This window comes from Meleagris gallopavo, chromosome 20, assembly GCF_905368555.1.
Source record: "Meleagris gallopavo chromosome 20, MGAL_WU_HG_1.1, whole genome shotgun sequence".
Lineage (NCBI taxonomy): Eukaryota > Metazoa > Chordata > Aves > Galliformes > Phasianidae > Meleagris > Meleagris gallopavo.
In genome coordinates, this window is record NC_139423.1 from 2,144,801 (window position 1) to 2,286,800 (window position 142,000).

The window sequence follows — 142,000 nt, forward strand, 5'->3', positions numbered from 1 at the left end:
ACATTTGTTTAACTCTTTGGATCGATACCTTCCTTTTGTAAATATATATTTATAAAATCTTGAGATTAAAATAATGCTTTGTTTAAACCAGACCGGGTGTCCCTTCTATGATTCATGGCTGAGCTCTGTTTATATACAGTGTTCTTGTTTATAGTGGGTTATGTGTTAGGTTAAACAGTGCTAATGAGGAGCTGTGTCACGGTTGCTTTCACCCCAAGAGTCCTGGAAAGCTTGGCCTGTGTAAACACCTTCTTCACAAGTGCTGGGATTGCTGTCACACACAGCCAGGTCCTTCTGTGGGACTTGGCTGGTGTGCTGACACCCTGAGTGCTCTCCGAAGGTCCCCAGCTCTGGGTGTGTTCTGCAGTGGCAGTGCGTGCCAGTGCCACCACACAGCTGGAACTTCTGTTCCCCACTGGCCTGGAAGAGGTGATTTCATTCTAACCAGTGGAAGTGAAACAGATGAAGTAAAGCCAAGGTGCTGCTGCAGCCACGTGGGGACGCACAAGTGCAGCATCTGGCCCCTGTGGCATGGAGAAAGGGAGATCCTTCCTGCTCCAGCTGAACAAGTCCCTGTTTGCCCTTGCTGTCCCAGGGATTGCACTGCCTCCAGCAAACCTGCAGCTGCCAGGAAGCTGTTCTGAGATACGTTACATGTTTTAGGCTTCGTGTTTATTCCGCTGTTGCCAAAGCTCCCAACAAACTGTTCCTGGAAAATAGAGAGTGCTTTTCTGGAAATTGGAGCGTGATTAATCAAGGACAGAGACATTTATTAGCGCATGCCTTTAAGTAGAGCCCTCTGTGGCTTATTTTTAGTCTCTTGGCAAACAATCAGTTTCTGGCTTCTGAGAGGCCAGCATTTTATCACATTTCTCTGTGGTGTGGATCAGAACCAAATTTCTTATCACTACTCCAGTTGGGTGTGATAGTCGTTTGATTATTTATTTGCTCTCTGCCAGAGTTTCCTGTGAAAAAGGAAGAGGGAGTAGCAGCAGGAGAGGGAAATTCTCGGAATGTGCTTTTTCAGGCAAGCCTCGGGAATCCACACTCAGCTGTGTTCTTGAGCATTAGCTGTGTCATGCAGGCCCCTCCTAACTAACACCTCCCTGCCTGGGTGGTGGCTGAGCTGTCAGGGCTTACAGAAGCAAAAAGAATCCAAGAACAATCATAGTGGAAAAAAAAATACTCTCTGCTCCGAAATAGACACGTGCTGCTGTAAGTGCAGCTGTAAGGTGGGCTTGGAGTCCAGTTCTCTTCATTCAGGACTCAGAGCCATTCTGAGTCCTTGGCACGTAGCCTCCCCACAACAGCGGCTGTATTTCTGTGCTTTTTGTGGCCCAGTGCTTTAACACAATGTGATGGATGTATCCTCAAAACACAGAAGCTGGACTGGCAGTTCTGCCCTACCTGCTGTGTCCCCTGTTCTGTGTGCCACCTACCTGCCCCAGGGCAATGTTGCAAGGAAGGGTGAAGAGGATGTGATGTGGGAGGAAACTGCACTGAGTGGGCACTTGGAGTCTGTCTGTCTTTTCCTGCACTGTTCTCTTGGAGACCGGCCGGGCCCAGAGGGCTGCAGGGAGATGTCTATTGTAGTAGCTTGGCAGAGGCTGTGGTCAGAGCTGCTCGCACGGGACAGGACATCCCCACTGCTATTTCCTAAACAAAAAGCTGCAGTGAGTAATTGAGAGTGACCTTTGGGGAGACCAAAGGGAGCAGGGATGTGGGTGAGAAGGGTGATGCTGGCCAGGGCCCAGCACTTCTTCCAGGCCTCCTGGCAGGAAGGAATTTCTCGCTTCCCTCCTGCCGTTCTGTGCAAGCAGAATGTTTGTGAGCTGGCGTCCCACCTTCCTGCACGCAGCCCTCCTACCCCACCGGCCTGCAGCAAGATCAGAGCCTCCTGCTGCCCTGATAAGACAGACAAAGGATAGAGAGCAAGGAAATGCTATTTCTGGTCTCCTGATAACAGTGTTTTTATACACAGAGAGGGCACAGGCCCTTTGTTGTCTGCCTTTGAGTGCTGAAAGCAAACTGTCGCTTGGATGCGATTCCAGTTCCTCCATACCCTCACACCCAGAATTGCCCTGGGCAGCAGCTGATCAGGGTCTGGCCATGCTCAATGATGCTGATGCTTACCTGCTTGTAAGTCTGGCAGTTGGTGGGACAAGATCTCAAAGGCTGTGTCTGCATCTTTGCGTTTCATAGCGACAAACTTGTCCTAGAAGTTCCTGGCGTCACTCCCTGTTAATGGAAATCGTAAAGAAATGCCGTGTTCCCAGGAAATCCCTTCTCCTGGTACAAAACTTCTCATTTTAATCCTACCCCTTGTTTTGGGTTCTGCCACATGCTGTCAATTTATAAGCTCCAATCAATGGCTATAAATGCCAGATCACCTCGTCCCCCAGCTGCTTGCTATATATTCCACACAACTCCGTAATGTTCCAGGTGGGTCTTCTCTTGGCAAAAGCCCCACGAATGCTCTCCAGCTCCCTCTTATCTCTCCGAATTCTGCTCTTCAGGAGTCTGAGCGATTTGTTCAGTGAAGGAGTTTGATTTTCTGGTTGGTTATTCCTCATATTCCTCCTAGAGCCTTTCTAAAAATCCAAACCCAGCTCAGATTGCCCTTCCTGCCTCCCACCTGGCTGCAGCAGGACAGGCAGCGTTTGTCCAGGGCTCTGTGGCTCAGGGGGCTCATACCTGAACCCCTTGTGCTCCTCCAGGAAACCTGCCTGGTTCCTGAGAGTTATTGCTATTTGTGTTCTCCTCTTGCTCACACCTCTTTCTACGTAGTTCATTTTGGGCGAGTCTTTAGATATTTTTAATTTTTTTTTTTTTTTTTTTTTAATCACCAAGAAATGTGTAAACAACTCCATAGTAACCTCTGGAGTAAATGAGTCACAGCTCTTCTGCCACAGGATGTTCTCTTTGCTCCTGTCTGCTGTTGTGTTTCCAGACCCTCAGCAGCTCGAGCTGTGAGGCTGTTACTCACCGTTTCCTGTGCAGAGCTGTGTGACTTCACTGCAGCTCCTCTTCACCTGTGGAACCCCCACGCTTATCATCTGTCCCTGAGCTGCAAGTATTCCAGTTTGAAAAAGACCTGCGGGGTGTTGGCATTGCACGTGGGACGTGGTGCCTTTGGCACTGAGCTCTGCCAGCCACGCCGGGTTGCTGTAAGTGGGATAGCAGAATCCACACCTCCCAGCTACTGCGAGAGCAGCGTCGGCAGAACAGGAGGAAAGCATGGGTCCTGGACCATCCTGGTGTGTTTTCTCTGTTTGCAGTGAGATACAGAGTGCTGGAGGACCGGGCAGCCCAGGGGTATCGTTAAACCATCCTTTAATTAGCACCTGCCCAGTGATTCCCTGGGTAAAACCCTTGGGTCTCGTGTTTAAGGGCAGCTCTAGCTGACATCAGGAGCAGCACCCTGCTTTGGAGTCCGTTCAGTGTCACACAATGCGTTCACCCTTGGTCGAAGCCCTTATGGCAGCAGAGGGAGCTCTCACGCTTGGCTTTGAAGTGGAAAAATAAAGGAGCAAAGTTCTCAGGAGGGGTTGCTGGAATCACCCACTTGCAGAAGTGCTCCTCCAGAAGTGGCTCAGCCCTGCCCTCCTTCCCTGCAGGGCCAGCAGTGCCCTGCAAAGCAGCCAAGCATGCCGTGCTATTGAGCTCTGGAAATTCAAAGCATCTAAAGCATAAATCTCACCCACCCCAGTCGGGTCCGTGCTCTCTGCTAAGCCAGGTTTGTGTGCTCACGGTCAGCCCCTCCTTGATTAATCATTTCATGTTAAGTATGCTCTCAAAATGAACGTACTCACGCGGAAAAGATAATTAAAATGAGAGTCCAAACGACTAATGGAGAATTTTACATCTGCATCCAAGTTGGCAAATGAACATGGGCACTGGTAAGAAAGAATAGTCATCCTCCAGATATTTCTGCAGAAAAGCCCAGGCAGGGAATGAATTGATGGGAGCATGCAGGGACAGGGCTGATGTAGGAACGGGGCAAGCAGTTTGGCCGCAGCTCCACCTTGACCAATGCAAATCTGACTGGGTAAAAGCATGATCCTAGAGAAATGAAAGTTTCTCGTGTGGCTGTTTGCCAGCTGAAGGCTCTGAGGAGGAGCCCAGTGTCGAGGTGGTGCTCTGGGTTGAACAGCTTATGTTGGGCAGTGTGATGTTGAGTACTGGTGGGTGCAATCTGAGGGGGTCCTCTGCTCCGTGAGCAGCGGGTCTGGCTGGGAACGGGCTGTGGCTGTGCTGGATGCTGAGGGCTTCAAGGTGGATTATGCATCTCCTGGGGTCACCAAGACCCACATCGCAGCACAGATGTGACCTGGGTGCAGGGTGTGTGCATCCAGCACAGCCATCCACCCCCACACTCACCAGGTCAGCACAGTTACTTCTGCTCTGTGTGTTGCAGCCAGAGGCAGGGCTGGGCTCAAGGCTGTCAGCACTCCTCGGGGAGCCACAGCTTCCAGCTGCAGGGGATGAGCTCAGCATGCTGAGCCACCACCTTTGGAAGCCTTTTGAGCCAGGGCAGAGCTTGCTACAATCCTCACCAGGTGGTTTTCTGCTTACAATGATGCCTGCTTGGCGCTGAGCACAGCCAGGTGAGGAGCTTCGGGGCCACACTCTGCACAGCTGTCATGAATTTGCAATTGCACTGCAAAGCAGTCTGGGTGCAGGAGGATTTGCTGTCCCCATGCATGCAGTCTCTTGTATTGCTTTCCCCATAGGCTGTTCCTGAGCTCCCCGCTCATCTCATGGTTGGAGCGTGGAGCTCTGACTTCCAGCTGCAAACATCTCCTCTTTGCACAAGAGGAAATAGCCGAGCTGATGTGCATGGGAATTATCCCATGTCTCAGAACTCCTTCGGGCCTCGAAGCCATCTGCACAACCCTGCCCGGGTCGGGGTGAGACATTCCGTTTTTCCTGTGTCATTTGGGATTCAGAGCCAACTGCTGGCTGTGCCTGTGTGCAGGGCGGCTGCGAGCCGTGCGCTGTCAGTGTGATGTAGCAATCCTGCTGTGTGGCCAACACAGTGCTGGGTTGGTCACGATCCTGCAGGACAGGGGCAAAAGGGAAGGAGCACGAGTGAGGGGCTCTGGGATCCTGGGTGAAACCACTGCAAGGCACAGTGCAGAAGGGACAGTGCAAGCATTGCAATAAATGTTGGTGATTTGGGGGCCCGAGGGGGATTTGTGAGAGCATGGATACAAATCTGTCATGGTGCTGCTGCGCTTTGTTAATTCATCCCATATGCTGTCCCGTAAATGTTGTCAGCAGAGGTACTGCCAAATGGGAACTGGCAACCCCCAGCTTCCCAAACCCTCCAAGTCAGGGCACCGAGCCCCACATCATGCTTTCTTCTCCCCAAAATAAAAATCTTGAGCTGTCACTGGGGAGACGGAGGGTCCGTAACCCTAAATGTTCCCTCCGAGGGCTCCTTAACCATATGCACCGTGTTGCTGCAGGTGCTCGGGCATCACTTGCAGCCAAACCTGGGCATGCAGCACTCATCTCCCATCTTTTACCATAGGGTGGTGGTGCTGGTGGTGTGCCCACATCCCACGTGCTGCAGCTTTCCCTGACCAAAACACCTCTTTCTGCAAACAGTCAGGGCTGTGAATCCACACATCCATCCACTTCTGCCCTGAGCAGGGCTGGGACTGCTGGGCTGGGACACCAGAAGTGACCTCAGCGCCGAAACTTGTGGCTGCACTGGGAGGGCTCTGCCCTCACCGTGTGTGCTCTGAAATCCTCTTTATTTACGATGCAATGGGAAAACAGTGAGCAGCAGTCAGAGAGGCTGCACAACGCCCGCCTTTCCTGTGCTGGCCAGGAAATGGGTGGGGGGCAGAACACACCCAGTGATGGAGACGGGATGGAGATGCAGACAGAATGGGGATAGAGAAGAGGATGAGGATGGGGCTTGGGATGGGGACAGGGATGAGGATGCTCCACTTTCCTGTGCAAAGCACTGCCCATCCCATGAGAGGGACAAGACGACCAGCCCTGATCTCAGCTCCCAGGGCTGTTTGGGTGGAACTGCTGACCTTGGCTACCCTCCCCGCTGCCTTGGAGCACCCTCACTTCTCTGCATCCCTCTCAGTGCCTCCCTTTTCCCACCCCTCCCACCACAGGTGTTCCCCTTCACTGTCTGTGAGCAGCAACTTGCAGCCCTAAGTCCTGACATGACCGCACTAAATCAGAGCATCAAACCATGCCGTCCCTCTTACCCTGCTCTCAGCCTTCATCCTTGGGTGCTGAGGGGCATCACACAGGTACCTTCCTGCAGCTGACCCTGGTGAGAGTGGCAGGGAAGGGGCCACTTCAGGGAGTGTGGGGGCAGGATGGGGGCAGAAGGTGCAGGATGGTTGCATGGAGTGGGGCTTTGTTATCCCTTCCACATGCACGGCCTCTTGGGCACGAGATGAACAATGACACACTTCCCAAACTTGCCTGCCCCTTGCCAAATGCATTACTCAATGCAGAGAAGCTGTGGGCGGCTGAATCCCTTCCCTATGAGCAATGGGGCAGTGAGCAGTGCAGCAGATCCTCATGGGGCTCTCCCACCTGCTGCAGGTGCCAGCATAAAGCTTGCTGTGAACAGCACTGCTCCCATCCATCCCATCCTTGCCAGAGGTTTGTTGCAAGCAACAAAGTGGGAGTGCTGGGAGGAACCACGGGCTCTCAAAAGCTCAGTGCAGAAAATATCCATGAGGTCAGCCCGCTCCTCCTGCTGCTATTGCAAAATACTGTGGGGGCTCTTCAGTGCAAGGTGCAGATGCAGAATTTGCCATGGAACCACGTGTGTCTCACGCGTTGCCTAAAATATACGTACGTGGATTAGAAATTCCCTGCCCAGGTGCTAACAATTGTGTGCAAACAATGGGGTTGCAGCCGGTGCCTGCCTGATCCCTGTGCCACTGTGCCCAGGAACTGGTGAGGGCAGGGCCACAGGGAAAGGTTGTGGGGTCAGCGGTGGGAGGGTGGGAATATGGATGCAGTGTCCTCTACTGTGCTCTTCTGGGACGAGGAGGAGAAGAGTCTCAGCATTGGCCAGGAGGGGGGTGGGGGCAGAGGATGCCACTGAGCATCAGTGTAGGGTGTTGCCAGTGGTGGCTGGGGCTGTGCTGATGGCCCCGGGGCTGCTGCCAAGGTTGGAGGGCTGCAAAGCTGTCCTGTGCTCTACGTGCTTGCTTTTATGGCAAAGCAAAGTCATGTATTTGAGGCTGCAGAGAGCTCAACGGGGGGAAACCACCTTGTGCCATGGGATTACTGGGACTTTGCCAGGCTGTGTGCGCCCAGCACAGGGCTAACAGGCTCAGCCTAGCTTGAGCAAAGGCAATCCAGCCTGCCCACTGCTGCTAAAGGACTGGTGAGCTCTGTGCTGTGTCCGAAGCAATGGGAGCAGGTTCAAACCCTTTGCCATCGGTGCATGCTTGAGCTCAGTGCTCAGCCTGGGCAGTGTGAGGCCACAGTGTGGCATCTCTATAGAAACCCCATGTTTGTTGGCAGCACAGCAAGCTGCTGCTGGCCTGCCTGCTCCTCAGAGAGAATGAGAGAAAAGGTTTCAGCCCTGTGGCCTTTTGAGGATGTTTTGTTCCCAGCTTCACCACGTGCTCAGTGATGGGTGCTATCTTGAAGGAAATCCTGGAGCCTCTGGAGCAGAACACTTCTGACCACTCGATGCTGATGGAGACGTCTTCTATCAACACCTTCAGGAACTCACGTGCAGGTGAGTGCTGCTGGGGCTTTGGTGCTGTGTATGTGAGAGCTCAAACCTTCTCCGTGCGGGTGCTCGAAGCTGAGTGCTGTGCATTGCTGAAGGAGTCTCGGGGTCTGCAGCCCTGCTACGTGCACTGGGTGATGCTGAGCTGTTTCCCAGCCCCGTTCTCTGGGCAGGAACCACAGCTGCTCCATGTCCAGCCTGGATTTTGTAGCCCAGCTTTTTCCCAGAGGATGAGGCATATTGCTTGAAAGCTCTGCTCTGCTCCTCCACGTGGTGCTGAGCAGACACACAAGATGCATACGTTACTTGGAGAGCTGCCCGGGAACATGGAAAGCAGATGTTGGGCTGCGACCCGGGATGAGCCGTGCTGCTGGTTGGTGGGATGGAGCTTGGCAAGGAGTCGTGTCTGGAGATGCAAACAGTGCTGAGGGGGCTGTGCTTAGACCTGCTGACTGCTGTTCTGGAACTCACTGGGAAGCGGGCTGAACCCTGGGTATGGTATTTTGTCCATGTTTCCAGATGAGGGTTTCTCTGCCTTGCCTTCAACAGGGAGTGTTTCTGCCAAAGGTTTTGTTGCATCTTGGTGGAACATGTGCTGTGGAGGTAATGTGGTGGATGCAGCAGTGGCCAATCTTTTTGTGTGTGTGAAGTTTATCTATTTGCTGTTAGTATCTGTGGCAAGTCTGGGCTGTTCCAAAATGGGATTGGGTGAGCCCAGCCTCCCTTGTGTGTCTCAGAGCTCCTGGGCATGGGGCATGACACAGGTTATGTGGTTTTAGGAGCATCCTTTGGTCCTTCCCAGTATACCCTATGAAGCAGGGAGAATCTGGGAAGCTGGGACTGATCTTCAGATCCATTTGAGCTTCAGACCCAAAGGAAGGCTCCCATGTGCTGGGCACTGAGCTCCCTGATTCCAGCAGCGGGGTGGCAGAAGCTGTCTGACTATGTCATAGAATCATAGAATCATAGGTTGGAGTTGGAAGGGACCCCTGAAGGCCATCTGGTCCCACCCCTGCACTGAGCAGGGACACCCACGGCTCCTTCAGTGCTCACAGCCCATCCCCTGACCTTGGCTGTCTGCAGGGATGGGGCACCACCACCACTCTGGTCAAACATGCTTCACCACCTGTAGCTTGAACAGTGAGAGTGTTCTCCTTATATCCAGCCTGAATCTCTGCTCTTGTAGTTTGAAGCTATTTCTCCTTGTCCTATGAAGAGTCTGTCCCCTTCTTTCCTGCAGCCCCCCGAGGTACCAAAAGGCAAAAAGAGGGAATATGTATTTACAGCAACAATTGGATGTGCATGGCCAAAGAGAGGTTGCAAAAAGTCTCTCTCGAGGAGGCGCGAGCAGCGCTGTTGGGAAGGAAAACAGCGCAGTTCTGGAGCAGCTTCCCTTTCTTCTTTTCTTCTCACTCACACGTCACACATCACGGGCCCCTTCCTCAGCTATATTTGGCCACCCATCCACACAGCACTTCCTTTAATACCCAGCTTTGCTGGCCCGCCTGCTACCGGCCCCATCCCATCCCTGGCCGTATGCTTCCGCAGGGCGCGCCGGGACTGCTCCCTTTATGGGAGGATTAATGCACGAGCTCGGTATTCCTGTCCCCAAGGCTGCCTGCTGGATGCTGAACATTCCCGCATCGCATTTCCAGCGTGTCACGGCCTCACAGCATCTTCCTGCTCGGAGCAGACGCTATTTTGGCATGGGGTCACATTGCACGCTGCGCCCAGGACAGCGCACTGAGGGGGAGCTGTGTGGGGTCGGGCTGCATTTGGGGCCGGGGGTCCCTGCTGCAGCAGGAGCACCTCGGGACGCGCCCTGCAGCAGCACCGCGGGGCGGGCAGGGAGGGGTTCTCCTTTGCTAAGGAGAATCTCATGACAGAAAGAAAACAAACAGTGCCGTTTTTCCATTTTGAGAGATCGTCCTCTGCTCTCTTGGCTGATCAGACACGAAGTGGATGTTTTCCAGTAGGCTCTGACTTTTCTCCAAAAAATAAATTTCTTCCAGCAGAATAGTTTAGAGCTGAAGCTTTCCTCCTCCCAGCTCCCTTCCAGCTGCTCCAGCTCATTACTGCTGCTGAGATTGGATGGTGCCCGCTCGGAATGCTTTGGTACAAGTATCTTTTTCCATTCATAGCGATGAAAGGGTGGGCCCTTAGAGCAGGAAAGCAGAAGAGACTTTGAGAAGTCTCCATGCTCAGAGTTATTCCAAAAGCTGAGCGGACAGCCCTGAGCCTGCTCTGAGCCTCCAGCCCAGCAGTGCCACGAGCTGGTGCAGTGTACTTGCAGGCCCAGGGGTTGCCTTGTGGAAGGGAAATACTGGAAACCACAGAGGCTGACCTTTCGCTTGGCGAAATTCCTTCTGGCCACAGCTGGAAGTGGGGATTTGAAAGTGAAGGAAGGAACAGTGCTTGCAGAAGTGGGCTGTCCTGCAGCAAGACGGGGGGTTGGGCTCTGCAAGCTCATAGAGTTGGAAGGGACCCACAAAGATCATCAAGTCCAGCTCCTGGAAGGACACAGGACCACCCAAAAATCAGACCACATGTCCTAGAGAATAGCAGAATACAGAGACCATACGTCTGAACTCAGTGCAGTCCTTCCCCAGACAGCTTCCAGGCTGGTTAGGCAGGAAAGAGAGGAGAAGGTATGGATGGAGGCTTTGCCTCCCCACACAGGAGCATGGAGGTGTGGAGAAGCTGATTCAGTTTGTCAGGAAATCCTTAGTCCGCACTTGCTGGAGACTTCACAGACACAGGAGGATCCCTCCTGTTGGTGACGGATTTATATGCTGACACCTGGACCAGAAGACGAATAGCTTGCAGGTCTGCAACCCTGTTTGATGGCAGGACCCGTGGCAGCTGTCTGCACAGCTGTGTTACAGTCTCAGCAAAGGGAAAGTACATGGCATCCCTGAGTGACCCACTGCCACTGTGGGAACGGTGTTGGGGCTGCAGATGACAAAAAAGGGAGGGAAGGGCAGGAAGGAGGGAAGCATCCTCCTCCCCAGCAACACTCCAGTTAACATCGCCTCCTCCAAGAGGACTTTTGTAACACTGCTTTGACTCCTGATGGGCAAGGCACGGGCTGGGTCCCCTCGCTGTGTGATGGTCTGCATTGCTGTGTTTGCTGAGGTGTTGCTTGAGCACAGCCGGGAACTGGTCTTGGAGAGTAAGGAGGGATGAAATACTCTTCTCCTTTCTGTGCAGCTGTTGTTTCAGTTTCGTGGCAGGGCCATGCAACACAGGGATCATAGAATCACAGAACCATAGCCTGGGTTGAAAAGGACCACAATGATCATCCAGTTCCAACCCCCTGCTATATGCAGGTCATCAACCACCAGACCAGGCTGCCCAGAGCCACATCCAGCCTGGCCTTGAATGCCTCCAGGGATTGGGCATCCACAAGGATCCCATCCACGGGGATCACCAATCTGATGTCTGCAGAGATGCTCTGCTCCTGGTGGGAGTGCACTCCAGAGGAATGTGCACAGCCCTCAGTACAGCCCTGAACTCAGTCTGCAGACCTAGGCTCAAGCCTGGAACCATGACATTGTTCCATCCCCGTGATATGTCCTGGGCTGAAGGGTTCCCCCCTGCTGAAGCCCTGAACCTGAGAGCAGTGCCTTTGCAGAGCTGTGGGAAGAAGATGAACTTTTGACTCTTACTGAGTAATCCTGGGAGCTGCTATCCCTCCTTAACAGCATTGCCAGCCTGGTTCCTCTCCCTTCACTTCTGTGAGTTCATCTGACCCCAAATCCAGCAAACCCAGCCCTCATTGTGTGCTTTAACCACCGCCTGTGGGGTTTGTAGTGCTCGCCAAAGCCTGGAGGTGCTGGAAGCTGTGGCACGATGCCTGGGAGGGGAATGGAGGTCAGTGTGTTGCAGCATCCCCAAAGCAAACTGACTGCAGAAAAGGGGCACAGTGACAGCAGAAGTCCAGTGTTTGCTGTCCAAATATCAGCCAGATTGTTTGGGAATAGTCTGCAGGGAGCTGTACTGCCAGGAATAGGGCATGGTCACAGGGAGTATGCTTCTGGTGGCCTCACTCCTTGTCACTGTGTGTCCTAGTGCTGTCCCCATGCTGTCACCGCTGGGTGACACTGCCAGTCAGAGCACATGGGAGGGAGCTGCAGCATTCCTGTGGGATTAACCCAGAGGAACAGGAGAAAGCATAACCCCACATGGCTTGAAAGCTGCACACCCCGGTATGCATGGTGGCATTTCCAGCAGACCTGCCATAGGAGTTTCCCATGCTTGGGCCATGACGTGGTGCTGGAGAGCTCTGAAAACTCTGCCTCTGTGCAGACTGCAGCATGAATGTGGGTCTGTGCGTGGAACGGCATCTCCCTGACCTCCCTGGCAATGCTTGGATGGGTGAAGCTACACGCCTGGCTTTGCTTTTTGCACGATCCAGCTCACAGCAAGGCTGGCTGAGCTGCTCTTTCGTTGTGAGGGGTAGGAGATTTGCAAGAGCCATCACAGGAGCTGCACTGCAACAACACCCCATGGCAGCTCATTGCCAGGCAAAATCGCACAGTCACGGTCTAGCTCAGACTTTATGGTCCTTAGGATTGCATTTATTTACAAACACATGAAGTGTTGTGGCTTTTATCTCAGTCCCTAGGGTAGAACAACCCGTAGGGCTCCTGTGGGGGTTGCTCAAGGTGCTCAGCTTGGCTGCAGAGGGTTTGCTTTTCATGGCCAGGGCGTTTACAAACATCAGAACTGCAATTAGTTGTTTTGAAGACTGCAGTGTACAAACCCCATCCTGCTATGCTGGGGTCCCCAGGTGAGGTGTGAGGCGTGAGGTGGGGCAATGCAGGGTGCAGGGAGAGGCAGAAGATTTGGGGATATGGTTCTGGCTGCACCCCTTCCCCACCACGAGCATACATGCCTTAATGGAGTGCAATGGTTAGCTGCTGGTCAGCTTCGGATTCCTGCTCTGCCTCCTGGTGTGTGTGATGTGTTTGTCTTTTCAAAATAGACAAGATTTCAGTGGATGACAGATTTCTGTGGATGACAAGCTTTGGCTGGCTTTGTTTGCTGATGCTCTGCATGCAGCAACCATGCTCCCACCCAGGCGGTGTGCTCACGGATCTCTGCAGGGCGCTTCCATCCCTTTGCACTGCAAGGGCTTCTCAGTAGGTTGTGCATGGAAGTGCATGGGAAGGATGGAATTTCAAGCAAGAAAAGGAGGTTATTTGCTGATTGCTTAGGGCTGCAAAGGGTTAACTCTGCCGTGCTCATAGTGCTGTGGAAGTTGAGCAATCTTGTCTTTATTACGGAAACTCAGACTGGGAATTAGGAAGGAGACTCCAGCCAGCCAGGGAGCTTTCCCAGAGGTTTGGAGCCTAAGCACTGACTCCAAGCGGCGATGCCAGAATTTCTTGCAGGGGCCTCTGGAACAAAGAGGAGAGCGGGTTGGGCTGTTGAACCACCCCACAGCTCCTCGTGGCTCCTATTGCTGTGCCGCGTGCCCCCCAAGCGCGGGGCTCACAGAGCTCCCATTGTTCCCCGCACTGCTTCCTCTTCTGCAGCACTGGAAGCGGCAGCGCCCATTTCTTGTCACTGCCCTCCTTGTGGCTGCAGATCTGAAGCCCCCCCTGGAAATGCTTAGTGCCCCAGAGCATAAAATCTGCCAAAGCGATGGCTTATGGCTGGGTGCTGGGGAGCGGGGAGGGCTACGCCACTGGAGCTCTTATTGATTGGAGAGCTGGAGGTTTCGCGTTCATTTGGGTTGGGTTTTTGGAGGCAGTCAGGTTTTAAAGTCCATCCCTGCTTTGTCCCAGGGCTTGCTGCTGCTGCTATGGAGGGCATGAGAACAGGGCATTTATTTTCCATCTGTCTTCAGTCTTTTGTGCAAAGCCTGTCCTGAAGTGACCTTAGGGCTGTGCACTGCTCCGCAAGGGGAGACGTGGTGGCTCTCCAAGCACACTTGGAAGGGCTGTTTTCCCCTTGGTGCCGGGTGGGTGAGGTGGGGAAACGCCTGCGAGCTGCACCATGAGAGGGTGCTGATGGGAACCTTGAGCTGCTGTGTCAGGGCTGGTCCTGCCGGGCATTGCACAGAGCAGACGTCAGCTTTCCTCCCCATCCTGGCAGTTCTGCAGCAGCAGATCAGCTGCCTGAGGAGGACAGGCTGTTCTCCAGTGCAGGGTGGGAGCAGCTTTGGGATGAGCCGGGGTTGTGGGGGGGTCAGATAGCAGGCTCATCCTTAGCAAACCTGGGGAGATCTCTGTGTCTTTGCCATGATGAAATGGAGAAGATCTCCACGTGTTGTGTCTGCAGCTGCTCATATGCCTGGCTGTTTCAGGGCTGGTCCAGGGCCAGGTGTGAACATGGTGCATCTCAAGGCTCTGCTCCTCTGCCATGAGGGCCTCTTGGGAACAAATGGTGGCAGCCTGGGGACAGAAAACATTGGAGAGTCGGATGTGGATCCACATGTGAACATCTTGTCCTCTGTGTCCCGCTTTGTCCTGCACTGTGGAGCACAGCCCATTGCGTCTCTGAGGGGAAAAAATGTCCAGAAATTCCACAGACCCTTCAATGTCGTTTCTGTTCTACAGTGAGACAAAAAAGCTCCCTTTGTGCAAGGGCTGAAAGAAATAGCCCAATCCCACAGCGTTCCCAAAGCCTTAATGTCAACTATTTGCCTCCTTGTGCTTGCACATCAACAAGCATTTTCCTGCCTGTGCACTCTGGCTCGGTGTTCTTGGGCATGCTGGAAACACGGGCAGGAGACTGGGAGGATGCAGTGCAGGCTGGCTGCAGCAACTCTGCTTTCTGGTTCTTACGTTCCACTGACAGTTCTTCAGAGCTTGCTGCTATTTGCTGCTGGACAATCAATTTGCCCCGTGGTTCAGCCATGCACCCAATGCCCATTGGAGGCAATGGTTGGATGCTCACCAGAACAGAGAAGCAGAACTCCTGTGCTGCAGTTTGGTTTTCCTGGGGTGTCCTGTGTTCCCAGTCCCCATCCTGTTACTCCCTTCCTCCCCCAGACCTATCGGAGCCCGTGATCATCTCTTTCCATCTCAGTTGCACAGCTTCCCCCTTCTGATGCTTGGGGAGGAGTTTGGGTTGGAAGGACTTCATGGTGAATTTCAAAGAGTGAAGTCAGATGAATGAATAAAGGGTGGTTTTGTTGCTCTTATCCTTTCATCAGCTTTGTTTGGGTTCCAGCAGTTCTTTCTGCAGCTGCTGCTCCATCTGGCTCCTCACTGAGGGGTCACATTAAGATCCTGCTGAAGATGAGTGAGTTGCTGTTGAGTTGTGTAGAGCTGAAGCTGATGTCTGGCGAGGTAGAACTCATTTCTCTCTGCGTTGCTTAAACAGAGAGCTGAAATATCTTCGGAGAAGAACCCATAAGGCAGGAAATTCCTGTCCCCCTGTGATACAGGCTGAGCTAAGGGTCTGTAAAACACAGCAGGAAGATGTGCCTGATGGGTCTGTTGGTGTTCCTGAAAGAGTGGAGATGGTCCCCACCCTGGGACATGGGAAAGATGAAGGGATCGGCACAGCATTAAATAATGCACTGAACAGTGGGACTGCAGAGATCGAGGTTTGCTCAGATGCTGGGCATTTACCAGTCCATCAGTGACTTCTTCCAGGGGGAAATTTGATATGAAGGGGATGTCTTCCCAATCTCACATAGCGATAAATGGGAAAGCCTTGCTGTTACAGTAAGCTTTGGTTTAACACTTGCTGGCAATGGAGCCTGAGCACAGTCAGATGAAAACAAGATGCTCATCCCGTTAGGGAAATCAGCTGCTGCTGTCTTCCCAATTCAGATTTAGTGCTATACTTCAAAGACAACATGACCTCCACCCCACACACTCTGCAGGTGAGACCCTTACCACCAACGTTGGTTGCTGCAGAGAGATGTGTGTGTGGGTCCCCATGTGCACAGTGACCCCCGTGTGGCATCTGCTCCCTTCCCCACCCACCCTTCGGATGGGGGTTACAATACCCAACCAAATGTGGGAACCACAAGGCCAAAGACAAATGAATGGGAACCAGAGCCTGGGGGCACGTCAGCAGGGGCTGGCTTGGAAGCAAATGAAAGAAGAGAGAGGAAAAAATAATTAATTACTGCGAGCTTCTAAAAAACACAAAATAGCCACTTTTTATTTCAGAGAATTCCCTTTGCAGCATGTAATTTCATTTCCTCTGCCTGTTTTCACGGCGCGCTCCGGGTGCTCTCAGAACAGCCTGATTTACACCCCAGCTCACGCGGGTCCCTCTAAATATAATGGTGTGAAAGCTGTCCCACTGCCAGCAGTGCTTGCACGAGCTGCAGCGTGGAGCAGCGTTGGATGCTTTGTGGCACGTCTTTCAACAAGAGCAGCCCTCCCTCCTTCCACTCGGGAAACTTGTGCTCTTATTGCACTGAATATCTCAACCTGTTGACTTTATGTGCCTTGCTGGTGGTATCTGAGGTTCTGGATGGACGGACTGAGCAACACCTAGTGTGTGTTTGATATGCTGATTAATGAAGGCAAGATGTACTCTGACCACCCCCACAGCCAAGAAATTGTTCCTTGTTTAAAATTGGCCATGCATCCCGATTCTCATTGCTTGAGTCCCAGTCTCTGGAGGACACTGCAGTGAACGTCCTCTGCAGTAGCTTGAAGGGTATAAGAAGAACTCCAGCTCTGTTTAGATAGCGATGATTTAAAAAATTAATTAATTTTTAAGAATTCCTCATTGAATCCTGCTTTTGTGGGTGGGTTTTTCCAAAACACTTGCTTCCACCAATGGGGAGAGAGTTACATTTCAAGGGGAAAAAGTTAAGCTAACACAGGGTGTTTTTCCAGTCCTGTTCTAGGTATTACATCCTTTGGGGCCGTCTTTGGAAGCCATCCAAGTGGGGGATATTTTAGCTTTCTGTTCTGGAGCTGAGACTTTCAGCAAAAGTGCATAAAGTTTAATGCTTCCAGGGTGAGTGCTGGCACAAGCACAGGGAAGCATCCAGCTGGCAGGAGGTGCAGGAGAGGTGCCTGATGCCCCTGACCCTTTGGTCTCATAACTGGCATTTTTAGTCATTTTATGACCTTGCTTCTTTGCTTAGATTATGTCTATCTATCTATTGGTTGGGTGCTGGGAGCAGGTGAGTTTGGATGTGTTTGTGGTTGGTGGGGCACAACTGGAGACGGGATGGGATGTGATGGAAAGCCTGTGGGATGGAAAGCTCACTGCTTTGGCTGCATGCTGCTGGGGAGCTAGGCTGGCACTGGACAGAGAGGAGAGCTGGAGCTCTTCCCCTGGAGCAGCTCATGATGGATTTCTCGGCTTCTGATAAATCCCAGCCTACGATGCCCACACTGACCCTTCCTTGGCAGCGGGGTCAGCCAGCTGTGCCAGCACAGCCCTGCAGGTGGGTCTCACTATGAAGCTGCTCTTCCCAGCTCTTCCCAGAGGGCTTCCAGGGATGTTGTGAGCTTTTATCCCCACGTTCCACAATCTGTCCCAGGCCAGTAGCCAAGTATGAGCCGTAAATAACCAACAGTGGCTGAGGACAATCCCATCTCGTTTTGCTGTGAGGTTCGGCTCTAGGCTCTCCCTTGGCTTCTCCTCTCCAACCTCCTTCTGTGAGCCCATGGTCTGTGCTGGCTGCTCCCCATTGGAAACGCTCCGAGCCTGGAGCAAAGGGTTACAACCTCTGAGAGCTGCGTCACAATGGACATTGGAGGGACACGGACCATCTTAGTTTGTCAAAACAAACACATCATATTGGCACAGAGTGTGCCACCCTCCAAAAGCCCATAGCTCAGAACCAGGCTGGGTTTGGCACGGCTTTCCCCAGCTGTGGAGTGGAGTGTGTGCAGCATAGGAACAGCAGAACATTATAACAACAGCATTTCAGTGAGACTATTTTGGTTTTTTTTGAGTATGGAAACTTTTTCCTGCTGCCACGTCAGGCTGCTCCTATTTATAAGAGCCTGTGGGGCTGCTCGGGGCCAGGCTGGGGGTGTGGGGCTCATCCCCACCGCACAGAGCACTGCAGGATGCGGCTTAGGGCAGGACCACTAAAAATACACTTTCCCCCCTTCCTGTCCCTATGGTTTTGGCAGAGGATAATCTGAAGCGGCTCACTTTAAATGCTCTCACTTCTCAGAGCTCCAGGCTGCTTTAATTTGTACCAGCAGTGCGTGGCAGGACTTGGGGAAGTGCATGCAGCTCGGTTCCCTACCATCTCCATTCCTGAGCACCCAATGCTGCTGTTGTTCAGACGAGGACTGTGGTATTGCAGCACAGTGTCAGAGCCCAAACATGCTCAAGTTTATCTTTTTTTTTTTCTGGCTGTTTTCCTGCCAAGTGCAGCTTACTTATTAAAACTGACCCTGGCAGGAAGGGGGAGGCAGAATCTGCCCCAGTTATAGAAAATAAAAACAGTGCACTATTGAGAGGCAAGGACCAGGCAAAGTGAGTTAGCATCACTTTGTAGGCGGTGCTTCCCACACCTGCCAGCTGGGTGGCCTTGCTCTGCACCAGGACCACAACCACCCACAGTCACTGCTTGTCCCTGCATGGTCTGAGGACAATGGAGTGACGACCTCTGTTCATCCTTTGTATCCTGCAGCTTGCTGCTCAGAGCTCGCAGCAGAACCATGGCACAGGGTTTGTCCCTTGGCAGATCTGGCTCTCCAGGGCAGTCCTGGTCAGCAGGGTTACGGTGTCCATCTCACACTGACTGCTTGTGCTCAGCCCACTCGTGTTTATGGCTCGATGACTCAGTTATAAGCACACTAAGTGCTGCTCTAGGCCAAGGTGAGGTGTTAGAGTCAGGCAGGAAATTCTGCTCTCGGGTGACGTGATTTTTAAACGATTGATGGAATCTGAGGAAGAACAAGCTGGTTTTATGAAAGATCTTCTGAGTAAAAATATTGATCCCAGTGATCTGATTGGTGATGATCTATGGCCCCTTCCTCAGGAGAGAAGAAGCCAGGAGGTCCCATCTGTGGCCATGCTCTCATCATGTCTATTTTTTTGGCTTCCAGAGCACACCCAGCCCACAGCCAATGTGGGTCTGCCTGGCCACCTGCTCCAGTGCCACCTGCCCCAGTGCCACCGCTCATACCCTGCCTACACCACACACACAGCCCCGGTGGTGAAGATGCTTATGGAGCAGGATGGGAGGAGAAGGCCCACAGCCACCCGTCCCGTGGCCACTGAGCAGAGCACAGCATCACCAGGAGCTGCCACTGCAGGGACGTCCTCACTGCCATCCACAGCGAGTGGAGGCAGCAGCTGTGAAGGTGTGAAGGGCTCTGTGGGGAAGGCAGTGCCCAAGAGCAGCTTGCCACCACCAAGTGTTTGCAGCAGGGTGATCTTTGCCAGAAAGGCTACGCTGCGTGTGGCACCGTGCAGCAAGAAGAGATGAGATGTGTGTAGCTGGGAACAAACAGAACAAGGAGAAGCTCCACTGGTTTCCCGAGTGCATTAAACTATAAATGAAAACAGCACTCTCAGCTTTCGGAGCCTTTCCCTCAAAGCCCCGTTGGAATGAAAGATAAGCACAGAAGGGGGTGATGCTGCATTTTGCAATTGTCTGGACAAAACTCAGCCCTACAGCCAGGCAGTGCCCACAGCGTGTGCAGGGCAGGGCAGGATGGAGACGCGGATGCCTGTGTGCCCACGCAGCCTGGAACACAGAGCCCTGTTCTTTGTTCCACTGCAGCTCATCCCCCTGCTTTGCATGCCTCTGGTGGGGGCTGGGCTGGGGATAACAGCCCTGGGGGCCTCTGTGCATCCCTGTCTGCATCCCAGTGAGATGTGGGGCTGCTGTGCAGAAGATGCACCGAGCAAATCTGTGCCCCACTCTCTTCTTGGAGCACAGAACAGAAGGGAGCAGGGCTGACTGCTGACACTGAGGACTTCTCTTTGCACTTATCAGTTGCATGTATGTATATGCTTTCATACAAAAAAGTATAGGACCTTCATGCACAAGTGAACCAAAAAGCAAAGCAGCTGCTGAGTGTGCAGCAGGTGGACAAGCTGCTTTCCTTTCTCACTCACAGCTGATGTTGTCTCTGATGACAGAGATGCTAAGGTCAGAACGGCAAGGTGAGATGTTCTGTGTGTTGCTGCCCAAATCTTTCTGTATTTATGCTTCAGCAGCTCCATCTCTACAGCAGCGACTGATGCTTCAGTACCAGGCATGTCAAAGCTGCTGGAAAAATCCTCTGAGGGAGCAGCTTCCTGCAGCACTATGGCTGGAGGTAGAAAAGCATCAAAGGACTTAATGGTTTTATCAAAAGCAATACTTAGAAATGCATTGTATCTTCAGCAAAGGTGGAAGTGCTCCCTCTCTATCAGTGAAAGAGTTAGGACAAACTGGAACAGGTGACTAAACAAGTTGTGAAAAGCACCAGTAAGGAAGAAAATGAAACCAGAAACCACGCTGGCTTTGGCAATTCTTAATGTGAGTTTTTCAGTAACTTCTCTTTATGGGAAACCCTGGCTTTTCTGTTGTTGCTGTGGGACCACTCTAAAGCTATTTATATATATATTTAATAGTATTCTGCACTTTCTCAGAATGGTAATTCTAGATTTCAGCTTGTTCTGCCCACCACCATTAAAAATGTTCTCTGAGGGCTTTATTTAGCTCTGGATGAAACCCATGGGTGCTATTTTAGAGCCCCACTGTGTGGTGTCAGAGAGCCCTGGTGCAATGTGCAGGTGGCAGCATGCAGGTGGTGAGCAGCATGATCCAGCTGTGATGTCTGCCATGCTGAAACCCAACAAGTGATGTCACCTGAGTGGGCAGGGACTGGCTGTGCTCCACACCCATCACTTCCCTGGGGTCCTTTGGGGACAACCACACACGAGGTCATAGGACAGCAGCACAGCGTTGGATGCAGCCCGAGGGAACACTGGGGGTCTGAGATGAGAGGAGGTCTGGGGTGATGTGGAGAGGAGGGGTGGAATCGACCCCCCCTGCTGCTGTAGACAGACCCAGCAGCACCCACATTGTTAAGATAATATACAACTGGGAGCCCAGAGCTAATCGCAGCTCTCAATGACTTCTATTATGCTGCGGTTGCTGCTCGCCTGCTGTATTGAAACCAGATGCTGAGGTCGTTGAATAGAGACAAGCCAGGTGCTGACTGCCTCGTTTAAACCAAACACAGAGTGATTTCCTGCAGGAGCAGCATTGTGTGTATGTGCTGGCACCCAGGAGCAGGAGGGAGCTGTGGGGAATGGCGACTGTACGGCTTTGGGACCCCTCCCCACGTGCTGCTCCATCCATCCTTTAGGGCTACAAAACTGCTTTTCTCCCTCCCCTGGCACTGCTTCATGGTGCAGTTGTGCCGCTCTGGGTCTCAGCAATGGCTCGGTGTCAGTAGGAGCTTGGTATGATGTCAATGTTTCGAGTGGGTGAAGCAGAGGAGGCAAAAATAGACATTTAAACATTTTTCCACTTATGCCTTTTTTGAAAAGGAATATTTATAGCTCGGCACACAAACACAGGCGCTTTGTGAACCTGCCACCCATTGCGCCGCGGTGCTCAGCCTGCGTGCTGCCCTGTGGGTCTGCTCAGGGCACCCCAGGGTGCTTGAGGACGGATCACCTGCAGCAATCTGCAGTGTGAGCTGTGAATTTGCTGTTAATTCTGAAGCCTAATGAGGGCTGCAGTGTTTTCCCCAGCTCACCCATTTCTGGGTGCTGAAGGACCAATCACTGCGTTTTGCTTCACAGCCCTCTCTGTGCAATTTGGTAATGCTGTTAAATCAGTTTTGAGGGTGGAAATGCAGTTCTACCCCCAAAACTGACCCGCTCAAGGAAAGGAAACCGTCGCTTCCATGAGGCTTTTGCTGTGTTCCCGTCTGCACTGAAGCTCAGGACCTTTTGTACATCTCAATGGTGGGGATTGCAGGAAGGTGAACCCAGATGCTATAATTTCTGTCTTCCTAAATTGATCTTTCATCTGTTTCCTCTCACTCCTTGTCCCCCTAATTTCCCTTTTTCAGCTGAGCTGCTTGCTAGCACAGCAAGGGCAGGAGCCAGGCTGAGACACTGCTGGAGGTCCCCCAGCTCACAGCTAAGGGCAAATCCCTGCACCTCACACTCTCAGTGCAGGGATTGCTGCCTTTGGGTGCTGTCTTCAAAGGGAAGCATTGGCTTCCCTGAGCCTCCCCTTGGTCCTGCAGTGGGAATTTACTGTGCAAAAGCCAGAGCTGAACAAAGGATTTAGGCACTTTCCTCGTCATGGAAATTCCTTACTGGCCAAGTGAAAACAGAAGGTGTTTTCCTAAAGTTTTCTTGGTGCACTGTAGGTGCTTTCTTAAAGACCTAACAGTTCCTTGTTAGAAATCCGAAAACCACAAACTGATTTTGGTTTGGTTCTGACCACAGATTTTCAGTTTTTAAATACATAAGATAAAAGATCTCTCCAGCCAGCCCAGGGAAGGAGAGCTATGCTGTCTCACAGGACCTTTGCTGTACAGGCATGAGGCTGCCTTACTCAGGCAGGATAGCAGTGCCAATGCCTGCTCTAGAAAGTACTGGTCACCTGTGGCAAGCCTTGGCAGTCCCTGCAGGACTCCTGCTTGGTGGGGTCGCACGCAGAGCTCCTGGGAGCACATGGGGCTGCACATCCTCCGTTGTGAAAAGGTTTTTCCCCTCGTGCTGGTTCCCTTTTTGCAGCCTCAGGAGATGGATGGCATTCCAGCTGCCCACAGGAATTGTCAGCTGAAGGCAGCCAGAAGGCTGAGGAGTTTATGAAAACGCGTGTGCCTGCCTGCCATCGCATCCTACGCTTGTTGCTGCAGAGCAGAAAGGAGCTCCTCATCTGTTAAGTCTGCTTTATTCCTTCATGTTCTTCCTGCAAAGACTACTTGACTCTATAGGACCTTCAAGAGTGCATCAAGTGCTTGAAAAAGACATTGCTAGTCTTACTTGCAAAATGCAGCAGGTAGCAAGCCATGTGGATGCTCATCAGAAGGTGCTATCTGGAGGCACAAAGGAGGGCAAAGGGAACAGGTCCTGCCTGCTCTCCATCTGCAGCCCTGCCCCACAAGCTTGTTTACCTCATCACAACACAGCATGAACTGCACTGGGAGCTACCAGCCATGTGCATGGACCAGGGCCTGTGTGCACCTCTGCAGCACAGCACTGAGCCCTGTGGGTCTGCATTGCAGCAGATCTACTGTGATGCTCATCACGTCACTCCTCTGTTTTCCTTCTAACCATGCCCAGACCCAGCAGCACATTTCCTGGAAGATGCTCTGGCTCTCTCCACACATTAAATTACCGTTGATGTCTCGGAGCTGGAAGCAGTGTCTGCTATTAGCTGGTGCTGTTAGCAGGGCCATGGGGAGCTCAGCATGGTGGAGCTGAATGTATGCTTAGAGAACAGAAACTCTCTGTGGCTGCCCAAGCTGATCTGGGCTGCTGGCCAGACTCCTTCAGGGGGATTAATGGAAAGTACAATGATGATAATGAGAGCTATCCTTTAAAATGGAGAGCTAATCCACAGTGAGCAGAGCTCTAGACTTGCTGATTCACTCCCTAATGGATAAACAGGGATGCTCCCGTGTCTAGTTGAAATGATGCGCGCAGGGAAAGGTGCTGCTGTGGATCGTGGTGGGGCCATGTGGATATGTCAGCACACCTATCTGACACTCTCACATTGTAGGTTAGCATGGGGGAATGCATCCATCTTGTGCAGGCTGCTCCAAATGGTCTCTGGCAATGGGGAGGTGGATGCTTGCAGCATGCAAATTCTACCTTTCCCATGGTAATGCAGTAGGGCAGGTGAGAGGCATGTTTCCCCCTTTTTGGAACTGATTTCCACCCATTAAAGAGGTTTTGTGGTGACAGTGGTGGGTTGAGGAGCTGAGTCGGTTCCTGCCCTGGTGGTACCTCAACTGGTGTCAGCGTGGCTGGGCAGAAACAAACCTGAGCTTGGCAGAGGTGGTTGGTCTTCAACTCATCTCTGTGCAGAGGTCATTGCTGGGACGTGGGCAGAGGCAGCAGCTCGATGTCTCTTGGGGAATGCTCAGGGACAGAACAGAGAAAGGCTGTTTGTTTGGGGCTGGATGGGAAATCAGGAACCTTCCCAAAGCCAGAAACACACCTGGAGGTCATTTCCAACACTGCTTCATTGCCACAGAGCATGTTTCAAAGCATGTTTGGAGGACTGTTTTCTCTCACAGTGTCCAACAACATGAGATTTTTGACCTAAAGATCTGTTTTAGAAGGGGAAAAAAAATAGTTTAAGTAAAGGCAAAGCTCGTTGGGAAGCTCTCCAGTGTAGGTGGCCTGGGGGGATTCCTGGTCAGGTTGTGCTCAGCTCAGTAGGTGGGCTGTGAATTTTCACATAGAAATGAACACCACCCCAAAATGTGTCCAGACTGCGCTATTAAGAGGCACCAACAAGAGCCAAGTTCCTTTCTGATGCCCCAAGAAGCACTAAGTCAATGCATGCAGGAAGTGCTGGTTTCCAACAGTCAGCACATCTCTCTGTGCCTCATATCTGTTTATCTCCCAAAACATACAGTGTCTGCAGCTTTGGGGATGTTTTTTGGAGCTCTGGAACAAAGCTTGTGTCCTGCAGGGTGCAGTCCAGGTTCACCAAGATGAGAGGTGCAGCCTGCTCTTGCCTTTGGCCAATGCTGCCCAACAGTGCAAGGACAGTGAGGACTGGGACACAAAGAGACGAGAAAACTTCCTACAGATTATGTCAGAACAGGGACTGGCTTAGGAGAAGTTTTACTTCTTCAAACAGCAGCAGTTGGAATATTTCCAAATGAGCTCTGGTGATGAATAAGCACTTTCACCCTGGAAAACTCCTCCTCTCCCTCCCATCGTGCCACGTGGTCCTTCACAGCAAATTGGCAACATTGCCCAAATTCCAGGCGAGTCACCCTGTCTTCCCCGTGTCTAATGACTGGTGGCTTTTCTGAGGGATAAATGTCCCCTGGAGAGCACTGTGTGCGTTGCCCTGGGGTGGAGAAGCCCCTGCATGCTTCCAGCCAAAGCTGGAATGCTGCTGTGTATCCCAGCAGCATCCAGACCAGGTGCCTTCCCTGACCCAGCACCCGAATATCTCACTCATGTGCCACTCAGGCCACCGAAGAGATGTGTTAGAGGATGCTCTCTGCATGCATCACCCCACCCTGCTGTCATCCATGAGTTACACCAAGGTACTTGCACAAACTTTGCTAGGGCAGGTAAGTCTCTAAGGTTCTCGGTGCTTCCTGCACTTTCCACCCTCCATCTCTCTGCCTTTCCCCAACTTTTGCCTATTCATTTTGTACCATTTTTTGCTAATGAGAACCAAGAGGGTGACTTGCAGCTGTGGAAAGCTTGCAAAGACATGACAAAATTCAGACCTTTAGAAAAAGCAGTCATTAAGCATCTACATGCAGCATCCACTAAAACTGGAGGTGATTGAACACTGAGCCACGGGCATTGCCTTAAGAGACAGAGGAAAGCAGAATGTCCATAGAGCACACAGCTCTGATTGTACCGAGGCTAAAATCTGGCAGGAAAACACTCACAGAGAGTCACTCCCTGCCCTGAGTCCCAGCAGATCACTGTTTTCTTGCAGCATGCCTTAAGCATTAATGCTAAGGGATATTTTGGACCGAGAACTGGGAACAAATCCCAGCATGCCATAGTCCTCTTGAGAACTGCTGGCAGGCACTCGCTCTCCCCAAACATCAGATACTTGCAAGTCCCACTGAACTGCCTGCTCCTGGGGCACGGCCATGGCCTCTCTCTGCTGGATGCAGCTCCTGGAGCACCCAGCCCACCCCGTGCATTCGCTATGGGGTCACGCAGCCAAATGCCAGAGGTTTGCTCTATGAAACATGATCTCCTTCTGAAGCACGGTTTGCACGATGGGGATTGGTTTTCCTGCTGCCTTCTGCCAAGCTGCAGGTTTTGATCCATACTGCGGGTTCAGGAGGTTGGGAGCTCCAGAGGAAGAGGGGCGGGTGGCAGGGGCTGCACGTCCTGGCCAAGAGTCCTCCCTCTGTTCCTGCCTTGCCCTGTGGGAGACTTCTACGGTTGCTCTGAGAGTTTAGACTTTCACTTTGCATCAGTCTGAAAGAAAATGTGTGTCTCAATCTTAAAACCTGACTTGTTCATAGAATCATGGCCTGGGTTGAAAAGGACCACAATGCTCATCTAGTTCCAACCCCCTGCTATGCGCAGGGTGACCAACCAGCAGACCAGGCTGCCCAGAGCCACATCCAGCCTGGCCTTGAGTGCTTCCAGGGATGGGGCATCCACGACCACCGTGGGCAACCTGCTCCAGTTGTTGGCTAAGTCCCTTCCATAAATGGGTCTGGGGTCCTTCTGTCCATGATCGGGCAGCTTCTCTCTTGTCTTTGGCAGTCCACAGGTCTTGGGTGCCCTGCCATGGGTAAAACTGGCCACTTTTCGAGGGTGAATGTCCCACGTGGACAATCCTATGAAGCCGGTGAGAAACTCAGCACCCAGGACTCAGGCCCAGAAACAGGCTGTGCTTCAGGAGCTGTCTTAAGAGCATCCTCGCTTTTGCTCAACGGAAAACTCATTAGCAACATATTTGAATGAGGCTCTGTTAGGACACACACATTTCACAAACCAGAAGAGCCCCGTTGGGTTATTATATAGGATTTCATGATGCTTATAAACACGGGAGCAGGCGTGCTGGTGGGTGGTGCTGTCAGCATGGGGCTGCTCCGTGCGGCGGTGGCTGTTTTTCCTGTTACTGTTTTAGACTTCCTGAAGCTCTCGTTGCTGTGGCAGCGGGGCACTTTTGCTTGCAGTTTGTGAATGAGCACTTTGGGTTGGGAGGGAAGGGCTGCCCGGGTGGGTGCTCCTATGGTATAGACAGGTGCTGCCCCAGGGGAGCTGCTCTGGTGCATGGGAGGCTGTTTGCCTCCATGGTTTTAATTGCAAATTCTAATCAACTTGGGTACGTCTCTTTTTTTTTGTTGTTTTCTTTTTTTTTTTTTTTTCCCCAAGGTCCAAAGTTTCCCTGTATTAAGGGAAACAAAATCCGGGGCCTGAATTCTTTGCTTTTCCCAACAATTAGTTACATATTGACTTAACGAGCACAAAAATGCTCTTTGCAATCCAATGTAAAGTCCTGTGGAGCCAGCAGCTCCTCCACAGCATTTCACAGTGCTGAGCTGAAGGATCATATCCTACACAGTCCTACATCGGCTGCCCAAGTGCACAGCCCTGGGGTGCCAGGAGGGCTCAACAGAGCTCGGTGCTGAGCAGGGCGGGGTGGTGCTCAGCACGGGGACTTTGCAAGGCAGCAGGGGCTGCTCAGGGCCACGCTGGTGGCAGCTCCGTGTTTGTGCAGCATTCACAGAGAGCACCGCAGGGCGGTTGCATTACCCCGACCTTCTCACATTACGCAGCTTTTTCTTTGCTGCAAACTATAAAAAGCCTGTCGTGACCTTAAAACCGCAGAGTAGCTCCTGCCTTCACTGGAGGGGCCATTTCTTTCGACACGGAGGGCAGGTTTGCACGGCGGTGCAGTAGGGACAGGCAGCTGCAGGGCTGAGTGCCCACGCTCCCCTCCTGCTCCCCTTCCTTAGCAAAACGTTAAGCGAGACAAATCTGGACGCATGAGTCACCTAAGAGCAAACTTCCAGCGTTGCATAAGCAGAGGCCCTCGGAGGTGCTGCTGGGCGTGTGCTCCCCAGCCACGCTCTGCTGGTCCAGATTTGCCTACGTCTGCAGATATTCGTGGGCAGCGCTGGCTTCTGCCCCATGGCAGGGTTGCCACCATTTCTGTCCAGCTTCTGCTGCCTCCCTCTTCCCCATCCCCTCTGCTGATGTTTGCTGGTTGTGCTGTTGATTAGCTCTGTGTGGTGATGCAGAACCTTAGGGCTCCCATGTCTGTCCATTGAGAGCCTGCGGCCACTGCTGGATGGCCATTGTTGGCCACAGTGGGTACAGCAGGAGCACTGCTGGTAGAGCAGAGCATGTGAGGAAGAGGGGGGTGCAGAGTGGGGTGGGTTGGTGGAAATAGCAATGGAGAACACAGGAATATGTATCGTGTCTTCCGAAGAGTGGTGGGATGCCGTGCTGAGTCTTGTGAGTTCCCATGGCTTGGAATTGGTGGCATGTCTTGGAAACAAGACAAAGAAGCTGGAATTGAATTATTAAAGAGGTTTGCTAGGGCTCCTCAGCTTGGGAAACATCACTTTCTTGAACTCCTTCTGACCTGAATACAGATCAGGATTCAGAGGAGCCCATCAGAGGGAGGGAGATGGATGTCTGGGTGTGTAAGCCATGCTCCACTATGCCCACTACTGTGAATTACACACACTGCCTTTAGGGAGGGACAGCAAGAAGATCTGAAAAAGACAAAACTCAGAAGTCCCAGATTTCACCAAAAAAAAGCCCTAAGAACTAAGATGAAAACCAAGCTCAGGATCCCCAACTGGTTCCCGTGGACTGTTTCTCGAGACACTGGAGCTGTGACACCAGAAGATAAGCCAGGCTTGGGGTTGCTGACATCCTTTCATCTCTTTATTGCCTCCTGTTTCTCCCTGGGCTGGCAGAACATGGCAGTGCTGTGTTGAGACATCTTCTCACTTCTCCTTCACCCAGCTGTGATCCCTCCGTGGTGGCACTGGTCCCTCTGCTTGCCCGCTGCCTGGAGTGTGCATTGCTTTGCCTTCAGCTCTTCCAGCCATGTCACAGCTTCATGCCCCACCACCCCGTCGCACAGAGTGCATTTCCCTGCCACCATCTGTCACAAAAGAACCTTTCAGGGGGCCTGTGGTGGCCCATTTCACCCCAGACATCCTGGCTGCAGCCCCCAACACTATAGGAGCCCTCTCTGCTCCTGCAGCACAGAGAGAAAAAACACACACCCAGCAGCACTGGGTTATCTGTGCATCACATGCAGGGACAGGGCAAGCTGGGGAGGGAGATTACAGCAGAAATTGTCTTCTGGGTAAAGCAGAACATTGTGTGTCTTATAGAGCTCAGTACAGGATTTTACTCCAAATAACTGCTTTTCCCAGGCTCAGCACAGTTCCCACAGCACTGGAGCAAAGGCAGGATGCTGGGAAGCCACTGGAGATATCTTGTGGCAGTAATTTGCCTCAGGTTGCACTGGTAGTTTGCATTGGTTGCACCCTCTGAGCATCATCTGAATACCAACACTGAGTTGGTCAAGTGTAGGACAAGTACTGATGTTCTTCTGTTCCATCATCATTGCAAACCCTGAGCCCCAGAAAGGAGCACATCCACACTCAAGTCAATATCTTTGTTTTTTCAGCCTAGAAAAAGGGGAGTAGAGGGACACCACAAACACAAAGAAAGTTCATGACATTTGCTAGGATGGAGAGAGTAGAAGATGTATGTGAATACCAACGTGCAGTTCTTGATCTCAAGGGAAAATTGGCGTGGACACAACCCTTAGCAAATTTTGGGGTAGAAATGAAAAAAAAAAACTTTTTTCCATAGAATCATGGAATGGTTTGAGTTGGAAAGGACCCTTAAAGGCCTTCTGGTCCCACTCCCTGCACTGAACTGGGACACCCACAATTCCATCAGTGCTCAGAGTTCTGTCCAGCCTTGCCTTGCATGTCCAAAGATGGAACATACATTTTCTTTATTCAAATTTTCTTTATTCAAACACCAGTGCTTTTCAACTACAATTTAAATTTTGAAGATTTCTTTTTCAGTAATCTAACAGAAAGAACAGCTGTCTGCTGCTTTGTGGATTTCCATAGGTTGGTTGTGCTCCTGAGCCCATTCTGTTGCTGGAGAACTACAACCTCCTCTGAAATCTGCTTTTTCTCTCCCGTCACTTCAAATCTCTTCTTTTGTCTATGATGTGGCTGAACATGGGAAAGACTATGCAGAAAGGATCTGAAGGACAGACCCTCCGAGGTTGAGATCTGCCTTTTCTGCTCATCTTTTCTCATTCGTGGTACCCAATGGCCTGTTGTGCTGCTACACCCCAATAAACCTTTTAATCTAGATCCTCCTTCTTTCTCTTTACAAAATGTCTTGAAGTGTCAGCTGAAAATATTCTGGCAGGATTTGGAGACTGAAGAATGCTTCAGGGGAGCTTCATTTGCCACAGCCTTGGGAGATGTTACAGCACCAGTTCCTCGGTGTGGAGCTAGGGGGAGGTACCGTCTTTCACATGAGATAAAATCAGGATCCTTAGGACCCTAAAAAATTCTAAGATGCTTTTTGCAAGAACAGAGATGTTAGGCCATTTGCGTGGCTAAATGTTTGTGCAGCTTCCCAGCAATCTGTCTCCCAGCTCTGGGCATCATGTAGCGTTAGGACATCTACCTCTCCAGTGATGTCTGTGCTTTCTCTGAGCATTGCTGCAGGAGAGATACCAAATCCAGTATACTTCAGCATCTGGGATGAGAGATATTAGTTGCAGGTATGAACTTGGTGGGAGATTTCCAGGGACAGGAGCAATGATTCACTGAGGAGTTCCCTTCGGTTTTGCCCACCCATGTCACGAGCTGTAGAATAACCAACACTTAATCCAGTTGAAATGGAAACATCTCCCAGCTGGAGTTGCACTGCTCTCATAACAACTTGACCTCAGCTAGCCTCACCAGGTCTGCAGGGGACTGGCTTTGATGTGGGGGAGTTTCTGCACAAGGATGGCAATATGGGGAATGTGCAGTGCTGGGAAATCCTTCCTGGTGTGCAGAGTGCTGGGGCTGAAGGTGAAAGACTGGTTAGGAGAGGTGCAAGGACTCCTGCACCTCTGTATACAATGGATATTTGGAGAAAGTCTATGAGGCTTTGGTCTGGAGCACTGCTGCTGCATGTAGCAGCGATGGCAGAGGTGGCAACCGTGTGGCAATGTGGGATGGGAGCCACCCAGGTCCTGGTGGCAGCCCTCAAGGGTAGAACTCCATCTGCATTCATGTGAGGACCCCTCCAACCCGTTATTTTATCTCTATTTCCTTTTGCCCTCCTGGCAAACCTCACTTTCTTCCAGAACCCCCAATTTCGACGTGCAGAGATTTTAATCTCATGCTCAGGAAGAAGAAAACAACCAAAGATACTCTCATTATGTGCTGCAGTCTAATTCACAGGCTCTTTCCACTGTAGGGTTGCTGCTTCACACCTAAGGCTTCTTGGCTTGGATTTTCTCTTTCATGAGGCGGTCTCAGGGGAGGAAGCTGTTGGGCAATACAACCGTTTGTTTTGGCGGATGTATGCGGGTGCCGGCCCTGCAGCCTTCCTGAATGCACACTCAGATACGAGTTGCTCGATCCAAAAGGCTGGATCTTTCACCTTAACAGAAGGCTGGTTGAAATAACAATGAGCAAAGGCACCAGCTTGCTGGCATTTGTGTGACCTGCCAGCTGGGAGATGCAGAAAGGGGAGAGGAAGGGGACACCTGTCCTCACTGCGAGTCTCTCTCCTCGAGCACTGCAGAATAAGACACCCCAGCATCTTCATAGACCTGCAGAGTTCTCATCTCACAGCTCATCACTTTTTGGGGTAGGTTCCCCACCTCACTGCACCAGGGGCGGGGTGCCAGGGGTACCTTGCACCTGTTACCAAGGTCCATTGGTGAGATCTCTCTCGCCCGAAGTCTCCCCGAGATGCTGCATGACTAACACATTTACAGTGCTGCCCACACCTCAGGATGGTATTTCAGGGCCAAGGGATCCAATGAACCCGAAGGAATGGGTATAAAATACTGATGACACGTCCCTCCCATGCAGGTGCCGGCGGGGAGCTTGGAGGTTTCCATCATTTGCTGACCCCGCAGATGGTGCTGTGCTGTTATCATGCTGCCTTTGTGCTGAGATAAGTGAACTCCATTCAGCCATTCAAAGTGACTGTTAGCTGCAGACAAACCAGAGCTGGCTAATGCTCTTCTGTCAGAGGTTTCAGCAGCCGAGTCTGATCAGATACAAGGTTTAAGTCACATGAACGCTCACAGTCCCTTCTTTCTCTGTGTTTTTTTTTTTTTTTTTTTTTTTTTCCTGTGTGTACATGGAGGTTTTTTGAAGGTGTTTTTCACTGTGTTGCACAAAACCATTCTAGCAAGTCCTGGTGCCTTCAGCTGGAACGTTTGGTGCAAGGCAGGCCCCAAGGCAGACCTGCCCATCCCATCACTGGAGCCTTTTGCCCTCCACGAGACCCAGACTGCTACTCACTGACAGCCTTGGAGCTCAGCACAAAGTTGCTGATGACAATTGGTGCAGAACACAGAGCTTTCTCTGGAACCTTTCTGTAACGGCTGTTCATTTTTTCACCTGACTTTCAAGCAGGGAAATCCTGTTGTTACATGACTGAATAGCTCCACGCTTGGATTCTATCTCCCCTTTCCCATACAGTACCACTGTCTGAGGTGTGTCTGCAGGGACAGCATCGTTCTTTTGCTTCCTGTACATGAGATTAGACAACCTTCTCTCCCATAAGTCAATCTGTGGCTGATGGGATGCTGTCGTGAGTGATGCCCCAACCCCAGCAGAGGTTCTGCACAAGACATACAGCTGTCCCAAAACCTGGGAAGGTCCCAAGCCCTTAGAAATCACCTTCACCAGGTGATGAGCGTGGTGGTTCAGCTCTGGTGTTGGAGATAATGGCAGTGTGTATGGCAATGTTTCCATGCAGCTGGTCAACCTGTGGGTGAGGATTCAGGGCAGCACCTGTGGCAGCATGGAGCAAGCAGGAGAGAGCTTCTCATGTGGGACAGGCAATGCCTGGGATGATTTCTTCCTGTGCAGCACCGACGATGAGCTGGCACACCCCAGGTGATGTCCTCGAGCATTTGGCTGAACTCAGGGCCACCGCTCCCTCAGGTGGCAGAGACCTGTGGAGGCTTATAGCCCATCTCTGAGCCATGTAAAGACACGTGAATCACAGCCAGGGCGTGTGCCTCTGAGCATCACCGAGGGCCATGCACTCGCTGTGACATCTCCTGGCTTTCTCTTTCCCCGTGACACACCACAGGGATGTGTCACATACAGGATGATGTGGCTGTGAGTCAAGGTGACATTGGGGTGGGGCTATGGGTTCCTCCCTGGGCTTCAGCTGGCACTGCCCATGCACCTTGGAGATGCTGTTCATTGCAAAATACTTCTTCTTCTGCTGGGGAAGCAGAAATTTCTCCCTGTATAAAGTGGTAATTGTGCCACTGGTTTGGATCTGCAAAGAGTGGCACAGACCTAACCAGGGTCTGCATTTTTGATGGGTGGAGGTGTGTGCATGTCTGATTACGTGCAGATCAGGGGAGAGCAGCACACAGTTTGCACCTCACAGTGAAAAAATCACTTTTTTGCAGTAATGCTCCAGATGAACAGAAGCCAAATGCACATCTTTTTAACCAGAGCCTCTCCAATTACATAACGAATTCAAACTTCGTAATATTTTCAACTCTGAGGTGAATTTCTACATTATTTCCATTTGGGATTCTTTGATGCTTTGCAAAGATCTCTCTTTAGCCTTCTGAGGCTGGTCCTGCTGGGCACATGGGGTCAATGACTGTGTGGGGTCACAGCAGTATCAGGGCCCCCAGCCATGGGGACACCCTTTGGGTAAATCTGTGCACTGTACCCATGGGAAGATGCTGCTTTAATGCACGGAGAGATGAATTACTTCTGATTTATCAATCACAGAGCTGGATGTTTCACCCACTCTCTCCTCCTGGACTTGCAATATAGTTCCTGGAAAGAGACAGGCATCTCCATCCAGCTCTTAGACACCTCCATCCCCAGTGGTTTGCTCTGTCCTTGGGGCTGCTCCATCCCCAGGGTTGCTCTCCAGACTTTTGGCACCACATCCTCCCATTCCCAGCATTGTTTGGCTGGTGGGACAGCATCCCAAGCATCCCCAGCCTGTTTTTGTGATGCCATACATCATCACTCCCCCTGTCCAGGCATCCCGGTGGGAGCAGTTGGGCAGGGGCAGCAACAAGGAAAGCCCTTGGCTCTGCAGGAATGCACTAATTGCTGCTGAACAAAAGCTGCTTCTGTGCTTGAGCCTTGGCCAGCCCTGCGTGAACGCTCCCAGTGTTTTCTGTTTGGGTTTTGCACACACTCCTGATGTACTGGCAAAAGACTTTGATTTATCTTTTCTTGTGCTTTTCTATTAAATGGCATACTCTGGCCATGACAAAAACTCACCCTGGTGCACTCAAGGAGAAAACATTTTTCCCTCTCCTCTTCTTTTCAGATAGAGAGCTGCTTCCTGTGATCTACCTCGAATGATGCTACCAGGCAGCGTTCAGCTGCAGAGCTTGCTTTGGAAGCCTTTGGCAGCTCCCCTGGTGCCTGGTATTTCTTAACAAGAAGTCCCCAGCTGATGCCTGCTGTCATGTTTACCCAACTCCTCAACGGATGGTGACTCAGCTGCTCTTTGATTCCTGCAGCGCTTTCTGCTGAGGTGGCATTATGGTCCTTATCAGCCCTGGTCCGACAGGCAGGCACAGTGCTGGCGCCTGAGTGCATCCCCTGTGTGACGCCGGGCTGCCGTGCTCCCAGGACACCCAGAGCTGCTCCCTGCATTATTGCAAGCAGCCCCTGCACAGAGACCTGCTGCAAGGCTCTGCGTGCCAACCTCTCACCCCAGCCCTGTTACCAGGGCTGTGTCCTAGCAGCAAGGATGGATGGATGGAGCGATGGGATCGTTTGTTCCTGCATTTAAATAAAGTTGAGCCAAAGCAAGGGTGAGGCAGCGCAGTGTGAGCAGTGCTGGAAATGCTCACTGTCATTTCTGAAGAGCAGAGAGAGAACAGCAGAGTGTGCAGGAGACAGAAGTGGCACCGATGCTGGCACTGCTCCGGAGTCCTCACGGTGCTTTATGCACTTGGCACTTTATGAGCCATCCAAACAAGCTGTCTCTGGCCCTGAGGACAACTTTTATGGCAGGCGGGGCCGCCTAACAACGTCCATCATATTTTTATTTGATTATAATCTTGATGAAGCATGGCCATTAGAGTTTACATTTTCCATGCCACATGCCATCTCGCTTTTCTGTTCTGGAAGATTTCCATGGATGGGTTGAGCCTCTCTTACATCTGACCACGTCTCCTTTTAACTCATCACCTCCAGGCAGGGATGGGAAATGCAGGGGAAGGGTGCAGACCAATTTCTGGCTGGCTGGTGGCAGAGCAAACCCAAGTGCGATGCATCCTGCAGCACTGCAGCACTGTGTCAAATCAGCCCTGACTTACGTAGGGGATGGGTCTTTTCTCCCTGGGATTAATGTCTGCCAGCAGTTGGAGTAAGCTGAGGGAAACCAAACCTGTGCATAACTCCTGCAAAAGAGAAAGATTTAGCTGCAGGATGAGGAGGAAGATGCTCAGTGGCTGAGGCAGAGCAGATGTGTTGGATGGATGGCAGGAAAGCACCAGCCTGGCCTGGCTTCACTCAAGCTCATCCTGACAAACACAGCCTGACAGGAAGGGATAGAAAAGCAGAAGATTTGCACAATGAGCCTGGCAGGGGTTTGGTACTTAATCAATCGTATTCTGTGTAGAAGGGAATGAGGATGGAGATCCTCCGAGCCTTCCTTCAGCCTTATCGTGCCAATGTTCAGGACAGGAATACAAAGCTGGGGGAGCAAAGTCTCTGCTTCTGTCCTTCTAGCTTATCTGTGGGCACAGCATTTTAACATCAGACCCCTGAATAACTGTTCTCAGAATGGAGACAGGCTCTGATGGAGCTGTGGGTGCCCCTGCTCAGTGCAGGGGGTGGGACCAGGTGGCCTTTGGGGGTCCCTTCCGACTCCAACCATTCTGTGTTTTCAATTTTCCCTAAGAAAAATCAGGTTAATTGAAATTGAATGTGCTGACTCCAGCAAGATTTTCCAGCAGCAAAAAAGGAAGTTGCAATGTTTTGCTTGGATGGTATTAAAACGTCAGCAGAGGGAGAATATTTCATTTCTGTTCTGTAACTTAAATTAACTTTCTGTAACGTAGGCTTTACATTTTAATACATTGTCTTTATAGTTTCTATAATTCCATGTTTACATAGCACATAATTCATGAAATATATAGGAAGGAAAGGAATGATGAAGAGTCAAAGTACACATGGAAGAGAAAGGGATGGTATGGGATTGCCAGCATGGGAGAGGGTGGCTTTTTGAGGTGGCTTTAAGGCCATGGCACTGAGCAAGGGGAGTGCCTAGCATCAAACAACAGCTTCACCACCAACTGAGTGGATTTGATGTGAGCTTATTCCATCCAGGTCCACGGGACCACAGGGTTTGGTGGCTTGGCCAGCATTTACCAACAAGGCAAGGTGAACACACCTGGTTTTGTGCAGTTTTTCACAAGTCCTATTGCCCTATAATCCTATAGCACTGTTATCTGGGAAAATCACTTCAGCTTTTGGGACACCTTTGAGTATCTACAATGCAGCCCCAGGGCTACCTGCAGCCCTAGGGGAAGCCTTGAGAAGAAAAGTGTGCTTTGTTCTCAGCATCCCAAGCACTGTTCTGAGAAGGACCAGAGCTGCAAGGCTGTGGGATGAAATCCCAGGGCAGCACAAAGCAGATGTGGGTGCTCTCCCACCATCTGCACCATCCCAAAAACATTCGGAGGGAGAAAACACCTTTGGATTTCTGATAACAGCCTGCTGATTTAGTTGAACAGGTTTTGCTTTATTTTTTTTTTTCTTCTCCATAAAAGGCTTCATTGTTTCCCAAAGTGGTTTTCCTTAAAAAAAAAAAAAAAAAAAAAAAAGTTTTGATGGAAAATATCTTATTAAATTGAAGTGAGGCTGATACAAAATGTTGCCAAGAAAGAGGGAATGAATAAACCCAGAGCAGCGGTGCATGGAAGGAGAAATATCACGCAGAGCCCCGGGGGTGGCTGTGCCTGGGGATGGGCACAGCACGTCCCCAATGGGTGTTACCAACTAAATCTGCTTCGCTCAGCAGCTGGAGCGTAGGGCCTTCAGACTGAGTCTTTCTGAATATCCCTTGGCTTGTTTTCCTTAAAGGAAGGAAAGATCTTAATTCCAGCATTCCAGCTCGGGTCCCAAAATAGATTGCTCTAAGAATAGCCCTTCCCTGCTGCGTTGGGGCAGGATGTGTGGCGAGGGAAAAGGGCTGGGGAGATGCGAGGTACTGGCTCCAAATGGTTCAGGACTCACTGCTATGTGATGGGTTTAGCTCTGACATCAGGCTGCCAGCCCTGCAACATCCGTGGTTACATTGGTGGGCTCGGGGCTGTGGGAGGGCCCTTGTGCTTGGAGGTGGCATCAACAGAACACTTTGGGTCTTATTAGTCCCCTTTTGTGGTTGCCTTGTCATGCTTTTGTAAGCAAATAGGAGGTTTAAAAAGCAATCTTGGAGCGGAAAATGGGTTCCTGGTATAGCCTTATGACCCCAGCAATTGTGGCTTTAAGTATTTCTCCTAAAGCCACTAAATACTTACTTTCACGGAACTGTTAATAAAGCAATAAATCTGACAGCTCATGCAGGTCCTTCCGCCCTCGTTTCCTTTCTTTCAACACTAGCAAAGGAGTGCAATTGTCACAAGTCATACACACCCCAAAAGCCACGAGCTCTGCATCTCCGGGCCAGGTTCATGGACAAGCCCCTGTGGGGCACAGCCTGGCTCACCCAAGGGTAAAGGCATAGAGCAGGTCGGCAGAATCAATCCCTGCCATGAAATACCCAAATGAGTGAGTGAGCAGCCTCTCCTTTTACAGTCCAGTGTTACAACAGTGGAGATTTATGCATTCAGTCGGGTTTGAAAAATGTTGGCCCAACATCATGCAAAACTCCCTGTGTTTGGCCATCGCTCATTCTGTACTTTGGGCTTTCCTCAAGTAAAACCCAGGGTGGGTGTAGCAAAACCACACAGCCCCACATCTGTAGGACGGCTTGCACGTGACGTGGAAGGCCCCTAGGAGTTGAACTGCATGCTTTGGAAAGGGGGAAAAATAATAATGTGGAAAGATATGAGCTCCACCAGGCTGCAAACCTGGGACCCTTTGGAGATGTGGTTGGGATAATCAGGCTGGATAGTCAAGGTGGTGCCAAAATTTCAGTTCTGGAAGATTTGGTCCAGCCAGGCTGCCTCCTACCTGCACTGCTGGCACTCATGGGAGCAAACTATGCAAGGAGATACTGGGGGAATTGGAGCAGTCAAAGGGTTTCAGCCTGCGGTGCTCCTGCCCTTATTTTCAGCCTCACCTGCATAGAGTGCCCGGGAAAAGAAGGATGTGGAAATGCCATGTCCCACCGAGCTCTCTGGCCAGCCCTGCACAAAGCAGAGCTGTAAGCAAGGCAACTGCTAAATCCCTTAATCCACTGGTGTGTATTTCATGATGTGCTGCAGATATTGTCTGGGTATTTTTTCCTTTGGCATCCTGCATCTGGTTTTATCTATTTGCATTGTTCTATGGTGGAATCTGAGCACTTTGCAGGGCTGGCAGGAGAATGTCTGTGTGCTTGGCCGTACCAGTGCTTGGAGGTGGATGTGTTCCTGTGAGTGCTCTGCATCTGCAGTCGGAAAGCATTTATGTGTTCTATGCCAACACTCGTTGGGTAAAACATCCTCGGGGATCAGGAAGAGTCTTTGGGATTTAAAGCCCATCGGTTCAGCCCTGCAGCAGATACTGCACACTGTGAGTGGACCTCGATGTCCCAAAGATAAAAATTGCATGTAACATGAGATGAGGCATCAGGCAAAATATTTACATAATGAAATCTTAATGATGGTGCTAAAGGTCTGCAGTGGGGCAGGCAGCAAGGGAATGCTCCTCTTGCTGTGTGTAGGAGCAGATAGTTAATAAAACACACAGCCACAGAGAAAACCATGTTTCTATTAGGAAGTGAGGATTCCAGCTCCAGTTCCAGCCCAGTGCTGCATTGGTGCCTTTAACCAGCAGCTAGACTGGGTAACACCAGCCAGCTAGACCAGCTCCTATCACACATCATACATCGGAATGGCTTTGAGGTACCCATGCTTAATGCTTATCAGAGCTTTCAGTGGCCAAATCTGATAAAAGGAAATTTCCTCTGGAGATAGACAATCCCTTCACCTAGCAAGAGATACTGCATAATAACAGCTGTGTGGAATTACTGCTTTGTTGCAGCAGAAGTCACTACAGGTGAGCTCCGCGGAAGTGCTAAAACCAGCCCTACTCAGGCACAGACTGCAGGGTGGGTGGAAGACCCAAGTAACAGCAACTCGTGTCTGCATTGCTGAGCTCTCCCTGCAGCCGTGGGAGGTCCCAGGGTGGGGGTGTGCAGATGGCAAAGGGCAGGCAGCCCCTGTGAATTTGTCACCTCTGCAGCCAAATGCACCCGGAGCCCAGTGAGGCAGAGGGCATGGGATGGGGGGATGCAGTGCGGGTTGGCAGAACCCTTCTTGCTGCCTGCACACAGCCTCAGCTCTGGGTATTGCTGCTGGAGGAGTAGAGCTTCCTGGCCACTTCCATAGTGGGATTGCCTTCAGCTCTCGCCATTTCCTGAGCAGACAGAACCCAAGGTTGCTCCCATCAGCTCTGGAGACTCTGTGATCCTTTCTCTATTAAACAGGAGCCTGAATATGACGACAGAAAAAGAAATACAAAAATTCTCCTTCCCCTTTCCAACCCAAAGCCTTGCCAAAGCAATAAAAAGCTTTAAACAATAGCCAATGACATGAGCCAGTCCTTGAACAGCCTGCCAAGATTCACCTTAAGAAAGTAGGTCCAAAAATAAACACAAACCTATAAAAAGCCCCACAGACTTAAAGATAGCCTTCCCATTGTGCTAACTGCTTTCACATCTGGCTCAGAAACAAAGAGTGTGTATGAGCATGGAGAGGCCACCAATAACTCACTGCAGCTAAGCACAAAAGCATGTGCCTAGCATTAATCACACCAACCATCTATTTCCACTCAGCAGATCTCAGATGCTCGGGCTTAATTTTAGGTTTGTGTTTAAACTGTGCTGAAATGTTGGGGCTGGCGGCAATGTTAATGAACAGCACATGGTAAATGCTTTCATGGGTGGGATGCTTCAAGGCAAATGTAGAGGAGCAGAACTCAATTCTTCACCCTCCATCAGTTGCACAGCCATGGTGAGGTTGGTGCTCAGTGGTTTCTGCCTAGTTTCTTCGAAACAAACCAGCCCTGGGATGCTGGGAGATGCAACCTGGGCAAATCCAGGGCTGCCCATTGGCACGGGGTGCACAGAGGAAATCTGTGTGGTATGTCATTCTCTGTGTGCCAAGGAGGTGGCCAAATGGCCAACTCAAAAAGTCACCTCCTGCAAATATTCCCCTTTTATTTCCTACAGCAACTGCTGAGAGCATCCCCAGTAAATGAAACCATTAGCTTTTACGAGAGGAAAGGCTGCGAGGACATGAGTTATCTGCACCCCAACCTTGCGAGAAAGGAGCTGCAGTTCAGTGGTTGTGACTCATCCCAAGAGCTCAGAGAGGGATTTGTAATGATTTATTCATGCCACTGTTATTGTTTAGAAAGCTCACTTGTGCTGCTACGGTTAAACTAAATAATTCATTGACCAGTCTACTTTCTAATCTTGATCAGCTGCTCTCTTTATGAAAAGCCTCGAGGTGAAGATCACAAAAGAGGCAATTTTCTATGCTTGATACCTTTAGAAGGCAGAACTTGGAGGTTAGCTTCCAGCAGGCCTGGCCTTGTTGAAGGCTAAGGATAGAAACGGCGTTCATCTGGGAGAGTGGTGCCTCATTTGGGTGTCTGATTCTCGTACCACTTTGGGGATGTGGGAGAAATGCGCCTTCCTTGCACCTCTAACCCTTAAGAAGCACCTAGGGCAGTTCAAATGGCTGCTCTGAAGATGTCTCTTTTTTCCAACCAAGCATACAGGAAAATGTTTTAAGTTGCAACACCTAGGTGAGGTGCCCCATGGGTCAAGCTGGGAGAAAGGAGCTATTGTTGTACGTGTCACTTCATCCCCAATGGCATTGGGATCTCCACAGAGTGTGTCTTGCTGATTTAACTCATTCATTTTTTGTGCATTTGATAAATGCAGTCACTTGACTTCCAGGAGGGCTGATACAACAGCTCTGGGGCAGGGCTGCAAATGGGACATGGTCACCCTACTGGAACGAGGGCACAAGGAGGTGGGCATGGCCACTCCAGCCTTTGCACCAGGACAACTGGAGGGCAATCAGCAAGGGAGGGCAGGACCTGAGGTTTTGTTTTGGGCCCTCACCACAGTCTTCCCTTGTTCAGCTGTGGTTGGTGCAGAGGTACAGCTTGAGTGTCTCGATAGGAATGTCAGGGCTTTGCTAAGCTGAAAGTCAGGGTGGAAAAGCAGACAGCAACTCTGGCAGAAAATGTAGGTACCCTTCTGAAATGTGACAAAGTGCACACACAGTGCATAGATAAAAAATGATTCTCTCGCATCACTGCCACCGATTTGTGCAAAATATTTGGTTTATTGCTCACACCTCTGTCAAAACAGCAAGGTATGTGCAGCAGGCTTCCACCTCAGAGCAAGAAAAGATTTCACAACACACGTTTTTAGCAATTTTTCTATGAATAGCTCCTGTGTGAGAACGTGGGATGGGTCTGCACGTACACATGTTTTCCCAAGGCTTCCCTATGAGGGTCACCTGCACTGCAGCATTAACAGGTTTGGTGTTGTTGCAGAGTTCGTCTCACTTTAAAATAGACCAAGGGAGAGGACACTGGTCCTGTTGGGACCACATTTTTGTAGCTGTTTAAGGAAACCAAGGCAGTGACTAAAAGGAGCTGCAGTTAGCCACAAATTTGAATTTGGCACCACCTCTTATTTAGGGGAGGACATTTGCCTTGCTGGGGCTCACCCTCCACCTGCAGAGAGCAGAGATGTTTCTCCATGTGTGGGGGAAGGACACGAGCTCCTCTGGTGGAGGAAGGGCAACGAGCCCCAGATGTTCTCCAGTGGCTGTGCAAGTCCGGAGCCATCTTTCTACCTGCCCAGCTGCTCAGCCTCCCTTCTATATCCTTCAGATGTCCAACCTGCAGCCCTCCTCCTGCAGGTCCCACCTCTGGCACAGCAGTGAGAGGTTTGGCAATGACCAGAACCCTAATTTCCCAATAGCCATGTGCAGAGAGCAAAGAATCCCAGGTCTCATTTCAAGAGCCCCTGGCCCTCCATCTTGGCTCAACCACAGTTGTCACTGGAGCTGAATCCCATCAGAACCCTAGGAAGTGTCACCTATTTCCCAGACAGATGGAGGCAAGAGCAGGAGCTGTGGGCTGCAGCTTGTCCTTAGAAGCCAGCCTTGCTTTCACAAATAGATCAGATCTTGAAACCTGTTGGGATCCTGAAATACCCCTGGGCCAGGTGGAGCATCCCTTCAGCATGACAGCACAGCACGCACCACACCTGCTCTATTTATTTCTTAATTCTTTGTGAATTGATGTGTCTTAGATAAAGTATTCATAGACAGTAGGTCTCTTTCAGGCAGACACAGTGAAGGAGAGAGAGGAACACCCAAAGCAGTCCAAAACATTGGGCAATGCTATGTAGCCTCTGACAGATGCTATAAGAAATCTGGATGTGGATATTCTCAGAAGGGTGGCTTCTGATCCCAGCCTACTGCTATATTGATTTGCATTCAGAATGTAGAATTCTGGCAGAAAGATTGTCAGCATTTGGCAGTAGATTTTGTACTTGGGTATCTAAACCCAGCTCGCAGCAGGGAGTTGGTGCTCAAAGATCTTCAAGGTCTCTTCCAACCTAAGCCATTCTACGTCTCTATTATTATTGTAATTCCAGCTCACTCAGGTGAACCTGTGCTGGGACCACTGCTCAGCACCAGCCTCACACTTCCACCCTTGTTTTCTGTTTTGGTTCTGAGCTAAAATGGTCAAAGCTTTGGGACAAATTATGCTCTCATATGTCCATCAAAACTGGGGGTGCCCCATGAGAACCTGCAATGGTGGCTCGTTGATTATCACCAATTTGTTGTTCTCTAGGAAGCTCCTGCGCTGCATGCTTCACCATCTAATTACAACACCATCTAATTATTACTGCTCAGTTTCAGTAAATGCCCCAAAGGCAGTGCAGTGGCCCACAGCAATGAATGGCATCCTGTAGTGATTCACTGCAGGGCGTGCAGTGGGGATGGATGTGGGGTTGTTCTAGGCTGTGTGTGTCCCTGCTGAGCCAAAGGAGCCTTGCTTGGGCTTACTCAGTCTGGTGTAGATGTAGAAAAGCAGCTTTTGTGCTCAGCTTTTATTTCAGTTTGATGAAGATGATTCTTCACCCAGCTAAAGCAAGATGTGTGTTTAAAGTGAAATCAAAGCGTGCTGAACTTTGTATACACAAAGCATTTGGATGGAATTATTTATGACGTCAGGTCTTTGGCAAAGCTTTCAGCTCATGAGAAGTCATAAAAAATTTTGGTATAGTCCCTGTCTGATGCTGAGATTGGTGGGAAAATGAAAAATAAGGAGAAGAAAGGACAAAAGCTTCAGCCTGAATATTTGGTGAACCATCTACCTTGCTGACAGTTTGTCAAAGCAGTGAAGTAGAGCAGCAGAAAAGGTTTCCTCTGATAAAAGCATGACACAGGGCTGGCCCAGGAGCATCAGCACTGGCATTGTGTTGTCCAATGAGGGCACTGGGTTGCCCAGGTGTGACACTGGGCAACCCAGGGGTGGCACTAGGATCCCAAGGACAGCACTGGGTTATCAATTGTGGGCAATTGTTGCCGTGTGGTGGGATCAAGTTGCCCAGCAAAGTTACTACATTGCCCAGGGCTGACACTGGGGTGTCCATCAAGGGCTCTTGGCTTGTCCAATGGCTGTTCTGATCTGCCCACAGCCAGCATCAAGTAGCCCAGAGCCAGTAGTAAGTGATTCAAGTCCAGTACCAAGCTGCCCAGCTGCCCAGTGACAGTAGTAGGTTGCCCAAGGGAGGCAATAGGTTGCCCATCAAGAGCACTGGGTTGCCCAATGGTTATTTGGCCAGTACCAAATTGCCCAGTGAGGACAGTAGGTTGCCCTGGGCAGGCATTACGGTGCCCATCCAGAGCACTGAGTCGCCCAATGCCATCACCAGGTTGCCATAGCAACTGCATGAGGTTGCCGAGGCAGAATTCAGTTGTGGGGATCCCAGTGCCCATAGCAACATTCTCCTGGTGCTGTGCCACTGGGGCAGCTGGGTACTGGGGATACTGCGCACCCAGTGCTGCTGCCACTGAGTCTGACAGCACAGCGGGGAGGCACAGCCCACAGGCACCTCCTGAGCACCCACCCAGGCTGCTGAGGGTGAGCATATGCTTTAACTCAGAGGGGAGGGGGTGCTAGAAGGCAGATACTTCTCATGACCCCTCACCACATGGATGATATCTCTTGTACTGAAAAGGACGCGCTCAGATGGTGGGAGAACAGGATCTGATGTCCCTATGTCTCCTATCCACCTCTTTTTAAGCTTTTGGGTAGGAAACCATGAGCTGTTTCTGGCACTGCCCTTTGTAGAGGTGCTCTTTGTTGCAAAGGTGACTAAAAGTGAAAAACTCTACTTTCCAGAGATGTTATGATTTTAAATACAAGCCAGCCTCTCGGCTTGCCTACAGAAGCAAACTGCTTAGGGCAGCCCAAGAGGAACAACTAACCCTTCAAATGACTGCTTGCATCGATTCTTTGTTCTAGGATAAAAGCAAGTTCATTGCACGAGAACTTCCCATTTCTTCCTTTGCAAGTCAAGGGAGATAGCTCTTCTTTTAGGGTGAAATAGGTGTTTTTTTATTTCTCAAATCTGGGTGTAGTCCCGCACCTGCAGGTCCTTGCTTAAGCATTTGATGCCAGTGAAGGTGCAGGGATGAGAATGTAGCCCCTTGCCCATCGATCACACTGTTTTGGGGTTGGTAGCAGTTGTGTGTCCATAGGGATGCAGATATTGGGTTGACAATGGAACATTTAAAAAGAAAATCACATCTGGTGCACTGTAAGATCGGCAGATACGCTGGCCAAAAGAAACAAAGGAACAGCAGAGAATCCAATTTCATTGGAATGACAGGCTGAATGAAAATGAAGGCATAGTATCTGTCATTCTTATTGCCATGATTTGTTTCTCTCTCCTTCTCAAGTCCTGACACTCAATATTAACAACGAAGCCAAATCCCAGTATATACAAATGCTTGGGATGCTGTCTGAAGGGATTTGCTTTTGAGAAGTCGAAGCCTGTGTGGGCACTGTGTGGGTGCTGTGTGTGTGGCTGTTTGTATTACAAGTTGCACATCTTGCTGCAAGAAGTGAGATTCTTTTCCTCTGCCTCCTTGCTGTGCAGGACCCAAATTGCAGTGCCCATGGAGCTCGTTGGCTCATCCTTATCGGCGGCTCATGCCCACGTGCGACCGACCCCCACCAACCTCCTGCCTGCCATCAGCACCATGACTTCCAGCTACAAGAACCGTTTCCCCTATTACCCCTTGCCCCAGACACTCAGCCTGCCCTGGCTGCCCAGCTCCTACTACAGGACGGCTACCAACCACCCCATGTTGGCTCCTTTCTCCAGCGGCTCCCAGGGGCTGACCCCCAGCAAGATGCTCCCGTTCGTGTCCAACAGGACATCCCTCTTCACCCGTTACACCCCGGATGACTGGTACCGCTCCAACCTGACCAACTATAGGGAGTCGGAGATCTCACGGCACAACTCGGAGAACCTCAGGGTCGACACCTCCCGCCTGATCCAGGACAAGCACCAGCAGACGAAGAAAACCCAAATGGAGAGCACCAAGAATCTGGGAGAACGTATCAATGACATTGAGTTCTGGAAGTCGGAGCTCTGCCATGAGCTGGATGAGATGATCGGGGAGACCAACGCGCTCACAGACATGAAGAAGCGACTGGAAAGAGCCTTGGCAGAGACAGAGGCCCCTCTGCAGGTGAGCCCTGAGCTGCTGGAACATCTGCAGGCATTCAAACGTCTCATTAAGTTTCATTGGAGCTCCGTAACGTCTAGAAAGCTTTTACTAGGAGACCATTAGTTAAGTCAGCAATAAACAAGCCCCTCGCCATCTGCTTACAGCTCCTATCAGCGCATGCTGAGCGCATCAGAACACTATTTGCTAAACCAAATATTTTTATAAGCTGTATATCCAAAATTGCAGATTGGGATGGGAAAGCCCATGTCTTGCTATGAGAACTGGGTGAGGTCGGCATTCAGCTCAACAGAGGTCCCCATATCCAGCTGTGGGTACGCAGGGCCATTGCGTGCTCCCTCATAGGATTCATTGCTGACGTTGCAGCTTGGCCACTCACTCATTGCCAGCCAAGCCCTGCCTTGGAAACATTTTTCTTCTCCATCCTCGCCTGTAATTTCTTTTCTCTTATATGACTTAAGGTGGGGGGCCACCCCTCTAGGGAGCCCCATCCATGCAGTTTGCTGTGTCCCCAACAGGTTGCTCAGGAGTGCTTGCTTCACCGGGAGAAGAGGATGGGCATTGACCTAGTCCATGACAATGTGGAGAAACAGCTCTTCACAGTGAGTCTGGCTAAAGCTCCTTCTGCCTAAACTGCCCTAAGCAGGTCTTCCATCCCCGTCCCATACCTGGCTCTTGGGCACAAAATGCTTCAAACCCCAGGCTAGGAGATGGCATTTCCATCAGCAGCACATCCACATTTTGGGGTAAGATTTTCCCTTTTATCTGAAGATCCTGTGTAGCATATAGGGGGGTCCTTGGCCCCTTCAAGCAGCAGTGTGTGCCCAGCATCTTGTTTGCTTTTTGCCAATCTATTAGTCAGTTTAAGAAAAGATATTACATCTACCCCCAGCTTTGCTCTGCTTGAGTGCAGTTGGACTGCCACTCTGTGTACTTAGGCAGTGCATTTTATAGAAATCATAAAAACGTGCCCTCCTCCCTGCCTTTACACAGTCTGCTTGGAATTATGAATAAAAAGCAAACAAGATGAGAGCTGGCCCAGAAGATGGGATCCTAACACAGGGTACAGCAAAATGCAATCACTGCAAGGCCTTGTGAAGGCCCTGGGAAAGAAGTGGCAGCCCCTGGGACTGTGAAGCCCAATTAGAAGATTTTTTCTTTGAGTCAGGCCCTAAAAAAGCAGATTGCCTTAAAGGTCATGAAATTTTAAGGAAAAAAATTCAGAGTTGGTATCTTCATAGTGATAGCCTGGATTGCAAGTGCTGTGAGGACAAGTTTAGGCCATGATTTTCAGATGGTTATTGGAGAGAGAAGGTGTAAACATGAGTTTGGAAGCACTAATCACTGCTTACAGTAATTGGGGCTGCACAAACGTGGCAGAGGTGTGCTGAAGTCAGTACATGTCTTCCTCCAACCTCATTCTTAGGAATGGCTGGGAATTCACTCCGAAGCAAAATCGCTGTCTTCTTGCCCTGTTTGTATGGGATTTCTCCTGGGGAAGAAAACATTTAGGGAACAAAATGTCAGGACCTAACTGGGGGTGGAGGTGTGTGGTTCATCCAGGTCACCACTCAGAGCAGGTCAGGGTCTTGCCTTGCTTCCATACGGTGGCACTAACCATCACTTGGCAAAGGTGTCAAGATGAAAAAATGCTTGGTCACTCCGTGCAAGTCAGTGCACAGGCTGTGCCTGTGGCCATGGTGTGGTTCTGTCTCTGCTCTGGGTCGCTGCACTCAGATTGGAGGCCCAAGGGGATGCGTGTGACTGGGCCCAATGGGTGAGGACACTGATGGAGTCATGCTTTGTCCCTGTCCAGGAGGTGGATGTGATCAGATCGTGCCAGGAGAGGATGCAGCGCTACCTGGACAGAGCCAAAGCCCAGCTTGCGTAAGGAACCCCCAGCCCACACCATAGGGCTGAAGTCATAGAATCATAAAATCATTAAGGCTGGAAAAGATCTCTAAGGTCATCAAGTCCCTTTAAAGTCATCAAGTCCAGCCCCAACCTACCCCCACTATGCCCATCAACACATCCCTCAGTGCTACGTCTCCACAGTTCTTGAACACCTCCAGGGACAGTGACCCCCCCCCACCTCCCTGTGCAGCCTGTGCAAATGCATCACCACTCTTTCAGAGACTAAATTTTTCCTAATACCCAACATGAGTCACTTTGTAACATGAACTCACCCTCTGCCCTCTGCCCATCCTGCAGCTACGAAAACCCCCTGGGCTCCCTGGGAGCATCCCCAGGAAAGGCATGCCTCCCCAACAGTTCCACTGACAGCTGCCGTGCTGTGCTGCAGGTCCAACAGAGCAGCCCAGCACGAGGTGGAAAGGGACCTGGCTGACAAGCAGACAGCCCACCGCATCGACGACAAGTGCCACCACCTGCGGAACACCTCTGATGGCATCAGCTACTACCGCGGCGTGGAGCGGGTGGATGCCACGTGAGTCCCTGGGGAGAGATGGCACAGCACTGGCTGTCCCCATCCTGATGGCCACGGCATGGCACATCCATCCCACCCCAAGCAGCACATTGTCACAATTCAGAGGCAAAAGCATAATACAGTGGGTTCTGCCTAATTAAATATTATATCAGGGCTCAGAGATTAGCCTGACAATGAGTTCAGCTCAGCACCTCGACACAGCCCATTCGGTCCATGCATATTTTGGGAGATGTGTCAGTGCTTGCCCGAGCGCTCCACATTGACGTAAGGTCTGGGGGCTCACCCTGCCTGCAGAGTGCTGGCAGGGAGCCCGGATGGCCTTGAAGATAAAGGAAGAGAGCATGGTGCTGGGACGGAGTTCAGCTGCTCTTGGGTGCCAGGAATTTGGCTTTGCTCTGCAATAAATGGACGATGACCATAAGCAGAGATATGCTGCAAGCAGGAAAGGGCAAGGGGAATAAATCTGCTCCACACACAGACACATGTGGTTCACAGGGGGGCATGGAGTGATTCAGTTTTTCTTGTGCTTGAATAATTCTTCAAAATGAAGCTTTTCAACATTTCAACAGGCAAATGAGTGGCAAAGGATTGATGCTGAAATTCAGAGGGAGCAAAATGTGTAGAGGATCAGCATGTTTTACGTGAAGCTTATGTGGTATTTGAGGCTTTTGTTGACCTTGTTCTGGATGCTGCATGGGGTGAACTCCATCCTGAGTGCACAGACAGGGAATCAGTATTATCTAATGTTGGCTTTTGTGTGAAATTGGGATAAGTTACAAGCAAAATGCATTGGCTGCAGTCTGCACGTTGTCACAGAGCTGTGAATGACTCTGCACTTGAATGCTGTTAACACGTAAATATGAGGTCTGATTAGAATCTCGATTTTTCCGTGGGAATCTATTGTTTGTGTGAGCCTTCATAATTGTCGCAATTGTTGCCATGGATGTGTCAGCATCTGATAAGTTGTGTTGAATAAATGGTGTCCAGATGTTTTGCTTTCAAGCGGTCAAAGAGCGTGGATCCTGGGAAGGCTGTGTTTAAGCCAACCTGGTAGGATCCATGTCTGCCCATGGCAGTGTGTGGCCATCTCTGCCTCTCTTCTGTACGGCAGCATCTCGGTTCCAGACTCGTGGGCCAAGTTCACGGATGACAACATCCTGCGCTCCCAGAGCGAGCGGGCAGCCTCAGCCAAGCTGCGGGAGGACATCGAGAACCTGCTGGTGGTGACTGCCAATGAGATGTGGAACCAGTTCAACGCCGTCAATGTCGCATTCACCAACCGCATCGCCGAGACTGCCGACGCCAAGAGCAAGATCCAGACACACCTGGCCAAGGTAGCCCCAGCCCTTCCCTTTTGGTGCTAAACTCAATGATGACTCCCAGGAAAGAGAGAGCCTCCCTGCAGAGCTGGCCCAGGGCTGAAGAAATGGGGCATGACGCTGATATTTATGAATATATTTTTTAATTTACGAACTTGCTTCTATTGCAGACACTGCAGGAAATCTTCCAGATTGAGATGAGCATAGAAAGCATCCGTAAAGCCATCAGGGACAAAGTGCCTCCACTGAAAGTGGCTCAGACCAGGCTGGATGAGCGCACGCGGAGACCCAACGTGGAGCTGTGCCGGGACAGTGCTCAGCTGCGGTGAGCAGGAGTGCAGCCACTGCATGGGCACTCAGAGCATTACTGGGTGACAAAACTGGTGGTGGTCCTTTTTCCTAGATAGCCCTTCCTTAAGTGCATTGGTATGTTGGAAAGCACTGAGCATGCATTCCAGCTGGCTGCTGGGAAAGCTTTACAACCACAGCCCAATGCTGCTTGACACCCTCCCAGTGGCTGGATGTGCCCATTGTGGAAGGATGAACCCTTTGCTCTCCCATAGCATCACCCTGAGAGCTCCTTCCCTTTAAGGGAAGAAGGGCACCCTTGCAGCAGGTAGCTGTATAGGCTGTCCTCACTCACCCTGAGGACACGGGGAAGCACAAACCCCTCGAGTGCAGGAGCTGGGGAGACCCCTGGCAGGCTGGGGCAGTTGACTGGGCTGCTCCTTGGCATTCCTTCAAGGCCTTATCTGCCTCATCAGCAGGAGAGCCTTGGCCAGGGCTTCTGTCCAAGCTTCCTCCTCCACCCATCAGCCTTCTCATGGTACCAAGTGCTTTGGCAAGAAGGCAAGGCAAAACCAGCAGCTTCCAGAGAGGCAGCAGTGAGGATACGTCCCAGATAAGGGAACTGCCTCCCTGACTCTTGGAGGTGACCCTGCTGCTGTGGTAGGCAGGAAAAAAACCTGGCGAATTTGTTGGGTGGAAGGTTTGTGAATCTGGAGGGGTCTTGCCTTTTTCCAACAGAAAATGGGAAACCTTAGCTGCTTCCTAATGCCTTGGTGTCAGCTTCACTCTCCTCTTGTTAGTATCACCTGCAGGAGGAGAAGCCAGGATTAGTGTGTCCCCAGAAGCTGCTCCACTGCAGCAAGGAGAGACTGAGCTCCCACCCTCAGCTTCCATTCACAGCTGCCAGAAATTGGGAGCTCAGTAAACAAGACCAAGGGGAAATCCTTCTGCTTCTGTACTTGACGGGGTTCCTTGCTGTTTCCCAGCCTCGTCAACGAGGTCCATGATCTTGATGAGACCATCCAGAGCCTGCAGCAGCGGCTGAGGGATGCTGAGGACACGCTGCAGACACTGGTGCGGGCCAAGGCTGTCCTGGAGCACGACCTGTCTGTCAAAGCCAACTCTCTCTTCATCGACCAGGAGAAGTGCATGGGGATGCGCAGGAACTTCCCCTGCACTGCACGGCTGGTGGGCTTCGTCTAGGCTGGGAGCTGACCCAGAACATCTGCAGGAGATGTTCTCAGCTTTCATAGGATGACTCAAAAATCCACAACAACTCTTCCTGGTGAAAGTCCTGAGTAGAAATTAAATGTTTGCTTTGTGAATTATGTGGTCCGCTGGATTATTTTTCTCCCCTCCTTTCATTCTCTGATTTTAAGAGAAACAAACTCAGGTCTTCCTCCTTCTGAGTCTGTCTGTGGAAAAGCACAGGGGGAAGTGACGCTGTCAATCAGGTGTTAACACCCATAAAGTATTTTTAACAGTGCATCAGAAGCACAAACCATCCTGAGAAGCACTGCAGTATGTTCTCTTCATAAACGGGAAAAGTTGTGCTTCGTGCTGTTTTCTAATGATAATTTATTCTTGCTTTTGGAAATACCTAACTGTTGTCTAGAATGTCAGCACTGGGATTTTAAAAGAAGAAAATTTTTCACACGGAGGGTGGTGAGGCACTGGAACAGGTTGCCCAAGGAGGTTGTGGATGCCCCATCTCTGAAGGCATTCAAGGCCAGGCTGGATGTGGCCCTGGGCAGCCTGATCTGCTGGTTGGTCACCCTGCACATAGCAGGGGGTTGAAACTTGATGATCATTGTGGTCCTTTTCTATGGCCATTCTATGATTGTATGATTTCTGACCAGCTAGTTGAGGAAAATGTGTCAGTTTTCATTTTGGTGAGTACAAATTGGTTCCTAATTTAAGATTTTGCTTTTGGATTGTTGATAGGCTCACCAAAATTCCAACTTCTGCACGTGGCACCTTTGACTCCATAAAAACCATTGGGTCTCAGCTCCTCATCTCCTTCAAAAAAAACCCAGCCCCTGGTCAGGTAGAAATGAAGGTTTCTCTCCAGTCCCAACCCTGATACTGTCTGTGTCCCTAAGGAAAAGCGTCCTGGGCAGACAGGAGAGAGGATCTGGATTTGTGCACAGCTGGTGTCAGCCGGACAGGAAACAAACCACATCTCCCTCAAGTGCTGAGTGATCATTAAACATCATCAGCAGCAAGTTCGCCGGCCAAGAGTTTCTTCATCGGCACGTTTGGCAGCTTGGCCAGGGGAAAGGGTTTTCTTCCAGCCTTGTTGGAGCGCGAGCACCCCAGGGAAGTCCCTTGGCACAGTGCTCACACAGCACTGTCAGCTTTGGGGCTTTATTGTAAGTAGTAGAAATAAAACAGTGGCCACAAATCAGGACCAGAGGTGGTGCTCGTGCTGGGCAGCCTCGTAGCTGTAACCATGACCCGAGAGCTTCAAAGCCCATCGCTGGGGTCTGTGAGCACAGACCCAGGTGGTGCTGCTTTCTGCATGGCAGTTTGGTTATTTGGTGCTCAGGTGGACTCAGAGGTGATGAAGCGGGGATGCTCCTTGAGGAGGACTTTTTGTCCTACTCTTACAAGTGATTTTCAAGGCAAAAATCCAACCATTATATGATGTACCTGGTACGATGACCCTGGTGAGGAATTGGCACAGACTGCCCACAGAGGCGGTGGAGTCACCGTCCCTGGAGGTGTTTAAGAAATGTGAAGGTGTAGCTTTGAGTGATGTAGTCTACAACAGTCACAGGCAAGGGCTGATGGTTCAGCTGGATGATCTTAATGATCTTTCCAACCCTAATGATTCTATGAGTCTATAATCATGATGAAGAACCCAGTAGAACTAAATGATACCTATGCATTCTGGAGTTTTTTTAAGATCTGTTGGAAAGTTGTTAATGAGCAGTTGTTTTCAGGTTGTGTCTTTTCCTGCCTGACATCCCATGGATCCTTTTGCTAGATGGTGCCTGCCAATCTGAACTTTCAGAAGTCACTGCCAAACCTTTTGGATAACTTTAGTAGAGCTAAGTTCAGCCTAAAGCCATTCGGGACCAAATAGCCCAAAGGAAAATCAGTTAAAGTCCATTCTCCTGCCTCAGGAGTCACAACCATGAATGTCCTGGTTCAGCAAGGAGGCCTTTGGGAGCTGAGAACACTTTTTCTCATCTCACATCTCCCAGATGACTCCATCTCACAGCACAGGGCCAGCATGTTCTATGCACATCCCATGCCAGGAGCCAGTTCTGCCCAAAAAACTCCTGTTGAATGGGTCTGTAGTGTGAATTTTTTGGAGTGAAATTCCAAAGGACTCATGGTCTTGTGCATTCCCTGTGTACACAGGGATAGATTTTCCTCCTTGTGAGCAGTTGCTTTTGAGGCTGCAAGCCAACAGTCTCTCTAGTTGGTGCACATTAAGTGCGTTGAATCACTGCCCTGCCCTCCTGCATCCAAAGTCTCAGTGCCTTTACATGTGTAAAATTAAATGATTTGCTTCCATAATTCACCTTTAGATAATGCTGCCCTGCCTGTCTGCCTCTGCTGCCTTTCTGCACTGATTGGATGCTTCCTGTCTGCAAATGCCTTCAATCTTCAGGGCGACACGCCTGCTTTTATTGCTGGTTATTACCCTTTTATTGCTTGCTTTTATTAGCCAAGTTACTGAAGAATTTGATTTGTAGAAATTCCTTTGCATCCCACAGACATATTCCCACCCTCTTTCCTATCATCCTGATAAACCCCACAGAGATGGGTTTGTAAACTAATTGTCTACTGTCTGGAGCAAAGAAAATAAAGGAATAAAATCAAGGGAGCATTGCTCCATGCAAGCCAAGTTCCGTGCCCTTCCCAGACCCAGGGAATGGCCAAGGCTATCAAGAGCCTCAGAAAGGAGGCTTGGGTGCTTCTGCCGCCTAGGAAAATGAGACTCAGTGAATGGCCTGAGATGAATTAGGGTGAGAGGAAACTTGCCAAAAGTGGTTAGTAGTGTATTGCACAACAAATGCAGAAATGCTCTAGGGAAAGAATTCCCAAAACAGCTTCAGCATTATAATAAAACAGCTCATCACTACTGTGGGAAAAAAAGAAAAAAGAAAATTTGAGCAAAACTTTTAAAGATTTGGGAAGTGTAGGAGCACAGGGATGGCTGTGCTGGCTCAGACCAAAGTCCAAAAGCCCCAGATTCAGCCTCTGCCAGATCCAACAGGAGCTGCTCAGACAGAAGCACAGAAGCATCCCATAATACTTTCCCAGTCCACTTTCCCAGTCCCAAGGACTTCCTGAGCTGCCAGTGCTGTCCTTGAATCTAATAGCCCCCAATGGACTTGTTTCATGTGATCTCGTCCCAGCCATTCCTTGAGCTCGTGCAGCCTCTCGGCATCTGCCAATCCCCAGCAGGGATCTGCAGGGCAGGGAGCATCACTCAAAGCATTGGCAGTCAATGCTATGGACAGCCTGGGGAAAGGGATCAGCAGTCCCAGCACTGTTGGGGACAAGAGTGTAAAACTCAATAATTTCGGCCAAAAGGTGGCTTGGTTTGGACCTATATTGGAACTACATGATCTTCGAGTCCCTTCCAGCACAAGCCATTCAGTGATATCCTCTGCGGGCTCAAGAGGAGCTCAAGAGGGCTAGCTCCTTTTGCATGTTGTCAACATGCAACAGACAAGCACGTATCACAACTTCTAAAAGTGTCTGAGTATGTTCTGGCACACAGGCACGTCCCAGCTGGGGAGCACGGATGTGTTTCTTTCTTCTGGAGTCAGTGAGTGAATTTGGGTTTCATTGAGGCCAGTGGGAATTTCTCCAGTGCCTCTATCAGTGATGACAACTGGCTTGGAGCTGAATAAAAGAGTTGGACAAAATTGGTTTTGGGGCACAAATGCAGAGTTGGCAGGACTGAAATATTTTACAAATTCCTCTTGGTTTAGTGGAAAACAAACATCAGGAAGAGTAAGGAAATGTCTCCAAGATGTATTATGTCTCCTGTTTTAGAAGATTGCTAAATGTAAATGCCTGTCTTCCCTCACATTTTTTCTTGCTTGAAATGGCTTTGTTAGAAAAAGTAAAAACCACCTTTCTTGGCACTCTCCTTGCCTATGTGTGCCTGTCAGTGTCCATCTGTGCCTACTGCTCACCTTATTCATCTAGTTGCTTGATAGCAGGATGCCTTTCCTCATCCCAGGGCACGCTGAGGGCAGTGCAGATTTCTGCCCTTTCCCCTTTGCCTTTCAAATCCTCCATTGCTTGTGGTCTTAATCAGCAGGGCAGGGAGCAGGAAGCCACTCCCTCAAATTGTGATGATGGAGCAAAGTCCTGGGATTGGAGACCTCCATCCACGAGAAGACATCCAGAGAAAGTCTGCCCTTTTTGTGTAGCTGGAAAAGGTTAATTCCCATCCATCAGGCTGAGGCAGTGAATGAGGTGTACATATCTGCTGGGCCGATGGCAGAGCCTGTGTTGTGTGGTCGTGGTGGTGCCATGGATACAGCCCACTGAGACTTGCACCTTTCCCAGCCTCGCGGCTCCTTGCTTGCATCTGAGCCTCCTAATGTTATATGACAAACAATTTCCTTCCCAACATCATATTACCGTACTCTAGAAACTGAAGCATGCTAATGCTTTTTAAGCATTTTAAGGATAATCCTATCCTTAAATGATCCCATAGAAAATGTTCTGATTTTTCATAATGGCTTCCCAGAGCCATTTGGACGATACACCTTTCCAAGAGCATGAGGGAGCACTGGATCAATGGGCACTTCTCTTTGGGCTCCCTCCACAGATTCTAATCTGCAACTCACAGCCAAAACAGGCTTCATTTCCCTCAAGTGGCTCCTTTCATTGATCCATAGAATTGTTGAGTTGGAAGGGACCACTAAAGGCCACCTAGTCCAACTCCCTGCAATGAACAGGGACACCAGCACACTCCAGCAGCTGCTCAGAGCCTGGTCCAGCCAGAGCTGATTTCTCACATGCTCAGAAAGCTGCAGGCACACAGGAGTGGAGATCTCAGACTAAACTCCCTCTGCACAGCTGTGGGCTGGCACTGCTGGAGCGGCTCGGTGGCATTGTGCAGGTGGTGGCAAAGCAGGGGCTGGAACACGGTGTGAAGCCTGGGGCCACTGACCCATCTCCCCTGTGCACCTCCCCAAAGTGCTCCAAACTCCCTTTGGCTGATGCATGTGTTGGGACCCCTCACACACAGCACAGCCAAGCCTGTGCTGCAGGGAACACGCCTGCTTGCCAGCAGGAAGGAGCCAAGCACGCTTCTCTCCCTCTTTCTCCCAAGATTTACAGTTTTGGCAGCTGGATATCAAACTCATCTGCCTCTGCAACGAGGCAGGACCAGTCTGGAGCTGATGTGTGCAGAGGGGAGAGGTGATGGGGAGGCTGGTGGTGGTGCTTAGGGCTCCCTCTGGGTCTGTAGAGATCTGCTGCACCCGAGCAAAGCACCTCTTCCTCTCTGAGGTCTTACACTCTCCTGTAATCAGTTCCCCAGGAGGAGGCTTCCAGGGGCCGAGGCACCCTGCCAGACAGCCAGAACCAACGGCCATCAGAGCAACAAGTCACAAAGGTGTCCCTTTGCCAAACACATCCGCGCTGTACAAACCAGAGATGAAATTCCCCTCGACTCCGGCACAGCCAGCTTCCAACATTCCCCAAATCCTGTCCCACACATCCCCGTGCCGCTGCTGGGGTGAGGGCACACAGCAGAGCCCCACTCCGAACGCCGCATCTCCAGCCCCTCCCGTAGCGGAGCGCCGCGGGATGCCGGCTGGAGCCGGGGCTGTGTGCGGGTTCCAGGGCTGCACACAGAGGCGGACTGGGAGCAGTGAGAAGGGGACACCGGCGGACTGCCGGGAGCTGCCGTCGCACTTATAGGAGGAGCGGCCGCAGGACCCTCCCTGTCCCGCAGACGCAAGCTGGGCGGTGGCCCCGGTTAAAGGGGAAACTTGACAGCGCCGCGCCCGCTCCGCTGCGCGCTGCCCGCTCCGCTCCGCCGCTCCCGGCTCCGCGACGTGAGTACTGCCACGGCCCGGGACGGGGACACGGGGAGACCTCGGGGCACTGAGGGTACCCGAGGTAGATGATTCGGGGCAGACCAGCTCCGAGGGAAAGGGTCCGAGGTAGCTCTGTGGGGAGATGGACGCGTCCCCGCCCCGGGGATCCGTAGAGGAGATGGGCGAGGGAATGCTTCTCCGGAGGAGCGGGGCCGGTGGAGGCTGCCCGCTGGTCTCATGTGGAGGTGGGCTGAGACCTCTCCACCCGGTGGAGAGGGGCCGGGAGAGAGCCCTCCCGGGGAGCACGGAGGGGAGATGGAGCGGGGAAGCACCCCCACCCATCTGGGGCAAAGCGATCGGAGCCCCCCCGGCGGAAGGGGGCTGGGGGAGCCCCCGGCACTCCTCCGGGGAGGGGGCCAATGGATGCCCCCGGCGAGAGCACTCGTAGGAGCCCCGGGGGTTTTTGTGAGAGGTGAAGTCGAGGAACCCTCCTCGAGGGGAGAAGGGCTGGAGGACCCCGGAACACCGGAGCTCGGGTGCCCGCCCCGCCGCAGGGCTCAGGAGAAGCCCGAAGCTGTGCCCCAGCATCCCCGCCCCGGGCCGGGGCTCCCGGCGGGACGGGCGGGTTCTGCAGCCTGCGGAGCGCCTCCTGCTGCCCTCGGGGCTGCGATCCGCACGCACATACACACACATACATAGACGTCCGCATGCTCAGCAGCATCTCCCTCTCCTCGTCTAGTTGTACCCGAGACCACCGCCAGGATGCTGCTCTTGCTGCTGGGGATCATCGTGCTCCACGTCACCGTGCTGGTGCTCCTCTTCGTCTCCACCGTCGTCAGCGTAAGTACGGCACCGAGGCATCGGGAAGGACGGAAGCTGTTCGTTTTATTTCGGTTCCTTTTCCAGCCCAGCTTTTTGCAGGAAAAGTTTATTTCCTGATGACTGCCTTGCTAGCAGTGGGATTTTGAGTATTTTGCACTGAAAACTCTTTTTCTTGTTGTCCCATGGGTGCGGCCAGGGGTGCTCAGTGCATCCATGCTGTGTTTGAGCTCACATCACCCAAACCACATCCATGTGGGTGAAACCGTGCTGCTAACGGGCTCAGCCTGTGGGACCAGTACAGCCAGTCAGAGCAAAGTGGGACTGGTTGGATACTATAGCCTCAACATCAGCAGTTTTGCTCTCCAGATGTGCTCTGCTAGGGCCATGAGATAGGGACAGCATCTCCTACTCAGGATATCCAGCTGTGAGCTTAGCAAACATTAGAATAATGAGGGCTGGGTGCTGCATGGGTCTCCAAGCATTTTTCTCAGCACGGAGCCCAGTCAGGTTTAAAAGAGGTTTGACTCTGGTTTAGAACACAGCAGTTTTGTGGAGCTGCAGTCTTGCTTCACCACGTCCTTTCCTTTCCTTTTTAAATTCTTTTTTGGTAGTAGCAGCAGTGGAAGAATTTACAAAAACCTTCCAAGTCATTAGGAATCACGTGGCAGCATTCAAATTGCCCGGCCAGGCTGCGGGATGCAGCAGGGAGGGGAGCGTGCATCCCCACTGGACCTGGCCCATGTTTAAAGGGAATAAAGAGCTTCTGTTTGTTTTTGTTTGTTTGTTTGTTTTTTGTTTTTCTGCCGTTGAGGCCAAAGCAGCAGAAATCAAATATGAGTATTTACTTTGCAAACCTCTTTCTAAAGAAAAGCCTGTGGTTGGGAATGGAAGGGGTGCATGGCTCCTGCTCACGGGGCTGCATCTCATTGCAGCAATGGCTCGTGAACGGCGGGCAGACAGCGGACCTGTGGCAGAACTGCACCACCGGTGCCGTCTTCCAGTGCCTGACATCATCCACGAATGGTGAGTGCCTCCCCAGCTGTTGCTGCTGTCACTGCCCCCGGGCTTGTGAAATTGAGGGGGATTGGCCTTTGCAGGTGGTTTGTGGGCACATCTGGGCTCAGCTGGCATGGAGACTGATGCAAGCTGGGAAGTTTTTCAATGCAAGCTGGTTTCTGAGCTTAGAGGGAGAGGAGTTCCTGCTGGGATGTGGCGCTTCCAGGTGCCTGGGAGTAGTCATCACTCCAAATCTGTGCGCAGGGATACAGAGCAGTCCGTGCTTTAGTTTTCACAGGAGACAGAGCTGGTGCCAGTGGTGTTTGTTTTCAGTTAGCCTGGTTTCATTTTCCCTGGGAACAGATTCTTCAGTGAAACCATTGCAGCAATCCATGGACCGTACTGGTGCCACTGGGAGCGCAGTCACACTGCCAGTGCCCAAAGGGTGCTCCTGATATAGGAGCCAACCGCTGCACCGTGGTCCTGGTGTGAGCATACAAAAGGGTTTGGCAGTGATGGGAGATGGCTGGGGCTTTGGGGGCTCATGGTTCACCCCCATCTGCAGCCTGCTGTACCCATGGGTGGGGGCTGATGCTCTGGGAGGGAGGAACGCAACGTGGGGCTCTGCTGACGCCTGCTGGTATCAGGGCCAGCAGGGAAAGCTGGAGCCAGGTCCAGGCTGGGAGCAATCCCACTGGATCCTGCTGGCTCCCTCTGGAGCCCCAGCCTTCCCCAGCACTTGGCTGCTTCACCGCTGGGCACACGTGCTCAAAAACTGCTGAATTTCTGCTTGAAAAATGTGGAGATTTGTTCATAAAGACCTCCCCAAATATTCTGCTCTAGCAACCTCCATTGCTTGCTCCAGGTGTTTGTGGGATCACGTGTGTTGGGAGATGGCGGTGGTGAGGGGTTTGTCCAAAATGGGGCTGGGATAGGGTCCCCTACCTCTAAATGTCCTGGGTGGGGGAGGTTGTACTGCGTGCCCCTCAGGGACCGTCTGGGTCCTTGCCCGTGATCTCTTATCATTAAAGCTCTTATCATTAAAGGGGCTGTAGGCAAGATGGGCCAAACGGATTGGAGCAGTGGGGTTTGGTTGACGAGGTGCCACCGTGAGCAGCTCTTTGAACAGAGCTGCACCGTGCTCAGGCCTTCATTTAAAGCTCTCCACCCCAGCTCTTGGTTACACTGTACTCGCACTCTCTTTGCGAGGAATCTGCTTACTTTCAAAAATATAAACTACCCTATAGCAGCTGCCACAGACCTCTCTCGTCTCAGCTTCTCAAAGCGCAGGCTGTGCGCCTTGCAGGCTGCAGAAAGCCCCAAGAATTGGTGCCTGTGCCGGTGCCAAGGACGGCGCTCAACGGTTAATGCTGCGTGCCAAAGGAGCGAGGAGCCATCGCTCAGGGCTTTGGCAGAGATCGCTCCGTGTGTGAACGCAGCTGTTTTTCCTCCAGCCAGCAAAGTGGCCGCTGCTGTGCGGTATTTCTTCTGCTGTTTTCTGGGGAAGGAGCGGTGTGAGCATAGAGCTGGAATAGGTTTGATGAGGCGGGGCCAGGCTGGCGAGTTCAACACAGATGGGGATTTTTGGAGAGGGTCATTGCGCTGAGCCCCCACCTCCCAGATTCCTCCTCTGAGCATATCCTGGTGGGAATGAGGAGGTGGGAATGCGGGTGGGGGCTGCTGCCCACTGCTCCGCTCCACCACCGTCCACGTGGTGCCTCCATTTTGTTAGATAATGACTTTTTTTTTTTTTTTTTTTTTTTTCCAAGAGGCCAAGAACTATGGAAAAAATGTTGCAATCTTTGCTTCGTTTGCGCTGTCAGACATTCCTGGAAAAGACTTATCTCAGGAATTCAGCTCTGAATCCCAGAATTGCGCTGCGCTCCAGCCCCCGGCTGCTCCATCCCAATGCAGCACGGGACCGAGCTGCTAAAGTGCTATTTAAAAGATCCCACCCCCAATTTGCACCAACAATATTCTTCCCTTCCCCCTCCTCCTCCCTCCCTCCTCCAAAGTGGCCTTTCCTCCCTATATCTGAAGAGGTTTTTTTTTAATGTGGGTGAGATTGTTTTACTGTTCTCTACTACTCTTTCTCTGCTTTTGGGAAGGTCACATGCAGGGAAGCGATGGGGACCAGCAGGGACATCCTTCTGTAACATCATGGGATGATTCTCCTGTTGCCTCCTCCCATTTTCTCGTGTTGCTGCTCTGTGGCTTCGTCAAAGGCAGGCTGGTGGTTTGGGGCTTTTTCAATGGGAAAAGAAAACCCCAAACATTGGCAGAGGAGCAGCCTGCCAATCCACGTGATGACTGAGAGCCTGTGGTGCACTCCTGCATCTGCTGATGTGACAGCTGCAAGCAAAGCACGTGTGAGTCACCCAGAGCAGAGATGTTCCCATCAATGGGAAGCTCTTTTCTTTCAGCAATGTATTGATTTCTGCCATAAATGTGTTGCCTATGATATGAAAGGGATTTCCTCTGCTTAAAACCAGGCTACTGTTTTTTCTTCACAAAGCACATCTGGTACAGAGGGGGTGGGGAGCAGTGCTGATTTCCCTGTTCTTGGCTGTGTGAGGTCAGTTGGCTTTCCCTAGAAGAGGAGCAAAAGAAAGATGGCACTGTGGGAGGAAACCAGGGCTGTGAAACCAGAGCCCACTGCAGCATGCAGTGCTGGATGGCCCTTAACCCAACAGCTCTGGGACTTGAGACCTCTGGATGTCCACATTGCTCACTGGTTTTGCCCATCCCTGTTCCTGGGACTTCAACTCAGCAGCACACAAACCCTCTGGAGGTCTCAAAATGATGCATTTACCACCTCCACTTGCTCTGAAGCACAAGTCGGGAGGAGGTCAGAGTCACCCCAAGGGGCTTGGAGCTAGTGTGGATGTCACGCACCTGATGGAAGGTGGATGCAATGGTGTCAGCAGATTGCTGCTGCCTTGGCAGCACTGGGTTTTGCCTCCAGGATGTGAGCTTCATTGGCCTGACAGGATGGCTGTGGTCAGTCTTGGGGCTAAGCAATGGAGATATAGTGCCAAAGAGACAATGCCTGTTTGAAATGGACAGTTCTGGAGAGCTATAGAGCCTTGGAGACTTCTTGGATGGAGCTTTAAGCCAAAAGGAAGGGTGAACAAGAGGAAAAGAGGACAAGAGGAGAGTGGAGTGCTTTGGGTGTTTCATCTCCTTTTGAAGGAATGGCAGAAGAGGATTGGAAAGAGTTGGGAGGCAATTGCAGTGCTGAGTTCTTCCTGCAGCCTCAGTGCTTCCCACCTGCTCATCTGCACCACTTGCAAATACCTTGGGAGAGCTACAAAGTCCCTGTTTTTGGGGACAATTTCCAGGAATACCTCAATCCATCATACCACAGTTCTTTCCAGGGAGCAGACACACGAGGACAAGAAAGAAGTGGCTGTTGGGTGGCTGCTTCTCCCATGCCTGCAGCATGGCTGGGGAGGTTCAGCTTTGTGCTGGTGGGACTGGAGCGAAGGGAGCTGCCATTCCTTGGAGCTCAAAACCATTGCAAACCCCATCACTTGTGATGTATCCTGTCCTCCTCTTAGCCAAGGATGTAGGGTCAGTTCACGTTCTTGATCAGACCTGGAAACCTGAGGGTCTGCTTTGGACAACACAGCTTTTGCTGCCAGCCTTCAGCGGCCACATTTGTGCTGATGGATATTCATGTTGTTCCTGGCCCTGCTGATCTTCAGCTCCCAGCACTGAAGGAGCAGGTTTGCCTCGTACATGTGATTATTCATTTTAGCTTTGGAGCTATTATACTCTACAGTGACCTCCTTAGTGGTTGTTTCCTTCCCCAGAAGTGGCTGCATTTCAAGGGTGTGACACGTGCAGCTTGTAAGAGGCAAGACAAGCTGCAGGTCTCAGCACACAGATGTTTTTAATGCACAGCACTAAATTTAGTCATGCCTTGCATCAAGTGCATGAGCTGGTTGCTCAGACTAATACTCTTCCATGTGCACTTTATTCTTTCTCCTTGGATGGGTCCCAAGAGGACTGCATGCCTCTGACATTCAACTCTGGCCAACACCCATCCTTTACGACCCTCTGCTTTCAGCCAGGGGCACCTTTCTGTCCATCCCATCCTGTCTCATCCCGTCAATCCTGCATCCTCATCGGGTATAAAACCCTCCTTCAGGGAGCTTGGGGACTTGCTGAGATGAGGGTGTGGGTGAGCTGCTGTTCTGCTGGGGGTTTCAATGGCAATTGCTATTCTTCTAGCTTTCTTTCTTTCATCTTTCCCTTCAGGATAGAGAAATGCATTCTGCAGCATCTCAGGGTAAGTCTTTTCCCCGCTGTTAGGCTGTCAGTGGCGGTGTGAGCACATGGGGGTTTGCAGAGCTCAGGGAAATTTTAGACTTTCCTTTTTAAAAGCTTCTTGTGTAATTCCTGACTGTCTGAAGGGCTGTAGGGCTGCCCGTGATGCGCTCTCAGGAAGCTCTGGGCAGGGCATTATCTGTCCTTTCCACTCTGCTCCCTTTTCTTCCTCCTCCTGAAGAGCAAAGATATAAACAAGGAGCTGAACAGACACAGGAGAAAAATGGAACAAGGAACAATTTGTGGTGCCTGGGGAAACCACAAATAGCAGCCTGGGAGTGCCCAGTGCTGACAGCCCCTCTGTGGCACCCAGACCTCCGGGGGAACCTGCCTCAATTCAATCCACCAGGTGGGGCATAGTGCTAACAGTGAAGGAGTTGAAAGTATTTGAGGGTGAGGAGGCAGCCCTGCTAGCTGCAGTTATAGCAGTGCTTTCTAAGGAATTAAAGGCAATTAGCTGTGCTCATACTGCTGATGTCTGTAGGCTTGGACTTGCTGCTCGCACCTGCAGCTCTGGGTAATGAACTGAGCATCCTGGCATGGCTCTCTATGACAAAGGGGTTTTGCAAAGCCCATAAAATCATTTGCATTCAGAACCAAAAATGAGGCCTGGGGAGGCGGATGTAATTAAAAGGGCAGCTCAGCTTTCAGTCTAGACAGCCTCTGCCTAAAATAACCTGCAGTTGGACATCCACCTCCGAGCAGACAGGGCTCCTCTGCTAGCGTGGTTCTGTGGCCCTTGAAATGACAGAAGAACCTGTGTGGGAGCCATTCATCTGGAGCATGGCAATAGGATGGCAGTCAGCAGCTGGCCACCCTCTAACTCTCTGCCCCAGTCTGAGCAGTGAGTTAGGACTGGATGTGAGCATCCCCTCTGGTGCCCAAGGAAGCATGAGGCAGGGGCTTTCCTGCCAGGCCAGCATAAGATGGATAAAATATATAGGATGTTTGGTGTGCACGTCCATGTGAAAACTGCACTGGCATTTCCTGAAGTGATAGAATTGATAGTTCTGTCCTAACGAATTGCAGCAACTGTTGCATGTGGAGATAAATCCAGCAGCACTGGAACAAGTGGAATGCAGCAGCTCTTCAGCAAAGCACGTTGATGCTACGGAGTAATTTGGCATGGGGAGTATGGGAAGGAGGGAAGGAGAAAGACTGTCTGCAATGAGCAGGGGCTGTGCTGGGTGGTTTCTGACTGCTTTCGTGAGCAGGAACTGCATTTGTTCTATTGTACGAACAGCAGGAGGCCAAAGGGAGAGACAAGAGGTAGGATTTATGGGCTGAAGTCAAACAAGACAGACATTACTAAATTGCACAGGATGTTCCCTGCGGGCATGGATTTGCTATTCTCTGGTGGAGCCTGCTGGAAGGGCTCAGGCGTGTGTCATCATCGCCATCCTGGCATGAGTCTGCACTGCGCTCCCTGGTGCAAATTCAGCTCCCAGTGCTGCCGGTGGGGACATGGGGTGGGGAGCGTGCTCACCTCTGCTTGTGCACTGCCTCATTTGCTGCACTGAATGTTGAAGGTTGCTAAGCCGAAGTGTAGCTGTTTTTGGAAGTCTTGCTGTGTTCCAGACATCTTTTTTGCAGAAATGCTCTTTGCTGTAGAACGCTGTTCCTGGCAGAGTGCAGCCTGGGGTATGAGTTAAACTGTGGCAGGAGCATGGGTCTGATTTTCCTGCTGAATGAATTGGTGTAATATCATTAAAGACCACTCAGGATGTGCAGGTACACTACAAATATCCATTATGAGCTCAAAGTTTGTAAAGAAAGGCAGTGATACTTGTCAGCATCTGGGCAGTGGACAGCACTGCCTCTTTCTGTCTGTCTGTGGCAGTTCATAGGGTAGAGAGGCATTTTGCTTGTTTATTTATATACATATTTTTTACACGGGAGTTACACACCCACGAGGCCTGGAAATAGCTGGGCAGTGACTCACGCAGGGGCTGGTTCAACTGGTCGGCTCTGGGACAGAGCTGCACTTGGCAGCTGCCGCTGGCTCCTTCCAGCAGGTTTGCCACACCAGGGCAGGGAGGTTTGCACTCGCTCTGTTTACTCTGCTTCTGAGCGTGGCTGGCTCGCTGTCTCCCACATTGCTGCACGTGGCTTTGGTGTTCCTAGTACAGCTGAAACACACTTCTATCGTAAGTGCATTTCAGCATTCTCCAAGAAGAGTGTGGCCCCATCATTTCTCTTTCCAGCATGCTGATCCATGCAGATGTTGTCCAAAATCCCCAGGCAACATCACACTGAATGTCGCAATGCAGAAGCATCACTGGGACCAAAGAGCCACGTGGAGTGGCAGGACCATGACACAGGAATGATGCTGTGCTTGGGGCTTGCTGTCACTGATGTCTCCGTCTGTTTTTCCCCCAGAATGGTTGCAGTCTGTCCAAGCAATGATGATCCTCTCCGTCATCTTCAGCGTCTTGTCCCTCTTCCTGTTCTTCTGTCAGCTCTTCACGCTCACTAAAGGTGGACGGTTTTACCTTACTGGGATCTTCCAAATCCTTGCTGGTAAGTGGGAGCTGATCAATGGGTCTGGGTGCGGAGATGCGCTGGGGATGGGATTTCAAGCAGAGGAGAGGGAAACAAGCGCTTTCTTGAGCACAGAAGCAGGAGGGCAGTCAAGCTGGCTCCTTGAAGGGAAGAGGGTATGCATAATGTGGATCCATAGAGCTCTTCTGCCTCCACACTGGTGTCCAGCTGCCAGGACGTGTTGTACACCCAAATTTCTGGCTATGCTTCCCTGGCAGACTGCTGCTCCAGCTGGGGAGATGTCAGGGGGCCAGAGAGGAGCACTCGGGGTTCCATGGCTTGGGGTGGGCACTGCCAGTGCCAGTTGCTGGGCTGGGCAAATTGCAAATATACTGCAGCTGCTGGTGTTTGGGGATGTAGAGACCATCGTGTTTTGGCCAAAGAGGACCCGAGGATTATTTATAAACTTGCCATCAGGGGCTGGTGATTTCCCCCTCAGCGAGGAGCTGCTCGAGCATGCAGGGTGAGCCAGCTGCCTTTGAACTGTCAGCTGCTATTTTTAACTCTTAAGAAGTCAGTGCTGGAAACGAGCCACAGTTCGTGTACTACGTTGCAGTTCTCCAAATATAGATGCTGCAAAAGCACTGGCTCTGTTTGTGTTTCCACGTATGAAACCAGTGAAGAGGATTTTCAAGTGTTCAGGCTAGAAAAAGTAAATTGCTCAAGGAGGTTCTGGCTAATGTATGAGCTTAACGCCCAGCTGTCTGGTGAGGAGACTCACTGTCTAGGAGAGCTTTAGAGGTGTATCTGGAAACCACTGTATGTGTGTTCTGCTACTGAATCAGGGAAAAATTCACCCACTGCACTTCAGATGGAGCATCCTCTAAGTGACTGGCCACTGCAATTCAGGAACAGCTTAGAGTTAGCCTCTTCTTGCAAACACAACATGAATTCTATTATAAGAGTTTCTGCTTGGCCATAAAGCAAAGGATGAGTTCATATCAGTTCGTCTCTGGGAAGATGGATGTGATGAAATACATTACAGCCATGGAGACAAGGAGAGGAAATGGGTATTAATAAAGCAATTATCTGCCTGGGAACTTGTCTAACCGAACTGGGAGCAGAAGTCTGCTCTCTCCTAAGTGGCTGCTGATGCATCCTCATTGGCAGAGGAGAAACTGGGAGCTTACCCTCCTGTCTGTGCTCTGCTTGGTGTCCTTGGGGAAGCAGCATCAGGATGCAGATCTGCTGCCTCCTTCCTTGGGTCAAATCTTTCTCCAGTCCAGTGCAGAGGTCAGGAAAAGTTAGAGTTGATCTCCACACAGATTTCCTATGGACTGGAGAGCAGTAAGCAGAGGTTTAGATGAGCCACACAGAGGTGGGAACTGGTGTCCATTCTTGCTGTGATGCTGAATTTGAGGTCTGTAGGCTGTGCTCACCTTGCAGGAGGTTTCACCTAGTGGGGCAGACAGAGCTGGTCAAGGAGCTGAGCTTGGTGTGGTCTTCTTACAGTTTTTAGGAAAAACCCAGAGGACTTCCCATGCCCGGGAAGGGATGGGAAAGCCACTTCTGGAGTCTTCCAGGAGGCTGCAGCCTCCTCCTGGGGTTGCAGCTTGGCAAAGCCAAGGATCTGGCTAGCAGTACTGCTTGGTTTCAACCAGTGGGTGATGAGGATGGGACTGTGGGGTGCTATCAGGTGGCAAAGCCAAGCCAGCAGTGCCCTAAGAGCAGGAGCAGAGGGCAAGGATTGGTGACTGCTCCAATTGAACAGAGCTGGGTAGACAGGGGCAAGAAAAGATGCACAAGGTCAGCTGGGTGTGTTGGGCAGAGCAGGATGCATCCCCAGCACTTTGTTCACACTGCTTGGATCCATGTAAAGTCTGGCTGGGTTTTCCCTGCTGGCATTTCAGCCATAAGAGGCACCAAAAGGTCCTGGACAGCTCTCCCACTCATGTGCTTCTGTCTAGTGGATCCATCATGGTGTACTCATCCACAGCAACTCACAACAGTGGAAATCCAGGATTTGGCCCAGCTTCTCCATCCTTTTGCCCAGTCCCAGCATCACTTGGGCATCCAGCTGGGCTGTCACCATGCACTGCCCTGCAGAACAAGTTTCAGAGATTGTTTGCCCTCCTGGTGTGTCAAGGCAAGACTGGAGCAAAGTCAGGCTCCAAAGTTGTGCTGCATTTGCTATTCATCAGTGCAACAGCTGAGTGCAGCTGGCCATCACTTCCTCAGCATATTCACCAGGCCAAACTCAGTGCAGATGCTGCAGATATGCAATTGCAGCCATCACCTCCAATTTTGCTGAATTCCTCCTGCAGACAATTGTCACTGTATGTTCTGCAGTCTGTAGGTGACCGGCGTGGCTGCATGCCTGCTCTCAGTCCCACCAGCATTTGCAGACAATTGTTATGTTCTCTTTGCATGGGCTGGGCAGTGGGAGTTTGCTCTCGTGCTCAGAGAATGGAAAGTGCCCCAGTGGCGCGTTAATGAAACGTATTCCCACTTCTGCACTTTCCCAGAACAAAGGAGCAGTGTCAAGTGGAATTACTGCTCAAATATCACTGTGGTTCGATGTAGGTGGTCCTGAGATCTGTGCAGGGGATGTGGTGCTGACAACAGCCCAGCGACTGTATAATAGAACTGCTGGGATGGACTGAAAGAGCTTGTTTTTGGGGGGATATAGTGGTGGCTTTGTGTCGGCACTGGGCAGTCCTCAGTGCTGATGAGTTGTTTTTGCAACAAAGCTAAAACACTGCCCACTGAGGCTGATGGTCTGTGGCCGGCTGGGGGTATGGAGGACAGGGGCAAACTTTGTGTTGCAGAGTAGGGTCTGCAGGGGGGGGAGGAGAGGAGCAGGTTCTGCTTATCCAGAACCATGGCAGGGACTTGCACTTGCATAGCACGTGTTAACCCAAAATAATAACATGGCTTGTGTCTGCAGCAGCTCTGGTTGGATGGCTTAGGCTACAGTTTTCAATGGGACACTCAGGGTGGCCAGGTTGGTCTGGAGCAGCAGCCCAAGGGGTGGGTTAACCCGGGGGATACTCATACCTTGCTTGCTCCAGGGCCTGCTGCCTTGTTGCTCAGAGCCTGGCAATGATATCCCCACTCACCTGCAGCCAGGGACCACAGCCTTACCACCTTCCAATCCCAGTTTGCAAGCACGCAATAGAAAAAGCCATTTTCCATGCTGGTATTTGGCATTATCCTCTCCAGCATGTCCAGCTGTGGGTTCCCATCTGGGAGCTGCTACTCACCCCATTCCCTGTGTGCTTCCTTGCAGGGCTCTGCGTGATGAGTGGTGCAGCCATCTTCACAGTGAGGCACACGGACTGGCACGAAGCCTCAGAAAACATCTCCTACGGCTTCGCCTATATCCTGGCATGGCTGGCCTTCCCCCTGGCCCTCGCCAGTGGCATCATTTATGTCATCCTACGGAAGCGCGAGTGATGCTGCAGGAAGTGCAGCCAGGGCACTGCTGACATGCATGGAGGAGATGGAGGCGGGGGAAAATAGACGAGAAAACGGAAAAGAAAATTAACCAAAAAAAAAAAAAGAAAAAAAAAAAAAGGAATAAACCCTCCCACCAAAAACCAAACCAAACCCAACCGACCCCAACAGGAAACACTCAAAGGGTTACTTGTTAATTGAAGATGTATATAGTATCTATGGTTTAAAAAACCTATTTATAACACTTTTTACATATATGTACATAGTATTGTTTGCTTTTGTTGACCATACGCTATGTTTTAAAGCCTAAAGAAAGTGCCTAAGGAATTATTACTCCTAACAGTGTAACAAGAGCGCGGTGATTTCTCTCTCATGCAGAACCTTCTTTGATCTGAACTCTCCTTCTCCATCCCAGCCTCAGTCGAGCCCTGGAACCCCCAGCTCTGGCTGCTCTTACACTGGCACAAAGCAGTGCTTCTCCACTGGAGTTTCGCCTGCTGCTGTCAGCTGGAGGCTTGGTCCCTGCTCCTCCTGCCTGCTGTGATTTGGCAGCTGGGGTGCCAGGGTTGGCGGAGGCACTTCCAAAAGTTTCGAAGGGTTTCGAAGCAAGGGATTGCCAAAAGTGCCTAAATGACTTACTGCCCAAGTCCCACTGCCTTGCCACCACACCCACTGAGATTTTGGGCTTTTAAATCACTTAGGTTGAATGCAATCAAGCAGGGGCTGTGCTCTCTCCCTGTGTGTGCTGGGTGCAGCCCAAGCTTGGGTACTCCCATCATGAAATGCACATTATCTTTGCGTGGAGGTAGAGTGCTGATGAGCAGGAAGCAAACCCAGTATACCTATGAAATCAAATGCCAGATATATGAAATGGTGCTATCTATTTACCATTCCTTATATTGCTAGCAATTTAACCTTATTCACTGGAAATTCAGCTAACAATCTTAAGGTAAACAACAAAGCTAGAAATGAGAAATAATTCTGTGTAATATAAATGAGCTTACAACTGCTTTTGTACTTAGACAACTTACTATTGTTTTTAATAAAGCATTTATAACCAAGGTTCTTTTTCCCCCCATGATCAAGAGGAACAGAAGCAGCTCTGGCTGGAGCCCCACTGGCCCAATGCCGGAGCGCGATGTCTGTCCTCTGTCTGTGTGTCAGAAATGTGTCTGGCAATGAATGGGCACCTGTGCAGACCCCAGGCTGCCTCCTGAGGACTCCAGACACTGCGTTGCTGTCGTCGTTTTTGTTTCATTTGGGTTTTTCTTTTCTTTTTTTTTTTTTTTTTTTTTTTTTTGCTTTGCTTTTCTGATTTTATACCGACTGTGTGGACTAAGAAGCAATGAAATAAAAGTCAGAATAACTCCGTTGCTTCTGTTTTTGACATTTTTGCGGGTTAGAGCCAAGCTGTGCTCCACCGGCCTGCTTCCACAGCTGTCCCACCAATGGGCTCAGTGATGCCGTGCAGCAGATTTTGGGCTCAATCCTCCTGCTGAGATGGGCTGTGAGCTTGCTGGGCTGCCTGGCAGGCAGACGTGCTGTGCTGGGGGAGTGACGATTCATTGGCACGGGCGGTGAGACCATGGCCTGAGCTCAGCACTGAGCTGATTCCTACTCATCCTTCTGGTTCTGCACTAAGATGTCCCTGGGATATGGCCACCAAAACCAGCAGAATGCACCTGAGCAGGGAGTCTCAGGTCAGCACCAGCTGCTGGAGGGCCTGGCCAGCTCTGCCAGCCTGCACAAACAGCAGAAGCCTTTCATTCTTGTGCACTGAAACACCCAGAGCCTGGAGATGCAATGACAGCTAGAGAAACAGCACATTGTAGGCAACGTGTGCAACCTTCGTGGCTGGCAGAGAAACATTTGTGCTTCTGCTTGCTCATTCATTTGGCTATTAAATATCCGAGCTGATGTAGCAAGTGCTGCTGGCACAGACACAATGGATCCTGCAGCACTGTGTGCTGAGGCTGATTGCTGACATCAAGCCAGGTCCTGAGGCTCAAAACGCAGCCATGTCCCCAGGGAGCAGCAAGAGGTGCCCTGCAGCTTCACCACTCAGCTTTGCCTGGCAGCCCTGTGCCCGGCTTGGCCTCAGGGACCCCTGGCCGTGGCTTCCAACGCAGGGCATTTCCCTGAGTGATCATTTTGGGGTGCTCTGGTGATGCTCAGGAGATCTTGATTGCCCGCAGGGCCCCCATGAGATGCAGCCCTGGGCAGGTGGAGGTCCCAGGTCACACCATGCGTGGCACCGTGCTTCCAGCAAGGACACAGACATCCATTCCCAACTCATCTGTGGAGCAGTCAGGAACACGGGCGATGATTGTTGAAAGGGAAAACAACGCACGGGTTGGATCTCCTGTGGAAAGGACAGCTGCAGTGGTGTTCATGTGTGGAGGGTTCAAGGGCAGAAAGACCCCCACCAACGCCCCTCAGGTTGGGGAGGAAAGCAGCAGAACTCAATGCTGGCCTCGAGCGGGCTGTTTTGAAATTTTTGGCTTTAATTCAGCCAACTCGGGCCTCTCCGGAGCCTCGGGGCCGGCCGCGCGTGAAAGGGGGAGAGATGGAGCCGGCTCCGTGCGGGCACACAGTGCGGGATGGGGCCGCCACCCAGCGGCTGCGGGCGGCACTGCAGAGGGTCCGGGTCCGGGTCCGGGTCCGGGTCCGGGTCTGGGTCTGGGTCCGAGTCTGGGTCCGGGTCCAGGTCCTGGTCCGGGGCCGGGGCCGGGTCCGGGTCTGGGTCTGCCACTGCTGCCTGGCTGGAGCCGCAGAGTTCTCTCCTACACTGAACTATGCTGGGCTGTGTTTCAGGCTGAGCCTTGGAACTTAGAAATGCAAGTGTGTACTGATATTCCCCTCCTACTGGAGAAGCCTGAGTGCCAGCCCGTGCATCCCAACATCCTGCTTCGTGTTCCACCCCTGCGGCTTTGGTGAACACTCTCTGATTCCCAGCACAGGTGTCTGTCTCCATGGTGGACATGGAACTACCAGTACCCAACATGGAGGTACCTCCTTCACCTCAGATGATCCATTCATAGAATTGTCATCAGAAATCCAGGAAGAAAACTCCAATGTGGTGTTAGAAAACAGCAGTCCTTTATGCCTCACGATGCCAGGTACTTGACAAGCAAGCACACCCTACCAGAGTTCACATTCTACATTTGATCAGTTAAGACATACATATGCAGTATATTGATATATTCCTTTTCGAGACTCATAAATATATGCTAATATCCCTTTGAGCATGCTCAGTAGGATCGAGGGTGGTCAAGGGCCCGTCTACTTTTTACCCATTTTCAATTTTCACCACTGAGGCCTTTGGCTCACTTTCATCCACTTTGGAAAATTGCTCATTAGGCCATACTGAGAAACTTTTTAAAACAATATGTACCCAAGAAAAATATCCTTGCACCTTCTGAAGCAAAAGATAAAAGTTCTCTATTATGACTGCAGTGTTTCTTATGAGGCAAAATCATCGAGGCAAAAGATAAAAGTATTCTGTTATGTCCCCAGGGCAAGATTATTAAGGAAAACAAGACTACTTGGCCACTAAATCTGAAATGGGAAGTTTTAGAACTATCACTCACAGATTCCTTTTGCTAAACTAATGTATCGGTTCCTAAACTAATGTACTAATCCCTATTGATGAACAGACCAGCCTGTGTCAGAATCATAGAATCATTAAGGGTGAAGAAGAGCTCTAAGATCATCAAGCCCAAGCCCAACCCATACCCAACATGCCACTGCCCATGTCAGTGCCACATCTCCACGGTTCTGCAACACTTCCAGGGACAGAGACTCCGTCACTTCTCTGGGCAGCTGTGCCACTGCATCACCACTCTTTTGGAGAAGTACTTGTTTCTTAAGACCCAACCTGACTCATCCCTTCTGACACAGCTTGAGGCCATCAGCTCTCATCCTATCGCTGTTACCTGGGAGCGGAGGCTGACCCCCACCTCACCACAACCTCCTGTCAGGGAGCTGTAGAGGGTGATGAGCTCTCCTGTGAGCCTCCTCTTCTCCAGACTGAACAATCCCAGTTCCCTCAGCCATCTCCCTGTGCTCCAGACTTTTTACAGCTTCTTATCTCTTCTCTTCTCCACACACCCCACGACGCCCTCCCAGCTCATGAAAAACGTTAAGGCAGGACCCAGCATTTCTGTTCCATCAGCTGTGTGCACACTTTGAGCTAAATGGGGAACAAAAATTGCAGTGCGCCCTGGGCCTACAGCCCAATTAAAATCAAGGTAGCCCATAAAACAGCTAGCTGAACGGAACAGCAGCAATATGGGAGAAGTGGCAAAGGGGAGCGAAAAAAATACAGGGGAAGTTTCTTTAATGTGCGTTGTATCATAAAAGCAATTATTTAAATAGCTTTTCTAGTACCCTCAGCAGTAAATACTTCTGAAAAATGAGCTGAGCAAATCTCATCTTCCTCTTTCATTTACTGACTTGTAAATTGAAAAAATTATGGTAAGGATAAAAAAAAAAATACATACTGCCTAGGAGCAGCTGTCTGCTTTGCAATGCAGGGATGAAGCCGGACGGTGGCAACGCAGAGCCATGGTTCCCTGAGCAGAGAGGGCTCAAAGCCAGCTAAAGATGCTCTGGTCCTTGGTGACCCTCTTGGCTGTGGTCTCCCAGTGAAGAAGCCAGGCACCACAAGTGGCCAGAATCTCGCAGAAACGTGCTTCAAAACAAACTCAAGGCAACTGGTAAAGTGGCCAAGTTAGTTAGCAACGTGCAATTAGTTATCCTGCACAATCTGCGTTGAGGAAGCGGTGTGGGCAAGTGAACCTGGCACTGCAGATCAGCACTGATACAAATCATCTTTTAATTATTTTTTTTTTTTACCTTGGCTAGATTGGCTAATTAACTAAGTAAGTGTCATGGTTTTATGTCTTTTTGGTTTTCAGTGCTCCACATCAGAACCACAGAAATATAAGCACTGGTGGATACCGGTGCTCAGTGCACTCTGATGCCCTCGAGTCACGAAGGGACAGAATCAATCCATCCCTGGTGTTGGTGGTTAAAATGGAAGGTGCCATGCTGCAGGTAACTAATGAAGAAGTGGTCAAACATAAACTCTTCAAGAAATAAGAAATTCTGTATCATCAGAAAAGAGTTGTTTTTGCTGCCTTCATTAAAAACCTAGAGGTTAAATGAATACTGATAAAATATCACAATTAGTACAGCTCCCCGTAATGCTGGGCTTTTTAAATGATAGTAATAACTGTCTTGTAAACATTTCAAATGAAACCAAGCTGAAAACCAAAAAACATAAAACCATAACAGGAAGGTGAACCACATCCTTTTCAATTCTCTCACTGACATTCAGGGTGGCATTACTTTCTTGCACTGGTTATACGTGCCACAAGTGATGTCTGATAACCTGTTCTGGATGGGAGGGCTTGGAAGTTGCTCCCTTCAGCTCTGCTGAGGACCTGTACAGGAAGAGACTGATCACAAGCGGTTTGAGCAAATTTTGTAGCTCCTTTGTAGCCAGGTCAATTAAAACGAATGTTTTAGCAACAACAGCAGCAATACTTACAAAGTTCAGCCTCAAATAAAAGCTGCCACCGCAGCCTTCCCCAGCCAAACCCACCCCCAGCACAGGGATGGATTTTTGCCCAAGGTGTTTGAGCAGCGATGTGGTTAGGGCTGTAGCTTTAGATCCATTCAGGACTTGGCTGGAGAAGTCACTGCCTGCTTTCAGAGCTTAGCACGACTTCTTGTATCCCATTACCCATCCCCAGAGCTCTCCCATCCCTTCAGGCTGCCCTCCAGTCTCTCCTCCCCTCTCTGCCCTCTGGTGCTGACCCCATAGCCTTCCTATTCTCACTCAGTCAACTTTTCCTCCCGCAATCATTTCATGTGATTATCGATGCTGCCCTGAGCTCAGCTTCTTTGTGTGGTGATATGGAGAACTTCCTCCACCACATTTTGGGGTGCTGAGCCCTGATGCCATGCATGCAGACGCTGAAACCCCACGCAATGAAACCAGGAGGTGCCTGAGGTGCCATGGGAGCACCCAGAAGTGTTAGCAGGCCTAATCCCGATTTCAGCCAAGCAGGATCCAGGCTGAAATTACATGGCTTGTGGGATGCTCTGTGGGCTGTTCCTGGTGAGGTTTTGCAGCCCTCGGTGTTGCCCCCACCCCCGCAGGGGCTGCCCGAAGCCCTGGCAGCCCCATGGCTATTTGCTTGGATTTACATTCACGCTAAGCCTCCCAGCATTAACAAACCACTTCTCCCTGGGCTGATGAAAGGATAAAAGCGCCGGAGTTGTGCCTGGGTTATTCACTTCCTGAGGGATAATTCGACATATTTCCCTTTCACCAAAGGACTTTTCCTGGAGAATCTTTGGCCAGCTCTTTGCAGGATGGTTTTATTGCACAGGGGGGGGAGACAGGCTTTATTTTAAAGTGCTTTAGCTGCTTCATTTCAGCCTTTGATGACCGTGTTTCCTTTTATATATACTTTTTTGGGGGCTTTCATTTCCCAGGGCTCCCTCTTATCTGCCTTTGGAGACAGCCCTTGTAAAAAAATAAAATAAAAAAAAAAAAATCCAAAACCCAAAGCACTCTCCCTGGGATGCTTTCAAGAGAAAGGCCCCAGCCCCTTTCAAACCTCTTTGGAGAAAAATAGATCCCAACCCTGCACACGCCACATCCTACAGGAAAGCCTTTGAAGTAAATTAAACCAAATTAGTGTCTATAATATAGATGAGCAGAGCAGCTCCCTGCTGTGCCACCGGCCTGGCCCTTTGCGTAATCTTTAACCCTGCTCCCAGCTCGCCTCTAATTGACCGTGAAGCACCTGGGGGTAATCTGGAGGCGATGCCATCTGCCCTCCCAGGACAGTGCTTCCTACCACCCAGCCAAGGGGATGGAGAGTATTTAATAGCCCTGGGAGGAAACTGCGATGATAAATTATTTTTCTTTCTCATTTTCTTGGTGTTTAGCATCTAATCTTGCTTTTCTTTTTTCTTTCCTCATAATAGGAGACCTTCTGAGCCTGGGGCAACCCAGCACCCAATGCACTTCATTGTGATGGTGAAGATGGAGCTGTCAGTCAGCCTCTTTGCAGCTCAGGAGCAGCAGAGAAAGTTTCCTAACCCTAAAGGCATCAGAGCTCTGCAGGTTGTGCTTTCCAATTAACCCCCTTTTTTGTGGGTCACTCAGGACTCCAGGAACAGACCAAACTTGCCCACAGACTGGGATGAGCTATGCTGGTGTTTAACTTAATCAAAAAGAGTGTTATTTTAGTGGGGGGAGAATGAAAGCTGAGAAGATTTGACCCTCCTTTGGCCCAGTGTTGTATGTAGAAAGCAGCAGGAGGCCGTGCAAGCAGCAAGCTGGGCAGGGTTGCATGCAGGCTCTTGACAGATACTGGTGTCAAGAGATAATTGCATGAGCAATTATATGCATGCACGTGCAAGGAAAGCGTTGCATATGTAAATGACCTGCCAGTGCCAGGAGGTAACTGTGTACCTGGTAGCTGTGGGGGAGCTGGAGCACTGCACACCTCGCTGCCCTGGTGCTGGGGCTGGCTTCAGGTTCTTCTCTGAAAGTTCACATCTCACCTGGGGGTCCTGAGCCATTCTCTGAGCTGACTGAGTGTCCTGGGACCCAGATGGGCTCTGAGTTCCTGAATGGGCAGTAAAATGAGCCCTCTGTTTCTGCTGGCCATACTGGCTGCTTGTCCTTCCAGTGCCCCGTGAAGGCTGGGTGTGAGATGAGTCCCTGGCAGGACAGAGCAGGGAGTGAAGACTGGCCTCAGTTCTGCCCAGGTTCTAGCTCATGGTTCTTTGGGCAAGATTTGTGCCAGGGTTCGGGCTGCCTTAGGTGCTTCCTGGACTGCCAACCTCTGGCCTTTTCCTTTACAAACCTCTGCAGCAGGGCCAGTTATCCCTTTTCCATAAGAGGATCAGAGCAATGCTTGGGGACGCTGTCGAGTTGAGTGTCACTGTGCTGAGATGTCTTCTGCTGTGTCAGTGGCCTCTGAAGAGCTCTGATGTTGGCACCAGCTGAGTTTTTTCTGGCAGAGCATGAGCAGAAGTGTCAGGACGTGGCTAGTGAAAGCAAGGATGGAAACAAGTGTGAAACTTGATGTTAATACCAAAGAGCTGTGTTGGGTGCTGCCTGGCTGAATTTCCCAGCCACGGGGAGGATGATTCACAGTCCTGGGAGCATTTCTTCCAGGGCTATATTTGCCTGGTAGCATTTGTGGCAATTATTTTGGTCCCTGGAAGTGTTCATGTGGACATAGACTTCAGAAGGGACTGCATATTTTGTAAGCGCGACTATAAATAAATCATGGCAAATTAAATCATGAAGCAAAAAATAAAACCCCACGAAGCCGCCAGGCAAGCAAACAAAATCTCTGATCCCTGGAAACATGCAGAGGGCAGCAGGTTCTTCTGGCATCTGTGCCAGGCTGCAGGGTGCAGGGGCCTGGTGGTCGCTGTGACATTTTGGCACTGAGTCATGCAGACACCTGCCCTGCCTTTGCTGTGTCATGTCATGGTGTCACAAGCCTGTTCCAGCTTTAACATCGCCTTTTTTTTTTTCTTTCCTGTTTGTCTGGATCCTGTGCAACCTGCTTCCTACACCTTGCCTGATCTCTGAGTGCTTTCCAAAAGGCTTTCTTTAGCACCTGCACTGAGCAGCTCCACACACAGCATCCACCCCCTGCTCTGGAGCTGGCTGAATCAAGCTGAAGCCAATCATTTACATCTTGCTTATTATGTGTAAGGATGCTCAGGCAGGACCAATTTTATTTCAAGGCATCAAGTTTTTGGCTGACGTTCAATGCTAGCCAGTTCGAATTGATGCTTCACAATAAGCTCAGTGCGTGGGAATGTTTTTGGGATGGGGAATGGGTCCCTTTCCAGAGGGGATTGGCATCCTCCCCAAACCTGGTGCTAGCCCTGGGGGGAACTGCATGCACGATGTCCCCTGCCTCCTCCAGTCCTGGGCTCCTCTGCCTGTAAAACCAAATTGTCCCTCACTGGGGCCTTAATTCCAGGCAAAAGGAAGAGCCAATAAATCTCAATGAATGTAAACGGTGGTGTCATCTTTAACCAAGGCTGTGCAGTGGGTGAAGCAATTACCAGGAGGATGGGCAGCTTCACGCTGTAAGGTCAGACTGGGTTATCTGATGCCTTGTGGGGCTGGAAGCAGTCTGTCTCAGCAAGTTAATAGCCCTTTCCCACCAGCCTTGTAACATCAGGCATGGTACCAGACCTCCTCTACATGGAAAATCTGAGTTTGTACCTAGGAAAATAAAAGGGGAAGATCTGTAGCTGTGAATTGGAATAATGAAAAGGAAATTCTATTTGCTGGGTGAGGTAGGAGGCATGATTTGTTGTCTCTGTTACATCTTAAGTGGTTACGGAGCGCTACAAGTCTCTGGGCAAAAGAGGTGAGGAAAGAAAGAAGAGGATGAGAATAAGAAAGCGATGCTGTCACTTGGCTGTTCGGGGGTTACTGAGGTGTCAGGTTGATCACTTTTTTGTAGCATGTTTTGGAGCTTCATGTGAAGGTAGACTGGCTGAGCATCCCGACTACTTTTGCCAAACCCTCCTTGTGCTTCTCACACCTGCTTGGGCAATCTCTTCCAGACCAGCCTGCTCTCAAACCTACCTCTTACCATCAGAAACAATTAGCTCCTCTAGTCCATCCATCTCTGTGATGAGCGGATCCCACCTGGCACTGATTCAGAATCTCATCCCGTTAAGATAACAAGATTCTCCTACCCATTGCATCCCAAAGGGGAGTGGGGGGGGGGGTTCTCATGTTTGCATTTACACACATTCGTGGCTGTTCTCTGGGAAGAGGAGCTTGGATCTGATATTTTCTCCCTTCGAAAGACTGGCAAAAGCTTAATACATGGTGCTCGTTGGAAAAAGCATTTGCTTCAGAGTTTGTCTTCCTCGGGGTTGTCCCTAGATTTGTATCCTGGATGCTCCCCTCTGCTAAAAGCCCTCAGCAGTCCCTTTAGCCCTGGGGCTGTTTTCTCACTCAGCTGAGTCCTGAGGCTGTGATTTATGAGTTTCAGGCTGGTGTCTTCACCTCTGTTCCGTTCTCCCTCGTGGTGTCCCCTTGGCATGCCCAGCCCTGGCAATGAGTACCTGGAGATTTTTCACACCTATGGAAATCTGATGTGGAAGCACGTTGGTGATGCTGGCAAACTGTGGCAGATTGGGCTGTTCAGCCAGGATCCATCCTCTCCCTCATGCTTTGCTTTATGGGCTTGTAAATAATAGATGGGGCAGGCAGGGGGTGAGAGGGTAAGCAGCTGGCCCGGGCTGGCAGTGGTTTCCCAGTAAGCAGCTGTTTGGAGCACCCCATGCTCTCAGTCCCCATCCTGGGGCTGGCTGTCCCTCTCCCTGCTGCTCTGCTGGAGGTGGCCAGGTCCCAGCAGCACCAAAACCTGAGCAGAGCTGTGAGGTGATGTGGAGAAACCCAGAGGGAGGAAGAGAGCCTTAAATATCCTGACTGCTCTATCTTCTGGGAGATAATACTTTTAATTTTCGGCACACAAAGAATATGTCCTGAACCAGAAGGGGTTTGCCTAATTCATCATGCTTGCTTTCCACACAATACCAGGGATGACAAGCATAACATTTTAAAATGAGAGAAGTGGACATAATTAATGCTCATGAATTGCAAACGCTTCTTTATTAAAGGGCTTTTGCTTGCCCCTGGACCATCTGCTTCATATCACTGGGCCAGGGTCCTGAGGCTATAATAACTTGCAGCTTTAATAATTTTACCTCTTAATTAAAGCTCATCTCAGAGTGCAGGAGCACAGACATGTTCCGGGTCCAGATTTGATTTTAACGGAGGAAACCTTGAGGGATGGATAATAGAATTCGCATCCTTGCCTTTGAAGAATCCCTTGGATGAAGGCCGTGGCCCTGTGTGAGACCCCTGTGTGCTGGCTGGAGGCTGTGAGACCTGCTGCTAGGGGGCTGTGCTGGCCTCAGGGTGGCCTCTGCTCCTCTGTGACCGTGCCAAGGAGCTGAGGAAGTGGTGGGACGTCAGGTCTCTGCTTAGAGAATGTGAAAGAGGGAGCAGAGAGGCCACGGAGGCTGAAGCCTCATCTGCCCATTTCCATCTGTGCCCTCTGAAATTCCATTGTGATTTCTGCCTAGGAACATCATCTCCTGTTTCCATCAGTGTCTTTCAAAAATCCATCCTGGTTTCTATGTGGGAACTGGAAGTCTAAGCTCTGGATCTCCTGTGGTGGCCACTCTGATGCCACGTATAGACAGAACTTCCCTTCCTAAGCAATAGGATGGATGATGGCAGCTTAACCTGCAAGAAGATCCCAAGCCCATTAAGCTGGTTCTGCGTTAAATAAAGCCCTGGGCTGTGCAGAGGGGAAGGTCCTGAGCTCTGCCTGGTGCCAATGGAACCTCAGGGCTGAGCCAACCCTGAGCCCTGCTGAGGGCTGTGGTCAAACCATCACCACCTGCGTCTGCTGTCCCTGCAGGGCGACCTTTTGGGGGGCTGAGCTCCATGCAAATGGGATGAGTTGACAGCACATGAAATACGGTGAATTAATGAGCACTTCATTGCCACTAGACGTGAGGCCGAAGGTCGAGGGCCATTAATAGAACTAGGCATGAATTCATGCTTCGTAATTCACACATCCCAGGCCTTCCTACAAACGGAACATTTTATTCTAAAATGCTGTTTTAATTATTTACATCTTGATTGATTGATAGAGAAATGAATTCACAGAAGGTACATTAATGAGGAAGTGTTTGGCTCTAGAACGGTGCTTTGATTGTCAAACACAAAAATCAATATATATAACCTAAGATCCAGCAAGACGTCTTATATTTATTTATTTATTGCCTTTTTTTTTTTTTTTTTTTTTTTCCCCTAGAGGCTGAAATTCCTCATGTAAGGCAGAGATGCGTTCATAGAGGCGATCCATTCAGCTTCATCAGGCTTGGAAAACCTTTTTCAAGGGAGGCGAGATGGAAACTCTGGTCTGGGTAACTGTGAAAATACAATGAGATTGTGCTTTCCTATTGCATCTCCCCCAGTGCAGCTGGGCTGGGGGTTCCAGAGGTCCCACCTGTACCCAGCAGCAATGCAGGCATTTCCCATGCACTCAGCACTGGGTGGCTGCTCGGAAGGGTTTCAGATCCAACATCTGCACAGGACAATATTGGTCCACAAGAACCCAAGCATGGGAATTTCTCTGCTAGTCCAGAGCTGTTGTCCTGAGCTGTTAGCCCACCCTGCTGCATTGCTCCTGCTGAAACTGAGCTCACCTGGAGTGCAGGAGGTCTGGGGAGGTTTGTGCTGCAGCAAATACGTTGTGTCTGCTCAGTCCTGGTGGCAATCAATCACATCATGCCCCCTCTTTATTTTCTTGGAAGTTCAGAGCAAAAAAACAAAAAAACATTTACTTTAGTAGTTGCAACAGTTTCCTTTTGTTTTTGCTTTACCGACCAGAGCAGCTGGTTTTCAAAACTTTTTTTCAGGAAAAATCTTCTGGTTTTCATTACAGAAAACAAAACAAGCAGCTGCTTTTCTGTAACCAACATGTACTTTAAAGAAAATTCTTTCTTCTAGTGAAAAATTGGAACAAATGATTAATTACGACTTTATTTTTTCCCTGGAAAAAAAAAAAAAAAAAAAAAAAGCATTTCCAGTGGCGTGCCTCCAGCCAAATTCCAATGTTGATGGGATGCACACGGTGCTGCTGGGTCTCTCTGCCTGGGCTCACCCAGAGTTTGGGCAGTGCCTGGGTTTGCTCCATGATGCTGCAGGTTGCTGGGCTCAGCACTGACCCAGAGAAGCAGGGAGCACAGGGGGAGGGCTCTGCAGTAGCTGACCCTTCCTGGGTTCCTTGTGGTCTTTTGGAGCCTCATGTGTGAGTGGAGCTGTGTCCTTTGGGTTGTGTTTTCCAGTTTCTAGGAGAGCTAAAAATGAGTTGTGTGTGTTTCTGAGGTTCTCAAGGAGTAACATATTTAAGGAAGGTGAAGAGCACGCTGGTTTGCATTGGTGTGATGGAACTACAAGTGCTGTACAATTGGAGAAATGGGAGGGCACTGTATGGCAGAGCCCTGGGACTGAGAGAGGGAGACACGAGTACAGGCTGGGAGGATTCATTTTCAGACCAGTTCAGAATCAAACCCTGAATTCTACATCAATAAAGCATCCCTGGCCCTTAGGAAACATCCACACGTTTCGGCAGCCCATCCAAATACTCTGCAAGAGCAGAGCCTTGACTTCTTGAAGGCAAAACTGCAGCCACGAGGGGGTGCTTTTGTCCTTATAGTTGAGCTCCCAGCATAAAAACAGTGCAACGGAATTAGTGGAAGGTACTAAGAAACAGCGTGCAGCCAGGGTCTGCTTGTCCTGAGGAAACAGGGGGAAACTAAAGACTCTGAGCAGCTCAGCCAACTCTTAGCACTCTGCAGAGTAAGTCAGATAATGTGCAAAAAACCACTGCCAAAGGTTGGTTTTGGTTCTCTTTCACCCATTTAACTGTAGTGAAACAAATTGGAAATTCTTTTGACTCCAGAAGCAGCACTGGTGTATTTGTTGTAGGAGAGCATCAGTGTCACCAAGGGTATTATATTCCAGAAAACAAAACAAAACAAAAGCATCAGTAACATCCACTGCTAAATGATGCAAATACTCAGTAGAAAGCAATCCCTGCTTCCTCTGGTAACCCCAGGTTGCAGGCAAACCCTGAGTGCACTGCACTGGTCCCAGTGCATGCTGACTCTGTGTTTTGCAGGCTGGGAAAACCTAGGGAACAGTTTAAGTGAAACCTTAATAACAGAAGGGACAAAGAAGATTTGGGAAGAGAACTAAGTGGAGAGACTTCGCCTGCAGTAGGCAGGTTGATGCAGGGGTGGAAGCTGGGCTGTGTGCTTTGCTTGGTCACACTGCAGAGCTGGGGTCCCCCAGCTAAGATCTGGCTCAGATCTCTGAACCCCTCATATCTCAGCTCCCCAACTGAGGAGGAGAGGAGAGCTCTGTCCTGCCTTCCCTTCCCATGCTCCTGGAACAAGTTTGGCTTTGGCACTGCAGAGCTTCAGCATCGTGCAGGTGCATGTAGACAACAGTCTAGGTCAGGACCCTCTCCTCACTCCCAGCACCTTCATGAGCCCCACAGCAGCATGGGTTAGCATACCCATATGTTTAGCCTTCGTCTGCAGCTGGATCATATCAAAGATGGGCAGCCTGTCTTTGGGAAAGAGCTGGAGAAGGGCAACTGTGCTCCTGAAGTGCAGAGAGAATGAAGGAGAGTGGAGACTGTCTGTGTCACTGATGGAGACACTGGTTTGGGTGAAAATATTCATCTTTTTGGCCAGTGGATCTGGGTCTCTTGCCTAAGAAAGAGTAGATGAAGAAGTGATGCTGAGAGGATGTGGGAGACTCTTCAGGATGGCTCCAGCCCAAGGTAGCTCCTACATGAAATGGTGATGAGCAGGGAAGGGAGGCAGATGTGCTTTGGAGGCTGCAGCTGCCCCCATGAATGCAACACAGCGTTTGAGGGGGTCATCAGGAGATTCCTGTTCTCAGGGTGAAGGCTCAGGGTTTTGGTGGGATGCATATGGTAGTGGCAGTGCCACAGAGCGTGGAGCAAGGCTGGGAGGGGGCTGAGCAGTGTAAAGGCAGCGCAGACAGGAGGTGCTTTGTGCAAAAATGAGGAGGGAGAGAGGGAAATGTTTCACCCTCCGCTTTGTAAAGAAAACTTCCAGCTTAAAAGCAAAATCCCATAATATTGTTAAAAAAAAAAAAAAAAAAAAAAGTATTGCCCATAGGCATGGATCTCATAAAGGCTGGAAAAAGGCACCTCTCAAAGGAGCTTTTCAGAGAAAAGACTTCAACCAGCCCACGCTTACACCCCACGGGAGCACACCTTGGCAAGGGGTTTTATTTATCCAGCTGGGACACGGATCCCAAGCCTTTATGTCCAGAGCAGGATGTTTAGCCCAAGTGTTTTTGGGTGACTGGAAATTTACTCCGTGCAGGGAATATATGCCCTCAAGAGGAAGGAAAAACAAACACTCTGGGCAGGGTCTCAAGTGGAATATTGGCAATATTCGCTCTACTATTTCATCGTGTACAGAGACCTGATTTAAACATTGAGAGAAGAGACATCAAACGGGATGGGAAGCACAGAGGAATTGCAGAAGGTAAATGAATCTTCTCATTTCTCTCCAAATGAGTTATTAATCATCTCTCATTTACATATTCATTAACCATAACACACACCATATTTTTATTAATGTGGCAAAGAAACAATTATAGGTGAAAAATGACTTGTCTGTTTATTTTATACACAGATCTTGTTCCTCATTTGCGTGATTTAAAAAATGATGTTTCTTCTTGCCATGCTAAAAGGAAGCTGGCTGCTCAGGATGTGTTTCAGCATGAGACTATGGAAAGGACTGTTGGGACGAGCAGCAGGGGGACAACCAGTCTTGGGTGCCTTGTTTTTCTTGCCAGGAATGGGTTACAGTAAGTCAGTCCTGGGCTGGGACAAGGGGGACCAGCCTGGTCCTGGTATTTTAGCTTGGTGGTCCTGGGGTACCTCCCAATGGTAGGGTTTCAGAAGGTACTTTGTGAAGGGACTGCAAATAAATACAGAAGTGTTCTCTATACATTTCCATTCAAGCAAGTGAAATGTGGGGAGCAGAAATAACAACATGAATATTCAAAGCCTCGTTCTGAATTGATTACGAAAGGGAACCATCAGATGGTCAATAGTTTCTTTTATTCTTAGGGAAGCTTTTGGCTTAAAATGCTTGAGGAATGGTATCCCTGAGTTCCTTCCCACTTCCTTCCCTGCAGTTTTATGAGGAATATTACAAGATTTCAATAACCTTTTGGTAAACCAGACACGAGCCACCAGTCCAAAGGGAAAGCTTTGCTAGCCCCACTGATATTTCTTTGGTTTAGAATGTTAAGTCAGAGTTAAGTGAAGAGATGTTGCAGAGAAAAAAGAAAAAAAGAAGCTGTTGGTAATGAAAATCTTATACTGTAAGTAACCATGAGAGAACAGTGCAGCTGGCAGAGTTGTCTGGATGCTGCCATAACTGGACATCAAACCTGCCTTTGGGAAATGTCCTTCCCATCCTCATCCCCAACTTCCTGATCTGACTGGTGAGTGAAATAAGAGCTGTTTGCCTCTTTCAGTAGCATGGGGAGCAACACAGTTTCTAAGGTTCTTCCCACATAGGGATCAAGGTAGGATGATGTACTTGCCTGGCTTCCCTAAGTGTAGGCTGATGGACACAGGGATGCAGATGGGGAATCTCTTTTGTCTGCCCTTTACACTCTCTTCTCGGTGTTTAAGAAAAAAGGTGATCTTTGGAACTGCCTCTGCTCTGGGAATCATTGAATCACCATAAAATGCTTGGGTTGGAAGGAATATGGACAATCTAGTTCTAATTCTGTGCTGTGGGCAGGGTTGCCACCTACCAGACCAGGTTGCCCAGGGCTCTATCCAACCTGACCTTGAATGCTTCCAGGGATGGGGCACCCACATAAGTTCTTTTCCCAGTCTGTGCACGTGCCTGGGATTGCCCTGACACAAGTGCTGCACCCTGCACTAGGTCTTGTTGAACTTCATTAGGGTCCACTTGAGCCCACTTATCAATCCTGTTCTAGCTCCTCTGGATGGCATCCCTTCCATCTATTGTATTAACTGCACCTCTCAGCTTGGTGTCATCTGCAGACTTGCTGAAGGTGCACCCAATACCACTGTCTGTGTCATTGATAAAGATGTCAAAGAGCAAAAGTCTCAAGATGAACCCCTGAGGGACACCACTCATCGCCAGCCTCCACCTGGACATAGAGCCATTGACTGTGACTCTTTGGCTGTGACGAATTCCTTATCCAGTCAACTCTTCAAATCAATATCTCCCCAATTTAGAGATAAGAATGTGGAGTGAGACCGTATCAAAGGCTTTGCAGAAGTCCAGGTAGACAGCACCGATTGCTCTTCCTTTGTCCACCAAAGCATCACTCCATCATAGGAGGCCACCAGATTGGTGAGGCGTGATCTACCTTGGTGAAGCCACGCTGGCTGTCTCAGATCACCTCCTCACCTCTCTTCCAAGAGGATCTGCTCCATGATCTTTCCAAACACAGAGTTGAGGCTCACTGGTCTGTAGTTCCCCAGGTCTTCCTTTCTACCGTTTTGTTTTGTTTTGTTTGTTTGTTTTTTAGAAAATGGGAAATTTAATAGGAATTGTCCAAAAGCAAAAGATTTTCTGTAGAGCAAAAGAAATTAGCGGAGAGACACACACTGTCATCTCCATAAGAAACCCAGTTTAGCTCATCCTCTAGAAAACAAGGAGACACGGAGGTGTGGGCTGCAGGGAGCTGGGCTGTTCAGATCCATTCAAATAGAGCAGTTTTGGTGGGGAAAAAAAGATATCCAACAGCAGGAGAGCAGCAAGGTTGGTAATGCAAGGATGGTGGAGGGGGGGGGGGGAGGAGTGGGAGAATCCAACTGCTGCTTCTTACACAAGTAAGGGAACTGAGGGGACCTTGTACACGGTCCCATCACAAAATGCTGTTTTAGGTAAAGAGGAATAAATTGCATTTTACTGCAAAGTTTGAAGACATTGCTGACATCAGGCACTGGGGAGCACCGTTTGCAGTTCCAGCAGGGATCCTTATGACTGCCAGTGTTTTATTTGTGTGAGCAGCTACCTCACTGAAATTTTTCTCCCTATACAAAGGAAAGAGACTCCAGGCAGCCAGCTGGTAGAAGGACACGCCTGTCCTCATTCCCCTTCTCATGCATGAATGCACTGGCTGATTTCAAGTGAATTTGACAGGAAGGTAAATATCGAAATAACAAATGTGTGTACCTGCATGGGAAGTTGGCGGAGGTTTGGCCATCTCACATCTGCTGTAATTGCTTTGGGCTGACTCCCCAGCCAAGCCCGGGGGCTGACATGCTGCAGCCAGCATCTTCTGCGAGGGGACGTGAGGGAGGACCGAGAGAGGAATGTTATGAGCACAGATAGAGATGACAGCCATCTCAGCCCTCATTCAGTTATAAAATAAATCAAAATAGAGGCACGTGTCCATAGGAAAATAGAGTACATCACTCTGCTGTTCATGGGGCTGCCTATCTCCTCTGTATGCCTGGGAACGCAGGACACCTTTTTGCTCTTAGCAAAAACATTGAATTTATTTCTTATCTGAATTTTAAATACCAACAAAAAGATCTGGAAGGGGGAGATTCTTTCAGAGAGCATTTGTGAAGTTGGGTCTGTTCTTACAGAAGTTCGGTGCAGGGAGGATTGGTAAACTTCCACGATGAATGAGGAAGTATGGGGCTTTGCTGTAAGCACCTGGCTCAGGGCATAATTCTTCCTTCAGTGTCCTGTGATGGTTTCATACCTCCCCTTGGTGGCAGGTAGGACTTTGTGAACCCCCCACTTACTGCAAGCAGGCAAAATGCCCTGCAGTGTTTCTGATTTTCCACGAGCTTGAGTTGTTCAGTGTGTTTGTTCCCCTTTATTCATTATATTTTTTTTATCAACTTCTGTTTTGTCGGTTTTTGGCTTGCATTTCTCTCTCTTTTATTTAATGATTGTTATTACTTAGGAATGTTTTCCCAATCTTGGTGTTAATGTGTGCTGGAACTGCATTAGAAGGAGGCCCCAGTTTCTGTTCCCCAGTGTCACAGAACTACCAAAACCAGATGATCATTCTTGTATACAGATGTCTTGTGTAATAAGCAGGTCCAAAGCAATCACACCAATGGTGCTTGGTTTAAAATCTGGGGGTGCTGAAGGTGGGAATGAATGGCTATATGGTCCTCACACAGCTGGGATCTCCTGGCAGATAGCAGGATGCTATAACATGAGCACCTGGTCCTCTTCCAGAACGGAATGTCATGTAACACAGGCTGCACTTGGTCACTAGGTTTTGCTTTGCTTAATTACAGCACAGCTATTCTACAGTTTGAACCAGCATATGCCAGTATTGCACTAACAATAAAAGCAAAAACATGATTCAGTGCTTTTCAGTTACTCTTAAAAACGGATTGGTATTGTTGTCCTAGTTTTTTAAATGGGAAACTGAGGCATGGGAATGACTTGGGATGCCTCTGAGCAGTATCCCAAGGGCACCCTGTTCCCATCTTGTCTCTGCCTGACGGCACAGCCCAGCTAAGGCAGGGTGCATCTCCGTGCTGCCCCATAGCTGAGCTGAGCCAGGCTGGTCCCATCCGAAACCAGGCGTTTCCCTGAGGGTTTTGGGGGACTTGTTCACCCTGTCAATCCACCGCCGCTGTGAGAGGGAATGATTTTTATCTCCTTTGAAAAGTTTGAGAAGCTGCTGCCGATGATCTGCACACCATTGGGTACTTGAGCCCCAGACCTGCCCCGGAGCCCTGCTGCCTGCTTTGTGCCTTAGCACACCGTTTCTGGCTCCATACCAGGCAGCACCCATCACTTCTGTCCGTGGGAGTATTCCCATGCTCAGAAATCTGTTGTGGCAGGATCCGGCCCTGTCCTCGCAGCGCCTTCAGAGGCTTTTGTTGAAGCAATGCCTTTAAAATGGCACTACAAGCTGCGTTCCTCTCCCTGGGTGCTGCCTGAGGCACTCAGAGCAGAGATTTAGCAGCAGTCAGGTTGGGGGAGCCGGTTTTCAGCAGCTCCACTTCTGCTTGCGTATCGTAATCAGCCCTGTTAAAACCAAGTAATCTCCCCCAGACCATTGCATTCATGCATTTCTTCCCCCCTTTGTTTCCAGCAGTGCTTTCCTTCTCGCCTGAGCCCTTAAACAACCTTGACCACACCGAGTTGGTGATCTGCAGAAAAACCCATCCGTTCAATGTGAAAATATTGGTGCTTCTGCGTCATTTCATAGCACATCTGGGCTCCCTCGGGCCCGCATTCCATCACTGCCCAGCAGACCAGGCCAAGAAAAGCACGAGGAAGAAAAATAAACGTGATGACAGTTGGGCCCTTGCAAATGAGTCTTGGTCTGAAACAAGCCAGAAAAGAGAAAGCGTCTTGCACCGCCTCACATGGAACGTGCAATGTTCACACCGAAGGGGCAAAGGTCTGCAATGTGAGCTTGCACCACTAATGCAGGCAGACTTCCTGCCTATTGCTGCTGCAGGAAATTTTTGGGCACTTGCTGATCAGCTGCGTTGCAGCGCCTGTGTGTGAATGAGGAGGGGAGAGCCTGGGTGCGAGGTTGCAAGGGGCTACCCCACCTCCAGCCCTGGTTTTCTGGGCACAGCTCCTGCCCACGTGTATGTCTGGGCTTTGGCAGTGCTACAGGTGTGCCCTAGAGCTCCCTTGTTTTTTAGCTTGCATGCTCCAGCTTGGTTTATCTTGGCATAAAAACATCTCTGGCCAAGTGCAGAGATGTGTGCTTCGAATAGGTGCTAGGGTCCAGGGAGCTGCTGCTTGGGTGACCAACATTAGCTGTTCCCAGGGACTTAAATTCACTGTGTAGGCTCTCAGGGTTAAAGAACAGACGTTTCTTGAAGGCAGAAGTTTGACTTCCTTTGCAATGAAGAGTTAACCTGAATCTGAACGGCACATTTTGGGTTTTATTGTCCTCCAATGCCACCACACAGTTCCCTGCACTGCTTTTCCTGCCTTTATAGCTGCTCCTGTTCCCCTCTGTTCCCCACACCATGAATCTCTGGGTGGTTTGTGCACACTTGGCTGCTGCTCAGTTCCCTGTGGTCCTCTCCATTTCTCAGCCTTGGGGCTCCAGGATGTACACTGCGTTCTGGTTAGCTTCTGCTCCACCAGCAAGCTGGGAAACTTCTCCAGCAATGTCAGAAATCTCCAGCAGTTGATATTTATTAAGGATTTCACTGCCTGCAAGAAATGTAAAAGCCAACCCAAGTGATTGATAAACTCGATCTGGATTGCTCTGTGTTTTCTTAGCCAGGTTGAAATTTGGCTTGAATGAATGAAATCTGGAAGTCTCTTCCTAACAGCAGCACAGCCAACCACAGCTTCTGGTTGGGTCGATAGCAGAGATGAAATACATGCTTAGCAGGACCTGGGCTGTAAGACATTTGCCATTGGAGCCTGTACCTGCCTTGCTTGCACAGCATCGGTCAGCTGAAGCAGTGCTCACCAACAGCCAGGAGCTGTTTAGGGCTGAGTTCTGGCACAATCCCTATCTTAAGATATGTCTGCCCCTGCTTGTTTGGGAACAAACCGTAACTCATGCCTTCAAAGCCAAGCCAAGCTGCCAAGTTTCGGTGCAGAGCCTCACGGCCATTAAATCTGGAGAAGGTTCTGTGGCTCTGCTATCCCCCCCTCTCCTCCAAAGCCTTTGGATCACAGCTGTCCTTCCCACGAATCTGCCACAGCTGACAGTTCTCAGCCACTACAGAGCGTGTGCACCATGCTAATCCATCAGAGGCACTTTGTGGGATGCTTTGTGCAAGTGCCCTGCAGCTCAGGACTTGCAGGGATGCACTGCCAAGGATGTATCTTCCCAGCAAACAGCTCGACACATTTCTCCCGTGTGCAAACAGACTGGGGTGGGGTGAGATGTGGGAGCAAAAGGCAGCTTTGCATGACAGCCAACAGAGATGCTGAATCACAGGGCAGCCCTTCAGTGCTGAGGAGCAGAGAGGAGCTGCAGAGGCTGTGCTGGGCAGATGGCATTTGTTTTTGGCACGCTGGAAAGTCTCGACATGTTGGATTGTGTCTAGGCAGAAACCCTCGCTGGGAAACAAAGCTGCAGAACCACTAGATTCAAAGGTCCAACGATGTTTTCAAGACCGATACTGTATAGCTCAGTAATTTGTAAGTGTTCATTTACTCTGTCATTGCCTGGTCCCTTATTCACATGCTTTCTCTTTAGGTAAATGCACTTCCTGGCCTTTTTTTTTTTTTTTTTTTTTTTGCCTCAGATCTTTGCAAATTTGATTCTCCTGCTTGTATGGAGAGAGGTTATAAAGCAGATGCAAGCATTCCCCCTGAGGTCACTCATTGATATTCCTCTGCTGTTCCAGGGCTGTAAGCTGGGGTTCATGGGATGCATTTTCCATTGTGTAACTCAGGAGTGAGTTTTGGGAGATGTCTTCCTGTCTGTGCACAGGTAGCCTTGGAACAGGCACTGACAAGCTGTCCCATCCTTAGATAACAGCACTGAGATGTTTTGCAGGGCGAAGCTGAAAAGAGGAGCTGTTATTGATAGCAGGTGGGAAAGAGAGGGCTGACAGTGGGAGTAATGGATTTGGGGTTAGGAAGTGCTTTGCTATCAATAACAGCAAGGGATAGGTGAAGGTCTTTGTCTTTCTGCTCATCAGTTCATTCAGTTTTCTTGATACCTTTCATTTCCTTTGGTGGTGGAGGAGACCGGGAGCCGTGACTTTAAAACTCTGGAGCGAGAAGAAATGCTTGTTTTCCCACATACTGGAGCCAAGGAACTGTCAGGCCTGGAGATCCTGCTGGGAAGAAGGTGACTGTCCCTCATCTCTCTGGTGGTGGGAAGCAGGCAGCTCTGCTCAGCCAGCAGTGACATGGATGGGCTGTGCACCCCAGCCTGAGTCCCTGCCATGCAAAAACCAACAGAGGCCCGTGGAGGGGAATGGGAGCGTTGAAACAAACAGAATTTTGAAGCTGTGTCAGTGTTTGGAGGAAATTAGACATGCCTGATCATAGCGGCCCATGATGTTGTGACAGAAGAGAGAAATATTACCCGACTGTCTCAGTTGCAATGGACCTCTGGAGGATGAAGAGCACAGAACAACTACAGATTGCAGTTGTTACTCGCATGGTTGATGGTTGCATGTGCACCTCTGGGGATGGGGTTTGGCCTGTTAGTGAGGTTTTCTGCTGCTTAGTCCCAAGTTTCAGGTTTAATGCCTGCCTTGTAGGGTTTGCTCAGGAATATTGTTTCTTATCACAACCCTGTTTGCATCACAACCAAGCAAGTGGCAGCATCTGCTGCATGCTGTGAATTACATGCACAGGGAGGACTGCAGATTGTGCTGTCCCATGGCACACATCTGGATGTCAGTGGTGGAAACTCATGAAAGCCAATCCATCTCCATAAATGTGCAGAGTGCTGCAGAGGCATGGTGCTGCAATGAATAGCTTTGGTAGGAGAACTGCTTCTTGCTAAAGAACTGAACAAACTGTGGTAGTCCAATGTTTTCCTCTGGTGGCTGCTGTGCTCCATGAGCAGATGATGAGAGCACAAAGCAAGGACTCACCCAGCTGGGTTGGCTGTTTCTCTGCAGGTGGCTGTGGCAATGCGTCCCCCAGGCTCCAGAAGATGCACATTGCTCTTCTGCTGCCCTGAGGACATGACCAGGCTTCCATTGAAATGTAGACAAAATAACTTTTCTCTGGGCTGGACTAGGGCCCAGGGCATGATCCTGGCTGCTGGTCTGTCCCTGGGAATGCAAGCATGGTGCTGCGAGTTCTGATAAGCAAGCACAGCATCTCGGGCTGTGTTGAGCGGAAGCATTTTAATTTGCATTATTAAAATGTTCTGCATGGTGTTTAATGCTAGGGATGTAATTTGGTAAACAGCCTTGTAATTGATGCCCAAATATTACTTGGCAGGTTGGCTCCTCTGTGACAAATGGAACTGATGGGGACACAATGCCATACCTTCTTCTTGGTCCTCCCACCATCTGCCTGAATATTTGTCTGAGCACGTAAAAACCAGCATTAATGTCCATAAGAACTGGCCCATCTCATCAAATTAAATATGAACCATGTCAGAACAATTACAAGAGAACAGGGCAAAAATTGCTTAACCATATAGCACTCATCATTAATAGCTAGTTATTGGCACAACTGATGTGTATTACTATCACACACTGCACTGATCCAGTACATAAATGTTTTCTTTAGCATATTTCTAATGTTGCTAATTTATCTGTTACTGTCACACTGGGGCTGTTAGCTTTGAACAAATGACTGTTATTAATCACTGGAGAGCTATTAGACGCCACAGCCGCAGTGCTAAATCAACTCAGGAGTGGCACTTGTAGGAATATTCAAACAGCAATGTAAAATCGCCTGGGTACTGATGGTGTGGTTAACGCCTCTGGGATCAGAGCCATCGAGTGCTGCAAAGACGGCTCCTGTGTGTCAGACTCACCCGGTGGAAATTCCTTTCTCCAAAGAGTGATTGCAGCTTAAGACCTTATTTATTACAAGGTTGTTTTGGAGGGGAGTGGACAAAAAAAAAAAAAAAAAGGCAACTGTTGGAGTAGGGCAGCGTGGTGTTTGCGCTCATGCTTTTCCTATGATAGATGTGGGACTCCATCAGCAGCAATGGCTTTAATTTCCCCGTGGTTCCTGTTGAGCTGTTGGTGCTGGGGGGATCTGGGAGCTCCCCATCTTGGTGCTGTTGGGGTTAATTCTCCATGCTAAGCACTGTTTTCCTGGGAGGTCGTGGCAGCCTGCACTACCCTGCTGGGCACAGAAAGTGCCTCAGATGTTTGTGGAACCTGAAGAACAAAGAGCATCCATGCAGGCTGGGCTGCAGGAGGACTTGGCCGAAGCTCTTTCTGTTGTCAGTTCTCAGGGGGGGGTGCTAAGCTGTGCTATGGAACCCAGTTGAGGTCCTGCTCTCCCACATGGACAGGGCATCCCTGTCTGTCCACCTCGTTGGGGTGATGGCACAGACAGTGCTGAGCTGGGTGAGGCTGCAGAGCATCGCTGTGGTTCAGCCACTTCCCAAAGCTGAACAGAAAGGAGCAGAAAGCAAGAAACCTACAGCACTTCCAAAAGAGAGGCGTTGTAGGCAAAACATTTGGTGGCTCAGTGCATTTCCTAGCTCAGCTTTGATTGATGAGAAACTTTTGATTCATGAGACCTGATGGACGTGCAGACCCGTTGAGCACAAAGCTTTGCTGGCTGCTGCAGCAGCACCACCAGAAGCAGCTGTGAGTGGGAGATTCCCGGTGGCCACAGATGATGCTCCACAAATGTTCCTTTGAATGAAAAGCAATGCAATTTAGAAGAATTTTATTGCTCTTCTGAAAGGGTGCTGCAATTGGTTTCCTTTGTCGGTTCTAGCCGCTCAAGCAGTGCACATTCAGAAGTGCGTGTCTCGGGGGCAGGGTCCCTCTGCTAGCTCTGTGGCTGGCTTCTGAAAGAAAGCTCTAGGAGAGCTTTGGATCCAGTGTAAAGGTGCTATCTTGGATTTGGTAAAGGCAGTGGGTTTGTACTGACCGCTTCTCCTGGCTTCCTCTTGTGATGATACATCTCAGAGCATCACGGGGGAGATAGCCAGAGAAACACCACAAATGATGTGTAATTAATGGCTCTTAGATGTCTGTAATGAGTATGTAGCACACCAATTACAAGGACCTGCTGCTCAGCTGACTGCATGAAAAGGACTTTTCGGTCTGTTTTGCACTGCTACAGTATCCTCCACGCTGCAGGGGCCTGGGTCAGCAGATAATTAGGAAGGTGAGCAGCCAGCTGGGAGATGGTTTCTTTCTGAGCAGCCAAAGGGGCAGAGAAAACACCTCTGGTCATCCTGAGCCCACTGGGCAGAGCTGTGTGCTGTGCTTTTATGTGGCCACTGGCTCCTGAACGTTGACCTTGCGCTCTTGGTCATCAATGGAGGACATTACTGCTGGGTTCTAAAGCTGGGAATAAGACTTGTCTGATGTCTTCTGCAAGAACACCCTTAGCAAGGCCAATGGCCAAAATAGAAGCTGAGGCTGCTCCGTTCTGATCTGCTGCGTGACTCAGGCCCACGATCCCACAGAGTGTTTGTGTGAACCTGCTGGTGCAGGACTGAACACATGTATAGAGGCAGCTGAGTTTGCACTTGTTCCCAGACAGTTTTGCTTAACTTTGGTTAGCAGCCACCAAAGCTTGCTGCAGTGTTGCCTGTTCATGTCACAGCTGTCTCTGGAGGTCACCTCTCAGCCTTTTCCTCAATAAGCTCAGTAAACAGAGCATCCTGAGCCTTTTGCTGTCATGGTTTTGCAGCACAGAGCTTCCCACACTGGGCAGCTGACTGCTGAATCCCCACCTGGCCAAACAATTAGTGCAGCTAGACCCCAAAGGCAGCAGGCTGCATTAGGCAGCATATCCTGGGGTTCCCTGAACATCAGTGCATCTTCCAGGCTGCTGGACCAGCATCCTGTGCAACCTTGGTCTTGTGGTGGTTCCCTGGGGGGGTGACAGTAATAATGTGAGTGGGCACCAGAAAAAGAGAGCAACGTTCTCCTTAAATAAATAAACAAGCCGCTACGTTTTGCACCTGCAGAATTCATAACAAAATATTTCAAAGAGTAGAAAATAATTAAAAAAAAATAAAAATAAACGGGGATGTGAAATGAGCCCATAGCCTCCTCTGGGACCAGCTGCTCCTCAGCACCATCACATTTGCCACCAGCATCAACACGTGTGTGATGCTGATGGGTGCTTCCATCCTTTCTCTCTTCAGCACCGTGCTATGAGCAGCTTGCAGCAGCTTTCGGTTGCCAAAGTAATCTTTTCTGCCTGATGAGATGCAAAGTTGCAGGCAGGTATAATACAGACAAAACAGATTAACTGCCTCATTCCTTTACACCGAGCTCCTTTCTGGCGTGTAATGGAAACCCAGAGCCTGCCTTTCTTTTAACTCAGTTCTGAACAGTAGCTGCTATAAAGTATTAGGTTGGAATATGAACTCTGTATGAAAGATGAAGGGGGAATGATGTATTTTATAAAGGATCTGAGTGGGTCCTAACTTAAAAGCATCAATATAAATTCATTGCAAGTAATATGCTCTTAATTATTCATTTTCCTTGGCACTGCTTAAAGAGCCCAGTAACTGCTTCTGTCTCTTTATATTTAGTCTATTATTGTTTGAAAAAGGCCAGGGGGAGGCCAGCGCTGCGCAGGAATGATATTCCCCCTTATATACACACACATACATTTAACCAGCAGTCATAGTAAAGGGGAATATAATCACCAGCAGCTGAGAGACAATGACATTTTTATGGACCTCCTGGCAGACCTGCAGTGGGAGCGAGCCTGACAATTCCTTGGCTCCCCATTGCATTCCTGCACAGCTCTGTGCTGGAGCAGGGCTGAGCTCCCAGTTACTTCCCATCAGGGTCTGCTCCCATTGCCCTGCTTGCTACTGGGGGCTCCATTTGGGTCTCCCAACACTCAGTCAGCTCTGCAACTGTGTGCTTGCAGAGTTAGCCCCTATTTCTTGCATTCTGATGGTGTTTCATGTGCTGCTGGTCACTAGATTTTAATGGGGCCAGGCAGCAGCAGAGGGAGATTTTAGCATCCTGCAAAAGCAGGAATCCACGTCCAGTGGCGTGTCAGTACTGCTCATCTGAAAATAGCCCATTTTTTCTTGCCTGCTGTTACAAACAGAGCCTTGCTGTACATAACTTGTCTATTGAAGTGCCCCAGAGTGTGCAGGAAGGGTCTGCACCACACGGGCTTCTGTGCTTTGTAAATAATCTGAAAGCAGCTGCAGTATGTTAGGTGAAGCCATTCCAGCTCACTTCAGAATAGATGGGATGTAGACAATTTCTGGGGAGAAAAATACTGATCAATTGTACCTAAAATTAGTTGGCTTTTGACTGAACGCTGAAGGCTGAATATTCCTGGGTTTTAGCAACCAACACAATGCATTTCAGGCAGTTCTTTGGCAATTCAAATAGAAGACAATTAGCCACCTCATCAAAATAGATAGGTCTCACTGACATTTTTCCTTTGATTGGTCAACACATTTCATTTTTCAGTTATCGAAGTCTTGAAAGCCTTTGGGCTTTGATAGGATGTGACTGGGATGAGTATTATTTCCATCGGGTCAAAGGAGTCTACTGGAGAAATGCCTTGACCTGAAGATTTTGGCTTGCTGCAGCTGGTGGAGTAGGCACAGAGTTTGACATTGTGGTTACTGGAAATGCTGACCTCTCTCAGGCTTACTCAATCCCATGCCTTTGCCCTGAAGATGACACTTAGGCTCAAGCAGCCAAGCTTGTGTTTCAATCTCCCCCAAAAACAAGTGAATTCAGCCAGCTTCAAGTTGGGTGCTGGTTTGTCTTTTAACTTTGCAGCCTCCATCCCATTCAATACTAGCCATTTCTTCCAGCCATACAGTGCAGACAGTCCTGGAGTCTGACAGCTCTTTTTTTTTTTTGCCCTGCAAAATTCGAGGGAAGATGTGGGAGCAACACCTTTGGGTCCCTGCAGACATCCAGGTGTGGAGCAGGCTGAGGAGCCCCAGCCCTGTAGACACAAATTCCCCCTCCCTATGAGCCCACTCCCAACAATTCCCATATTCTTCTGCGGTCCTTATCTTTTGGTGACCTCTCAACCCAAGGTACCCTTTCTCCCCCATGTTTTTGACTTTTCTTTCTTAAGGATGCAGAGTACCCCCAGTCATAGAATTATAGAATTGTAGAATCAATCATAGAATCCTAGAATGGCTTGGGTTGGAAGGTACCATGAGGATCATGAATCTTCACCAAGCAGAGGTGCAGGTACTACACAGGCCTGTATTTGCTTGCATTTTCCCCCATTTTTTTTAATCAGTATCATTGAGTGTTTGTCCAAGGAGATCTGGATGATTCTTTGAAACAGCTTGGTTTTATGAATATATTCCCCCCGCTATGGACTGAAATACGTGATGAGTGCGAGAATACTTCTTAGCATATCAAAGACACTTTTCTGCTGGAATTAGCTCTTTTTCAAAGTAATAATGTAAGAGAAATTGTAATTATTATTATTATTTCTACCTTTGATAGCTACAAACTAGCTGGAATGAAATTCCTTTAGCGCAGCAAAATGCAAAACAAATGCAACCGTGCCCTCCCCTCTGGGAACCACTTTCCCTCCTCTCTGCCCACGAGCTCCTCAGCATCAGAACGCTGAAGAAGTGCAGCTTTATAACAAGATCACCTTCTTGTCTTTAGGGTTTCACCACGAGTTATCTGAGTTGTCTTATATCTTGTTATATTCCTGCTCTTGCTGAGGGTCAAGCTGGAAGAAAGGTTTTTTTTAGTGCTGCAGAGCTAATCTCAGGGGGTTGTACCTGGCCCCATGAGCTGGTGAAGCAGAGGAAGCCTGGGTGAGGAGCAGTGAAGGCAACAGGGAATCATAGAGTCATAGAATCGTAGAAACATAGAATGGACTGGGTTGAAAAGAACCACAATGATCATCTGTTTTCAACCCCCTGTTATGTGCAGGTCACCAACCAGCAGCTCAGGCTGCCCAGAGCCACATCCAGCCTGGCCTTGAATGCCTCCAGGGATGGGGCATCCACAGCCTCCTTGGGCAAAGCTCAGGTCCAGGGTAATAGGGAAAACTCAGTACTACCAGAGGTGTGTGTCATATTGCAGAAGTGGGATGGATTCCCATAGGTAACAGTGCAATAAAAACACATTGGGATGAAAGGAACAGAGGCCAGCTGAAACGTGCACAGTGCAGACCTATAGAAATGAGCCCACGTATATATAATTTATAGGGAATAAATTCCTTTCTGTATCTGCATGGTTTCTGAACTATTTTATGGAATTCTCAAGGAGGGATGTAATTCTCTTCTTTCCCCCATTCTTTGGGATGCCCTAATCCTTTGGCTGGTGATTATTCCCTATAAGTTCTTTTTTTCAAAGATGTTAGAAAACTTCTTTGGGCCCATTTTAATAAAGTGCCACTAGCATTTCATAACTCACAGCCTTTCATAAGGTACGGGCTGAAAGCATTTAAGAAAATCACCATTAGTAAGGCGAGTGGAAGAGTGGAATTTTATCTTAAATCCATCTGTAAATCCTCTGCGTTTGCCATTCAGTTCTGCCTTTGGAACACACTCTGGTCAGTGTCCTGCCTTTTTCCATCCCCATCTATGCAGGAGTGGCAGGGCTCTGCTCCACCTGGCTGGGTGGATGATGGCCATATTCAGCAGTGCTTTTTTGCCAGCAGATCCGACAGCTATAGTCTGGAGAATGAAGCTGAATAAGGGGCTTCAGATAAGTGGAAAGAAAGAAAAAGGGAACAGGAAATCTGGCTGAGCCCAGGGGAGCCTCTGCTGCCTGGTTTTCTCCAGGAGGTGTGGAACAGATTGGGGTGTTGGTTGTGAAAACCAGCATGCTAGGAAGGAGCAGAGCCTCAGCCGTAATCCGGTGCACAATCTCTGGTTACACCAGGCTATTTTATTTTAAATCATTAGGGTTCCAAAAGTCTGAGATCTCTGCCTCAGTCAATTAGAGCTTTTTGATTTGGAGGGGAGCTGGGAAATCCCGGTGTGAATGGGGATGGGCAGGAGCACCTCGTCACTGTGCAGCCTTGTCACTGGGATGTCCACCCAGGGACATAAATGTTCATGTGTGGACATTTCATAAACCAAAACTAAGGCTTGCCCAGCACTGCAGGGGCAACGTGAGCTGCTGTGCTGAGCTGACGGCTGGGAGGTGCTCAGCACCCTCAGCAGCGCAGTGATAATGCAGTGTGCAGGCACAACTCAACACTGGAGAGGGGTAAGATCTTGCTGCATGACCTCTCCACAACAGTAGAAGGCACCTGCAGGTTTGTGTCTATGTGCAGACCTGAACCTGCAAGATGCCAAATATTTCATGAAACTTCTTGAGTTCCATGCATGCCTCTTCTGTCACTTCCTCCCTCCATCCTCTGCTGGCTGCATGGCAAGGGATGGAGTTTTTGGCACCAGGAGCCAGAGCCATCAGTCCTATGAGGAGTGTCTGAACTTGGCAGCTCCTGCTGCTCCCCAGGGTGTAAACAAGAGCATCTTCAGAGGGAGCAAAGGGAATTTGTGATGTCAGCCCATAAATCTTCCGTCTTTTCCATCTTCACTTGAACACAGAGAATCAGTTTCCGATAACATCTCCAAATTGCTGGGAGCAATTTTGCAGCTTGTGTTAATTGCAATCTTCTGTTGAATGCCTCTGAGCTCTTAATAACTTTGTAATTAAAGTGCAATTAACAAATTAACTTGTATATATCAAATGGAATGCTAATGTTGTTGTTAATGAGGAGATAATTAGCTAGTGTCAGGGAGAGACTCATGGGGCATCTTGAAGACACAGAACCCTTTTGGCTCATATACGTGGTTAATGGAATTTGCTGTGAATGAATGAAGGAATTGTGCTTCAATGACATGCAGTGGAGCAGTCGAAGATAGCCAGGTAACCGATTATTCCACGGCCAGAAAACAGAATGTTCTCATGCAGTCATTTTCTAGGCAGCTGGCCAGTGCCTTACAAAGGTTTTCTGTAGCACAACTGGAAGGTGCACTGAAATACATGGCTGAGCTTCAAGAGGGGCTGAATGGGTACTGAAAGCACCCAGCACCATCCAGGCATGGAGGTAAGGTACCTGCTGCAAAACGTCTCTGCATAAGTTGTGTGTGTTTCCTCAGCAGTGCTGGATGAGGTGCAACCATGGACACCCTCCAGTCACCTGGGCAGGATGTACATCCCCTAAAAAAATGTCCATATTTGTTGAAATGGACTCCAGGAGTCAACTCCCAATGAAAATCAGGTGTGAGTTGTTCCCTTGTACACCTCAGAGAGCACAAACGAGCTTTGGCAGGAGAAGCTGGGAAGGACAAAACTGCTGCATCAGATTCCTCACCAGGAGGAAATTTTTCTTAGTTTGGGGTTAAAGGGATCAGCAAAGGATCTGTGGGGCCATGGCTGGGGTGGTGCAGGAGAAGCCTGTGGCTTATATGACAGGGCCTTAGGTGTCCCATGTATGGTATGTGTACATGCATGGCTGAGTGCAGAATGTTGCTTTTACAGCTTTTGATCTGGGATCTGAAATGTGCTGTGAGTTGCTGAAGGATTGGACCCAGCAGGCTGAACACCTTCCCCATGGGTATGTGTGTGGATGGAGACCTGGTCTGCATGGTGTGGGTGTCTCCTCAGTCAGATGCTCCTAAAATACCAGCAGAGAAGGACGAAGGCCTGTCACTTGTTTGCTATAATTTGGGGTTTTCTCTTGATCCTTTTGTTTTCTCCCCATCTTCCTCCATTCAGACAGACCACTGCTTCTGCCCAGTACCCCCAGCCCTCCCAGTTAGCCATGGGATGCTCTGTGGGATGCTCTGCTTCAAGACAAATAGCTGTGCCCTCCAGATCTCTGGCTTAGAGGTGGGAACCACACCAGCCACACCAAAAATTGTGTGCTGGGGTGGGCACAAGGCAGAACCCCAACACCACCCACTGCAGCTCAGCTACCCCTGCCTGGCTCTGCAGTAGGGATGGGAGACCCCATTCCCAAGGAATTTGCTCCTGTTAGTTGGCTTTAATTTTTCTTTGCTCAATTTCATCTCTTTACTCACTGTTACACCCCGCAGGTACTGAAATCATTCCCAAGTGAGCCAATGGGTGCGTTTGAAATCCATGCCATGCTGTAAGGTATTTTCAGTATGCTCAAATTTGCCAAGATACATCGAGGCTGAGAAGAAACGGGTCAGTTGCACTGGGATTTTCATTTGCAGTCTGATGGGATCCTCTGCCCACCATGTGTGTCCTGTGCCTGCTGGCTGTCCCCAGAGCTGCTCTGGCTGTCACACTGTTCTGCTAAAATGCACTGCTGCTGACATGGGATTGCTTTGGGATCAGAGCTTCAGATGTCATCCCAGTGTTAGGAGGGAATAGTTGTGGACAGGAGGCAGTGAGCCATGGCCAGGGTGGCTGCATGGTGCTTTCCAGGAACAAAAGACCTCAGTCCAGGACTGCAGACCCATTGACAGCAGCTGGGAATACTTGGGTTTTGCTGTGCTTGGCTGCTGCCCTTCATCCTCCCAGACTTCACCTTTCTGCCCAGAGTGGCTGTGAGAGGGTTGACAAGGGAGGCCAAAACTCTGTGCATTCCCTCAGAGCTGGGACCTGGAGGATGGGGACGCAGCTGCCCCGTCATCACACTGGTGGAAATGGGACTTTCAGACATCTTGAAATCATTTTCCTTTTAAAAAAAATACTAAGCTTGAATTCACGTATCACAGAGGCAAACAAGCATTTGCAGGGTGAGAGGGAAACTGCACGTGATCTGAAGCCTCATCTCAGTCTCAGTGACTTTGCATTAATTACATGCTGTGCTTTCCTGAAGCACAGTCTGAGGTTAGCCATAATATCCTGCAGACAAACATCCCCCTTTCCTTGTATCTACAGAGAGAGGTAGCTCTGGACTACGTATTTATGGATAAACTATGAGCTATAAATTGGGCATTTCTGCCACACGCATTCCCTTAAGGGCCAGTGAGACTGCACACATCAGCTAAGTAATATTTTACTGGGGTTTTCTTTCATGACTTCAAGAGTGCTTGTTCTTTCCCCCAACCAGCAGTGCATGATTAACATAAGTCTACAATTAATCCTGAATTACTCATACAGTGGACTCCATTTTCCTTTGCATTCAGGACAAGTTTTAAAAAGTTATTGCTTTCCCCCTCCTTTCTCTCTCTCTCTCTTTTTTTTTTTTAAGACTTCTTTAATCAGACTTAAATGGGGCTTAAAAGTACTGGAAACGTCTGGTTTTCTTTCATTCTCAGCCTGTTCAAAATCAAACTAATGGCAAAGGACAAGAAAACTGCATTGCATTCGCAAGCTGAGCAAAGGGACCCGGGGAGAGAGACTCCTCTGCTCAGTGCTGATGCTCACACAGGGATGGGAATTTGTAAGCAGCTGTGTTGGATCTCTCTGGGAAGGCAGAAGTGGTTTCTTTAGACACAGACCTATGATTTGTGATTGATTTCCCAAAGAGTGATGTTTTTAGGGTGAGTTTAAAAGGCACAGAGAGCTGAGTTAATGTTTGAGGGAAGTCCTGAAAAGAGGAAATACGGCAATTCCAGATATGGCAAGGGCCCAAATCCACCAGGTGCTCTCCTGAGACCCAGAGGTGGCCAGGGGCAATCCAGCACTGGAACTCCCTCCCTTTCCAGTGGTAATAGGGTTGCTTAGCCCCAGGGGTACCAGCTTGTTAGTTTCTCTTGCTAGAGAGCTGAACCTCATTTCCTACCCAGTAAGGTGATCCCTTCCCTTCCCTTCCCTTCCCTTCCCTTCCCTTCCCTTCCCTTCCCTTCCCTTCCCTTCCCTTCCCTTCCCTTCCCTTCCCTTCCCTTCCCTTCCCTTCCCTTCCCTTCCCTTCCCTTCCCTTCCCTTCCCTTCCCTTCCCTTCCCTTCCCTTCCCTTCCCTTCCTCCTTCCCAGCATGGGCAACAGGATGAGAATCCTCAGCCCCATGGGTGTTGATGGCACCACCTGCAAAGCAAGCCTTGACCCAAGGAATATGCTCTGACCAGGTGGGCTGGGAGCTGTGTGGGCACACTGCATGGTGCTGGCTGACCCCAGCTGTTTGCACTGTGCTCCGTAGATCTGCCTTAGCTCCTGCCTGCCTGCTGCAGAGCCAGCTAATCCTCTGGGAACTGTGTGGGGCTGAGCTCCTCCATGGTTTTTTGTTTAGTCTAGACTCTGAGACTCAGTGGCGCGGTGACTTTGTGGGTTGGTGATGGATTTACTGGAGCTGGGATATGGCAAACAGGTATTTGTGCACATGTGCCCACACACCCACACTCCTGCGAGCATGTTTCAGGCATGGTTGCTGAGTTCTCTGGAGGATGCTGTCATCCTTTCATTGCCCCTCTGCTTGCTGGGACCTGAAATGCCTTCCTGTAGGAGGCTGAGGCACTGAATCGTCTTAAAATAAGTTTATGCTCTTTCCTCTGGCAGCTGATGGGAAGTGAGCCCAGGAGAAGCGTTATGGGGATCCTTCACCCAGTGCTGTGCAGCAGTGGGGTAAGAGAGGTCAAGGTCAGCAGCCCACCAAAATGCTTGTCTTCTTGTCTTCCCTAAGGAACCTTTCCTCCTCCTTAAACACCTGAGAGGTGAGGTGTGGGTAGTGAGGGGCTCTTTTTCTCAGCCAAGGCACTGCAAAGCCAGGGGAATAATAGTGGGGATGTGCTGATGGTTGGACTGGATGATCTTGGTGGTCTTTTCCAACCTTAATAATTCTATGATTCTATGAAATGACACTCATGCTGTCTCACTTTTATCTTCCCATCCAAATCTCCACTAGAACCAATTTGATTCTCACAAACAAACAGGATGTATCCACTTTGTTCTTGTTCATCGGCAGGGGAAGTGGTAATAGCTGACTTTCAGTTGACTCAGAAAACAACCTTAGGCATCACTTTCCAATTGAGGCATCTCAAGGAATCCCTTAAATCTCACTGTGATGTGGGAAATCTGACGTTATGATTGTAGCTCTTCTGTGCCCCTCAGATCTCCTCCTCCTTGATTTTTCTTGCTTACCATCTGGGACCTTGCAGTTGGTCTGGCTCATTGTTAGCTGGGTTTTCCTGTATGAGATGAGATGGGCCTATCTCTTCCTCATGTGCCAGCTCCCAAGTCTCATGTGTCCAGGTGGAGCTTTACCCTGAGCATCCTGGCTGCCTTGCTGTGTCTCCAACCCATGGATGTGTCAGCAGTGAGACAGTTCCTCCCCACCACCCAAAAACTGTCCAGCTGTTCACCAGACCCAAATCACAAGGAATAACATAGAGGTAAGAAATAATGTTTCTTTCAGGTTGGATATTAGGAAGAATTTCTTCTCAGAAGGAGCGGTGATGTGCTGGCACAGCTGCCCAGAGAGGAGGGGTGTCACAATCTCTGGAGGTGTTCAAGAACTGTAGAGAGGTGGCACTGAGGAACGTGGTCAGTGGCATGATGTTTGTGGGTTGATGGGTCAATCTTGGAGGTCTTTTCCAACCTTTATGACTCTATGATTATTACAAAGGTCTACAAACTTCCAGTAAGCTGGGGGATGATGTTTATAACATCCAGTGCTTGTGTGAGTGTGCATGCCCTGGGAGAGGCCGTTGTGTCCCCCTCACTGCCACCAGCCCATTCATTTAGACTCAGCATTCCTTGTTGAAATGCACATAAAGGAAATAAATTTCTATCTTGACAAGAATAACATCCAGCATCCTCTGTTCTTCCTGAACTACGTCCAGACTGCCCAGCGAGCATTTAGTTGGACCACTAATTATTCCTGCCTTCATTTAAATTATTTTTTTCTGTTTCCATAAAAGACTTTGCTGTGTAAACATCTCCCCTCCCTAAGGTATTAGGCTTTCCTTGCCTGTATTTTCTTTTCACATCCAGTCCATTCTCTGCTGACTTTCAGGTTTAGCACGTTATGTTCTGTAGCCGCTTTGTTCTGTGCAGCCTTTGTTGTTCCCTGTTCTTCCTCCAGGCGATCCCTGGCTTTATTTATAGGGCATCTCCTCTACATTGCACGCCCACGCTGCTTCCTGCACTGCAGAAGGGACCTTCTAAGGTGCCGCAATCATTCTGTCATGCACGGCTCCCCTTTTGCCACCCTGGAGCCAAAGAAAAAGAAAAGAGAAGAAAAGAGAAGAAAAGAGAAGAAAAGAGAAGAAAAGAAAAGAAAAGAAAAGAAAAGAAAAGAAAAGAAAAGAAAAGAAAAGAAAAGAAAAGAAAAGAAAAGAAAAGAAAAGAAAAGAAAAGAAAAGAAAACCACCAATAAAAGGGTGACTAGAAAGGAAATGTTTTCAGTGCTTTTTAAATAGATAAATAAAAGTGAAAAACGCTGGTGGGGGATGAGGATGGAAGCACGTGTTCCTCCTTACCTCTCTTAAATGAGAGCAGGAGGAGAAAGAACCAATTGGCACAGACCCTGGTAAAGGCAATGGCACAGTGTATTTTCTAAGTCTCTTTCTTCATTGGCCTGAAGGTGAGGCTGCTTCTGATGCTCACCTGTGCAAGCAGGAGAAGGATCAGGTCTTTTTGCTCTTGTTTCCGCTGAGGGGAAGGGCAGAACGAGGTCCCTGGGGTGTCTCCTTGTCACATTTGCTGGATGCACAGCCACCCCATCCCAGGGCACCTTCTGCTGCCCTGCACCCGGTGCCTGTGTCCAGTCAGACTCCTTCCACACTCTACACCAACACAGATTTCAATGCACTTTCTTGATTTGTGGCAGTGTATGAGGCCAAATCAAATTTTCAAGCCGTGCCATTTAACACAGTGTAACCATGACCTTAATCCTGCTGAAACCCATGTTCCCTCACAAATCCACTGCCATTTCTGAACATGTTTCAATTCAAATAGTGCAAAGATCCTTAGGGGTCCTGGATGTTACCCTTTCTCCTTGAGGCTTGCTGACATTTGCTGCCTTGTGTGAAGGCTTTGTACCCATCTGCACTCCAAGGAGTTCAGGGACCTCACCTGTGGGGATGGACTTGCTGGTGCAAGCAGGTCTGGGTGCCCCACATCTCCTCCAAAGCATCTGTCAGCCTTGAAGCAGGAGTGCAGCCCCGTACCCACAGGACATGCACCTCAACAGCCTGGGAAGCATCACTGACCCTCCTGTTGAACTACTGGGTCTTACACAGTGTGCCTGAAAAGCCACTAAATTTTGGTTGAATTTGGTCCTTTTTGGCACTTCCCTTTGCATGGCGAAACTTTGGCATAGAATAAACATCACCAGTATCACTGGGCCCTGCGGGCTTGGATACAGAAGGAGAAGGTTCGACTAATGGTCATTCAGGCCATGGAGGCAGGAGCCCTAGCAGGCTGTACTGATCTGTGTGCAGGTTTAAGGACCAGCCCCCAGACTCCCCCACTGCCTCCCCACCCTCCTTTCCCTCCCCCAGCTTCAGTTCTCACATCCCGAGTTCATCAGTTTAAATCGCATCTTGGTGCAAATTGATTTCATTCCAGCCCCTGCTTCCACCTCTGCCTTGCCTTTAAATTGTATCTAGTCTTAAATCAATCTTATTCCAGCCCTCAGCTGCTGCGCTCTTGATTCTTCCATTTCGACTGCACCAGTTCTTAAAGGGCCCGGTGCAGGGATGTGTTTCTCTCCCGTCCTCTGCTGCCTTCTCACTCCATTAAATCCCCTCCAACACTGAGCACATCCCACCTTCCCCTCCTCCCATCTCCGTCTTCCTCTCTGCTTCGTCGCTTAATGTTTCCCTTTTGCAGCTCATCTGGGTTTAAACCAATTGGATTATATTTTTTTCATCTCCGTAATGTTCTGAATTATTCTCTACTTTCTGGCCTCTCCTGAATTTCCTCCTTCTCCCTCCGTGTTTCAATCCATGGTGGCAGCAATAAGCGATGCTTTCAGAAATGGGATGTGACGGCTGCTGAGTCCCATTGCCAGGCAGGAGGACAAACTGGGGCTTGCAGGGCTGGGCTGCAAAGAGAGGAGAGAGGAAGCCCCTCTTCTTGTGTTTGGTGCTTTCTGAGTTGTCTTGTAAAGTGGTTTTAGTACCCACATGCAAATCTGGAAGGCCAATGATGCAAATAAATGCATTGGGGGCTTTCAAGATTTTGGCTGAAAGTGGATTTTGGGTCTTCAACAAGTTCACCAAAGCAGAAAGTGCAGATCCCTGAGGTTTAGAGCCACAAAGAGAAAGGTTCCACGTGCCTGCTGGTTTTCCATGCATTGTGAGAGGGTGGAAAAGCAATATATTTTAAACCCATCCCATGCACCCTTTTGCTAAGGAGGGTTTCTGGGCAGTGGAGATGGTGATGTGAACAACTCCCCCATCTTCCCCCAAAGAGGATCAATCCCTGAATTGTAATGAAGAAATGAGTTTGCCTTCCAGTCCTCCCCATGGAAGACAGCTGTCAATGGCAGAGTCAGACGGGGGGGTTGGAAATGGAAGCATCATCAATTGGATGTGCTGGGGAAGCTATTGCAGTGATCTGAGAGTTGTCTGTCTGATTCACACATTGGGTGAGGTAAAGTGCCTGAAAATCTTTTGACAGAAAAATGTGCTTAAGAAACAAAGGTTTTTAATGGAATGGAATATGGTTTTGGTATTTTTGTTTGTTTGTTTTCTTTTTCCTCCTCATGTAGAAGACTGGGAGCAGAAGAGATAATAAGCACAATATGTTTTCTCCTTAAATGTATCAGACCTAGTTTTTTCAGTCCTAAATGTGAGCCTGTATGTTTATACATACATAGTCTTGTGGGGGTTTTTTTAGCTGCCCTCTGCGACAGGTCAGAGCTTCTACTCCTGAAGGACCCTCGTTCACTTTGCCTTTCCTTGTCAGATCACTTTGTTGGCTGCTGCTCAGCAGGAGTAATGTTGGTTTAGCTTTGTTACCAGGTGCTTCCGAAGCATACAGGCTGCATTTCAGGTCCTCAGGTCTATGTAGGCATCCTGGGCTCTGTTTGGTCCTTTCATGCCAAATCAGGCTGATGTGGGACCCTGGAACCTCTTGAAATCTCCAAGAAAGCCCCATTTCCTTCAGTGGGCTTCGACCAGGCGCTTGAAGAAGCTGCCTGACTCGGATGCTCCGGGGTGAATGCAATTAGTTTGGACGTTGTTGCTCCTTGCACGTTCTCCCTTAGGGATCTGAAAGATGCAGCTGTTGTGTTAATGAGCAGAAGAGATGCATTTTTCAGCACGAACAAGACAATTAGTGGGGTCTGTGGCAGATCAGCAGTAAGTATTTCCAGACCTGCAGGGGTGCCCTAATTCAATCTTCACTCTGCCCCTGCAGCCCAAAGGATCTGGACGTAGTAATGTTGTACTGTGGGTCCTTCCCTAAAGGATATCATTATTTAATAGAAAAATAACATCAGATGTCCGATTGGAGAAGTTTGGGCCTCTTTATTTATATCTAAAAATCAATGTATGCATGAGGATATTGATGGATTTGGAAGCCAGAAAGTCTTAAAGGTAAATTCCTTTCACTTCTGCTAATGAAATCCCGTCCTCCTAATTAAAGTTATCTGGAAAGATCCCCAGGTGATAAAATGTGTGTGATGTTGCTCCGTTTGTACTGATTTACAGCATTTGAATGTTGGGCCCAGCTTGCTTTTTTTTTTTACTTGTTGATACTTGGCTGTTGTAGATACCCAACAGTGAAGAGAGATACAAACCCTTGAGCTCTGAACTTCTCCAACATCTCAGTGTTGGGATGAGATGTCTTGGTTGACAAGAGCAGGGCTGTGTTTAGGGCTGAAAGTGCCACTGAAAGGTGATGATGCTCAGTGGTGGAGAAGCTTAGAGACAATCCATCAAGCCTTTATGTCACTGCAGATGTTGGACAAGTCAGTCCCAGGAATCTGTAACACCAGGCACAACCTTCACAAAGTTACATATTTTGGAAGGGCACTGCTACCTCTTCATGCCTTCTGTTGGCATCAGTGTCACTGATTATTCCTTTTTGAGTGGCATCTTAGTGCTAAAAGCAGAAACTAGTCACGCTGGGAAGACATGCTCAGCCCTTCTGTAGCTTGGTAATGTGCACACAGCATTGGTACCTCCAGTCTTCCATCTGGAAGTTTCATTGTGCAGGGAAGTAATTTGTCTCTCTTGAAGCTGATGGCCAACAGGTGAGTTTTTTCTTGGACACGAACCACAGAAGACTGGGTAGAGCCTCAGGAGAGCACTTCTGCCTGGAAAAAAAAAAAAAAAAAAAAAAGTTATAGGCAACATGTCCAAGTTTTAGGATGAAATTTAATGTTACAGAGGAGAAGAGCTGCAATTCTCATGATTTCTGGTTTGCATCTTGAGCAAGCGTGTGCCACTGAGCCCCTTAATCCCCAAAAGAATGGACACTTGCAAAGCAGGAGAAAGCAAGAGGGAGGAACACAATGAAACAAGGTAGGTGGGATTTTGGTGAAAGAAAATGCAGCCCGAGGAGAGGCTTTGAGTCCAGGCTGTGAGGGCAGGCTGCAAGAACAGAATGAATCGACAGAGAAGCATTCAAAGTTTGGAGAAGCAAGTTACAGTCAATAGGTTATTGTCATAAGTGTTTTTGCTGGGATTCACACATGTGGTTAGCATTGGCTGGCGGGGCTGCCTCAGCAACACAGAGCTCCTCACTTGGGCTTTGATCCTCCAGGCAGCTGCACACGTGCCCCAGGGGTACCTGCTGCAGAGAGGGTTGAGCCCTGTGCTGGCACTGCCATGCCAGCTCCAGCAGAGACCTAGGAATGGCTGGGGCTGAAGAATCTCACAGAAATCTGCAGAAGCTAATGATGTGTAAGAACAAAGAGTCAATTTCTGAGGAATTCCCGTTGTCTAAATGCTCACCAGCTTTCTGTGAGTTCCAGCAATTTCAGGAAATATCCATTAGAGACTGTCTGCATTCATTATTTTTACCTCTGTTGGGGTAGGACACTGGTACATCAGCTCCTGCGGTGTTTGTGCAGGGCTGAGCCATCCCTGTGCCCATCAGGAGCCTGACATGCAAAACACCTCTTCTGCAAAGTCTGCCCAGGGAGGTGTGGGGTCACCGTCCCTAGAGGTGTTCAAAACCATGGAGATGTGGCACTGAGGGATGTGGTCAGTGGGCACAGTAGAGGAGGGCTGGGGTTGGACTCCATGATCTTAGCGGTCTTTTCCAACCTTTATGATTCATTATTTTATCATTCTATGATTCTAATTTTCTCTCCTGAACTCTCAGCTTCAGGTGAGAGTTCCCTGTGCACTCTTCTTCCTCTGCAGAGATGGGAGTAGAAGAAAGCATGGGAAAAGCAATGAGAAGGAACGTTGTGTGAGTGTGGGAAGTGCTGCCAATTAGGGAATTTGGTGCTGCAAAATCTGTGTTGTGCTGACTGATTTTTACTTCTTTGCTGGAAATCTATCTGGATACTTGCCCAAAGTGTTGGGCAGCCCTCAAGTGCCCTGTTGGACACAAGCCCTTTTTGTTTGGTTTCCCACCAAGCTTTTTCTGTGTCTTAGCCAAATCTTGGGTCTTAGATTGAAAAAGACAGCAAAATACAAGAGTTCTGTATCCCATGTCTTCAATGCAGGCAGATTGATCTGCTACCATCAGGTGCTTTTGTTGCTATGTTGTTTTTTTTCTCCCCACTTTTTTGAGTGATGAGCAGCTGCAAGGAGCATGGCAGCACTAAAGACTTTCAAATGGAAAGCACTCTTCCTTTGTTAAGAGTTTTGGAAACCACTGACAATAGTGTTCTCCCTTGTAATGTATGTCAGGGAGGCTGGATGTCTGGAGATGGAAAGATTTTCCTGTTACATGAAGACAAGCAGGGGAATGAGATACTAGCAATGGCTTTACCAGGAGAAAGCCAGCAAAAGCTCAGCTTTCAGGCTGGATGTTAGGAAGCTCTTCTTCTCAGAAAGAGTGGAAATGCATTGGTACAGGCTGCCCATGGCGGTGGGGTCACTGTCCCCAGAGTGTTAAAGGAACAGGTAGGTGTGGTACTCAGGGATGTGGCTAGTGGGCAGGTACGTAGATGGTTGGACTTGATGATCTTTGAGATCTTTTTCAGCCTTAATGACTCAGTGATTCATTAGACACCAGAAATTTCACAGGAGAACTCGTCCTTGGTGACATAAGTCCACTGTGATTGGCTTCTCCACCCAGGGAGCTATTCCTTCATGTCACATACTTAATTACATTTACTCTGACAAGGAAAAAATATCTCTGAGATGAATTATCCTGTTGCAGCAGTGCTCAGGGCTGTTGTTTCTCTGAACCTGGATCATTTTCCAGTCAATCTGCCACGCCGTGGGAGCTGTTTCATTGGCACTGAGCAAACTGTGCATTTCAGGGGCAGTCCTGGGCATTGGGGAAAGAATTTTGCTATCAATTGGAAGAAATACAGGTTGGAGAGGGATCACACAGTTTGCATGCAGTGAGTGCTTTGGAAGCCTGTCTTGTAATCTGTATTGGCTCTGCAGAAGGTCACGACAGTTTGTAGCACTTGAAAAGGCTTTCAAAATCCCTCAGCAAAATGGAGGATGCAAGTTTGAGGGCTGTGTTGCTGCATTACAGAGAAATCAGTGATCAGGCAGAGCACAGAAAGCACATGGAAACCCTGAGAACGCGTTGGTGCCACAGCTGCGCTGAGCAGCCTCCAGAAGCCAGCAGCCCCGTGACACGGTGTCAGAGCTGTTCCCGTCTTTGTGATGGATGGATGCAGCGTTCACCATCCAGATAACCGCTCCCATCACCGTTTTCTTGTTCTGGAAGCTGCTTTATTTCCTGCAGCATGAAAGACGATCAGATAGAGCGCAGGAACGCTGAGCCAGGCAGGGAGCGATGATGAATGGCCGTGCAGCTGAAGGATGGCCAGACCTTGACCTGCTTCTTCCTTTTTTTCTCAAGTTTCTGCTGGGATAGATGGGAATCCCTCTGGGCCGTGCAGCAGCGAGAGCTGGTTGCTGGAATAAGGGCTGGGCAGAGCACTGGCACAGGGGGTTGTTTCTTGTGTTCGAGGCAATGCCGGTTTATGCAGATGGGGTTTTTGCTATGAAGTACCTCTCCTGTACACTAATCCTACTAAAGCAAGGCCCTTTGAGAGGTACAGCATGGAGAAAAGGATTGCACATCAGAAATTATGTCGTGGTTAGCATGCATGCAAATGAAGCTCTGAGCTTTCTGTTGGCTGGCTGGCTGAAGGTGTGTTTGAAGGCTGCCTGCTTCTGATTTACCATTGGGCTTCCTGCAGAACAAATGAAAGCTAAATGAGAGTGCTGGAAGTGCTCATGGAGAATCCAGGCTGTGTAATTGGCTTTCACACTGATTCTGCACCGCCACAGCAGCCAAACTTGCTGACATCTTTCAGTGACTTCAGGGCTAAACAACGTTGTCCCTGTGGTTCTTTTTATACAAATAATTACCCATGACCCATCCAGAACTGCATGAATCTAGGGATACCAGAGCTTTTTGCAAATACTGATGAACAAAGTGCAATTTCCCCATCTCCGAGCACTGGGCAGCCATTTCTCTAATGGACATTTTGAAAGTCCTGCCTGTTGCTACCAGGGTTGGGCGGGAGATGGCTTTTTTTTCCTACAAAAGTTTCCAAGGATTTGCAAAGGACTTCAGTTCCAAATGGGCATCTAATATTCAAATCCTTGAACGCTCAGAAAAACCTCATCCCTATAAACTCATCAAAATAAACTATTTAAACTTTTATTTTTGCGTAGTGATTTGCTGTAAAACCACCTGAAATGTCTGAGATTAACTTGTGTTAAGTGAAGCACTCCACAACTCAAAAATATCAAAGCAGCCTTTTTCTTAAATGCTGCCTGGCTTGCTGCAACTGGCACCGATTAGAAAAATTTGCATTTTTGATGAATGAGCATTTAGGGGATGGGGAAAAAAGTGCATCTCAGGTCATCAGCAGGCATTAGAACAAGCTGGAGCTCATCTGTCCGAGCAGGTGGTTACGTGGAACAGCAGAGCAACAGGGAGATGCCCCAGCTCCCACAGCCCTGGTAAACAAGCAGAGCAACACTTCTGGGCTGTCTTCTCTGCCTGTGCAAGGAAAATGTCTGTGCTGCAGAATCTGCCATCAGCCAAAACACTCAGACCACTGACCTGGCTGCTATACCTGCTGCAGGAGCTGGAAGGAAATCCCAGGCAGCAGCGAGCAGCTGAGCTGGCAGAGTGGTGTGGGACATGGGAAATGGTGGATGTGTGCTGTAGGGGGGTGAGGGCATCCTGTCCTCATCCCACATGGTCCTTCTGCTGTGTGGAACCCTCTGGGTTATTTTGTTATCATAGAATCATGGGATGGTTTGGGTTGGAAGGGATCTTTAACAACATCTAGTTCCAACCTCTGCTATAAGCAGGGACATCTCCCTCTAGACCAGGTTGCTCACAGCCCCATCCAGCCTGGCCTTGAACACCTCCAAGGAGGGGGCATCCACAGCCTCACTGGACAATCTGTTCCACTGTTTCACCACCCTCACAGTAAAGAATTTCTTCCTAATATCTAGTGTAAGCCCCTAAGTCTTCCAGTTTAAAGCTATTTCCCCTCATCCTGTTGCTGCATGCCCTTATAAAAGTCCCTTGCATCTTTATAGGAAAGCAACATTGATCATCCCTGTGTAGTTCTGTATCTGTGTGTAACTGGGAGGATGCTGAGAAGAGGCATGTGGCTGCTTTAGCTGTATTATGAATCTTTTGTACACAACTAGTCAACTGGTCTAGTGGCATAACTGGAGACAACTGATCTAGAGGGAGGAATCCTTGCATATAGCAGGGGGTTGGAAATAGGTGATCTTAAGGGTCCCTTCCAACCCAAACCATTCTATAATTCTAGGACTATGAGATACCAGCTCAGCCTCCTGGCACACAGTGGCCCTGGTTTGTCTCCATCTGCACTCCAGGTCAGACACAGCATGGAGATGGGGCTGCAGGAAGGAGGTTCACCCTTGCCTGGCAGCAACAAGTTTCAGAGGAACCAACAGCAACTGCATTTCTTCTGGAGGAAAGAGGTATGTCCATTCTGTTCAAGATAAATGCACACCTTTCCAAGCTAAACATCCAGCATAGAAGTCCGGAAGCCCTCAGGTGATGCAAAAGCCCATCAATGGGGATGCTCAGCTTGAGGAAGATTGTGGCTCACAGCCACCTCCTCCTCTACCACCCCATCTCATACTCCACATCCCTCAGGCTCCGGTGCAGTTGTAGGACAAAAGACCTTTCTTCAACATCTGGGAGCAATCAGAGAAAAATCAGTGAATGTGGTGGGGAGAAGTGACAGTAAGAAATGGAGCAAGGAGAGGCAGAGCACAGGTGAGGACTCCACCTCCCAGCAACTGCAGGAGAAATAACACTAAGGAAAACAACCTTATAATAAGGCGTAACAGATTTGATGCAAAGACACAGTGCTCCCACTTTTCAGACAGCTGTTTCTCTTGCAATTATTTTTCTGCCAGCAACTCAAGGTCCGTGGGGTGCATCTATCGCTCCCGTCTATGTGCCAAGCTTGCATTAACTCCGGGAAGCCGTGCGTGTGTGTCGGGAGGAGAACAGATCCCTTTCTGTTCTCAGGAAGGCTTTGCATGTGAATTATGAGCCCGGAGAAGGAGCCCGGAATACCGAAATGCCAAATGGAGGCATGGCCAGAGAGTGAAAGGACAAGGTGAAATCCACCAGCCTTCAGCATTAATTACTGCAATGGCAGAGCTGACACAAAGTGATGGGAGCTTGCTGTGGCCGTCCCAGCCAGTTTCAGGTGCAAAGGTGGATTTGTTCGTGGCTCAGGGTTTTCGTCTCTGTGCTGACAGGGTGATAAGTCAGTCCTGTAAAGAAGCAAATTATCACCGCCTTCTTAGCATTAATTTCCCTCCCCAACAGACACCGTAGAAAAATGAATGCTTTCTTCTCAAGGCCTCAGTGTGGCGAATTTCCCATGGCAGGCCATGAGTTACAGCTTTATCTCCAAAGACATACTGTAAATAGCACGTCAGGATCCTAATTCATTAAATAAATCTAATGATGCCTCCAATCCATAACACACAGCATTGTCAACACCCCTCCTAGAAATCACATTGGTGCTTTCCCCTCTTTCAAGACATACACTGAGCGCATGGCATAGGCAGATATGATTACCCATACCTCCCCACCTTTATGTATAAAGCAAAGGGTGTATGTGCAAGCATCCAAGAGTGTGGGGAGGTCTAGGATTGTAGAATTATAGAATCATAGGATCGCAGAACCATAGAATCATAGAATGGCTTGGGTTGGAAGGGACCCCAAGGATCATGAAGTTCCAACACCCCTGCCACAGGCACGGCCACCAATCTCCAGATCCGGTACTAGGCCATGTTGCCCATCCAACCTGGTCTTGAAATTTCCAGATGGTGGTTTGTGGGTATACATCTCTCCTGTCACCCCAGAGAGTCTCTGTGCCCCAACTCTGTCAATGGGCACAATTTCTCATGCCAGCTGATCACCGTGTGCCCTGATCCCACGGAGAGGATGCTGCAGAGAAATGGGCCCTTGGAAGCACTGTGAAGCCCAGATGACTTGCTTCAAGCTCCATCCTTTTTGTGAGAGGGTGCTGTATTGCCCCATCATCCTAGCTGGGATCCTTCCTACTTAAAAGCTCATCTGCTGTACGTGGCCACCTGTGTGCACTGGCTGCTTTCCCCCAGCCTTTGCACTGTGCAATGCTAGGCCACAGCGGTGATAAATTCTATCCACCAGCAACCTCGAGTTGGGAACCATTTCATCCCCAGCTCCATGGAGGGGCCAAAGTGGAGGGTTTGGGGAACTGCATCCCTCTGCTCAGAGCCCACATGAGGATTCTGTGCCCTTGAGAGAGAAACTCCCACTGCCACAGAGCTCCTCTGACCCCATGGGACACCGTGGGGTAACAGCGGATCCTTGTGCTCACAAGAGAGGTGTTTGAGAGATTTAATTATGCAAGGAAATGCTGATCTGTTCACAAATGTAATCATTAATCCTGAAATATCTCCCGATGTGTTTCCTCCTGCTCTAACTCATGCTGAAAGGGGGGAATTTTGTGAAGATTGTTTTCGGTTCTGGCAAGATAACATTTCCTCTTTGTCTTTTCCTCTTTGATTAATGTAAAAGAGCAAAAAGAAAATTAATTTGCCACTGGATTGATTTAGTGGATGTTTCACTACGGAGCGCATTTTTATTGCCCCCCGACAGGGCACATTGCAGGGTTTCCTGATTTACTGCTGTTTGAGGCATTTGCAGCTTGATAGGACCTCCACTTCACTTATTTATTAATGTATGTATTTGGGGTAGGGGAAAAGGGTCGGAAGGAAAGAAAAAGCCTCGGAAAGATCCTTTGTGTTCCTGGTTTTCCTGGTCTGGGTTCAAGCACCATTTGAGGCTGAACCCATTCCTATTGGGCATACAATGACACACCAGGTCCTTTTGTCCCCCAGGGGCTGTAGCTGCCTTCCCCTTGGTGCTGGGATGGAGCTGAGGCGCTGAGCCAGCCCCTTCCCAGCCACATCCACCCCTGATGAACTTCATAATTGGCTTCTGTAATAGAGCACTTAATCCAGATAAACGCTCTTACTAATTACAAGAGGAAGTTTGGTCGGGGCTGTTTGCCTACTGCTGTGCCTGTGCCCTGGGAACTGGTACCCACCAGCCCCATTTCTGACCACAGCCTGGGCTTCAATTAGCCCTGGCGATTCCAGATGAAAACAATAATCCATTTTTCTCATTAAAAGATGAAAGAGAAGAGGGGGAGATGAGGAGAGCCTCCCCCCACAGCTTATTTGTATTTTTTTCTTTCCGTATTTTATTTTTTTTTGTATTACATAAACACCGAGTGATAATTTTGCACTGCGGAGAAGCCGCTCCTCTTTCACGGCCTCTGATTAGGAAAGACAATGGGATTAGTTCAGACTGACTTGAGAGGCCTTGGCGACTCCTTTGCTGGCTAAATTGCGGACGAGGGTGGATAATGGGAGATTGATTAGGGTTAATAGACTTATTTTTACAGGTCAGGCCGCACAGCACTCTGGGTTGTGGTGCTCCAAAACATATTATTGTGAGCCATAAATCACGCGCCTTGGAGGGACTTCAGGGCTCCCTCCCTCCAAATTGTTGCTGAACAATTGACTTTTGTCTCCCTGTTGCTGGTGCTACCGCTGCTGCCCTCTGTCTTTTGGCAGGGCCTGATCCTGGGGGCTCAGCACCACCTCCAGCATGGCCAGGAACCTGCAGAGCTGTGGGTTGGAGCCTTGGCACCATGCAGGATCTGGCCCTGTAAATGCTGGTACAGGACAAGTGGGGTAAAGTGGGTGAAGTGCATTTTGTGAATGTTATGCTTGGGTCTGAATGGGAAACTTAAGGCCAGCTCTGAGGGGCTCCCAGTCTTGCTTGCTCCCATTTCTGGGGTTATTGAATGTGTTCCAGCAGCTGCAATAAGTGCATGGTGCTGTCGGGCTCCACTGGGACAAGCCCAGCCAAGGGGAAGTTTCCAAAGCTGTGCAGAGGAGGGCAGTGAATTCCCACAAAGCTTTCAGGCTGTTTTGGCTCAAAATGTGACTCAGAGGCGGCACATGAAGAGACAGCACTGCTTATAACCCCATAGGTGCACTGCTGGCATTTCAACACTGGGTCAGTGCTAAGTGCATATATTGGATGTTGCAGACGTTTTGTCTTGGTTCAGAGAAACCTAAAAGAATTGCACTCTGAGAAGTGGGGAATATAGGAAGAGCTCTTTCTGTGCAATGCATGGCAGTGTTCCTTACCAGCAAGGCTCTGTTCTGTCTTGCACCAGGAGAGACCCCCACTGCCATGCTGGAGCTCCATGCTCTGCTCATGTGAACCCTTCAGGTATCACTGCGCCTCCATCCCAAAGCACAGAATCAAAGAATCATAGAATGGCCTGAATTGAAAGGGACCACAATGATCATTTAGTTTCAACACCCCTGCTATGTGCAGGGTGACCAACCACTAGACCAGGCTGCCCAGAGCCACAAAAAAATGGGGTATCTGATTTTCTGTGATCATCTGTGATATATTGTTCCACTGCAATCAAAACTACAACAAACTGCAATGAAACCCATCTCTGGACTAGTGCTACAGCACTGGTGGTGATCACTGTGAGCAGTGCCATTGATGCCAGTAGTGCACTAAGGACCGGAGCTGGAGTTTTACTGCTGGCATCACTATCTAAAGGAAAGGGCCCTGTTTAGTTTTCCTGAGGAAAGAGCTGTTGTTTTTTTTTTTAATTATTACTTTTGAACTTTGGAAAGCACTGCAGCTCTGTATGGAAATGGCAATCAGCCTGTGTTGGCATGGATCAGGTATCCTGCACTTGCAAGGGCTGGAAAGCAAAAGCAGGCAGAAACCAAATGTAATTGCTGTAACCAGATGGGGATGCCCTGACCTGGGCTGTGGGATCTTTGCTCTCTCTGCAGTTATAACAGATGCATTGCTGGCTTGAAGCACCCTTTGTCCAAAGATGACGAAGTTCTCCAGACAGCTGTCTGTCTCTCTAATGGATGTGTGCACTGTGAATGTGAGTCAGCAGGAGGTTCGGTGACTTGGCGTCATCTGCTTGGTCAGCGGCAAAAATCTCAGGGTTCAAAGCTCCTCAGCTCCCTGGATGGCTGCAGGCAACATAGAGAACCTCAGCGGTGCAGATGTGTGAGAGTGAAGGAATTCCCAGTCTCATCCCTAAACTTGGGCACAGCTTGCATCATCAAATATTGGTCATCTCTGCAGAAGCGTTTGCTGCATTGCACTTTGCAGCATCAGATGTCTCTGTCCTGACAACATGCAAATATCTAACCAGCAGGAACTGCTCCTGTGCACGTACATTCCACACATGGAACAAAAGCAGATCTTAGCCCAGTACTGCACTGTGCATTGGGCAATGCTGGGGTAATGCATGGGAGGAGTGAATTAAGCTGATGGTGGAGCTGCTGCAGGGCTGGGCAGCCACTGTGGGTTCTACAGCCAGGAATGCACAGGGTATGCACATCTCGACCCTGGCTGCTGATGGATGAGGCCACTGGGAGCAGCCTATAGGGCAGGGGTCCCCTTTACTCTCTGGGTTTGGGGGCTGCAAATGCTCTGCACCGCTGGGCAAAGGCAGAGCCACCAGCAAGTGTACCTCTGAGTGCTCCTGATGATTCTCGTTTCCAAAAGGAGTCTTACAAGTACCATTTCCTTCTCATGAACGTTTGCAAAATTGAACCAAATGACCCCCAGTGCTGCTGGAGTATGGTTGTATTTCTTGATGCAAATCAAAGACTGCAAATAATTTTTGGCAGTCTTGTCCTGGCTTATAGTACTAAAGTAACCACAGAATGTAGGTGAAGATGATGACAACTTTATAAAAACAACCAAATGTAGGCAGATCCAGCATGTATAACTCATGTTATGCCTTCACTACAAAAGGAGAGGTGTCTTTACGTGGGGAAGATTAACTGGAGATACCCACGTTGGTGGGTTGTGATAAGATAGCATTACCTGGCTGTGACTGGCTGGGTTTGTCTTGACCAGGTGTATCTAGGTGAAATCTGTAATTCTTTGTCTAGACAATGACCTCACAACAAGAGAATGAACTTTAATAAGCTGTTTTGATGGAAAGAAACCTTTTGAGCAACGGAGACAAAGCCGGAGCACTTATGAGCAACCCTACAATAACAAACCTGTGTGTGCATAAATGGAGCTGATAGGGGAGGTGACGGCAGAAGCGAGAGGATTTCATTTCAAAGCACCAAGCAGCTATTGCAGATAACAGGGTCAGAGGCAAAATCTCCCCCTCCTGACCCGGCGTTCACTTAGAGGACAGGGTGCATGTCTGTGTGCCAGCCCTGCTCACCATGTCCCTGAGAAGTGCTGTGTGGGGCAATGAAGGAGGATATACAAGCCATGTGGCCATGCCTTTACAGAGTTGCCTGAAGAAAAGGGAGCCTTCCTTCCCCAGCTGTCTGCTGCTGAGCCCGAGGGGTTATCTGTCATGGCACCAAAGCCCTGGCTGCGTTATGTGATGCTCAGCATTACACAGAGGCAGGATGCATAATCCAGCTTTCACAGCCCAGCTGAAAACCACCTCTGCTGAGTGTGAATAGCACCTAGCAAAGAAAACCAGTCCTCCAGGAACATCAGTTCCCTTTTCTTTTGTGCAAGAAAGCATCAAACATTGCAAGTTCAATACAGTTTCAGCTCTTCATTTTCCACCATAATGAGGTTCAGGTTGATAAAATCAGTCTTGTTTGGATGAAATACAAGTAGTGCTTGATAACATCTCAGTGAGACTGATAACATATGATGTCGGTGTTCCAGAACTGACCTTCCCTGCGTGCAGACTTAACTTTATAGAGACAGATCAAGTCGCAGCCTCTGGTCAGAACATCTTGGTCAGAACATGGTGCTGTAGGTCTCTGCAGATGGGTGTTGTCTGGCAGAGTTGTTCAGCTGCCTGTGAGCATCCTGTGCAAAGCACCCCTGCACTGGGAGGCTCAGAGCAGTGCTCAGGGTGAGGGGTAAAGCCTGGGGAGCTGTGCGCTCTCTGAGGACAGCTGCCAAGAAAATGCAAAGAATAAGCAAATCTAAGAAGTAAACATCCCGTGTGATTAGCTGTGCTTTGCATATGGATGAGAAGCTACACTGAGGCCATTCTGCTCTGGAAATGGCTATCTGTGTTGTTTTTGTGCTGCTGGTCTGGAGGAGACCAACCTGGAAGTGGTAATTCACAGAACATGTCCTGTCTGCCTGAGTGGCTTTTGCTTCAGAGGGTTTCCATTGTATTAAAGGGGCTTTGGGGGATCCTGAGGTCACTGCCCTGCAAAGGGGCAGCAGTGAGGGCAAAAAGGAAGAGAGAAGACCCAGAGACACCCCGATGCTGGGCACGCTCCCAGGGGATGTCCTTGGAAAATGAATGGAAGGGCTCAAGGTTTCCCATTTATTTCTGAATCACTATAAAGCTCTCGTGCCAAAAGCTGCACATGGGATATCCACTGGGGGGACCTTCTGCTCCTCTTCAAAGAGATCATTAAATACATTTCAGCTTTTGTGTAGGCTGTTGTGTGGACTCAGATCATTCATCAAAGATGACTTTTGATCAAACTCCCCTTGGGAGGAACATCTCGGTAGTAGGCTTGAACAAGGGAGGGACGAAAGAAAGACAAGCTGAGAGAGTAATAACACACTGAGGCACTGTCCTTCATTAATATCTTCAATAAACAAACACATACATCTGAATATTACTTTCTCTTACACACCCACTGTTATCACTTAACTATATTCCACATGAAAGCACACTTGTCATAAGCCATTTCAACTCCCATTCCAAGTTAATATATTAGCACTCATTTCATTTGCATTTTAATGGTGAGACTACACTTTTCAAATAAATGACTGCACTTTATCAAAGGATTACTTCATTTTGACTGTAATGCCTCTCTGCCATGTGGGAATCAGGGAGTGAGGTTGAAACAAGCCCAGCTAAGCAGACCTGCTGGCTTCAAAAACAGCAGGCCCAATCTTTACAATTCCATCTTTGGAAGGAGAAAAATAGTAGCATAGAAACGTGCTGGCTGCTTCCCTTTGTACTGAAGGGAGATGCTGATTATGTAATTTCAGTCCATCATTTTGTTACATGCATAGGCTCCTCTTCTCCAGGGAGCATCGTTAAGGATTACCGATGGCCTGAAATGAACCCCCAAATAGCAGCTCCTGGAGTTTCCATCCCTCCAGGCTTTGAATCTGCACTGTGTCTTAGGCCCCGTTCTCCTGCAGACCAGAGCAGTCTCCTAAGGAGATGAGTGGGATCCAGCATCCCTCACTCAGAGGAGGGAGCAATATGTTGGCCACAGTATTCAGCTGGCAGCTTACAGGAGCTAAAAACCCAGGATCTGTGGATCCAAAGTCTACCCTTTACTGTAGAGGTAGAAAGATGCACAAGGCTGCATGTGGCATGCTAAATCTTCACAGAGCAAAGCAAGTGAAAACAGGAATGCAAAATGCATTCTTCGAAGAGCAAGAAGCTCTGTAACACTGCCCGTCCTGCCTGGAGCAGCTCTGACTTCCCAGCTTCCTGAGGGAGCCAAGCAGAAAGCACTGGGATGCTTCAAGGATTGACTCCTGGCTTGTCCTGGCAGGACACATCTCCTGGTCTCATCATAGGGACTGCAGACCCTTTCACAGAACCTGCTTGGCTCCACCAGGTGCAGGAGCTGGGAGGAGATAAAGAAGGAAGCAGCAGCTTTGGAAGGGCTTGGGGGATGGAGGAAGGAGTGCTGTGGCAGCTCTGTGGGAAAGCTGCTCAGAGTGCCTGTGGGTGGTCCTGGCAGAGAGCTGAGCATCTCAGGAGGTATGGACATGGGGAGATTTGCTTGAGGATGAGGAGAGGAACCCGTGAGATGAGAGGCAGTGTGCTCTAAAGGGCTTTTCTGGCTGGTTTGTTCATTGGAAGTCCTTCTCCCTTCGTGTGAGTGTTTGGAGGTGCTGCTCTGCTGATAAGCTGAACACCTGGCTGGCTGAGAGCTCCTTATAGGGAACTGTGGTACGGAATTATTGCGTGGGCTTAGTGCTCACTGTATAATGAAAGGTTGTGTAAGGAGAGTTCTCTAGCAGAAAGAAAAAAACCCACCACCAGATTTTAAATTCACTCCTCTCTTATGGTTTTTAAGTCCTTTAATTAGCTCCTCTCGGTTACAGAAGCGCTGTGGTTCATAATGCCCCAGTGGCTATGTAGGCAATCAAATAGTCCTTAAACATCAGTAAGTTTTATTTTAAAACTTAAGTCAGTGTTTAGCTTGAATTGGTATAAAAGTGAGCTGTCAGCTTCCATTTGTCAATGGGAATACTGTTGTGGCAAATGCTATTAAAAAAAGCATGTGAATTAAATTCTGCATTAAATGGAGTTAGGGTAATGTACTGATCTAGAGACATTATTTTCAGTCTGGGCAGCAATAATGAAGGATGCTGGGAAGTTCTAATGCAAGAAGTGTTAGTGGGGATAATAGAATTCTCTAGTAGATCTATTTTTATCCTGTTATAAATTAGCATGTTATATTGACAATCTAAACCATGGGATGTCATGGAAAAACATCCCCACTGCTTGTTTACAGCAGGGAAAAACCTGAGGGTCTTCCAAACTGGTTATTAATTAGAAATGTTTTATTTCATCAGGGATTTACATACTGTCAAAGCTTCTCAAGCCTTGGAAATGAGAAACTGTGGATGGCAGCAGTGGATTCTTCTGGAAGTCCTGCAGGGTTGGCTGCATGGTCCCTGGCTGGCAGAGGTGAGCAGCTTTCCTCCTTGTATGCTGTGGTTGCACCCTGTGAGCTGAAGATGCTCTGTGTTGGTGGCCAGTGTGTTGTGATAGGAGTGAGCTGTAGAAGAAACTGTGGATACTGAGGAACAGATGCTCACACTGCATACCCTCAGGGCTTTTGATGTCTCTAGCCTGGTGTTGGGGATTGGTCCTCACTAGCACTTGAGGCATGTTAGATAGAATCATGGAGTCATTAAGGATGGAAAAGATCTCCAAGATTAATTAGCCCAACCATCCACCTACCACCATTACTGCCCATTAAAACATGGCCTTAAATACCACATCTCCACCATTCTTGGACACCTCCAGGGACGGTGACTGCACCAGCTCCCTGGGCAGCCTGTTTTAATACATCACCGCTCCTTCTGAGAAGAAATTATTCTTAATATCCAAACCTGGACCTCCCCTGGTGAAACTTGCCATCACTTCTCACCCTATCACTGTTACCTGGGAGCAGAGACCAACGCCCACCTCACCACAGTGTCCTGTCAGGGAGCTGTAGAGAGCAATAAGGTCACCTCTGAGCCTCCTCTTCTCCAGATTGACCCATCCCAGTTTCCTCATCTGCTGCCTGTAAGACTTGTGCTGCCTACATACATCTTCTGTTTGGGATCCTGTCTTTATGGGTGCCTCCATGTCCAGGATGTGTCTCCAATCTTTATGTAGGCATCTGTCCCTTCTGTGCCAAGGAAGAGATGAGGACAGCCCAGTCCTGGTGCAACAGGCTGGCTGTGCTGCCACTGGGAAGAGTTGTGATAAACTGGCTGATGGATTGCCATGAGGGCTCTGCACACAGCAATAGGCTTCGCTGGCAGGTCTGCTGAAAACTGGGCTTCCCTGAAGAGTGAAGGAAGGTGGGATGGAGCCCATAGGAAAACAGGGAGATGACAGTAGGTCACTGTCCTGCTGCCAACTCCAGGTAAGGTAGGAGAAGACCCGATGGAAACAGTTGGGTCTCTCTTGTTCTGCTGGCAGTGGAGTGCCTCTCGTTTGGCTGTGGGACATCAGTACCCTGGAGGTGATCTCTGCACTGCTGGTAGCCTGGTGCTGGCCGGCCTCCAGCCAACATCACAGACTTAACCTGTTACTCATCAGCATTTTAATTGTTACAGTTCTTACCACACGCCTCAACTATTTCACAAACGTTGTCTCTAAATCCCTTGAACATGTTTAAAATAATTCCTCAGGCATGCATGGACAGGGCTGCCTGCATTCCTCTTCGGTTATACATAATGCTGCTGAAGCTTGGGATGGCTACGACTGAATGTATTTATACCACAAAATCTCTTCTGCACTGCCTGGGATTTGAGTCATGTAATTCATGTGAGCTCCCCAAAAGGCTGAAGCACCCAGCAGGGCTTAGTGGCTGCTCCTGGGGTTTGTAGCAGGAGGTTCTTTGCAATGTGCTGCACCTACACATGTATCTCAAAGTAGTGGTAGGCACGAATAGCTCTTGGAGTATGACTTGAGAAAAATCCCTTTGATGTGATGCTTTGCACGTATTCAGGAACCTGTTCTCTCTCTTGCTGGGGACTGTGGCAGATGCTGATGTGTCCCCTCCTCTGCCCTGCTTGATTGATGAAAGCTACACCTCCCCAGGGGCTCCCAGCATGGTCCTGGTTCTCAGGGCTCGCTCCTGATTTGCTCAGCTGGTGTCTTCACATGGCGACAGATGGCCTTTGTGCTCTGACCCTCTTCCTTCTCTGACCAAGAGAAGTGGTTTCCAAGTGCCATTCATTTTCCTCTGAGCTTGACAGTAGAGAGCAAACACCCCAGAGAGGAGGTTTTTCCCCACCTTGTTTTGGGATGTTTTGGAAAAAACGAGCATCCTGTGATATCAAAATCAGCAAGTCTTGGCTCCAAAACCCCAGGAGCATCATAGCAGACATACTTTCTGCTGTATTCCACTTCCACTGCCCTTGGCATCTGCCGTGCTTGGCAGCCAGGGTAAGAGGGGCTGCACCTCTGAGATAGTTTATCATTTCCCCTGAGGAGAAGTCTGGGGTCAGGGCATGTCCCACCAACATGGGAGAAGTTCCAGCTGAGCCTACTTGTGGCATCATGCTGACCTAGAGTGGTAAATGATGGTATGTAGGTCCTGAGGAAGCTTGTTGCTTGTTGGGTGTCTTCTGGTTGCATGTGGTCTAAGGGAGAACTCCAGGGACCAGTAACGACACAGCAAGGCACAACATGTGCTGAAGGACAAAATGAGGAGGTTATAGCTCTTAGCTGGGCTATAACATGTCCATCAGCTGGTCTCGGGAAAATGGCAGTGTGCCCCATTCAGGTGTAGAGCTGTGTTGTAGACAGGAAATGTGCAAAGACAATGCAGGAAACTATGACAGATGAAGAAGTTAAATTTAGTGTGGATTGAAGAGATACTGAGCAAATTGAGCTTAGCTAGGGCTCACTAGGAGTGGTGTCTTCAGTCAGCTCTGTACAAGGCCAGGTGTCTGCAGGTAGCAGTCTTACTGCAACCCTAAGTGAGGGCAGCTGCTATCTGCAGGGCAGCATCTGTATCATGTAACTCTTTGCTCTTCTGTTTGCTGGGCATATATAAAATCTATATATAAAATATATAAAATATAAAAATAAAATAAAAATATAAAAATAAAGCAGCTTTTATTTTTTGAAATTGCTGGATCCCAGATTTGCATGTCAAAGGAACGGTAGGAACTGGAGCTCAAAGAGCTTTCAAGAGGTCATCTGGTCCAGCCCAAAATGCATACAGGATCAGCTCCATCTCTGTCAGCCTAAGAGACTTTTGTGTCATTTATTCTTTCTGAGTTTCAGTGGTGGGAGCTTCAAGGTTCCTTTGGGAGCTGTGCAGCTGAGCATTCTGACTTCCTCTCCTGGGTCCAGACAGTGTGATCCCCAATGGGTGGGAAGCTGTGCTGTGGCTGGGGAGCTGTGTGGGGCTGAGGGCTGCCCCTTGTGTGCCCCACGTGTGTGCCAATAGTGCTAATTCCTTGTAGAAGGGGCTGAAGAACAGCCCTGCCCTCCTAGGAGAACCTGAACCTGTATTGGGCACAGGAGCTGTGACAAATGCATTCAGTGCTGTGCAAGTGGGAAAGGGGGGATTTCCCCTAGTTTTCCATGTCTGCAGCTCCAAAAGGTGGAGGGAGCATCCTCATCCCAAGAGCAAGTCCCAGGGCAGCCTGCTGGTTGTAGGGTGTGCTGACAAGGCAGTTTGTAATGCAACGTACGCAGAGTAACATCTATTACATAGGATGAATATTTTTGACGAAGCCATCACCTGATGCAAAACTGAATGCCTTTGAGAGATCCAGGTGCATTCTCTTGTCAGAACTGGCTTATCCAGTGAGCCCATAATTATGCCAAAAATAAAAGACAGCCTTGATTTGACACCTTCACCAAAAGCAGGGTTTGCAGTGGCTTGCACTCGTTGCATGTTAGCCTGTAAATTCCTGGTAGTTTTTAATGTGCTATTCTAATGTGCTGGCATCACTGCTAATTGTGCTGTAGTTTTGCAGGTCACTCATTTTGCCCTTTTAAACATCAGAATTAAGATGCTGCAATCAAATCCCTTAGGACTTCTTGAAGACTTGGGAAACAGAAAATAAGTTTTAAGTCCAGAGGTCCTGATCTGTTGGGTTTGGGTTTTTTTTTTGAGAGGACTCTGGGGATCACTGCACAGATCTGATAGGGTTTGGTCGTGTGGTCTCTCTTTACCCTCTGTTACACAGCAACTAAAGCTAGATCACCCTAAGTGTGCTCCTGTCTGGCCATGAAGTATGTGACTCCATCCATGACCGTACTGTGGGAAAGAAAATGCAAAATGATGAGTGATTACACCCAAACTGTCAATAAAATAATAGCAAAAAACCATCATAGTTTCCCAGCCACTGAAATTCAGGCTACAGACAATAAAGCAAGACTGATGCCATGAACCTATTTCAAGCAAGGCTTTCCTCCTAATGCAGGAATTTAAGAAATGGTACCATACGATCGCTGCATTTCCATAGCAAAAGAGCTTACATTGAACGCGTTGCCTTATGGGGTCTCCTTGCATCCTTAATGCCTTGCCATTTGATAGTTTTGTGCTTTGCAGGACCCTGGAGATGAAAGAACCAATATTGCTGCGAAGGTTATTCCTAGCACAGGAGCAGTTAAGAATCTGTCTGCACACAAATGACGAATTATTGTAATCTGAACAAAGCATGGGGCAGTAAAGATCGCACCGGTTGGAAACTTTAAGGGGACTAGAGGCAGAAAGATGAAAAGATGAAGGAAAAAAATATTTTTAATGCTCCCAAATGCAGAAATGTGGCTAATTGGTATAAATGACAAACACCTAAGAAGGGGACTTGAATAACAGTTGCTAAGATTGGACTTCTCTGGTTAGTTACAGCACTGCTGGGATGCGCTTAGGGCAGCATTTGGATCCTGAAATAGTGCCCGATGCTCCTTCTGCTGTGAGATCAGAAGGAAAACATTCCTGTGTGGTGCATTTCTAATGTTTTCCTAATGCCGTTTTATCGCCTGGCTTCCAGCTTAAAGTATCACTTGAGTGCATGGTGGGGCAGAAGAACGCTGCTGCAGGAATTGGGTTTGTTGGATCGTGAGAGCACAGCGCTCCTTTCCGTCCTTAAAACCTCCCCGTGTCATTCTGCTCCCACGTCCTGAGGATGGCAGGATTTCACCTGAGGAATCTTTGAGCCACGGGTAGCAGAGTTTCAGGACAGGTGATGGTCTGACATCTCACAGCACACCCAGAGAACTCCCACCCCATGAAGCAGCCAGGCAGGAGCAGGTATATCTGCTTGTGGGAGCACCCAAAGTATTCTGGTGGAAAGGTTTTGGCCGTGGAAATTCAAGCCCAGCTTCCAAAGTTTGCTTTGTTTTGGTGTGAAATGTGGATTTGTGTTACAGTTTGCAGTAGGCTTGCTTGGTGCTTTGCCCACTATTAATCAAACCTTGCAGAGGCTGGCCTTGGTGCAAGCTTGGCAGCAGGACCCGTGCCTGGGCATGTTTACCTTGGCTTTGCATTTCATTGTGGACCTCTACTTGTGGGCAGTAAATCAAATGCATGATAAGTTTACGGAGGATCTGGACTGCGTCTAATAGATGCCATTACACTGCTTGTTCAAAGCTGCGTGTGTGACAAGGTCAGCTCATAAAAATAGCATAAATTTCATATTTTCTTGACTCCCACAGAGGACTGCGGGAGGGAGAGATGTAGGGATTGCTGCAGTGCGTGGAGCATAGTGATCTCTGCAGTTCATCCATAATCCATCAGAAATCTGTCAGCTTTCCAAAGTTACTGTTTTTTAAGCTGCAAACTTAACGGTCACCTCTGTCCTGATGGTACAGCACGCTCCACATCCCCTTAATGGGAACTCTGGGCCCTGGTGTTGTTCAGTGGCTCAGAACCACTGCCGGGCTGAGGTGCAGCACCTTCTGCTTTGGGCACCTCGTGGCTTTGGGCTGGTGCTCATGAGGGGCTGCTGGGGGGAAGGAATGGAGCCCTGCTTCCTTCTGTCCGAACCTCAGCTTACTGAACCACTGAACTATTGAGTCCCCACTGATATAGGACCTGTCATGCCCTGTTTGTTCCTCCAGACCAGCTCTGGGTTATGTTAAACCACAAGCAAATCTCTAGTTGGCTTCTGCTGCACCTGGCTCAGGTTTGGTTGGGTTTGGTGTAGCCATCTTTCAGCATGTGCTGCTTGGCTGCACTATCTTCCCCAGGAATGTCATCCCAAGAACTGGACATTCTTCTTGATGCAAAAATAACCTGCAGTCAGTTACTCTGTCCCACTTCCATAATACTGTTTCTCCTGTTTTCTCCCCCTGCTGCTGCTTGTTTAAAAACCTGTGATTGTTTTTCTGCCAGCAGCTCTGGCCGTCTGCTGACACCTCAAAATATAGAGAAAACCTTTGCTATCAGCTCCTGGAGACAGACTTCTGTGGCAACACGCCAAGCACATGTTTCTGGTGATGCAATGGTCAGTGATAGTGCTGCTAAGCAGCAGTTACAGTGATGATGGAAGAGACAAGCAATTTTTACAGCACCTGACATACTCCAGTGCTGTTCAAGTATGGCTGCAGAAATCCCCATTTCTGTTTCTTGCCCTGACAGTACTGGAGTCCTAACACCATTGGTCTTTTAACAACAGAGCAAAAAATTGTGCATATCATTTTTCCTACAAGTTCTGGCTTAAGAGAAGGATGTGGAGATGCAGTAAAGTTAGGAGCCAGCTACCCATCTTTGGAAAATGACATCTGTATCCACTGCAAAATTCTTCTGTTCTGGAAGCAGCCTGGCTGCTGCCTTGGTTTCCATTTACCAGCATGTCCTGCAATCCAGAGCAGGTCTGAAGATCTGCAGTTCAACATGAGACACGGAAAAGAGCTGTGCTTTTGCTATTCCAGCCACAGTGAATAATCAACAGAGCCTCCTGATGAAGTGTTGGAACTGCTGAGTACAGCAAACAGAAATTCACCCCCCTACTCAGGACAGTGCAGCTCCTGAGGTCCCACAGGGCCCACAATGTGGCTGGTGGTGTTCAGATGATAACATGCATTTCTTACATAGTACAGAGAAGTTCTGGGCTCTTTAGAAGATCAAGGACATACTTCGTTGTCCATTACAGCAGTAAGCCAGCCAACAGACACTCTGCCTTGACACTGTGATGTTTAAGAGAGAGGACTATGTCTGCCAAGTGCTAAGTTGTTTTCCTGTTTTAAATAAGTATAATAAATAAAACTCTTCTTGATCTCTACTGCCATATGCTAATTTTCTTGCCCTTTAATCAGGCAGGTTTTATTTTGGCACTTGACTGGGTCTCTCTGGGTTGTAATTCAGAATGGGGAAAAAAAAAACGACAAGAATTGTGTAAGACATGAAGGCTGATGTTAAACAGGCACAGAGTGCTTGGAGAGTGATTAGTGCTTTTCTGTTGTGATATTGAAGTGGTCCTTCAGTGATAAATCAAGCCTGGTGCTCAGACTGCCAATATTTGGGGCAATTTGCTCTCAGTTTACAGCTCTGTGGTGGTTCCTTGCTGCTAGGATTCCTTTTAGGATGAGAGGAACGCTTTGAGCTGTCACCTGGGTAGGGCTGTCCTTTTGGGACAAGAGGAACACAGTGAGCACATTTGGTGGAGCTGTTTGTGCAGAGCTGTTGGAGGTTCCCTGCTTCTAAGTGTCCTTGAGTTAAGCATACCAAAGCATTACAGTCTGGGTTAGAAGACTAGCTATGAAATCAAATGCATTCTAATACATTGACTGCCACCGTTTGTCCGTTTGGATTTTGTGTTGAGGGATATGATTTAGTGAGAACTATTGGTGATAGGTGGATGGTTGGATGATCTTGCAGATCTTTTCCAACCTTGGTGTTTCTGTGGTTCTGTCCTCACAGATACCCTTGGTAGAGAATCAGGTTGATGCTAACTGAGGGAACCTCTATTCATCCAGCACTCAGCACTGGGGGTGCACTGGGCTGCCCTGTTAACAGACAGTGGATGCAAAGGACCAAACCAGAGAGGATGCGTTGATGCTGGCGTGTGACAGAGCTGCTGATCTGCAGCAGGTGGAGGTATTTGTGGGACTGAATCACCGGGAGGGCACCAGGTCCTGCTGCACCGCCACATCTGAATCATGCCAACAGCTGTCCATTGTGGTGGTGTGGATGGTGCTTGATATAGGTGAGTTAATCTCTCTGCTCACAGCGATGCACAGCTGCCATTACACTGAAGACACACTACTACATCTAAAAACGATTCTTATAAAAGGAGAAACAGAGAGGAGAAGCTGTCAGACCCATTTCAACGTGTGGCTGCTGTGGGGCGAGCAGAGGGAACATCCCGAAGGCTTCAAGGAGTGGGGGAGAGCAGAGATCCATTGCAGTAGCACTCATTCCAGCTATGTTTGGCACCCTTGAGAAACGCCTGTGTACACACCTTAAATACTTCCAGGCACATCGAACAAATGCGTTCAAATAACTCCTCTGATTAAACATGTCATTACTCCAGGTTAACCCTGCAAACGCATAAATGCTGGGGTGAAAGGAGGGGCAGATTCCTCGCATTTAAACCTGCCCTAACTGAGTTCAGTGAGAGATATAAATAGCTCTCCCAAATACTTGAGCAATTCGCGTTCTACTTTCTGAAGGCAAAAAGGGCCTCTTAGGTAATGGAAACAGTGGTGATTAGTAAGGGCTGAGGATAAAAAGAGGATATGAAAGGAGCAGAGGAATCCTTTGATATAGCACTCACTGTTCCTGAGGCACTTTCTTCTCCTTGTCTTGACTTTAAATTTCCCCTGTAGTATGCCACTGAGTCCACCTCCTAAATTTATACTCCAAAGCTCTTTTGCCTTGCTGTTCTATGTGGAAATGTACTTCCATCCTGAGCTGTGCTGGGCATATCCTGGGGAAAATGCTCTTATAAAAAAAGAAAAATCAATCTAAGAATATTGATTTGAATCTATATAGAAATCATTTGGGCTAGATTCGGGCCCTCGCTGCGTTCATCTAGGGAATGACACACAGGCAAAGCAATTCATTGCTTCTAAATTTAGCTGCCAAAAATGAGGCGTTTAGTGTAAGCCAGTTGGTGAGGCTGTATGTCCCCCTAAGGAATTTCCTGCACCAACCCCATCCTATGCTCACAGTGCCCTTGGCAGAGAGCTGCTTCATCCCACAGGCAGGTGGATTTTCCAGGTAGCTGTGTTGCTGTGGTTGTAGGGAGATGCAGCTGAGCAGGGCAGGAGTGTACCATTGCTTAACAGCCACCCTGAGTTACTCCATGGAGAGATAGGGTGAGACCTGGAGCTGGCAGATATGTCAGAACTGAACCTATGGGCATGAGTTACAGGACAGCACAGAGATATTTGGCCAGAAGTAGGGGCTCAGCTGCAGGGGCTCACCAAGGCTCTGCCTGCTCCCCCAGTCCTGTTGCTGTACAACAACTGAGGATTCAGCTCATTGTCTTTGAAGCACCCAGCAGTGAAAAAAGGTAGAAAATAGAGCTCTTGGCAACACCTGTAGCAAGCAACAGGTACATTCCCGAAGTTACTTAGCAGGGTAATTAACACAGAAGAGGCCTGCCAGACTTAATTTATTTTTAAAAGCCCCATCAAATTTAATTTGTGAGTGCAGTTCTTCCATCTGCTTTCGGGCATTATCTCTGGAGTTCAGGAGAAAAACATATGTCTTGTGGTTAATAAGAATTTGTTTTAATGGACGATATGACGGGGTGATTAATAACTGCTCGCCTCTGATTGTTCTCGTTATAATGATAGCGTGCAGCCCCGCTGCCCAGCCCCAACCTCTCGTTGTGAGAGAAAGATCGTAAACTGGGAGATGAAAAATCCCCCTGGTTGGGATGAAAGTGAGCACATCAAGGGCTGGCTGCACCGAGCTGATGGGGAAAACGGCTTCCTACGGCTCTTACTATTTCTCTTTTGGGGTTATGTAGCAGATCAACTTCATGCATGGAGGAGGGCACTTCAGTCTGTGTGTAGCTGTGCAATGCGATCTCACATCTGCCTGCCAAGGGCACTGCGTTGGCATTCAGGAGGTGAAACACACTTTGTGCAGGCTCTGTGTCGCCTTGGGCACATCCCTTGCAGAGATGGGATCCACGCAGAGATGTTCTCTGACCTCACCATGCTTTCCACCTTCCAGGCTTGCTCTATGCTTTGGCTTTGGTCAGTTCTTCCCCCAAATGAAGCTTAATGCCTGGGAAGCTGTGGGAGACCTGCACGACTTTTCCACCAGTGCAAACAAGACAGCAACTTGGCCCTTCTGTTTAATGGCCAACTGGTGTTTTCATTTAACAAAAAACCCAAATCCAAAGCGATTTGTTATATTTGCTTTCATGATATACTGGCTGGGCATTAGAAACGTTGGGATCTTTGTTGTTTGGCAGGGATTCAAACCAGTTATTTAAGAGGAAATTCCACTTATTAAAAGAGTCCCATGATTAGGTTATCATCATCTCAGCTTCTCTTTTTTTTTTTTCCTGTCCGCAATAAGAGCTTGAAAGGAACAAGAAATGTGTTGGGTTGTTTCTAAAGGCACGAGCTGCAGTGTGCTCCCAGGCAGGAAATAAAGAGCCTCATTGCTGCACATTCCCTGGGGGGATGGCGGGCGGTCAGGCGTGCGTTCCCTGGAGCCACACAGCAGTGCAAACCGGAACAGCCAACCGATGCCACTGGGGCTTTGAATTGCTTTGCCAGAGTTAACCTGGTGTTAACCTTGGGGGCAGGAGGTCGGGGAAAGTTTGCAGCCTCAGACAAGGCGGGGGAGGAGCTCTGCTTGTCTGAGGTGTGTGGTGCTCGGTGCCTGTGCAGTAATAAGAGGAACGATTCCCAAATAAAACTTCCATTTCAGCTGAGAACTCTCAGCCAGTCTGTGTGCAAAAGGGGAAAGCGAGCGGTGCTTAAAAGTGCGGAATAAAAGTAAGGTCTACCCCAAAACAGAGAGGAAAATAGGGAAATATTTCAGAGCCTCTCGCTCTCCACGTGCAATGCCCAGGTGCTGGTGTTAGCACAGAAGTGCTGCTCTACCCATGTCCTGCTCATCTCAGCCTTGCTTTGTGTGGCTGGGATCTGGAAGGAGCGTGGTGGCCTTTCTGGGCACCAAATGAACTCTGATAACTTCCCTTTAAGATGCTTGAAGTTGTCATCTGCCCTGATAGCTCCCTTCTGCACTGAGCCATGGGAGAGCGTGGACACCAGAAATGGAGTGTAAAAGCTCAGATGTGGGCACGAAGCCTTTGTACTGCAACGTAAAAGTAGCACTAATTTCACAGTTGCACCCATAGAAATGTAAAGAGGGAAAATCAGAGTGCATGCAGCAAGTACTTCACTGCGTTCTTTCCATAAGGGACAGACAGATGGGGCCAATTTGATCAAACCAGGAAGCTCTGTGCCAAGCTGCAGTCATTCATCTGCTCTGAAGTATTAGGTAGCATATGGCAATGAGGCCTTTCTGATGCCTTCCTGCAGCGGCAGGGTGATGACAGCATCTCTGTGGTAAGAGAAAATCAGGGCATGCAGTGAGGATGGGAGAGGCAGTGGCTGGAGGTGGTGTTGGGAGATAGGCAGGAGGATGCAGGGAACAAGGGAGGACTGAGGTTTCTACAGAACAGTCTTTTATAAGATAAATACATTCTGAAGTGCTGCTGTACGAAGGTCTATGGAGCACGGAGATGGTTTGGAAGCTACCTTGGGCTTCATTTCCATTTGGTTGGCTTTTTGGAATGGTGCTTTTGTCCTAAACTCTTAGCATGCATGGCGATGGCATTTATTGTTCAATATTCCCGTTTTATTACTGAGTTCTTGTGGGCAAAGGTGGGCTTTGTGTGCTGAATTTCAGGTATTTATTTGGGAGACTACCACCAGGAGCTCTGGTTTTAGCAGCCATCCCCATAGCACAGCTCTTCTCACCTGGCTGTAGGTGAATCACCCATTATCACGATTTCACAGCCCTATACCCTGAGGATTTCTGCCTTACAGGAGGAGATAGTCATGCACATCCCCTCATTCCCCTCTCAATCCAGTGCCAAACAATGCAGCAAGCACATGAGGAAGGTCAGTTAAGAAAATGTCATTTACTTGAATGAAATACTTAAGAAGATGATGAGTTTAATTATAGGTTCCACAGACCACAGGTTTCACGCTCATTTGAAGTTTTGTTTGGGATTTATTTCTTGCTCTTGGCTTTTTTAAAATTGTATTTTCTGCTGGGAAAAAAAAAAAATGAGAGAAAAATAAAGATGGAAAAAATAGAGAGGAAAAACTCTGTGGTTTTCCAAACACTGAAAGAGAAGAAAAAAACAACAGAAGTTTAAAGGAGAACAGAATGGAAAGCGAATGTCCCTCCAGAGCTGCAGAACAAAACCAAAATGACACTTTTAAAAATGAACATTCAGTATTTTGTTTCAATTTGAAAGTTTCCATTTAAAAAAAAAAAAAAAAAAAGAATCCAACCAAAGAAGTGTTTGTGGAGCCTGAGTTCCCTTGGAAACGCGCTATCATTTTTCAGGGCTAGAACTTTATGCTGTAAGCAAGTCATCGGACTGCCTGCCATTTATGAAGCGTGTTCATCAATCACCTCATCCTGCAGGTGCAGGATTTTATACATAGCAATTAGAGGGGGATGGCGTGGTGCCAGCCCTAATCCCTCTCGCTCTCCTCCACATCCTGCAGTCAGCATCTTCAGACAGCCCCGTGCTTACTAAGGCTCCGCAAATCATTACATCTGGGTTTTTTGATCCGGTTCCCAGGCAGCACCTCTGGTGCCTCTGTGGTATCACCTCTTTCATGCAGCTCTCTGAGTGCACTGCTTGGGTCCCTTTGGGCTGTCTGCCTGGCAGAGCTCAGCAGCTGGCCGTGGCTGAGCTCCATTATAGAATCACGTAATCATAGAATGGCGTGGATTGGAGGGGATCTCAAGGATCGTGAAGCTCCAACCCCCCTGTTGCATGCAGGGCTGCCAACCTCCACATTTAATACTAGACCAGGCTTCCCAGGGTACCATCCAGCCTGGCCTTGAACACCTCCAGAGACGGGGCATCCACAACTGATCTTCCCTGTGTGCTGATTTCACTTAACGTTGCTCAATGCATCACTCTTTTCACCTGCACAAAAGGATACAACACTGCAAAACAGAAAAGAGTGCCCTTAATGGAAAACCCTTAGCCTGGCTATCTTTCTTTCTTTTTTTTTTTTTTTAATTGATGATATTTGTGAATGAGAACAGTTTCTTCTCTCCAAGATGCTGCTCCACTGGGCTTTTTCAGAAGTTTTGCTTAGTGCTTCTGCTTCCATGCTCTCCCATTGAGCAAAAGCTGCTTTCCCACAAGCCTCCACTGAAGTTTGCCCTTCCCACACAATGAAACCTGCTGCAACTCACCCTGGAACCACCTCCCATCCTTGAGCTCCTTCCAGCACAGACATCAGTCAGGGTGTGCATACAATCATAGAATGTTTAGAGTTGGGATCTTTTAAGGTGATCTGGTCCAACTCTCTGCAATGAACGGGGGCACCTACAGCTCCATCAGTGCTCAGAGCCCCAACCAGCCCAACATGGGGTGTGTGCAAGGTATTCAGTGGTCTGGGACCTCCCTGGAGCAGCCACATCTGATTCCTGTAGCTTCATGTGTCATGCCTGAAACAGGATGTTGGCATCAGCATCACTGGGGGAAGAGAGGAGCAGAACTGCCAAGGTCATGGACTTGTGTCACTTGTCATTAATGTAGCAACTTCTCTGGGGCTTTAATAAGAAGTGGGATATGTACCCCCGTGGGGAGCCCAAGCTCTGCTGGTCTCTGCTCTGCAAAAGTGCCCAAATTTAAAAGGTAAAAAGAAGCCTGTTTCCAAGTGATACTGTCCCCTGAAAGTCAGTGTGCTGGGAAATAATTAGCTGTCAAGGCAAGTTGCTCGTGCCATCTGCCCCCTGTTGCCAAATGAATTTCAGTGGGCTCAGATTTGAGGCAAAATCACCAGGGGAAGGGGAAGCTGTTCCCGGGTTGGATATTGCAAGCCTATATGACACAGGAATTTATTACTTAGTCCAGTTTACAGGAGGTCTGAAAGAAAATAACAACACACTTTGCTTTGTGAAATAGATACAGAGTTGAAGTGTTACCCGGGGGTTTTCAGTCTTAATAAATTCTGCGGGTGAGTTGTGTGATGGACAGATTTATCTCCATCGCGCTGTTTTGTTGCTTCCAGATGAATCTTAACCAGCATGGATATGAAACTTTTCTCCTTTTAATACACATCAAAAACTTCACACAACCTCTACTCTGTATCATCTGGCAGCAGTAGGAGCCCCGGCTGTGGTTTTACTGGGGAAATGGCATTTTACTTCAGGGTGGAATATTAGGGCCAGACTGGATAAATGCTTTGCATTTCCTTGCGTTGTCTGGCAACACGTGTGGAGCAGCTTCCAGCCCACTCCTTGAGGCCTCCACAATATTAAGAGGCTTACATCAACTTCAAGCAGCAAAAGGAGTTATTAGAGGAATGTGTTAAAAAGAAAAAGGAGGGAAAAAAGAAGAAGGGGGGCAAAAGAAAGTTCATAAGAAATCATCAGAGGGTATTGGGATGAATGGGAAAGTAATTCCACATGGACGTGGGAGACTCAACTTCTGCCCACTGCACTTCTTGCTTGGCTAGTGGTGTCCTCCTCTAAAGTGAAATGAGATAGAAGTTGTCAGGTAAGCCCTGCTGGGCAGAGGGTGAGGGGGGTGGGGGGCTGCTGGGCAAGCAGAGCAAGAAATGCACGGAGCGTGAGCTCCTGCCTGCTGGCTTCTGCTTCAGCATATGGGATTCCTTAATAACAGCAAATATCCCCCAGTGGTTTCCCCCCTCTCTGAGTCCTTCTAATTATACAAATACCAACACATTTGGAAGAAACCGTATCGTCATATTGCATTAGCCATAAGAAGACAGATTTTGGGGGTTTTTTTTGTTCTTTTTTTTCCCTCAGAATATCCTACGACTGTTAATTAACCTGCCCTCCTGGTGATTCTGCAGGGATGTGTGATAGCGATAGGTTACGGATGGGGAGACGGATCATATGGATCTGAAAGGACTGGTTCAGCACATGGGGCAGGGCTGGGAAGGGAAACCCGAGTGCTTGCGTTGCTGCTTCCTGCTCTGGCCATGCTCTGTTTGCCTTCTCCTTGCAGAGCGGTATGCAAGTTGGTGGAAAAGTTTTGCTAAAGGGATGATCTGAGTTGCGAGCTTTCAAAGGGTTATTGCAAACACAGATTGATGGGGCAGGGAATGGACTTTAAACATTATGGCAAATGCCATTGCACTGTCCCTTTCAAGTTAAAGCTTGAAGTAAGGGAATTTGACTGATGTATGCTTTTATCAAAGCTATTCCCCATTATGTTAGGCACAGTAGCCTACGGAAGCTAAGAAGTTAATGGGGGAAGCAGGCATTAAACAGAAAGATCAAATGCATCAGATAATAGCCAAAGGGATAAAAAAGCGATACAGCACCTGAGAGTGGCAATAAATGTAAAATGCTTATCTCTCATTTCAGATGTATGATTAACTGCTTCTAAATATACTGGGAGCTGCACAATAAAAAGGAAAGATGTGGATGAGCTAAAATGTGGTCAAAATGCTTCAGGAATTCTGACCAAAGAACGCATAAAAGCCTTGTGGGCCTCTTCCCACTGAGGATATGCTCTGTCCCTACGAGCGCAAACATAAAGATTCAGGGATTTATAAATTCATATATATATATATTGCTGTAAGAAAAGAGTCGGATGCACAGTTGAGGAACAGAAGAGCACTGTAGGGAAAGTTACTGAGTTGGTGAGAATGGCAACGGTAAAATGCTGTTTGATGTTCCAGAAGGGAAATGGGGTGTGCTTCCTTTAGTTCCATTACTGAAAATGCCCTTTGTAGATTGAAGATCAGGGAGATTTTTCCAATCTTGTGTCTCTGAAGAACTCTTACCTCTTTTGCTGGTGTATTTGCATGGGAATGTTCTTCCACTCACTGCTGGAACACTGGGTTCCAGATGCGAAACATCTTTTGGAAATACTTTCAATTCAGCACTTCAACCCATTGCAGAGGAAGACTTTGATGTTTGCATTTCTATGAGCAGTAATGCTTTGCCCCACTGGAACTTCTCATGCCAGGGCACCAGAGAGCTTTGCAAAAACAATTCATTCAGCTTTCTGACGTAGCTCAAAGCCCTGTTTCATGCAAAGGACCAAGAGCCCAGAGGGTTTGGTCTTCTGCCTGCCTGTGTGCATTGTCTTACATAGGGCGAACTGTCAGGACCTCAACAGCTAAAATCTTGTCTGCTCTGGGTTTGATCCGTGAACTGGTTTGCTTCTCTCTTCTAGTGCAAAAGTGTTTCAGGGCAGTGGGACATGATCCTGTTTAGTGGCCATTTTGTGGTTTCACAGTAGTGCTAAGAAGCCTTGAATCCACTGAGAACCTGGAAAGTGGTTGTTAGCAAACCCTGTCACCTATTTCTCCACACTCCCCATCCCTGTGTGGCTCTGCTCCACGAGTGGGTGGGCACCAAATACCTGGCTGCAGACGGAAACCCAGATCTGGAAATGTCAGAGCTGGTGGGGTTGGGATATCAGCCTGATTCCCCTTCCACAGCTGCTCTTCCCAGCGGGTTGTTTTGCCGAGATGGGGTATGCACCCATGGAGGAGGTGATGGGGCATCATTCATCTGAAAGAGTTTAAACCAGGTGAAGAAATGAGGTAGACATTGGCTTTCTGTTAGGAAGGGATTGCATGGGGGGATGGAAGAGTCTGCACTGGAGGTTTTTGGAAGATCAGATCAACCAACGTTGAGTGCTTTGTGTTGATTTGATCTTACAGTGCTGCAGGACCTTTTCTTCTGGCTTTGTTTTCCGTGATGGCCCAATATATGAAAATAAATCTCTGCAATCAAGGCAGTGATTAGGTGCATTAGGATGATTGCATTGGAGCAGAGCCAGCCTGGCTTGAGTTTTTCACCCAGTAAAGCTTGGGCTGCTCTTGTTGGCAGCAGGGTAATGCCACTGATTTTGCATGGATGTGTTGCTCAGAGGGAGGCCTGAATAGGTGTTAATGAATGCTAAGGGAGTGAAATGATACATGATAGCTGTAATGGCTGGAAGAGTGGGAAGCTATTAGGGACTGCTGAGAGAGCTATGATATGGTGAGATGGAGATGGATTACACAGAGATGTAAAAATAGCATAAACTGGAAATTCCGATTTTCTGCAGTAATCCCAGTGTGCAGCTCTGGTCTTCACTCCTGCAGCTCATCTGACATTGCCAGCACCATGAATTAGAGGCAGAAATGTGAGTCATGGCTTTTATTTTTTCTCCCCACTTAATTTTTCCCCCATCTCGTACAGTTTCAAGTCAGACCATTCTTCCAGTCCTCATCATGAAAGCTGAATGCATCAATCTCTTCCTGGTTCACCAGTTTGCGCGTTGGCAATGCTAGGAGCATCCAAGTCAGACACGTTCATCGTTCTTGAGCACCACGGCGCGGTAGCAGATCTGTTGGCTTCACCAGGAAATATCACGGGGCACAGATATTGCTGAAATACCTGTGTACTTGTTGGTGTCCATGTGGATGTGCACCATCTTTAGCATTGCCAGAGCGTGGAGGTGCTCCCACCACGTTTCCTAGCTTCTCTGCTGCAGCTCTGGCTGTGCCTTTGCACACATGTGGATGGGATGCTGGAGAAGGAGCAGGAATGGAAAGCTGGAAATGTGGGAAAGCTCTCAGGGATGTGCTCACAGCAGGACTGAATTGCAGGTGCCAACTCCAGAAGTGGTACTAAAGTTGATGGAGAATACCTCAAATGCTGAATACCAGCATTAATGTTATTAACATTTAAAATATTATTTAAAATGATATAAACAAATTTGGACTTCTACTGCTTATTCAGAATAAGAGAGCAATAGTTTTTTCCCCCTAATTCCCTATGTTTTGAAGATTTAAAGTTCCATCTCCAACCACCAGCATGCCCACTAACCCAGGTATTCCTTCCCATCTTCCCTTACTTCTCCCATCACCCCTTTTTCCTGTGGATAAGACTAGGTAGTCCGGGGGGAGGCAGATGAAGTGGCAATCAATTAAAAGCCCAACAAAGTGCCTTTGTGCCCTGCTTTGCAGCTGTAATGAATGGCTGTCTTGTCAAAAAGGTTTCTACTGTATTAAGAAAGCATTCTACCTTAGCCCGTTGTGATCCTGCTTGCAAAAGTCTCATTACTGTGCCAGCAATAATAGTGTCTAATTAAGCAGAATAAAGAGAGATGAAGCGTAATGGCTACAGGATAGAGAAGTTATTTGTCAGACGGAGGTAATAAATTACTGAGCCCTGCATTCTGGTATGCTGGAAAAGAAGTAGCCAGAAAGAGCCGATGCTGGAAACTTGTTTTTCTTTTTGATAAATTGACCGGCTCGGGGTAGTATTTATTTGTGTATTGCTTCAGCAGACTTTTTTTGCCCACTCTTAGTGCACAGAGCAGAACCTCAGATGCTGGGTGGAAGCAGTGCAGCGATGGGATTAGGTGGTCATTCCATGGGGCAGTGTAAGCACGGCTGCCTGGTGGAGAGCAGGGAGGGGTTGGTGGGAGCTCCACCACCCAGCACCACTCCTGGGAGCCCTGGGCTGTGCTTTAGGTCCCACACATTGCTGGGTTCTGGCCCCACGCAGAGCTCTGTGAGCTGCGTCCCATGGGGGAGAGGTGCACGAATGCCATTGGGGTTGAGCCCCGAGTCCCTGGCTGAGGATAATGCGCAACTCCCAACAAAATGAGGTGGTTGGAGCCATTCTGAGATAAAAACCTGCCTGTCATTCTGTTGCATGAACCCATATTCCAATTTTTATCAGCGGAGCGCGATGCTCTTTTATCCGGTTTGCTGTTTGAAGGGATTTGAGCAGAATAGATAATCCTAACTTTGAACATAAATCACCGGGCTGCGTGGCTGATAGATGCTTTGCACTTTCTTATGATAATGGCTGATTGGAGGCTGGGAGGGAAAATGCCAAGGGCTTATCTCTGTAGAGCAGCATTTGGGGGCGCGGATGGCTGAGCGAGGGGAGGGAGAGGCACGAGGTGGGGCTGTTTGTGTTTATTTATCCACTTGCTTGGTTTGAACATCTGAACTCAAGCAGAGATGCTCCAGGATATTGCTGGGAACGTGAGCAGTCAGGCTTTGCAAAGACACTGTGTTACAAGGGGAGGGCAAACGTACTACGTGGGGTCTGATGTAGTGGAGTCCATCGGGCTTGGTTCATCCAAAGTCTGAGATTCCCCTTCCAGAGGCTTGGGGATGCCAGAGAGCCAATAAGTAGCATCCATGTCTTGTTAATATTTTA

The 142,000-nt window shown here is 49.2% G+C and overlaps 2 protein-coding genes and 1 long non-coding RNA gene across 3 annotated transcripts in view; 2 read left to right on the forward strand and 1 right to left on the reverse strand.

Annotated features, from left to right (window-relative positions):
• Nucleotides 1–7,458: 7,458 nt before the first annotated feature.
• Nucleotides 7,459–50,872, forward strand: TEKT3 (tektin 3). The gene is made up of 8 exons (XM_085240250.1): nucleotides 7,459–7,738; nucleotides 44,912–45,509; nucleotides 46,025–46,108; nucleotides 47,323–47,393; nucleotides 47,809–47,952; nucleotides 49,064–49,286; nucleotides 49,442–49,596; nucleotides 50,546–50,872. Exons 2-8 carry the CDS (start codon nucleotides 44,931–44,933, stop codon nucleotides 50,760–50,762), a joined length of 1,473 nt encoding a protein of 490 aa, XP_085096376.1. The 5' UTR covers nucleotides 7,459–7,738; nucleotides 44,912–44,930; the 3' UTR covers nucleotides 50,763–50,872.
• A 5,579-nt stretch (nucleotides 50,873–56,451) lies between these two features.
• PMP22 (peripheral myelin protein 22) lies at nucleotides 56,452–69,732 on the forward strand. Its single transcript, XM_010721240.4, has 5 exons — nucleotides 56,452–56,602; nucleotides 57,324–57,424; nucleotides 58,339–58,429; nucleotides 65,114–65,254; nucleotides 68,505–69,732. Exons 2-5 carry the CDS (start codon nucleotides 57,347–57,349, stop codon nucleotides 68,669–68,671), a joined length of 477 nt encoding a protein of 158 aa, XP_010719542.1. The 5' UTR covers nucleotides 56,452–56,602; nucleotides 57,324–57,346; the 3' UTR covers nucleotides 68,672–69,732.
• A 70,631-nt stretch (nucleotides 69,733–140,363) lies between these two features.
• LOC146543059 (uncharacterized) overlaps nucleotides 140,364–142,000 on the reverse strand; it is an 11,798-nt gene continuing 10,161 nt past the window's right edge. Inside the window, exon 3 of the long non-coding RNA XR_014887461.1 lies at nucleotides 140,364–140,376. This is a non-coding gene — a long non-coding RNA (uncharacterized LOC146543059). The remainder of the gene's footprint in view (nucleotides 140,377–142,000) is intronic.

Coding starts and splice junctions, on each gene's coding strand:
- TEKT3 (XM_085240250.1), top strand. CDS start 44,931: ATGGAGCTCGTTGGCTCATCCTTATCGGCGGCTCATGCCCACGTGCGA. Junction 46,109..47,322: donor TGGAGAAACAGCTCTTCACA/GTGAGTCTGGCT, acceptor GTCCCTGTCCAG/GAGGTGGATGTGATCAGATC. Junction 47,953..49,063: donor GTGGAGCGGGTGGATGCCAC/GTGAGTCCCTGG, acceptor TCTGTACGGCAG/CATCTCGGTTCCAGACTCGT.
- PMP22 (XM_010721240.4), top strand. CDS start 57,347: ATGCTGCTCTTGCTGCTGGGGATCATCGTGCTCCACGTCACCGTGCTG. Junction 57,425..58,338: donor TCGTCTCCACCGTCGTCAGC/GTAAGTACGGCA, acceptor ATCTCATTGCAG/CAATGGCTCGTGAACGGCGG. Junction 58,430..65,113: donor CCTGACATCATCCACGAATG/GTGAGTGCCTCC, acceptor TTTTTCCCCCAG/AATGGTTGCAGTCTGTCCAA.